This window comes from Neoarius graeffei, chromosome 10 (genome assembly GCF_027579695.1).
Source record: "Neoarius graeffei isolate fNeoGra1 chromosome 10, fNeoGra1.pri, whole genome shotgun sequence".
Lineage (NCBI taxonomy): Eukaryota > Metazoa > Chordata > Actinopteri > Siluriformes > Ariidae > Neoarius > Neoarius graeffei.
In genome coordinates, this window is record NC_083578.1 from 61,064,672 (window position 1) to 61,194,046 (window position 129,375).

The window sequence follows — 129,375 nt, forward strand, 5'->3', positions numbered from 1 at the left end:
TGGCAATGGACCAGGTAAGAGTCTTTTACTTTTAAAAAAATAACAAATTTGTTCAATGTACTACCCATAAAATATTTGTCAAATAGCAGTGATGCTACATAAAGGCTCAAAAATAGACAGCTCCCTCTGGAGGTTTGATTATATATTTACTGAGGATACTCATGCAAACCCACAGGTGCATATCTTCTTTGAGAATGTGAGCTGATTATCACAGTTTCATATAAGTGTGAATGTGTCTTTTTCCTTCAGCAATCAAGACCTACTATGGCAATGCAGGGGGTGCTATGTGTCATTTCCCTTTCTGGTTTGAGGGGAAGTCGTATTCCACTTGCACCAGTGATGGTCGTGAAGATGGCCTGCCATGGTGTGCCACGACTGCTGACTTTGACAAAGATAGGAAATATGGTTTCTGCCCTAGTGAGCGTAAGTTCTCCATCATCTATAGTAAGATCTGACCAGCATTTCAGTGTATGTGAGATGAAAAAGTAACTGAGCTTTTCTCTCTTTCTCCACAGTTCTGTTCACATATGATGGAAATAGTGATGGTGCAGCTTGTGTCTTTCCATTTGTGTTTGAGGGGGAAACATACACCAGTTGTACTACTGAAGGACGTAGTGATGGGTATCGCTGGTGTGCTACGACATCCAACTTTGACCAGGACAAAAAATATGGGTTCTGTCCTAACCGAGGTGAGAGCCTTCAATGCACCATTTCACTTTATCATATCAGAGAACTTAATTATTATGTGTTAGCATTTTTAAAGCCGGGCATTAGGTCAAACTTACTCAAAGGAAGTGCTACAACATACTGTTGATGTTCTTTAACAAATGAAATGTATGTGTATACATTTTGGCCAACAGATACTGCTGTAATCGGTGGAAACTCTGAGGGAGAGCCATGCCAGTTTCCTTTCAGCTTCCAGGGGAAAACCTATACTTCCTGCACAAGTGAAGGCCGCAGTGATGGAAAACTATGGTGTGCCACAACCAGCAACTATGACAAGGACAATAAATGGGGATTTTGCACAGATAAGGGTAATTATTTAGCCTTTAAAATTTGTATCAGTGTAGCTAATAATACATTTCTTACTCACTGCAGCTAAGACATATGCAGAAATCTAGGACTGTTATGAACCTATACCTCTGCTTCTCACAGGATACAGTCTGTTCTTGGTAGCAGCCCATGAATTTGGACATGCTCTTGGTCTGGACCATTCCAACATTCAGGATGCTCTGATGTACCCCATGTACAAATATATAGCGGACTTCTCTCTGCATCAGGATGACATTGAGGGCATCCAGTATCTCTATGGTACGCAAATGTACATGAATATTAGATATTCACCCATTTTTATAACCCTGACCTCACAAAAATGTATGCTAGCTACAACTATTATGATAAAAAAAATTATGGTACGGTACCTAATAATATATTCACATATTTTATCTTATTCAGGACCCAAAAGAGGCACAGACCCTACTCCACCCAAGCCATCAACCACTACATCTTCCCCAGTTTCTACTCCCAAACCCACTAAAAAAACACCAAAGACTACTCCATCCACAACTTCCACCACAACTCCATCTGTGTATACACCTGTGGAACCTTCAGTCGATCCTTGCACGATGGACAAGTTTGACGCAATCACAGAGATCCAGGGAGAGCTTTATTTCTTCAAAGATGGGTAAGAACAAGCCACCTGCATACAAGCAACAGTACAACCAAGACCATATATACACCCAGGTTTCATAAAGTGACATTTTATGATCAAATATTCCAGTTGGGAGTGCTTGAGGAATGGAGTAGGTGCAGCTTCATGTATTAAAATACTTATGAGTATAGATCATAATTAAGATCTGTGGTAGCCCTGAAAGTTTAGTCTTACAGTATATAATTAATTGGCAATCTCTCAGGAAATTAAAGTAAGTAATCTTTCATTCCTGTTAGTTACTACTGGAAGTCTTCAAATCGTGATAACGGGAAACGCAAAGGCCCTTTCGTGATCTCTGAGAGATGGTCTACCCTGCCAGCTAAACTTGACACTGCTTTTGAGGACCGTCTTACTAATAAGATATACTTCTTTTCAGGTAAGAAAGAACCAGGTAGCTTGTTATAATCAATCATTTCTTATGTAGGTTGATTTATATATATATATATATATATATATATATATATATATATATATATATATATAAGTCTTGGGCACATTTAAAGAAATGCTGTAGACCAAAAATAGTGAAATGAAATGTTACAACATTAAAAAAAAAACTATAAACAGCAGTAAGCCATAATAAATTAACAAAGTCAGTATTTGGTGTGAGACGACCCTTTGCTTTAAAAAATCATAGTCTTGGGTACAATTAGAGCAGTTTTATAAGGAAATGAGCTGTAGGTTTTACTGAGCATCTTGCAGAACCAGCCACAATTCTTCTGGACACTTTCCCTGTCACATCTGCTTCTTAATTTTGCAGCAAAATCCAGAAGCCTTTATTATGTTTTCTTTTTTAATCTGAAAAGTGGTCTCTGATAAATGAAAATTTATATATATATATATATATATATATATATATATATATATATATATATATATATATAATTTTTTTCCCCCTCCAGACACCAAGTTCTGGGTGTTCACTGGACAGGACGTACTGGGACCACGCAGAATTGAGAAACTTGGCTTGCCTACCAGCTTGAAGAAGGTTGAAGGAACATTGCAGAGGGGAAAAGGCAAGGTGCTGCTTTTTAGTGGGGGGAATTACTGGAGGTAATTATAAGTCTATCTACAACTTTCTGATGCCCTCGCTTCAAGAAACACACACGCTAACATTTTATATAAAATATAAGAGAGTAAACTAATTTCCAGTGCTTTTTGCCTTTGGTCATTCTCTTAGGCTGGATCTGAAGACTCAGCAGATAGATAAAGGATACCCTCGTCGCACTGACCTAACCTTCGGTGGGGTCCCAGTGAATGCTCACGATGTGTTCCTCTATAAGAGTAAGTCGCTTTTCTTGGCAATCAAATATTCAGTATCCAGTTGGAATGAATGAATGAAAGAAGTTTTTCAACATCATACTCAGAGGTCATGAATTAAACAAAATACCCCTATTTATTTATTTCATTTCAGGAAACTATTACTTCTGTCAAGATATCTACTACTGGAGAATGACTAGGAGGCAACAGGTTGATAAAGTTGGATATGTTTATGAACTCCTGAATTGCCCAAACTTTTGAATCTGATTTCATCAGACTGAAGTATTATAATGAAAGCACATCTAACTGAAATGCAAATCTCAGATGTGTTTTCAGAAAGACAATATTAATAGACAAATATTTTTAGGAGTTATATTAATAAATCTTTGCCTGCCGCAAATGATAAATTCAGTGAACTATATATTGGTTAAATATTGTTAAATTATGTTAAAATATATTTTATTTCCTCTATCTTCTTTGTATTAAAGCCTACATTTGCACAAGTAAATGTTTTTTAACAACTGTGATTTATTTATTTTTAAAAAATTATTTTGTCATATGAATAATGAAATAAAATGTATTTTAAGCATCTAGATATTATTTTCTCTTACCTTTATCATGAATGGTATTGTGATCACAGATGTCAGCAAGAATTTGCACTTAAATTTCCTTTTTTTTTTTTGCATTTTCCCAGCTAACTTGGAATTTTCTGTATTTTAAATGTCAAATACTGTAATAAAACGTTAAAAAAAAGGGAGTGGCATGGTGGTGCAGTGGTTAGGACTGTTGCCTCACAGAAAGAAGGTTCTAGTTTTGAACCTTGCGGCTGACTGGGATCCTTTGGTGTGAAGTGCCTGGATGGGTCCCCTCTGGGTGCTCCCACAGTCCAAAGACATGTGGATTACGTCAACTGGCTACTCTAAATTGCCCATAGGAGCAAATGTCAGCATTTCTGTGTTAGCCCTGTGATTGATTGGTGACTTGCCCATGGTGTACCCTGCCTCTCACCTCAACTCAGCAGCTCACCCATGACCAGCAATGGGTCATTTTATATACAACCCCAATTCCAAAAAAGTTGGGACAAAGTACAAATTGTAAATAAAAATGGAATGCAATGATGTGGAAGTTTCAAAAGTCCATATTTTATTCAGAATAGAACACAGATGACATGTCAAATGTTTAAACTGAGAAAATGTATCATTTAAAGAGAAAAATTAGGTGATTTTAAATTTCATGACAACAACACATCTCAAAAAAGTTGGGACAAGGCTATGTTTACCACTGTGAGACATCCCCTTTTCTCTTTACAACAGTCTGTAAACGTCTGGGGACTGAGGAGACAAGTTGCTCAAGTTTAGGGATAGGAATGTTAACCCATTCTTGTCTAATGTAGGATTCTAGTTGCTCAACTGTCTTAGGTCTTTTTTTGTCATATCTTCCGTTTTATGATGCGCCAAATTTTTTCTATGGGTGAAAGATCTGGACTGCAGGCTGGCCAGTTCAGTACCCGGACCCTTCTTCTACGCAGCCATGATGCTGTAATTGATGTAGTATGTGGTTTGGCATTGTCATGTTGGAAAATGCAAGGTCTTCCCTGAAAGAGACGTCGTCTGGATGGGAGCATATTTTGCTCTAGAACCTGGATATACCTTTCAGCATTGATGGTGTCTTTCCAGATGTGTAAGCTGCCCATGCCACATGCACTAATGCAACCCCATACCATCAGAGATGCAGGCTTCTGAACTGAGCGCTAATAACAACTTGGGTCATCCTTCTCCTCTTTAGTCCGAATGACATGGCGTCCCTGATTTCCATAAAGAACTTTAAATTTTGATTCGTCTGACCACAGAACCATTTTCCACTTTGCCACAGTCCATTTTAAATGAGCCTTGGCCCAGAGAAGACGTCTGCGCTTCTGGATCATGTTTAGATACGGCTTCTTCTTTGAACTATAGAGTTTTAGCTGGCAACGGCAGATGGCACGGTGAATTGTGTTCACAGATAATGTTCTCTGGAAATATTCCTGAGCCCATTTTGTGATTTCCAATACAGAAGTATGCCTGTAGAGATCTTGCAGTCACGTGACCGGAAAGTACACAACCCCCATCTTGTCGGTCAAAAACACCGCTGAATACTGCTGCACTCGTGTACAGAATGGATCAATTTCAACCGACGGACTACACGGCTCATTTTTCTAATGAACAGATAACTAGATATATGTCTAAAATAAACGAGCTACAGATTTGTGACCCTTATGGCTTTCCGGACAGAGTTTTCACGACCGGATTTTGAACTGCCAGCGGAATACCCGGACGTGTAGAATTACCTCATTAACTTTCCCTCGCTGTTCAGTGGTGAAGCACTGCGTGCTTATAAATCTCTGGACAGTTATCTCTACAGAAATTCAGGATTTGTCAGCGACTCAGATGTGGGATCTTGTAAACAAGAAAATAACTATCCTCATTGGATGGGTAAGTCACTTAATTATTGAGTATAGCACTGACCAGCCGATTATAGAATAGAATAAGGTAATTCCAAATCGTCCGTGTTGTTTACATGGGTCTGGCGTTGGAGAGGTAAAGGCTTGGCAGTGGAGATTTGAGTGGCTGTTTTCTGAGCTTAGTCAACAGGCCGGCTCTGCCTGTAGCCTCGCTTCTGCTCCCGGCGCCGCCTCCTTCGCTTTGCTTCCGATAACAATCCACGGAGACCCCGCTGGTCTCGCCCGGAATGTTATTATTATTTTTTTTTCTCGTGCGGAATGTTGTGCATGCGATGGAAATCGCTACAAACCGTCATTTTCTGCTGGAAACCAATGTCCAGTAAGTCCATACGGTTGTAGTGGATATTGAAGTCCGGTACAGACGAACAACACGCAAAAATACACACAAAAAACATAAAAACCGTGCACAGGTAGGGAGAGCTTGTAGCCGCAGCCATTGTAGTAGAATTGTATATAGTAGGGTTTTCCAGAAGAAAAAGTAGAAGTAGAACCAGAAGTAGAAGGCGGAATATGGCGTTTGACCGACACGATGGCGTCTGTCACAATCTGGATCGGCTGTGACGTCACATGCAAGATCTCTGTATGTGATGCAGTGCCGTCTAAGGGCCCGAAGATCACGGTGTAGGTATATTTAGTCCGTCTCTTTAAGAAACTACATTTCCCATCAGCCAACTTCCGCATTGACCTATGTCAGGTGTGGGCGGGATCGCCAACGTCACATCCTCCATGAAGGCATAAACCACCCGGAAGCTCCTAGCTCGCTCTCTTTCTCGTCCGGATTCCAAGCCATCTGGACGCACAAAGAGATACCCTCCACCAGAAAACCAGATAAGACGTCTTTTCTTTTCTTTCTTGCAAGATCCACCATTCAGTGCGATTTCTTTGTTTACCACTGGCCACAGTAAAAATCCAGAATAGTGCGATTTTAAACTCAGCTCGAGTTACAACCGGTTTATTCATTATCAGTACATACGACTGCAGCTCAAAGCAGTTATTTTAAAGTTAAGAAGCGACTGAATCCTTTTTAACTCAAAAGGTGCGCACATTGTTTGATCAGAGACTTTCTTTTCATCACGAGCGACCATGTGTCAGACCAAGAAGTTCTCTGCGACTCACGTGCTCCACAACGGCGAAACTCCAAAAGTCGTGGAACATCTCTTCATAATCTTGCTAGAGGCAAGATACTGAGTAAGACTTGGCATTTGGGCAAAACCTAGTCTTAGGAATTAGCTTTTATTGAAATAGTGTGAATTTTAAACTCAGGAACGTTTATTTGTTATGCTATAGACACGCAGCGTGTTGAATTGTTGATTGTTCTGTTTTGCTGTAATCTCTCAATTGTTTAATAGATAGGCTGTGCATGCTTCTTTATCCCTTACTAATATTTTGATTTCATTATTACACGTATCTTGATCGCATTAAGATTTCAGTGGATTCAGTATTGTTATAAGCTAGTGAAATTAGCCTATGGCTAATTTTTTTTGTCCCATTAGCCTCCAGGGCTAAGGGTATTGTCTCAAGGGAACACGTGGCACTCCTCCCCCCACACTCACATACACACACACCTTTTGTTTTAACTCCACGAGGTAGGGTCCTTGGGCCTTAGCTAGCCACATGGCTAATTCCTTTGTCTCATTAGCAAGCTAGGCTAACCTTTGCTTAAGCCACAAGGCCTACACCACGTGGACACACACACACAAACATACCTAGCTAGCATCCCACGCTAGCCTTCTGCTCAGGCCATAGGGCCTTTCACACACACACAAGCACACATTAGTAACACGTGGTCAACTCCCCCACGTGGCCACCACTCACAACCATACCTTAGCTAGCTTTCCTTTGTCTTAGCTTAGCTACACAAGGCCTCACACCTTAGTTAGCAACAGAGCTAATCCTTTGTTCTACTTGGATAACATTCCTTTGTCTTAGCTAGCAACCAAGCTAGGCCTCCACCACGTACGTACACACACACACCATATCATATTTGTATATAATGATTCCAACTGTTATTATCCATTTTTATCTTTGTTATAATAAATTCCATTATTATTGAAACTGTGTGTATTTATTTGTTGTGCTTAATATACTCGAAGTCACACAATCTCCCAAAGAATTCAGAAAGGTGCATATAAGTTATGTAATACGGTAAGTGATCATAATAATTTGGAATATACCATAATTTAGCTGTTTGGTAATGTATTATTAAGCACCAAAATTAATGGTATTAATTAATGGTATTAATTAATGAGACTGATTAATGAGACTGATCCAATGAGACTGATTCCATGAGTGATTTAATGATAATGTGAGACTGATTCAATTTAATTATTAACCTTCAGATTTAATGAGATTGATCACTTAATAATTACCAAATGCACCTACAACGGGCACCCAGTATGGTTTTCCGGCCTTGACCCTTATGCACAGAGATTCTTCCAGATTCTCTGAATCTTTTGATGATATTATGCACTGTAGATGATATGTTCAAACTCTTTGCAATTTTACACTGTCAAACTCCTTTCTGATATTGCTCCACTATTTGTCGGCGCAGAATTAGGGGGATTGGTGATCCTCTTTCCATCTTTATTTCTGAGAGCCGCTGCCACTCCAAGATGCTCTTTTTATACCCTGTCATGTTAATGACCTACTGCCAATTGACCTAATGAGTTGCATTTTGGTCCTCCAGCTGTTCCTTTTTTGTACCTTTAACTTTTCCAGCCTCTTATTGCCCCGTTCCAACTTTTTTGAGATGTGTTGCTGTCATGAAATTTCAAATGAGCCAATATTTGGCATGAAATTTCAAAATGTCTCACTTTCGACATTTGATATGTTGTCTATGTTCTATTTTGAATACAATATCAGTTTTTGAGATTTGTAAATTATTGCATTCCGTTTTTATTTACAATTTGTACTTTGTCCCAACTTTTTTGGAATCGGGATTGTAACAGTATATAAAATGAAAGAATGAATGTTTAAAAATCTACACATCTATACCACATTCCATATAAAACAAGTGTTGCCAGGCAAAACAAACCTCGCCCAGTAGCACTTACGATGAATATGAAGGAAAATATTGCGAAAAAAATAGGTACCCTATGGGTACATGTGGCTACTGCTTATAAATAAAATTGTTTTCTGATACCATGTCCATACAGTAAATATAGCATAAATATATTTATTCTATGAGGCAGTAGCCACAAAAATGAAGCGTAATCCAAAAATGAACAATTTAAAAATCACAGAAGTAAAATATACCAAGTGTCTGTCTCATCTCATCTCATTATCTGTAGCCGCTTTATCCTGTTCTACAGGGTCGCAGGCAAGCTGGAGCCTGTCCTAGCTGACTACGGGCGAAAGGCGGGGTACACACTGGACAAGTCACCAGGTCATCACAGGGCTGACACATAGACACAGACAACCATTCACACTCACACCTACGGTCAATTTAGGTGGGGTTTACATTAGACCGTATCAGCGGATCATCAGATTAACGTTTTTAAAACGATTAACATGCACACAGCAACACCAATACACGATTCGCCTGCACACAGCAATGCCAATACACGGATACGCTCGGCTCCGCAGGCATCCTGCGCTCCAAATCACTACGCCCTGAACAGCGAGAGCCCTCTGGAGGGTGCGCACTCCGGCCCTGCGCAGCTCACAGAGCGCGCGAGTGAAGTGCACGAGCAGTAATTCGGGACTGAGCCGCTGTGTGTGTGCTCTCAGTGCATATCGGGTATGCGCGTCACTTACCACTTGCAAGTGGAAGGATGGCAAGCCTGAAGACAATCATAACTACACAATGGGCAGTATTTGCATCAGTATTTGCAGTATTTTCATACTTTTATACTCTTTAATGAAAGGTGATACAAGGCGGAAGTCCGCGCCGTTTTTCAGCAGTCGCGTCACATGACCAACGCCAGCGAATCAGGAAGGTGGATGTCACAGTGACGTTGTCCAATGACGACGCCAGCTAGAGCTCAGCACAGCGTATCCGCGTATTCTCAATGTTTACACAGCACCGGACCAGACACGATCTGGATTGAATACGTGGACCCTGGCGGATTCCCATTTCCCGGCGTTTTAATGTAAATGGGCAGTGCATCCGCGAAGAAAACGAGACAGATACGGTCTAATGTAAACTTGGCCTTAGAGTCACCAGTTAACCTAACCTGCATGTTTTTGTACTGTAGGGGAAACTGGAGCACCCGGAGGAAACCCACGCGGACACGGGGAGAACATGCAAACTCCTCACAGAAAGGCCCTCGCCGGCCATGGGGCTTGAACCCAGACCTTCTTGCTGTGAGGCGACAGCGCTAACCACTACACCACCATGCCGCCCCCCAAGTGTCTGTACTTTATATTATTCTACTCTTACCTCGTACAATTTTCGAAACTGAAACCTCTGAACCAAGGCTGACATACACACACTGTTGCCATGACCCAAACTCTTATTTCCCGGAAATGGCCTGGCACTAGAGCTCAGTGAAATGCACTTTCCCTCTGCTATAAGCATAAACATGTCTGAAAGCGATTTTTTTAGTCTAGTCCATTTATTTTGAATGGTGAACCAAATTGTATACACTCACCAGCCATTTTAATTGGAACATGTGTATGCGCAGTGCGCGACTGTTACACTCTTACATTCTTCCAGCACGATGACATAGTGGCTAGCACCTCTATATGAGGCAGCAGTCACAACAAAAACAATTTTGACCTTTTTGGTGACCTTGACCGGATGACCCTCAAAATGTTGCAGGTTCTATTTGAGATCAATGCCCATCTATCCTGAAAGTTTAATGAAGATTGGTCCAGTTGTTTTCCCATAATATTGTTAACAAAGAAACCCTACTGAAAACAATACCTCGCCCCCGGTGGACTCTGTCCTGGGCGAGGTAATTACAGTAAGAAAATCTGGATAAATGAGCAAGTCTAGGATTGTTTTTCTTTTCATTCTTTACCAAAGTTCCCAGTTTTCCTAGAGACCTACATTTGACTGTTACATTCTTACTTTTTGATGCTATCAGCTACAGTACTCAGAACGTACTCCATGTTGAACCTCGGAGCAGATGAACAACAGCAGCAGGCAGGGGCGCCACTAGAAATTTTGGGCCCCATGAAAGATTAGAATTTTGGGCCCCCCAACTTTGCCCACCCTCGTCACAATTGCACTATTGTCATTATTTGACTTTTGATAGCCCATGGACCTTGAGTTTGTGACTTTGTTATTACATTTTATGTATTAACCTACCAGGGACTAGATGAAAACTGGTCAGTGACTAATTCTGGTGCATGAAACGGAGATCGGCGCCACCCCCGAGGCGCCGATGCGCCACTTGGCGGGGAAAAAGGGAAGGACGGACAATCACAAATGAAAATTCAAGATTTTGCCACATGCCTTCTTGTGCTAGGACAATTGGTAGTGAAATGTGTGATGTGACTGTTAATAAATCATAGAAAAAGTTTTCTACCCAGCATCAAAATACCTATGGCAATCCCATGGCTTGTTATGTGTTAGGTAGAAAGCTGTGTGTACTGTTCTGCAAAAAGGGAATATGTTCAAAGCAAAGTGTGTCTAGACAGAAATTTGAGCATAAGCAGAGTTAGACTATTGGTCGCCTGCCCCTCCATGGACCAGGAGTGTGTCTGTTATTAGCAACACTTTAATCTAGCAAACTGTATATGGCGCTCGCTCATTAAAAACTTCAATCCTAAAGCATTTATGGGTTGTATTGCTGCTTACCTCCTTCTCCAAAGGGGGGTTCAGTGGTTTGGTAGGGCGGAGGTCCCCCTGAGGCTGAATCTGTGCATATTTAGGGCACCCCATTAGTTATGAAACTGGTTATTAGCACTAGTTATTAGCACCAGCATAACGTAATATTTCATCTTGTTTATCACACAAGTCAGTTCAGTTATTAAAATGGAAAAAATGTCACTGTACAAACTGTAAAAGTGTTCTCTTGATAGGCTAATCCAACCACGTTCATACTGTTCATTTACCATTCGCTAATATTTTGAACACACGTGAGCGATAGCTACCTTTCTTTGGGAAAAACTGAGTGACCAGTTGCCTGCCTCTCCGGTCCCTCTCAGCTTTCAGCTGCCTTTCTGTACGTTTTTGACAGCCACTCTTCATATTTAGCGATCATAGACTGTACGCACTCCACTGCTGGCTGGCTGGCTGCTGCACCGCGACACAGCAGCAAGTAGCGTTGCACTGATCAGCACACAGATTTAACGCATCGTGCTTCTACCAGAACTGGACCGTACCATTTCGCAAAAGGGGGAGGGTTAAATGACAATATATTGAAGAACTCAAGAAATAGACAACCTTGTTCAATTAGCTCATTTTACCAGATGGAACATTGCATTGTTGTTATTTCAAAAGTCTTATTAAAATAATTAAAAGCATATTATCAGCCCCTTAAAGGGCCCCATGGCAGTGCTGGGCCCCTAGAATTGTTCTAACCTTTCCCCCCCTGGCGGCGCCCATGGCAGCAGGTTCCATACCTGTCAGCCAAGAGCAAGAATCTGAAGGAACATTGTACACAGGCTGACCAAAACTGGACCACTGAAGATCCCCCCCGATGTGATCTCCTGACCTGTATATTCATGATTTGTTTTGTAATCCAATTGTGTTGCTGCCATATGATCGCCTGATTGGATAATCATAAGAATGAGCAAGTATACAGGTGTTCCTAGATACCTACATTGTCTGCTGAATGTATATTCTGATCACATGCTGATTTCAGTGGATATGGACTTCATTCAACAAATGATATTACTTATTAATTCTCCTAACTGAGGAGTAATTTAGAATTTGAAATGTAAACAAATATGATATTTTCTATCACAATGATCCTCAAAGTGGGATCTATGAAGAGTAGCCAGAGGGTCTCTGATTTTTAATGTCTTTACAACAGTGGAAACCCACCTGTTGAAAATGCCCTAACAAAAGTGATGCGTATGTTTCTTTAAGACCTACAATGTTCAGTATTGCTTTATGTGATTGGTTTGATGTGTGTTCTGTTGACCAATCAGAGATCAGTATCCTAGAAGGAAGCAGAAGGAGAAGTGGAAGTGGAAGCAGAAGCAGGGAGGGAAGATATAATTGAGCACTGCACAGTACACGGTCACAAAATTTGGAAACCACCAACAGAAAACAACTCTGGGACTCCACTGGCACTATGAGAGAGATGAGCCAGGATACAGATATCACTCAGTTCCAGCCACTAGACCTACTCTGCGTCACATATACAGAGTACTGGCAAAGCAGTATGACCCTCTTGGCTTTATCACACCTTTCACAAATACAGCTAAGATAATCATGAGACGCTTGTGGGATAAATGTAGAGAGTGGGATGGTCCTCATCTTCCAGAAGAAATCCTGCAGGCTTGGTGTAAATGGGAAATGAAATTGGAATATCTTTCCCAGATAACACTCCCATGTTGCTATGTCACCTCAGAGATGGACAGATCAGACAACAGTCAGGAAGTTAATGTTTTTTGCGATGCATCTGAACATGCTTATGGTGCAGTTGCATATATTCGCACAGAGTGAACACAGGGATGTGGAGACAGCCTTTCTTATGGCAAGGTCACAAGGGCTCCCAAGCGCCAACAATCTATCCCCTGACTTAAGTTATGTGCTGCCCTATCTGGAGCTCAGCTGGCAAAATGTCTGATGACAGAGCTGGCTATCAAGATTCAATGAGTTGTACTGTGGAGTGACTCAACAACTGTACTGAAATGGATCCAGTCAGACTCATGTAGATTCAAAGTTTTTGTTGGAACATGAATTGCTGAAATTCAGGACTTAACCAGCTCCATGGCATGATGCTATGTGGATTCAGGAAATAATCCAGCTGATGATATAACTCATGGCAAGTCACTCCAGTCCTTAGCCAGTGACAGCAGATGGAGACAAGGACCATCTTTCCTCTCTCTAACATTAGAGAACTGACCCATTCTTCCTCAGCTGACACATAATGAGGATGAGTTCAAAGGAATAAGTGTAATGACAGTACAGATTGTCAATTCTGTACCTAAAGCAGAAGAGGTGCTTTCCTATCAACAGCTGATTGAAGATATTGCAGCCTCTGTGCAGGGGACGACTGCCTCCTCCTCCTCCACCCTCTCAGCTGAGCAGTACAAAGCTGTGGAGCTCTTGGTCCTACAGCAAACCCAGAAAGACTGTTTGTTTCCCTGATGACCTTCACCTTCTCCAGTCTGGCAAACCTGTGCTATCCTCAAGCAGACTTGTACTGTATGATGCAAACATGAATGTTATCAGAGCTGGTGGGTGCCTATGTCATAGTGAGTATTTGGACTTACAGGAGAAGCACCCTATGCTTCTCCTGTAAACATGTGTTAGATGGGAAACATCCTGTTATGAAACTGATCATCAATTAATTTGATGACAAACTGAAACATCCTGGAGAAGAAAGTGTGTTTACTGAGCTCTGCAGACACTACTGGATAATCAGAGGAAGAGAAGCAGTGAAACGCATACAAAGAGAATGTCCAGACTGTCGGAGGTGGCGGGGGAAACCTGTTCCTCCACAGATGACAGATCTCCCACCTGCTATATTCAAACCCCCCTTCTTTTCTTGTGGAGTAGACTGTTTTGGTCCCTTCATGATTAAAATTGGAAGAAGACAGGAAAAGAGATGGGGAGTCTTACAACCAGGGCAGTTCACATTGACATCCTCACTAACATGAACACTGATTCTTTCTTGATGGCACTCAGACATTTTGTGCCAAGAAGAGGAAAGCCATCAGAGTTGCTTTTCTGACTATGGGATGAATTTCAAAGGAGGGGAATGTGAACTATGCGAAGCTTTCAAAGACATGTGCCCTACCCTGCAAGAGCAGCTGGCTAAGCAACAAATAAAGTTCAGCTTCATCCCCCCTGGTGCACCACATTTTGGAGGAGTTTGGGAAAGGGAGATACGAGCTGTTAAGGCAGCACTCAGAGTCTCCATTGGAGCACAGATCACCACAGAAGATGTCTTGGTGACTGTACTGATCAAAATAGAAGGGATACTAAACTCTAAGCCACTAGGCTACGTGTCATCAGATGTGGCGGACTTAGACCCAATAGATAGATATTGCATTATTGTCATTGCACATTACTATACAACGAAACACTGTTTGAGGGCTCAGATCACATCAGCATATCAATAAATAAAAATTATTTATATATATAACACTTTTTAAAAAGCAGCATAATGGCATATAAGCAGCAGTATAAATTGCAGTATGTAATTATTCAACGTAGCCAAACACAGTAAGGTGCAGAGTGTGAGTCCAAGTCCAGATCAGGCCTCCAGCAGAGCTTTTACAGCCCTGGGGAAGAAGCTATTCTGGTGTCTTGCTGTTTGTGACTTTATGACCCTAAGCCTGCCAGAGGGAAGGGTGTCAAAAAGACATTGTCCGGGGTAAGTGCAGTCAGTCCTAATCTTTGTGGCTCTGTTTCTCAGCCTGGCAGAGTAGATCTGTTCCAGGGATTGGAGAGGGGTACCAATGATTTTAGATGCAGTCCTAATGACCCCAAATCGCTTCATAATGGGGAGGCCAGATGCAGCCCTACCACAGGTAATTTACCCTGAGTCTGATCTGCTAACCCGACAACACTGGAAACACAGCCAGGTGCTTGCAGAACAGTTTTGGCAACACTTTGTGAAAGACTACTTGCTCAGCTTACAGTCACGTCAGAAATGGCAAGTAAAGACTGAGCACTTGCAGCCGGGGTCAGCAGTTATGATACTGGACAAACAACTACCAAGAGTCTTTTGGTCAGTGGGTAAGGTTGTTCGCCTCATTCCTGGATCAGATGGAACTGTATGCACTGCCAAGATCCAGATTAAGGACAAAATATATGTCAGGCCAGTAATTGAGCACTGCACACATTCACAAAATTTGGAAACCACCAACAGAAGAAGGTTCAGAACTGGTCAGAAGCTGACTTCAGAAGAACGACCCAGTATTATTGGATTTGTCAAGATGAAAACAAATAACCCCACTCCATGAATGACAAAAGGAGATTAAAGGTTGCAAACAAACTTCTACTGTCTCCTTTATCCTTGACTGGATGCCTGTGGTGGCTGTAATTCTGCATTAATGAACTTCACAAGTTCAAACTTTTGGAATATCGTCATCAAAGTTATAATATTATCGAGTTCCTGTAGATATTATAGCTAATTTAACTGGCTCTTGGAATTAAATGCTCAAGTAACTCAAGTTGGCCTATCCTCTCAGAATTAAAGGTACCAAACTGTACTTTTACTTGTCTCTTGGGTGGTGCCCTCAGGGGTACCTCTTTAGTACCTTTAATACATGTATGTATATTAATAGCATTAAAGCTCCATGGCTCTAGAAATAATTATTACTGTACACATTTAAATAAATCTTTACTGGGGGTTCTTGGTTTACAGTGGTTTAGCCCCCAGTGTATTGGCACCATCTTTAGATGTTTTACATTGGGGGCTAAACCACCAGATACCTAGCCCCATCATTGAACTGAACTAATTTTGTCTTCTAAGACACCAATAATTTATCAGTTTTTAGAGTTAAGGATCAGAAATTACATAGCCATAGCTTGATTGGTAGCCATTTTGTTGTGACCACTAACATTCTTCAAGTGGTTTAACCCAATCATTGAATTGAACTAAGCTTGACTGTAATTGTACCTTCTAAGACACCAATAACAGTCATTTGGGAGCCATTAGAATTAAGTATCACAAAAAAATAATATAAACATTGACTGGCGGCCATGTTGCCTTGACTGTGAACATCTGACCATAGTTGTGAAAAACCTGCTGGAAACATCAGTAACTTTATGTATTTATTATTATTATTATTTTTTTTAAGCAATGCAAACAAAGTTTTGGAAAAACTTGCTAGAAACAAAAGCAACTTTTTAAGCAATGCAAACTAAATCAGTTAACCAGCACAATAGAATGACGATCGTATCTTTAAAACACCCTTTAAAACTGCTTTGTTGAGCGAGCATATATAGAAACATGCAAACCCTTGATTTGATTCAGCGAGCGAGTCAGAGTTTCTTCAACTACATAAATCAAATGAAAAATCCAGTCAAAAAGTTCAAACTTTCATTTAAAACAAAAGCTCTGTTCTCTTTAAATCTGGAAAGATCAATCATAGATACACGTTTGATTAACTTTACTCACATTTTACATAAGTCAAATGAAAAATCCAGTCAAAAACTTCAAGTTCAAAACTTTCCTTAAAAAAAAGCTATGTTGTCTTTAAACCTAGAATGATTAATTACAGACACACTTTTGATCAATTTTATTAACATTTAAACATGGGACTAAACCACATGAAGATGAGGCTAAAACACTTAGGGTTAAAACACCGGATAACGGAATTATTTATCGTTAGGGTACCCTTACAAAAGGATTGAGGCCCCATGTACTATCAGAATATGCTGGTAATAACATGAAATTAGCAACCATTTTGAAATCTTACATTAAGCTACTTCTCACATTAATCTACCAAAAAATTGACCGAACAGAAAAATATACACCAAATAAGCTACTATACATGTTTATGCAAAACTAAGCTATTATACTATATATGTTTATGCAAACAAAGTCTAAGTTTTATATATATATATATATATATATATATATATATATATATATATATATATATTTGCCATAAAAAGTTTAATTTTTAAATACATAGACAGCGCAAGGAGCTGCGCTCTCTCAGATAAACAGGATCCGGTCAGCTGGAACAGGAAGCGAGGAAATACTGATGGCGCCCGACTAGAAAGCAGTAGCGAGGATAGCTTACAAACGCCTGTTTATTTCAGAGCATCAAGGACTAGGAATACAGACCAGAAGCGCATTCGTGGTAAGAAAAATGTCGAGTCTAGAGTCTGTCACCATGTTTATGCTTCATTTTTTTATTCAGGGGGAAATTTCGGACGGTCTGTGTCGTATGTAGGCCCTCGAGGTCCCTGAGCAGTTTCTCACATTGCCTGAGTGGAAAATAACGAGGCTCTAAAATGGCGTCGTGCTGCAGGCAGGACGGAGGGCAGCTTTTCCTATTTAAATCACTACGGTTTATAGAGTGGTCATGGTTTGGCATGAGTTCTACGTGCATGTAGTTGGAATAAAGCATTTTTCACAACTCATACTGCGAATTCCTTTTTTTTTTTTTTGCCCTCTGCGTTTAGGAGTGTCAAACACAAATATGGCCTTCTTGCTGTCCTTGAGTATTAAGTCGAGTTGGCTAACCAAAAGCTCTCTCTCTTGTTTCTGTCTCTAACGCGAAGTTTGAGCAGAAAATCATGTGACGCTAATTAATTTATATGGAATTAAGCTAACACAAGCTAAATAGCTCATTTTAGTCGCTGTGGCGGCTAATGGCAGCCTTGCAGTTAGCACTACATTTGGTCACAGTATTTCATAACAACATATCACTATGTGACAGAGTTAGCGTTGTGTTCATCATGAGTCACTGATATGGTCCGCTTGACTCCATTAAACCATTCAATGCAGGTTTATTTCGAAGATGTCCATAAACTGATCTACTAGTTGTTTGCTAGGTGCTTTAACTTTTTTGTTTGCGGCTGTGCGGAAGGAAAGTGGGAGTGTGTGTCCCTCACATGTCCTCACCAGCAGATTTTAGCTCCAGAGCAACCTGGGCTCGATGCTGTTTTAAAGTGTAATACGCCTTGTTATAAGCAAATAAATAGCTAACCAACCGACCTTTAAGTAAAAACGTAAACTTAGAATGTATAATCTTGTCACCTTAAATTATGTTAGAACGCAATATTCCATTGTTAGTTAACTAATTTGTTTGTTTTCTGTGTAGAAACATTGTAGTAACGTTCCCCCCATCTTCTTCCTGTGTCATTGTGGGATTCTTCTGAGTCCCCCAAGGGGGGGAACAGTAGGTGGATTGGTGCTTCAAAATTGTTCCTACGTGTGCCCATTGATTAACTGGTGTCTCAATCCAGGGGGTACTGCTTCCTTGTGCCCAATGTTCCTTAAGTAGTCTTAGAAGCTGCCATGATCCTGAATGGATAAAGCAATTACTGAAGCTGAATGGACATCCATCCTTGCATCCATTTTCTATATTGCCTATCCATCAGGGTCATAGGTGAGCTGGGGCCAGTCCCCGCTGACTTCAGGCGAGAGGCAGGGTACACCCTGGACAGTTCGCCATCACAGGACTAATGTAGAGATGAAAGATAGAACTTGACGCCAATGGCGTCGACTCCGCCTGGTAGACTACACGCCTTATTAAGCTGTGATTTGGGGATGGACATTTGACCTCACAGTAATCGTGACCTGGTGAAATTACGTGTATCAGCCTTGGAGATATTGTGTTCACAAGGTTTTCGGACAGACATTTGACCTCACAGTGACCTTGACCTTAGACCTTTTGATCTCAAAATCTAATCAGTTTGTCTTTGTCCCAAAATGCACAAATGGTGAAAGTTTGGTGAAATTCCTTTCATTTGCCTTGGAGATATTGTGTTCACAATGCTTTCGGACAGATATTTGACCTCACAGTGACCTTGACCTTAGACCTTTTAACCTCAAAATCTAATCAGTTTATCTTTGTCCCCAAATGCACAAATGGTGAAAGTTTGGTGAAATTCCTTTCATTAGCCTTTGAGATATCGTGTTCACAAGGTTTTGGGACGCACGCACGGACGGGCGGACAGACGGACAACCCAAAAACGTAATGCAGGGGTGATAGCGTTCCGGCGCCGCGCCGGATTTCCGGCGTACCGTGGCTGGGGAAAAAAAAAAAATCTAGTTCGCCCATTGTCCTGTGTCATTCTGAGATGCGCAGATAGACAGTAAAGGGAATTCCGAATTCCCTTTACTGTCTATCTGCGCATCTCAGAATGACACAGGACAATGGGCGAACTAGATTTTTTTTTTTTTTTCCCCAGCCACGGTACGCCGGAAATCCGGCGCGGCGCCGGAACGCTATCACCCCTGCGTAACGCCTCCTGCACCTTATGATGGCGGAGGCATAAAAACCATTCACATCTGTGGGCAATTTAGTGTAGCCAGTTGATCTAATCTGCATGTCTTTGGACTGCGGGAGGAAACTGGAACACCCAGAGGAAACCCATGCAGACAAGGGGAGAACAGTGCTAACCGCTGTGCCAACTGATGAATAAATGAACAAATGATTTTCTTTGTTCTTCTAAAAAGGTATATGTGTGTGTGTGTGTGTGTGTGTGTGTGTGTGTGTGTGTGTGTGTTATCCCCCTAGGTCTTTTAAATTTAGCTACAGGTCACCAGCCCATCTATCATTTAAACCCACAAGCGACCCTGAATTCATTTTCAACTTTTCACCCTGTGGATAACACACAGCAGGGCTCAGATCCTTCATATTTTCAAGTGTTTCAGGCAGTATGTAGTTATATAATTCAAGCATTGCATACAAATACTGGGTATAACCATAAATATGAAGGTGCTTAACTGCACTTTTCATGTATGTAGTCTATTTTGGCTAAAAGCTGATTGTCAGACACCATTCAACTATGTCCGTTTACTCCTCCAGAGCGGAGATGGATTCAGAGGATATGGAGGTGGAGAGCAGCAGCGATGTGGGACATTCAGGGATGGAGGAGCCATCCGAGAGCGGCATGGCAATGGAGTCATCAGAAGCCATGTCTGCAGACAGCAGTGACACGGCCACACTGCCAACCCTTGCGCCTGAGTCTGACTGCCATGTTGGTCAGAGCTCTGAGGGTCTTTTGGTAGGAAATATTGTCAGTTTAATAGAAAATATATTGTTGGTAAGGTCTTTTGGTAACTTACATGAAGGCTTCCTTTGTTCTAAGCATGTATTTCTCATGCTCACTGACCTGTTGTTGTCATAGGTCTTTATTCCAGAGACAAGCTCCAGTACAGATGTGCGTGGTGTCCATCTCCCAGACTCCTCCTCTGTTGCACAGTCGACCAGTGTCTCCAGTGTGTCCACGGTCACCCAGTCAGTTCTGGTGTCTGAGTCACCGCAGGTCCTCGTGCACTCCAGTGCTGTATCTGAAGGAGGGATGATGGTGTCTGACTCAACAGCCTCCACCTCTTCAGACCTGGGCTCTGCCATTGACAAAATAATTGAGTCCACCATTGGGCCTGATATAATGAATGGTTATGTTAACTCTAAACTAGATAAGATCATTACACTTTTCTGTGCAATAAAATCAAAGGTTGTTTGGCAACTATGTCCTCCAAGATTACAATATTATTCAATGTTTTAATATTTTATTTTTCTACAGGATGTATTGCGGTAACAAGTGCAGAAGATGACAATGCAGAGACCACTCAGTATCTGATCCTGCAAGGACCTGATGATGGTGAGCATTTAAAAATTCTTATGATAATAAGAATGTGTTTGGCATTATCTATCTTTTTGTTGCTGCCTTAACCTTTGAGGTGTGAACACCTCAGTCTTCCCTGAAAATATATATATACCTCTCTAAAAATGTTGCGCCATTGTATGCAGTTTCCTAACTGTAAGGCAAGTGATTAAGAGAGTGCAGTGCTTCTATTTAACCCTCATATTATGAGACTGGTTACATACTACTTTTGCTAACTATTTGATTATTACATAGTTTTTTGCCCAAGGCATTTCTTGCTTTTATAGCAATACATTTTGAAAATAGGCTTTAAAATCTTTTTCGGTCTGTAGGAGCTCCCATGGTGGCGCAGATGTCTTCTTCGGCCTTATGCAGCCGCCTCACTATTGATGCCTTATCTGATGGGCCAACCTCTACCTGCTTGGATCAGGCTGATCTATCAGAAAGCCTGCAGCCCGACCAGCCAGGCCATTCAGACTACAGTGAGCATGAGGATGGCAGCAGCAGTAGCAGCAGCATTAGTCGGCCTGATCCAGATCAGACAGGTGATCCGGGTCAGTCTCAGTTTGAAGACTATGGTGTGGATGAATCAGAGGAACCGCTGAGAGGCTATGTGGCTGAGTGCAGCGGCGCAGTTGAATGTAGCGACAGTAGCAGTGTGGATGATGGCACCGTGCGGCACTCGTTGGCTGACACAGCAGGTTCAAGTCTCCAAGATCAGATGGAATGCAGCGAAAGCCAAGCTGGACCATACATCAGCAGCACTGGTACTTACTCCACCCTTCCAGAGCCTGAGGCAGTGCCCAGGGAGGATGATGGTGCTGTGGTGGAGTCTGGAGTGGCAGCAGGGCCAGGGGACAGGGCTCCCAACCTGGCTGAGCTTGAAGAAATGATGGAGGTGGTCATTGTGCAACAGTTCAAGTGCAAGATGTGTCCATATAAAAGTGTTTATAAAGACACCCTCATCAATCACATGAGAGACAGGCACTTCAAACCTGCAGGTGAGGAGAACTGAAATTTCTTGCTGCCTTTTTATGTTCTCTTAAGTTTTTTGGGAAAACTGGAGGTTCCTTAAAAGAAAATCAGTGTTTAAAAAAATCTCTGGGGAAAGGGGAGTATTTGGCCCCACTCCATTGAAAATGCATGGAATTTATCAGCAGCATGTCAGACATTATTACAGATTACTCAGGAGCCAATCGGAATGCAGGATAACTGTATCCAGTAAAATGAAATAGAAATTGAAAGTTGGACTCTTCTGGTGGGGCTTATTGCCCCACAGTGTGGAGAATAGGCTCTACTGTAAAAAAGTTGACTTGTTGGCAAACTGTTGCAATTTTAACATTGGCGTTGATGCCAGTTAATTTCTATTTATATATTTGTTTGTTCTGTTACCCTGTTAAAGTTACATTCTTTATTACCATATAACTTTTTTTAAAAAACAAAAAAGTGTGCAACCCAATGCCCTCCTTTCCCCTATCTGCTACCTCCGTAATGCATGACACAAATTTCTACGTTTCCATGTTTTGAGACAATAACATACTTTTTACATAATTACAAATGGAATGTAAAGAAAACGTAACAGAATTTTGAGATGGACACATGCACGTCTCTACCAGGGCTTGTGTCTGGGATAAAAACCGTTGACAAGAACAGGCCAGTGAGCATGAGAAATGCATGCTTAGAATGAATAAAGTCTTTATGTTAGTTGAAAGTACTCTTGGTTGGAGTACTATTTTAAGAGTTCAGAATGTCTTTTATAATCATCTGTAATGTTTGTCACCAAGGTGATCCTCCTAAAAAGCGAGGACGTGGAAGACCAAGAAAATCTGAGACACTGGCACAACTAGGGGCAAAAATGAAGAAAAAGCTAAAAGAAGATGAAGATGATGACATCATAGATGCCGGTGCCATTGATGATCCTGAAGGTGTTGTTTTTTTTAATCCCCTGCTGGCCGAAAGGCCTGAATGGAGATTGTCGTGGCGATTTCCGTCCGTCCTTCCCGGGAAGGGTGCTCACCTTCTGAAATCAACTCCTCTCACAATTTTTGGAGGAATTTCACGAAACTTGGCAGGATTCTTTGTTATATGTCGGTAATACGCATATTGTAACTTTTTTTAAATTGGGTCACATTTTACCAGAGTTACAGCCCTTGAATGACGAAATAATGATTTGAAAATTTCATGAGGGTGCGCTTAACTTCTGAAATCAACTCTGACAATTTGTGGAGGAATTTCACCAAACTTGATAAAAGGCTTTGTTATATGTCAGTACTACGCGTTATTTTGTTCAATTCAGTTGCATTTTACCAGAGTTTCGGCCCTTGATCAACAACCTTGTACTTTCACAATTTTATGAAGGTGTGCTGGCCGAAAGGCCCGAAGGGGGATTATGTCATAGCGATGTTCGTCCGTCCGTCCGTCCATCCATCCATCCATCCATCCCGGGAAGGGTGCTCACCTTCTGAAATCATCTCCTCTCACAATGTTTGGAGGAATTTAACAAAACTTGGCAGGATTCTTTGGTATATGTCGGTAATATGCATATTGTAATTTCGTTAAATTCAGTCGCATTTTACCAGAGTTATGGCATAGTTGCCAGCGGGGGATATTGTGCTTTCAGAATACTCTTGTTTTTATGGAGTTTTGTATGTGTACAAAGCATTATATTTGGGTGATTTATCCTTACTAATGTATTTCTTTAATTTTTCAGAGGACAGTGACTATAATCCAGCGGATGAACAGCTGAGAACCAGACCACCTACACATCGACCAGCTCCTGCCTCTTGCTCTTCATCTTTGTCCTCTAACTCACTGAAGCGACCTCGCAGGATGGTGGGCCCACCCCGTAAATTTTTTTTCCCTCAAAGTTACACAGGTCAGTGATGAACAAAATGGAGATTTTGTGCTCCTCAATATCGCATTTATTATTTACAAGAAACAATACCTTGCAAATGCTGTTTATGTTGGTTGTCCATTGTATGATAACAACAAGAAGAACCATGTACATGTAAATTAATTATGTCTTGCATATTCCACACCATGGCCATGCAGCACCATAGAAAGAGTTAATAACCTAATTAATTAACTCAAGTTACAAAACGGTGCAGAGGATGGAGAACCTTGACTCAAATTTAATTAGTACTCTTTGCTAACACATCATTTGTGTCTTTACTTTACAGCAACAGTAGTGTCAGTGCCTCAGACAAACACTGCAGTGGACTCCCAGGTTCCTGAAGAGGCCAGTTCTTCTGGGTTGGAGAATGGAACTGCCTCAATATCTAATGGCTGTGCTGTGGAGCAAGGTGTCAGCCAATCAGATTCAGAGAACAAAGATCCCTCTTCAAATAATGGCCCTGATGATGATGAGTTTTTCCCACGGAAGCGCGGAAGACCATCAAGGCGTTTTCTCCGCAAAAAGTATAAAAAATATATTAACAGAAAGTAAGTTCCCTCTTATGTACTTTTCATTTATTATGAACTAGGTGTGACCAGTGCGTATACATTTCATTTATCAGCAAGATCATGGACATGTACCATCAAAAGCGACAGACTTTTATTTATATGTGCTCATCAATTTTTTTTTTTGTATGTGAAGCAAGTACTACAAGTCCCTCAAGCCTCTGTTGAGACCTCATAACTGCTGGATCTGTGGGTCACGTTTTCTGTCGCAAGAGGACCTCCGATTTCATGTGGATTCTCATGAGGGCAACGATCCAGAACGCTTCAAGTGTCAGCAGTGCAGTTACCGCTGTAAACGTTGGTCTTCACTTAAGGTAAGTTGGTTAAAACATTTGTTCTATCACAGAGAGATCTGTTCCTCTGCTTAGCACTGGAAAAAGTAACTCTCAGCTGACTTTCATGTTTTCAAACAAGGTTTACTGTGATGGTGTTTCAACAAATGTATGTATTTTAGCTTTTCCTAAAGGCAAAATTGCATGTGGTCATCTGACCAAGACGTCTGAAGAAATATTTCTATTCTTTTGTGTAAAGTTTGTTTGAAATTTAACCAAAATAGCAAGCTATAGCTTAGTTATTTCATACTTGGTTTGCTTCAGGAATGTTCATGGTTCCATTCTTGAGTGCAGTGCAAATAAAGCCATCCTTCTATGTTTTGTAGGAGCATATGTTCAACCACCAAGGTACCAAACCATTTAAGTGTGATGTCTGTGACTATTCAAGTGTTTACAAGAAGGACGTTATCCGACATTCTGCAGTTCACAACAAAGAGAAGTAAGGATTCCAATGGTACAACACTGAAAGATTGTATACAGAAATTTTAAAATGCAGGCTTGAAACACTATGCAGATGTGGTTTCAGTATTTATTATTATTATTATTATTATGCAAACAATATTCTTCTTTATAACATGTCTTTGTTTCTCACCTCAGGCGTAAGAAGACAGGCCTGGTAAGATTGACTTTTTTCTGGGTAGATATTTAAAGTATAGTGTCAGATTTTGAACTTAAAATTCTGTTTTTACTTTAGTTCAAAGTGTGATGTCATCTCAGGTTACATACAGCTGAAGTCACAATCAGCTTTTAATATGATGGCAGTCTTTTGATGGTTCTCCCCAGATTCCAAAGGTGTCTGAGTTCCCGTGTCCAATCTGCCATCGTGTTTACCCCATGCAGAAACGCCTTACACAGCACATGAAGACACACAGCTCAGAGAAACCACACATGTGTGATAAGGTACGAACATAAGTAAAATGTATGGAATTTAAGAGAGCAAAAGAACAGGTGACTTGGGTATACATAATAGTATGTGTGAACATGCAGAGAAGCTTCCATCTGTGAGATCGGTTTAGTTTGGAGAACACTAAAGGCCAATTTATGCTGACAACGCAGTCCTCGCAGATGGCGTCGCAGATGGCGTCTGCGTAGCCCCCCCACCTTCGCAGACGCTCTGCACGCACCTCCCAAAAATTGTGACCACCACAGAAGCCTCGCAGACAGTGTCGCAGACAAGAGGGCTCTGATTGGTCCACTCTACATCCGCTGTACACACACTTCCGCTTCCCTACTTTCCCGTTTTGTTTTGTTTTCACGACCGCCATTTTTAAAAACACGAGCGAAGATGGAGCAGCATGAAGAGCAGTTGATCGAGGAAGTGAGGAAGTACGTACATCTATACGACTCCAGTTCTAGTCATTATAAGTAACCGGAGGATAAACACTCCACTAACCACACCCACCAACTACTCCTAGCGACTTCGCGCACGCCTATTACTCCCCGCTCAACGATAAATTACAACTGTCTGCTAAAAGCTATCTGCGAAAGCCTTGTCGCAAGAGCATGCAGAGGCCCTAAGGCATCCATACTTAATTTCCCTTTGTTTACCAGAGTATACACTTTGTTAACAGGAATGGTTTGGGAATAAATCTCCTATGAGTATTATAATACCACTCCTATGATTGGTGACCTTGTTAGTGATCACAAATTCACTAATGAACTTTAGCCTGTTGTTGCATGCTCATATCAGCCACTCTCTCACACTCTGCTAAACATGCTAGGTATTTTAATGGCATACAAATATTTGTGACTCATTCAAAGAAAAGATGAGAACCTTGCATGGGTATGTACAGTGCCTTCTGAAAATATTGGAACAGCAAGGCTAATTCTTTTTTGTTATACACTGAAAACATTTGGGTTTGAGATCAAAATATGAATATGAGAAGACCGCTCATAATTTTAGCTTTCATTTCTTGATATTTACATCTAGATATGTTAAATAACTTAGAACGTGACACCTTTGGTGGAAGACCATCCAATTTGTAGATTAGTAGAGCAGATAAGCAGATGAATCATGCACATGATGATAAAAGCATGAAACTTTCAGGGTTTGTTCTTGAGGGCATAACAATTAATTTAAGATCTGGAGGCGCTCTCAGTTTGACCTTGGAGGTCAATTAGAGGTCATTGAGGTCATCAATAGGACATTTCTATGCATGAGAGCTGAAATGGGTGTGTTTTTGGGAGCAATTTTGCTAAAAATGTACAGTAAGTATAAATATGCATGTATTAAGGCATAATCAAGTAAATAAACATAAATAGATATACACCCATAGAGGTAAATGAATGAAATAAACAAAAAAACGTAATGATAATAATGTAAAATTGGGAAATGGCAGATGAACTGTAACTGATAGATACCCAGGTAAACTACATAAATTTAATCATTAAACTGGAAGGATTTCTTATCTGTTAGTGAAAACAAAACAGAATTGTTCCACTTTCTTTCTGTTCAAATTGCTGCCATGGCATTAGCTCCTGGCAAAGAAGTATATGCCACAAACGAAAAAAATGTCCTCAGCTCTCCTGTTGACTGTGATGTAAGTAATTTGGTTCCATGCACTCAAGAGGAGGCAGACACAAGGCTATTCCTTCATGTGGCAGATGCTGCTAAAAAGGGACTTAAGAATGTGTTAGTTAGAACAGTGGATTCAGATGTGGTCGTCTTGGCAGTAGCTGTATTTCAGAAAGTTGACCTTGAAGAAATGTGGATAGCCTTTGGAACTGGTAGCACTTTCTGCTATATTGGCATCCACAAGGTGGTTGCTGTTCTTGGTCCTTCCACTAGTGATGCTTTGCTCGCATTTCATTCTTTCACTGGCTGTGATACAACATCAGCATTCTGTGGCCGTGGTAAAAAGACTGCTTGGGACACGTGGCTTGTGTACCCAGAAGTCACGGAGGCTTTTCACGAAATGTTGCAAATGCCACAAAAACTGAGTGACCTGTCTTTGTCACAGCTGGAACGCTTTGTTGTTCTCATTTATGACAGAACAAGTGCATGTGTAGGTGTCAATGAGGCATGGAAACATCTTTTCACACGAAAGTCAAGATCGTTGGGAAACATCCCCCCTACACAAGCTGCTTTGAGACAACACATCAAACGAGCCATGTATCAGGCTCATGTATGGAACCTTGCCTTGGTTATTAGGCCCCAGTTGCCAAGTCCTTCAGACTAGGGATGGGTTAACAGTGACGATGGATGGCAGCCACTTTGGATAACGCTACCTGAGGCCTCACAGTCGTGCTATGAGCTTTTGCATTGTGGTTGCAAAAAGGGCTGTTGTGGTCACTGCAAATGCAAAAAGGCAGAATTGAAGTGTACTGCCCTTTGTGCATGTTCTGGAGACTGCAATGATTAGAATACTCACATTAGGCCTGTATCACTTGTATCACTCATTTGGAAGTCATTTTACAATTACAAAGTATATACTGCTTGGCAATATGCTACAAAATCATAAAAGCTGTTGAAATTGACATAACACATCATATATTTTAGAGTGACCTTCATCTTAACCTTGACTTCGAAGTGTAATATCACTATAAATGGACCCTCATGACCTAGAAAAATGGAAATCCACATGTAATTACAATTTTTGTCACACTTGTATAATAAAATGCCCCAATTTTTAATCCTGTCCATTGAAATTGCACATAAATGACCTCCAAGGTCAAACTAAGAGCGCCTCCAGATCTTAAATTAATTGTTATGCCCTGGAGAACAAACCCTGAAAGTTTCATGCTTTTATCATGTTGTGCACAATTCTTATGTTTATAGGGCCTTAACAGCTCTACTAGATTAACAAAATTATAGATAGTATTAAAGTAAGTATCACTTAAGATTTGGTTACACACCCCTTGTTTGCAGTAACTGCATCAAGCCAGCAACACACTGACATCACCAAACTCTTGCATTCTTCTTTTTCCAGGCTTGTAGTGCACCTTCTTCCAGGTGTTTGTTTGCTTTTCAGGGTTTCTCCCTTCATTCTCCTCTTCCGTAGGTGAACTCCATGCTCAACTGGGTTAAGGACTGATAATTGACTTGGCCAGTATAAAACCTTCCACTTTTTTTCCCCCTGATAAAGTTCTTTGTTGTGTTGGCAGTGCATTTGGGGTCATTGTTTTGTTGCATAATGAAGTTCCTCCCAATTAGATTGGATGCATTTCTCTGTAAATTAGCTTTGTGTAGACTTCTAAATTCATTCTGCTGCTACCATCATGAGTTAAAATATCAATAAAGATTAGTGAGCCCATTCCAGAAGTAGTCATGCAAGCCCAAGCCATGGCACTACTTCCAGCATGCTTGACTGATGAGCTTTTATGTTTTGGATCATGAGCAGATTCTTTCTTTCTTCACACTTTGGACTTTGTCAGTTTGGTAAAGGTTAATCTTGGTTTCAGAACTCCTCTCAGAATTTCTTTGCAAATCCTAATATGTTCTTCTGACTGCTGATGAGTGGTTTGCATCTTGTGGTATGGCTTCTATATTTATACGCTTGAAGTCCTCTTCAAATGATTGATTGTGATATCTTCACCCCTGTCCTATGGAGGATGTTGGTGATGGTTTAAATTGTTTAACACATCTGCAAGTAGATGTAAATATCAGGAAATGGAAGCTGAAATTCTGATCTATCATCTCTTGTTCATCTTTTAATCTCAAACCCAAATGTCTGCAGTGTATCGTAAAAGCAAAAGAAATGGTCTTGCCGTTCCGGTACTTTCGGAGTGGACTGTATGTTAAAGACAGTGGGGAGAAAGGAGGAAAAAGAAGTATGTAATTTTAGTGTAAATGGAAATGGGTGACAGATTAAAGGAAAACAACTTTGAAAGGGTCACTGCAAATTAATACAAGTTATTCTGATTGATCACCTTCATGCTGTGATGAAAGGGGTCTCTCCCAAATCCACAGAGCACGACAGTTCAGAGAATGGTTTGATGAGTATGAAAATTACAGGGAGTGCAGAATTATTAGGCAAGTTGTATTTTTGAGGATTAGTTTTATTATTGAAAAACAACTATGTTCTTGATGAACCCAAAAGACTCATAAATATCAAAGCTGAGTATTTTTGGAAGTTGGAGTAGGGCTTTCTTAGTTTTAGCTATCTTAGGAGGATATCTGTGTGTGCAGGTGACTATAACTGTGCATAATTATTAGGCAACTTAACAAAAAACAAACATATACCCATTTCACTCATTTATTTTCACCAGGGAAACCAATATAACAACTCAACATTCACTAATATACATTGCTGGCATTCAAAAACAAACAAAAAAACAAATCAGTGACTAATATAGCCGCCTTTCTTTACAAGGACACTCAAAAGCCTGCCATCCATGGATTCGGTCAGTGTTTTGATCTGTTTGCGATCAACATTGCGTGCAGCAGCAACCACAGCCTCCCAGACACTGTTCAGAGATGTGTACTGTTTCCCCTTCTTGTAGATCTCACATTTGATGAGGGACCACAGGTTTTCTATGGGGTTCAGATCAGGTGAACAAGGAGGCCACGTCATTAATCTTTCTTCCTTTAGACCCTTTCTGGCCAGCCATGCTGTGGAGTACTTGGATGCGTGTGATGGAGCATTGTCCTGCATGAAAATCATGATTTTCTTGAAGGATGCTGACTTCTTCCTGTACCACTGCTTGAAGAAGGTGTCTTCCAAAAACTGACAATAGGACTGGGAGTTGAGCTTGACGCCATCCTCAACCCAAAAAGGTCCCACAAGCTCATCTTTGATGATACCAGCCCATACCAGTACCCCACCTCCACCTTGCTGGCGTCTGAGTCGGACTGGAGCTCTCTGCCCTTTGCTGATCCAGCCACAAGCCCATCCATCTGGCCCATCAAGACTCACTCTCATTTCATCTGTCCATAAGACCTTAGAAAAATCAGTCTTGTGATACTTCTTGGCCCAGTCTTGACGTTTCATCTTGTGTGTCTTGTTCAGTGGTGGTCGTTTTTCAGCCTTTGTTACCTTGGCCGTGTCCCTGAGTATTGCACACCTTGTGCTTTTTGACACTCCAGTGATGTTGCAGCTCTGAAATATGGCAAAACTGGTGGCGAGTGGCATCTTGGCAGCTTCACGCTTGACTTTCCTCAGTTCACGGGCAGTTAGTTTGCGCCTTTTTTTTTTCAACGCGCTTCTTGCGACCCTGTTGACTATTTTGAATGAAGCGCTTGATTGTTCGATGGTCACGCTTCAAAAGCTGGGCAATTTTAAGAGTGCTCCATCCCTTTGCAATATATGTCACTATTTTTGACTTTTCTGAGTCCGTCAAATCCCTCTTCTGACCCATTTTGCCAAAGGAAAGGAAGTTGCCTAATAATTTTGAACACCTGATATAGGGTGTTGATGTCATTAGACCACACCCCTTTTCATTACAGAGGTGCACATCACCTAGTATGCTTAATTGGTAGGAGGCTTTCAAGCCTATGCAGCTTGGAGTAGGCCAACATGCATAGAGAGGGTAATGTGGTCAACATACTCATTTGCCTAATAATTCTGCACTCCCTGTATATAATGCATATGTTATGCCCTTCAGTCACCAGATCTCAACAAACTTGAATAGCTATGGGAAATTTTGAAGCAACATGGTAGACAGCTCTCTCTACCACAATCGGCAAAACATCTAGTACACAGACTTACTAACACACTTTTTTTCTGTTAAATTGTCATGCAGCATGATAGGGTTGTTGTTGGTTTTTTTTGTTTGCTTGTTTCATACATGTCAACCTTTGGTCAATCAAACCTGTATAACCAACCTCCAAAATCCGTATTTCCCTTATAAAATCCGTATAAGATGCAAATTAAAATAATTTACCTAAAATTTGAATGATAATTAATAATGATATATCCAAGTTACTTTTTATTCAATATTAATAACAATAAACCTTCAGAATGAATACAAAGCTCTAATGTTCGACAAAAACACAAAGTGTCACTCTAATGTTCTGAATTGTACTCCATGACAGCTTTTTTTAGCAGTCTGCCCCAATACTCACTAGGCTGCATGTCACAGCAAGTGTCTGTGTTGATCTTGCCGGAGTGCCCATTCAGAATCTTTTCAGTCGCTATTGAAAGTCGCTCAGGTGGAAATACGCATTTCAGACAAAATGTTACTTCCCGGTTGGCGGGATTCTCGCAATGCGGTGTGCACATGATCAAAAGTGGAACGAAGTCTCGCTACCACAAGATAACGCACAATTTCATAAGACTCTTTACTGGCTGTTTGTGCTTTCTGTGGTGTACAGTACGTTTGTAAATGAATGTTATGCGCTCTTTTATCATCGTGGGAATTGATTATAGCTCAAAATAAATATTGAAGTTTTTTAAAGAATCCATATAACTTTATTTGTATGCCCGTATACTACCTTTATTGAATCAAATCCGTATAAAATACGGACATTCCGTATAGGTTGACATGTATGTTGTTTGTTTTTAAACAAGTCACCATGATAATGGGTCAGATTTTCACTTGTAGAACCTATGACATGTTTTTCATGTGTTTTGAAATTGCCAGTTTCTGACAGAAATTATTTTTATTCTGTGCACTTTGCAGTGTGGAAAGTCTTTCAAGAAACGATATACTTTCAAAATGCATCTGCTCACACATATTCAAAACTGTGGAAACAGCTTGTAAGTTGCCATACATGTGTTTATCCCCACTTCTTATTTTTCATACATTCTAGTTCAGTTTAAAATGAAGCCTATTCACAATCTAAACTATCATTTATTTCAATCAGATTTAAATGTGAGTTCTGTGAGGTCACTTGTAATGATAAGAAGCAACTTCTAAACCACCAACTGTCTCACACCAATGATAAGCCTTTCAAATGCGACTACTGCAAGTACTCCACAAGCAAAGAGGACTTCCTGGTGTCGCACATTGCTATCAAACACACTGGTGAGTGAGGCTGTACACTGACTAAAGTATCACATAGATGGTGATTGAGGCTACATCCACACGACAACGGCAACGAGATGTTATTTAAAAATATATCGCGTCCAAATGGGCAACGATCAGTAAAATATCAGGTCCATATGGCAACGCAACGCTTGCTGAAAATGATGCAATACACATGCCACACCTCTAGGGGCGCTGTAAGATGGTCCCTTCGGAGACACCAGAACAATAGAAGTAAGGACGCATGCGCATAAACTATTATGCGCGAGACTTCATATTAGCCACAAAGTCAGGAAAATCTGTTCGTAAAATTACATTATAATGACCAAATACAATGAAAAGTATTTTTCCAGTCTCACCTGTGAAAGGTAATCCCATGTGATCTCGTTTGGACGGCAAACCGGTTGGTACAGTTAAACGCAGCTAATCTTTATTCTCCGCTTTGACCTATCCAATATGGCGGTGAGGATGACGTATGATTCTACGCGGAAGGCGGCGTCTTTAATGGTCCGGAATAAATTGAATGCTACACGTTGATGGATTAATTTGTTGTTTCTCACCTGTGAAAGGTAATCCCATGTGATCTCGTTTGGACGGTAAACCTGTTGGTACAGTTAAACGCAGCACATGAATCTTTATTCTCCGCTTTGACCTATCCAATATGGCGGCGAGGATGACATATGATTCTACGCGGAAGGCGGTGTCTTTAATGGTCCGGAATAAATTGAATGCTACACGTTGATGGATTAATTTGCTCTTCTACGCCCTTTTTGAGGAATGTATTGTAGGACTTAAACCAACATCTGAAGAGGTGAGATCACTCCTTTTTTTTCCCTATTTTTGCTGGCGGGATTGACTCTGCCCTAAGGGCAGAGTCTCTCTCTCTCTCTCTCTCTCTCTCTCTCTCTCTCTCTCACTTTGCACCATTACACAATAAATATTCACAGTGAAAATATTTTGTAAGCGCGTTTCATGAACCAAGTTATAGGATTTGTTGACAACTCGCATCGAGTTCGTTACACTTCTACCCGGCGTGAAGCACTCAGTCATGTGGTTGTGACGTCATCGTAAACAAATCCGTTCTACTCATCCAGACGACTTCACAACGGCAACGTTGCCAGATCTTTCCACTCTGGAACCCGTTCTCAAAAAGATTGCATTTTGGGCACCCAAAACGCCGGTGCCATGTGGACGCCAGGCCTAAACGATAAGCAATTGTATCGGAGTCACCTGAATCCGTTGCCGTGTGGACAGGGCCTTAGTTTATATAGCTCTGCACTTAATACTCAAATTAATTTTGTACTCTTACAAGATTGAAACTTCATATTGTTTAAAATTCTTTTTTTCAGGATTCATCCATTTGCACTGCATTCAAAATATATGCCATATCTGAATGTAATTTAGTCTCTCTTAAATCAATTTATTGCCAGTTATTGCTGGGGGGGAAACTGTCCTGAAACTGAGGCGTATTCCACTTAATATACAACTATTTGCCAAGAAAAAATTAAGTTGACACAAAATATTGATTTGAATTAATTTTATAAACGGGTACCATGAACAGATTAGCATGGCCATGGGCCCCTACCTATACACGCAAATAGTACACAATCACTGCCTGTGCCCTCTCCAAGCACACAGAGTTTGCTCGCGCAGTAGCATAGGGTAACCCAAAACCACACAGCATGTTTTTACTTTTGAAATTATGTTCCTTAGTTTGACATTGAATGAATGAAATTACTGCCATTTTAAGTCTGTTTTGTTCTTTATATACAATGTACTGGACAGTATATACATCTTTAGGAGTCAAATACAAAAATACTTTACATGTTAAAAAATGATGATAAATATTATGTCCAATGGGCCCAAATTGGCTCCAGGACCTGGGGCACATGCACACTTTGCCTATGAGATAATCCGTCTATGCTGAGTACAAGCTTCTGCTTATAAAAATCCATCATAATTCATAGCAAATAAGAGAGATGCATACCAACATTCAGACAAGAATTCTGTGGTAATTTATTGGTATACGGTTTATTTCTACATTTGTTTTGTGGTAGTAGTTATTGCTGCATTCTGAAATGGAGAACACTGGACTCAATTTTTTATCTTGACAAACGTGAGCTACAAGGTTGGAAAAAACATGGACGCTGTCATGAAAGTGTGTGTTTTGTTCACAACAAGCTAGCATGAGATCATATGTTTATGATGGATTTCCATCCATCCATTTTGGCATATCACTACAGTGACGTAGCTGCTCTGATGGCTTCAGCCATCAGAGTCTTTAGGGGACATTACAGTAGTGGTTTCCCGTTGCCTTCTACTGGATTATTATAGACGTTTTCTCCTGTGAACCATTCACACTCACATTCATACCTATGGTCAATTTAGAGCCACCAATTAGCCTAACCTGTATATCTTTGGACTATGGGGGAAACCGGAGCACCCAGAGGAAACCCACACAGACACGGGGAGAACATGCAAACTCCACACCGAAAGGCCCTCGTCAACCGCTGGGCTCAAACCCAGAACCTTCTTGCTGAGAGGCGACAGTGCTAACCACTACACCACCATGCCACCTTTTATGATTATTCTTTTAAGTTCGTTTCTTAAGACACGTATTTTTAAGTATGTTACCTCGCTTGTTGACAGTTTCGGCGAACACTTCCGCCTTCTTCAAAACAGTCACCAGATGTCGAGTGGTGACGTGCCTTATCAGCTGATGTTACTCTATGGAGGCGTGAACGTCCCGCCCAATTTGACAGGTAGTCCACGCCTCCTGCTGTCAGGTCGCTAGCCCAGGACGGCGCTCCAGGTGTGTGACAGCGCATACGCTCCCTCATCCCGGTTCATCGTCCTCTGCGGCCGCTTACGTATCTCCACTGCCTCCAAAATCCAACACTGGTATCTATTCTCTTCAGCGCGAATGACTCTGGCCTCTTCCCAATTCATAATATGATTTTGTCGTTTGCAGTGGTCTGAAATGGCTGATTTTAAGTTTTCTTGGTTTGCTTTTTCTTTTTCGGATCTTGTGAGTCTTTTTGTTGTTTCTTTTTCACATTCTAATTGGTGTTCTTTCCTGCGAGTGTGGAAGCATCTGCCCGTTTCACCAATATAGACTTTATTGCATGAACGGCAAGGGATTTCATATATGACATTGCATTTATTGTCCAGTTGTATTTTATCTTTGGGGTGAACTAGCAGCTGTCGGAGGTTCTTATATGGCTTGACCGGGGTGTTGATGTGGTATTTCCTCATGGATCGTTGGATGCGTTCTGTAACTCCTTTTATGTATGGTAATGTGACAAAGCCCCGGTTTGTTTTTTCTGTGTTTTTTTCTTGTTTGTTTCTTTCCTTTTTTTGTGTCTGTGATTTTCCTGTCATTTACAGCACAGGACATAACAAAACTATTACATTTCATTTGCATTCGTCCGGTGCTGTTTCTATGGCTCGGGTTTCCAGATCCTCCATAAAAAAGTTGCATAGAGTGGCAGATAGCGGGTCCCCCATTGCAAATCCATCTTTTTGTCTGTAGATTGTACCTCTGTATTGGAAATATGTGGACGTGGAAATGAAATGTAATAGTTTTGTTATGTCCTGTGCTGTAAATGACAGGAAAATCACAGACACAAAAAAAGGAAAGAAACAAACAAACAAGAAAAAACACAGAAAAAACAAACCGGGGCTTTGTCACATTACCATACATAAAAGGAGTTACAGAACGCATCCAACGATCCATGAGGAAATACCACATCAACACCCCGGTCAAGCCATATAAGAACCTCCGACAGCTGCTAGTTCACCCCAAAGATAAAATACAACTGGACAATAAATGCAATGTCATATATGAAATCCCTTGCCGTTCATGCAATAAAGTCTATATTGGTGAAACGGGCAGATGCTTCCACACTCGCAGGAAAGAACACCAATTAGAATGTGAAAAAGAAACAACAAAAAGACTTACAAGATCCGAAAAAGAAAAAGCAAGCCAAGAAAACTTAAAATCAGCCATTTCAGACCACTGCAAACGACAAAATCATATTATGAATTGGGAAGAGGCCAGAGTCATTCGCGCTGAAGAGAACAGATACCAGCGTTGGATTTTGGAGGCAGTGGAGATACGTAAGCGGCCGCAGAGGACGATGAACCGGGATGAGGGAGCGTACGCGCTGTCACACACCTGGAGCGCCGTCCTGGGCTAGCGACCTGACAGCAGGAGGCGTGGACTACCTGTCAAATTGGGCGGGACGTTCACGCCTCCATAGAGTAACATCAGCTGATAAGGCACGTCACCACTCGACATCTGGTGACTGTTTTGAAGAAGGCGGAAGTGTTCGTCGAAACTGTCAACAAGCGAGGTAACATACTTAAAAATACGTGTCTTAAGAAACGAACTTAAAAGAATAGTTATAATTATCAGACATAATGAATTTTCACTACACACCTTTTATGATGTATTTACAGTCTCAAAATAACAAACTGCATGGTTACAGTTATAGATTTAACCAACCACCTAATGTGTCCATGTTGGTTGATCTAAAGTAAATGCTTTTATAAATTCATGTATAGAGAAATTTTTTTTCCCCTCCGTGCTCTCACGGAAGGCGGTCACATTCCTCTGCTCTGCTCTCCTCTCCCTTTTTTCCCTGCTTGTGCTTCTTTGTCTCGTCTTGTCTGTCTATAATTGAGAGACTATCTCTGCACTGCTCTCTAAACTAAAAAATCATGGAATTGATAAACTGGTCTCCTAACGAAATTGACACAGTTTCTTGACTAGAAGCCTGGGTTCGGGGGAACCCGCCTGTCCTGCCGGAACGTTTTTCTGTGGAGGACATTGAAGACATCTACCTATTCGGAACCATGATTACAGGACTTTTGCTGATTGGATTAGGCATTGCCCTGGTTTATCGAGGAAATCAGACAACGGTGACAGCTGTTCAAAGCCCCATAAAGCTGCCCGACATGATTGAAGCGGTGGGCAGAGCTGTCAGCACTCAGAACTTGAACCGCAACATGGATGACATCATGGAGAAGCTTTCGGCTTTGCAAAGGAAATGGATTGATTCGGAGACCAGAATAGACAGAGTGGTCGTGCAAAAGAATGCGTCTGCTCGCCCCAAGACCAAACAATCCCAATCTTATCTGCTTTTGGCTCCCTCAGACAGCACTGGCCTCGGCCAAGGCTGTTGCTGGGACAACATCTCCCCCTGAAGGTCACTGCTGTGAGACTCTCTCGTATTCCTTCCCCCACTTCCCGTAGTCGCCGCTTTTACCCCCAGTGTGACAAGCGGGTGCGTGACTAGTGCCATCATGGCTGCAGGAGCGGACGGCTGCTTGCTTGCGCTGGGTTACCGCTACCTCCCCCCTCCCCCCCTTTACCCCCCACCCCTGGACGCCCCCCCTCTCCCCCTCAAGTCCTGAGTTTTCATGTTGTAAAGGGTACTTGTGTTATTTTGTGCTTATGTGCTGAGGTGGTTTTTTTTTTTTTTTATGTTCCCATACTGTACTCCTCATCGGAGCATAGTGTGGGGGTTGCTTTTTTTTCTCCTCCCCTCTCCTCATGTTACTCTGTATTTTTCTTTTCATCCCTGTCTTCCTGTCTTGTCTGCTCCCCCTCTGTCAATCGTGTGTGTGTGTGTGTGTGTGTGTGTGTGTAAGGACAGATTGATGGTCAGTTTCGCTGGTACCTGTGACTAGTGATAATAAAGGTTTCATTCATTCATTCAAGTGATATTTCACTTCATGAGCAGACATGATGATTTGACGTCATGTGCTGAACTCAGGATCGAGGAGAAGTTCTAGACTTTTTAAACAGGAATTTTAAGTTGAGAGGCCATTTTCTTTGTTGTGGTGTGTGTGTGTGTGTGTTTTTTTTTGTTGTTGTTGTTTTTTATTATTTTTTAAATAGTCTGAGGTCAGAAATTCTGAGTTACAAGTTTTAGTCGAATGCAGCATACGGTATCTTACAAGATGCCACCACTGTGGTAGCAAGCTAATGTCACCGCCAATAGTCTGCAGCCACCATAATGCATATACAGTAGTTCAAAGAAAAATTAGATTCACACAATTGTCTGCTTATCCTAAACGTAGTTGATGAATCAAGACATGAGTCACCAATGTTCACTCATTTAGTTTGGCATTATTGCTGCAAAGGTAACATGGCTAGCAAGTAATGGAAGTGATTTCTGTAACAATCTAATGACACAGCTGTTGGTTTCTGGGTGATCCTCAGGAGAGAAGCCATTCTGCTGTGACATGTGCCACTTCATGACCAAGCACAAGAAGAACCTGCGGCTGCACATGCAGTGCCGTCACCCTGAAGCCTTTGAAAAGTGGTGTGAATCAAACCCTGAGGAACCAGTGAGAAGGCGCAGGAAGCCCTTCTTCACCCTTCAGCAGATAGAGGCACTCAAACAACAGCACGAGAACCAGACACTAGGGAACACCATCGTGAGTCCTCAAATAAACTCTGAGTAACGCTTACTGGTCACATTTTAAACTATTTTTATGTCGCCAATTTTGTATTATTAAAAAAAAATCAAGGCAGGGTAGTGTGTTGTGTTATCACACTGTAGTTGATTTATTTTCCAATAAGAACTATTTTAATAAAGAATTCCTTTTATACCACAGCAATTTGCCAACACTAACAATTTTTAAATTTATTTTAAGCAACACTTTTTTCTGTATCCATTTATAGTTCTATTAATATTGGGGCACATCTGTGAAACAAATTTGTTCCTGTTATCACTTTTTTTTTATAGCAACATACAATCTTTTTTTCTTTTGACGGTAATAATACAAAAATGCAGCTTGTCATATTACCAAGAAACTGCAAAGCTGTTCATCCTGAATAATTTCCCATGTTGAAAAATGACCTCAAGGAGGCTGTAGTTCATACCGGCCAAGACGCCCATAAAATTGTAAATATGATAGTTGGCGCCACCATCTTGACAACTTTTATGCACACCTACCTGGGGAACATTGTGTTTGAGTTTGATCAAAATCCGATCAGTCCTGTAGGAGGAGTAGCGATTTTTGTAAATTGTGGATGGACAATGACTACGGACAATGCGTGATTGGATAAGCTCATCTGGCCTGACCTGTGGCCAGATGAGCTAAAAACTGAATGGGTTAACCCTTTCAGGCACAAATCAACGTGGGTATAACCTGGGTTGGCCACTCGGTATGAAATGGGTGTGAGTGTTACAAAGTACTGGAGAGACACAGGCTATTCTTTCTAAAAATTGTTAACAGTAAAACTCCTAATGATGTGATTTATTAATTGATTAATAATAAACATCTCAGAAAATTTGACCATATCAGTTACACATTTCTAAAATCTGTTTGTGAGTGTCTGCCATACAAGTACCTATGTATGTTGTTTCTATAAAAAAATAGTACTTGAATGACCATTTGTACGAGTGCATTAATATAAAGTTGTGATTTGCCTTGCAGCTGACTACTGTTAGAGCTACTTTTATAGAAACTTAATCAACACAATATATTAATGGAGTGAATAAAATATGATAGATTTTGGTACTTAGTTTTTGAAATTGCATGTTAAAGATTTAGACGTATTCATCACACATCCTGATCATTCTTTCTCAGGTGACCATGGATCCTTTAACCCTTCAAACCATGGAGCCAATTGGGAATGCATCTGTGTCCCAAGATGCACTGGGAAACACCACCATCATCTACGAGCAAGGTCTGGATAGCATCTGATACTACACAAACTACATCTGAATTCTGAAAACATACCATATGTGTTTTGATAAGGAATTTTCGTTTTATATTAATCATTGTAGGCCAGTCATCAGATCTGTCTGCCCAGAACGCACTGGACCTGCTCCTGAACATGAGCAATGCACGAGAGTTAGTTGGAAAATCGCTCCAGGTAGTGTGGTCTGAAGGTTGCCTAATTATTTAAAATATGTAATGAGTAATTACACATTCAGAATCCTGGATAGAGCCAAATAGGCTCTTGCACAATCTGTTCAGGTAACTCTGTGTCTCATGTTTAACAATGCTCTTTTCAGGTAGCTGTGCTGAAATCGGATGGCAAGACACTGGAAGCGGGTTCTTGGATTGCAGCAGAGTCAGCAGGTCAAGACTCATCCCTGCAGCCACAGAACATAGTGACTTATGTGTCAGAGAATGGGGAAACCCTCGTGCAAGAGGCGCTGACTCAGGAAGAGGCAGCAGAAGGCGAACAGGAATTTGCACAGATTGCCATCAGCGCTTATGAGACCGCTCGAGAGTTTAGTGTGGTGGAACAGGCTGCTGATGAGATTCACAGCACTGCCACAGCTTATAGGTATTAACAATTGGCACCATCAGCATCACCAGCACTGTTAGATGTATGTGGAAGTAATAGTATGGAATATTTTCACATACTTTGAAAATGCACCTGTATACACTACTTTTTATATGTGGCCGCAGTGTGGAGGAGAGCTCAGCTGATAATCAGACTGTGGAGGTAAGCAGTGAGCCAATGTCTCTCCCTACACCACTGAAAGAACAGAAAGACAAGTTCTACTTGAGCTCAAGTTTGACTGATGGCGTGCTTCAGCAAGTAGAGGTCAGCATTACAACTCGGGTGTTTTTAAATAACCTTAAATAAAGATAATTCTGTAGGTCTTAGTTGAGAAGCAAATGCATGCAGTATAGCCATATATCGATAGTGTGTTTTATCATATACAGTGTTTTATTAAGTTGTTGAGATGTTGTCAAGGTGTACCTTGACATAGAGTTGTTATTATCATACCAGATGTTATTAAAAGACCTTATAATACCCATGGTATCTTTGAAAAGTGTATTGACGTTTTTTTGTTTTTTTTTAAAGCATGACACTAGAATGAGAATATTTAGTGTGAAGTTTGTGTTCTAGATTTAACTGCATAATTCTCATCTGTAGCTGAGTAGTGAAGCCCCAGGCTCTCCATCTCAGAGCTCAACTTCCCAGCCTCAGCAGCTCAACCCCAAACGCTTCTGTTGTCGGGTCTGCATGGAGACTTTTCACGGACGCTCCGACATGGAGAACCACAAGAGGGCACACCTGGACCCCAACACATTCAAATGTCCTGATTGTGAATTCACTGCTACATCATGGCCAGAGGTTAAGGTAGACAATGCTCTTAAAATATGAGTAATTTTTCAGGTTAAGTTTAGAGGTGGAGAAACTGACTTGATCCTTTTTTACAACAAACATGATGTACTGATTATTCTCTGTAGACTCATATGGCTATGCATGCCTACCTGCGGCCTCACAAATGCCCAAACTGCAGCTTTGCCTCCAAAAACAAGAAGGACCTGCGGCGCCACATGATGACACACACCAATGAGAAGCCTTTCTCATGTGAAGTTTGTGGACAGAGGTGAGAAACAGGACTTTACAATGATAGATATTTTTTGATTTAAGTAGATTTTCACTGGGTTCTCTGATTTCTTCCCACCTCCCAAACCATGTGAGTAGGTGGATTAGTTACTTTAAATTGCCCCTAGATGTGTGTGTGTGTGTGTGTGTGTGTGTGTGTGTGTGTGTGTGTGTGTGTGTGTGTATGGTGGCCTGTGATGGACAGGTGTCCCATCTGGAGTGTATTCCTGTCTCATGCCCAGTGTTCCTGGAATAGGCTCCAGAGCCACCGTGACAAGATAAAGTAATTACTGAAGATGAATGAAAGAATAAATAAATAATGACCAAGGCTTCATCCTGTACAGTTTTCCTCTATGCACTAAGAGCAAGACTGACACAGAGACTGGTTTATTAAGCATTTGTTGTGTTCCAAACTCCACCATGATGATGGATAAGTTCTGTACCAGGACTTGAAGGCTAGGCAGTTTGTCTGCTCAAGACCCCTAGCTGTACCTTATATCACTGTATAAGCAGCTGCAAATACTGAAAATTCACAAACTCAGCATATTTTTCAACCCCCACAAATGTGTGTGTGTGTATCGCTCAGGTTTAACCGGAATGGCCATCTGAAGTTCCACATGGAGAGGCTGCACACGCAGGACACTCCGCCTCGCAAGCCCAGATCCAGCAGCTCCCAACAGACCATAATAGTGAACAGTGATGAGGAGGCATTGGCTACACTGCAGAGTAAGTAAACCCAACACATCTAATGAGTCTGATTTCATTTTTTTTGTCTTAGATTTTTGTTTAAACTTGTCTGTCCACTCATTTTGTATGTTTGTGTGTGACAGCATTGCAGGCAGGTCAGACTGTGATTAGTCCTGAGCAGCTGCAGCAGGCTTTAGGACAGGAGCACATAATAGTGGCCCAGGAACAACCTCTCTCTGACCAGGTACAGCCCTACTTACAGTGTCTTGCAAAAGTATTAATCCCCCTTGGTGTTTGTCCTGTTTTGTTGCATTACAAGCTGGAATTAAAATGGATTTTTGGAGGGTTAGTACCATTTTGATTTACACAACATGCTTACCTCTTTAAAGGTGAAAGTGGTTGTTTTATTGTGACACAAACAACAATAATTAAGATGGGAGGGGGACAGAAATCTGGTGTGTGCATAGGTATTCACCCCTTTCGTATGAAACCCCTAAATAAGAGCTGGTTCAACCAGTTCACTTCATAAGTCACATAATTAGTTGATTAAGCTCCACCTGTGTGCAATCAAAGTGTCACATGATCTGTCACATGATGTCTGTATAAATCAATCTGTTCTGGAAGGACCCTGACTCTGCAACACTACTAAGCAAGCAACATACGAACCAAGGAGCACTCAAAACCGGTCAGAGACAAAGTTGTGAAGAAGTATAGATCAGAGTTGGGTTAAAAAAATACCCCAAACCTTGAATATCCCATGGAGCACCATTAAATCCATTATAGGAAAATGGAAAGGATATGGCACCACTACAAACCTGACAAGATAAGCCACCCACCAAAACTCACAGACTGGGCAAGGAGGGCATTAATCAGAGATGCAACAAAGACACCAAAGATAACACTGAAAGAGCTGCAAAGATCCACAGCGGAGGATGGGAGTATCTGTCCATCGGACCACTTTAAGCCGTACACTCCACAGAGTGGGGCTTTATGGAAGAGTGGCCAGAAAAAAGCCATTGCTTAAGAAAACATGTTTGGCGCTTACCCAACAGCATGTGGCAGACTCCCCAAACACATGAAAGAATAAAATTGAACTTTTTGGCCATCATGGGAAATGCCATGTGTGGTGCAAACCCAACACCCTGAGAACACCATTCCTACAGTGAAGCATGGTGGTGGCAGCATCATGCTGTGCGGATATTTTTCATCTGCAGGGACAGGAAAGCTGGTCAGGACTGAAGGAAAGATGGATGGCACTAAATACAGGGCAATTCTGCAGGAAAACCTATTTGAGTCAGCCAGAGGTTTGAGACTAGGACGAAAGTTCACGTTCCAACAGGACAATGACCCTAAACACATTGCAAAAGCTACACTAGAGTTGTTTAAAGGGAAACATTTAAATGTCTTGGAATGGCCTAATCAAAGACCCCAATCCAATTGAGAATCTGTGGCATAACAAAGATTGCTGTACACCAACGCAACCCATCTAACTTGAAGGAGTTGGAGCAGTTTTGCCTTGAGAAATGGGCAAAAATCCCAGTGGCAAGATGTGCTAAGCTAATAGAGACATACCCCAAGAGACTTGCAGCTGTAATTGCAGCAAAAGGTGGCACTACAGAGTATTAACCTGGGGGGAGGTTTAGGTTCATTTAGGGGTTTCATACGAAAGGGGGTAAATACCTATGCACAGTGAAGATTTCTGTTTTTTCATCTTAATTATTGTTTGTGTCACAATAAAACAACAATTTTCAACTTTAAAGCTGTAGGCATTTTGTATAAATCAAATGGTGCTAACCGTCCAGAAATCTATTTTAATTCCAGCTTGTAATGCAACAAAACAGGACAAACACCAAGGGGGATGAATACTTTTGCAAGACACTGTATAGTACTGTTACAGTGATAGTGCTCATTTATAGAAAAAGGCCATTATTCCTAATTATTTATTATTATTAATAAATTAATTTCTTGTCAGGAGGATGCTGCATATATTCAGCAGATAACTACAGTAGATGGCCAGACAGTGCAACACTTAATGACGGCGGATAATCAGGTGACAGAGGTGAATGTTCTCTTATCATTTTGATGCTGTATATTTAAAAGAATATGGTAATGCCTCAACCTGATTTTTATGGCTTTTGCGACCGTACGTATGAACTATGTACGTGTACCACTGCAGGAAACCCGACCGTAAGTGCAAGGCAACATGAAATTTGTGTCTTTATTTACATAAAATAGGTAGGTTTTTATCCAGTGCTTATTTTTAATTTGCTTTTTTAAAAATGTGGAATTATTTGTTAACACTGTAGCAGCCCGGCGGCACGGTGGTGTAGTGGTTAGCACTGTCGCCTCACAGCAAGAAGGTCCTGGGTTCGAGCCCCGGGGCTGGCGAGGGCCTTTCTGTGTGGAGTTTGCATGTTCTCCCCGTGTCCGCGTGGGTTTCCTCCGGGTGCTCCGGTTTCCCCCACAGTCCAAAGACATGCAGGTTAGGTTAACTGGTGACTCTAAATTGACCGTAGGTGTGAATGTGAGTGTGAATGGTTGTCTGTGTCTATGTGTCAGCCCTGTGATGACCTGGCGACTTGTCCAGGGTGTACCCCGCCTTTCGCCTGTAGTCAGCTGGGATAGGCTCCAGCTTGCCTGCGACCCTGTAGAAGGATAAAGCGGCTAGAGATAATGAGATGAGATGAGACTGTAGCAGCCCTTGGCATTAAGAACAACAACAGAGAGTCTCTGATGGGTGTATGTGGGTTTTATTCCTCTTGAACGAGTATAGCATCAAACATCGAGCACCGTGGAAACTAAGGAAAACAAAGCAAAAATAATTAACATACTAACCCCATTTCCAAAAAAGTTGGGATATTGTCAAAAAAGCAATAAAAATAAAAATCTGTCTTGTCTCGTCTTCATCCGCTTATCTGCGACCAGGTCGCAGAGGCAGCAGTCTGAACATGGAAGCCCAAACTTCCCTTTCCCTGGACACCTCGGCCAGCTCCTCGGGAAGAACACCGAGGCGTTCCCAGGCCAGCCAAGAGACATAGTCCCTCCAGTGTGTCCTGGGTCTTCCCCGGGGCCTCCTCCCAGGGGGACATGCCTGGAACACCTCCCCAGGGAGGCGTCCAGGAGGCATCCGAAAGAGATGCCCAAGCCACCTCAGCTGATTCCTCTCAATGTGGAGGAGCAGCGGCTCTACTCCGAGCTCCTTCTGAGTGACTGTGCTTCTCACCCTATCTCTAAGGTAGCGCCCAGCCACCCTGCGAAGGAAACTCATTTCGGCCGCTTGTATCCGCGATCTTGTTCTTTCGGTCATTACCCAAAGCTCATGACCATAGGTGAGAGTTGGAACGTAGATCGACCGGTAAATCGAGAGCTTCACCTTTTGGCTCAGCTTCTTCTTCACCACGATGGACCGGTAAAGTGACCACATCACTGTGGAGGCAGCACCGATCCGCCTGGTGATTTCACGCTCTATCCTTCCCTCACTCGTGAACAAGATCCCGAGATACTTAAACTCCTCCACTTGAGGCAGGACTTCTCCACCAACCTGGAGAGGGCAAGCCACCCTTTTCCGGTCGAGAACCATGGCCTCGGACTTGGAGGTGCTGATTCTCATCCCAGCTGCTTCACACTCGACTGCAAACCGCCCCAGTGCATGCTGAAGGTCCTGGTTTGAAGAAGCCAACAGGACAACATCATCTGCAAAAAGCAGAGATGAAATCCTATGGTTCCCAAACATGATTCCTTCCGACCCCTGGCTGCACCTAGAAATTCTGTCCATAAAAATTATGAACAGAACTGGTGACAAAGGGCAGCCCTACCGGAGTCCAACATGCACTGGGAACAGGTCTGACTTACTGCTGTCAATGCAAACCAGACTCCTGCTCTGTTCGTACAGGGACCGGACAGGCCTTAGCAAAGAGCCCCGAACCCCATACTCCCGAAGCACCCCCCACAGAATACCATGAGGGACACAGTCGAATGCCTTCTCAAGGTCCACAAAGCACATGTGGACTGGTTGGGCAAACTCCTATGAACCCTCGAGCACCCTATGAAGGGTATAGAGCTGGTCAAGTGTTCCACGACCAAGACAAAAACCGCATTGTTCCTCCTGGATCCGAGGTTCGACTATTGGCCGAATTCTCCTCTCCAGTACCCTGGAGTAAACCTTCCTGGGGAGGCTGAGAAGTGTGATTTTCCCTATAATTGGAGCACACTCTCCGGTCCCCTTTCTTAAAAAGAGGGACCACCACCTCGGTCTGCCACTCCAGAGGCACTGTCCCCGACCGCCACGCGATGTTGCAGAGGTGTGTCAGCCAAGACAGCCCCACAACATCCAGAGACTTGAGATACTCAGGGCGGATCTCATCCACCCCTGGTGCCTTGCCACCGAGGAGCTTTGCAGACCACCTCAGTGACTTCAGCTTGGGTAATGGATGAGTCCACCTCTGAGTCATCAGCCTCTGCTTCCTCAATGGAAGACGTGACTGTGGGATTGAGGAGATCCTCGAAGTATTCCTTCCACCGCCCAACAATGTCCCCAGTCGAGGTCAACAGCTCCCCACCCACACAGTAAACAGTGTTGGCAGAGTACTGCTTCCCCCTCCTAAGGTGCTGGACGGTTTGCCAGAATTTCTTCGAGGCTGACTGTGATTTTGTTAATTCATATTACCCTTTATTTAACTGACAAAAATCAAGCGTAGCGTAGTTCTGGCAAGCCACGAAGTCAAACTCGGCCCTCAGTCTCATCTACATCAACTGACTACAGCTGATCTCAAGCCAGCCCACATCAGCTGTCAGTTCAGCTGATTCCCTTCTATGCATTCTGTTGGCAAATATCTCATAGAGCACCTTATTTAAGCTGCTTTAACCTGCCTACCTTTTGCTAATCAGCGGTTTGCTGATGCATGGCCAAAAGAAATGTCATCCTCGTCAGCTGACACTTCTTCCACTGCTCTAAAGCCTCGGTCACAACCGGCCGTACGTGCTCCTACGGCCGGTCTACGTGCAAAAAACGCAAGAAACGCACGGAGGGCGCGCGTGAAACGCATGGAGGGCGTGCATGTGACTTGCTGATTTTCGAGCCGTAGACTGGCCGCAGACCGGCCACAGAGGTTCTTTGTCATGTCAAACAAACTCTACGGGCGCTTACGTTTTTTTCAGGTTGCAAGACAAACTTATGGCCAATGTGCATCTTTCTCCACGAACAAAAAAAAACGCAGCGATTTGGGAAACGCCAAAAATCGCACGGCCAAAAAATCATACGTCCGGTTGTGACCTAGGCTTAATGGAATCTACCCAATCGTGAAGCTTGTCTTTTGTGGGGTAAACCCTGGTCAAGAAGCAAATCCTATTTTTCTGACATTAATTGTTGAATGATTTTAATTGTTAAATAATTAAATCATGAGCAAAGGCGCTCCTCAGTTCCGTTATTTATAGATTCCTGACACGCCTCACATGGTCCTCTGCGTTGGACAGTTTCATTGTTTTGAATAGCCTATATTCCAGGCTTAGACAACTATGGCCAATTCTTGTCCCACTTTGAATTTCAGAATTTTGCCAATTGTGCCTGGAGGCAGTGCCATCTTGCTTGCCTAGTTCATTCAAACTGCGGTAGATTAGACAATGTTATTGCGTTGCTGCTCAGGCTCTCTGTATAAATTTACTAGCTATATTATCCCAATAGCAATCTGTGAAGCTTCAACTCACCTTCCTGTATTTCATCTTGATTTAACTTGCTTCCTACTTAGTAGTTCAGTGAGCTCCTCCTGCTGGCTCTTCCAGGAAAGCATGGAAGGCCAGGGAGACCTGCCTGCCGTGGTGGTTTGGGGGGTTTTGCTGTGGCTCTCCCTGCTTTAGCCTTTTTCCATGTAGGCACATAGTAGGGCAGGAAGATGTGAGCTCCCTGCCCCAAGGCTTTCCACATATGCACGTGGAAAGGCAGGGAGGTCCCAGAACAGAGCCACCTGCCAAATACAATTTGTTGCAAAAGTATTGCAATGTAAATAATGTTCCTTGACGAAAGTGGTTCTGATAGAAGTACAAAGAAAATACTTTTTCAGTAGTTTTACTCACCAACTTGATTTGTATTTTGTAAATATAAATTAAGTTATAATTTAATGCATTACATTACAGGCATTTAGCAGACGCTCTTATCCAGAGCGACATACAACATACCCAGACGTACAACATACTGCAGCCTGGGGAGCAGTTGGGGGATAGGTGCCTTGCTCAAGGGCACTTCAGCCATTCCTACTGGTCCAGGGAATCGAATCAGTGACCTTTAGGTCCCAAAGCTGCTTTTCTAACCATAAGGCCATGGCTTCCCCATAGCCTAATGGTTAGGGAAGTAGCTTTGGGACTTAAAGGTCACCAGTTTGATTCCCTGGACCAGCAGGGACAGCTGAAGTGCCGTAATGCCTGCAACACGCTTTAAAAAAAAAAAAAGTTGGCACAGAGGGGAAAATTAAGACTGAAAAATTTATAGGAGATTCAAGTAGCACCATTTTGGAAGATTCCACAAAAAGCAGGTTGTGAACGCTTCCCTGATGTGGGTGGAGTACAGAAGTACGGCAGGCAGTTGCTAGTGCTCAAACACATGCTTATTGGTTGCTTTTCAGCACAGAAATGGGCACTCTAATGCCGCTTTTCCACTACAAACGCGGCTGAGTCGGGCTGAGCCGTGCCGTGCTGAGTCGGGCTGAGTGGGGCTGTTGGAGTTGCATTTCGACTACAACCGCGCTGAACCGTGCTGGCTGGAAGTGGGTGGACACATTGGGTGGAGTTAGCGAAAGTGGGTGGACGTCAGGTGATGTCGTTAAGCAGCGCAAACAGTGACATCAGTGAGCTTTTAAGTGGTAGTCTCACAACCCGAATAGTAAACAATAAACATGGAGGACGTGGAGTCGTTAGTGTTGCTGGTCTTGGTGCTGTGGCTTGTTGTCACCGACAACGCGGACAGATACTGGCAAGAGCGTATAGATGAGGCGAGGCGCATAAGGCTTCAGAAATTCTCGTAATTCGTAATTCTTCTCCTTCCGGGTTTGCGGTGTTTACAGATCCCAGCGCGCTCGCGGGGCGTGTGTGGGCATGTGAGGACACTCCTCCTCACCAATCAGTGCACAGGGGAGTGTCTGCTCACGCCCCCAGCCTCACTCGGCACGGCTTGGCTCGCTTCAGCCCCACTCCAAAACGGTGCGAGTTTTAGGGGCTAAGCAGGGCTGAAACGAGCTGAGTCGTGCTGGTTTTTGGTAGTCGAAACGCGAGCCGTATCGGGCTGAAGTGAGCTGAAGCGAGCTGAAGTGAGCTGAAAAAGGGTAGTGGAAAAGGGCCATAAGACACAGACACACACCCAGTCATCCAGCCACCACTCCTCTGCTCTCCTACTCCTTTTATACTCCCTAATCACTGCAAGAGACAAACCACACACACACACACACACACACACACACACACGTTAATTGATGACAGGTGTAGCGATTTGGCCATTCACCTTCTCTGACTCCATCCTCCATTCACAAGCTGACGCTCAGCCACGCCCCCGCTGCCACATACCCCCGGGAGCTGTCCGGCATGTAGCAGACTCCCCCCCCCCCCCCCCCCCCCCCCCCCCCCCCCGAATAGGACAGGAAGTCCACCACCACCATCTGCTCCCCCAGCCTGTGGACCACCTTGAATTTGAACAGCTGGAGGGCGAGATATCAATGGGTGATCCATGCATTGGCATCCTTCATGTGGTGGAGCCACTGGAGGGGCTCATGGGCTGAACAGAGGGTGAAAAGGCATCCCAGCAGGTAGTACGAAGGGTGAGGACCGCCCACTTGATAGCCAGGCACTCCTTCTCGATCATGCTGTATTTACTTTCACGCATCGACAGCTTGCAGCTAACGTACAGCACAGGTTGTTTCTTACCCTCCACCTTCTGGGATAGAACGGCCCTCAGCCCCCTGTCCGATGCATCTGTCTTGTAAAATAAAGGGGAGAGAGAAGTCAGGGGAGTGTAAAAGTGGCCCTCCACACAGTGCAGCTTTTACCTTAGAGAAAGCCTGTTGGTATTGCGCCGTCTACTGGACTGAATCTGGTGCTCCCTTTTTTAGTGAGATCAGTCAGTGGGCTGGTGACGTCTGAATAATTAGGTATGAACCTACAATAGTAGCCAGCCAGCCCCAGGAATTGTCTCACCCCCTTTTTGGTCTTGGGCCTTGGGCAGGCCACAATCGCTGCAGTCTTGTTAATTTGGGGACGCACCTGCCCATGACCCAAGCGGAAACCCAGTTACCGTACTTCCACCCACCCAATTGCACACTTTTTCGGGTTAGCTGTGAGACCCGCGCACCTCAGCAACTTTAGGATGGCCCTAAGGTGTTCTAGGTGCTGTGGTCATCGTTGCTATAGATAATGATGTCATCAAGGTACACGGCCCGCATAGGTGGCACGTGAGGGAGGAGAATCCTGTTCATGAGCCGCTGGAACGTTGCGGGAGCCCCAAATAACCCAAAAGGAAGCATGACGAATTGGTGTAACCCAAACGGTGTGGAAAAGGCCATTTTCTCTTGGGATAGAGGAGTCAAGGGGATCTGCCAAATATCCCTTCGTTAGATCCAGTGTCGAGTAAAAATGAGCAGCGCCTAATCGATCGAGCAACTCATCAATGTGAGGCATTGGGTATGCATTGAATTTAGACACCGCATTGACCCTTCTATAGTCCACACAGAACCAAACCAGCCCATCGGTCTTGGGAACCAGGACCACCGGGCTGCTCCAGTCACTGTGGGACTCCTCGATTAGGCCCATTTCAAGCATGACTTTGAGTTCATCCCAGACCACCTTTTTTTTGTGTGTGTGTGTGTGTGTATGTATTTGGGCAAGCAGTAAGGGTGGCTCCGCACCCCTGCACACCCCCCCCGGGGGGCGTCTCAATGTGGTGTTCTATGAGGTGGGTGCGGCCGGGCAGGGGTGAGAATACGTCAGAAAATTCCCTCTGCAACTGGGCCACCTCCGTGAATTGGGCCGGTGAGAGGTGGTCTCCACAAGGGAGTGGAGTGGCTGGAGATGTTTTTTTTTTTTTTTTGTACCTCCGCCTCCAGTTCCACCTTCTCTGGGACTACCGACACCAATGCCACGGGGACCACCTCATTCCAACGTTTTAACAAATTGAGGTGGTAAATTTGCAATGCCCCACCCCTGTCCATTTGCCTCAACTCACCTCATAGTCGATGTCCCCGACTCGCCATGTAACCTCAAAGGGCCCTTGCCACTTGGCGATTAATTTTGGAGCTAGATGTGGGCAATAGAATGGGCACTTTGTCTCCCAGTGTGAACTCTCTAAGGCGCGTGCCCCTGTCATACAGTCGGACTTGACATTCTTGTGCCTGCCGCAAATTCTCCTGGGTTAAGTGAGTGAGTGTGTGGAGTTTTGCACGCAGCTCGAGAATGTATTGAATTTCGTTCTTGCTAGGCGAATGTCCCTCTTCTCAATTTTCACATAGCATTTCCAAAATGCCGTGCGGTTTACCCCATGTAATAACTCGAATGGTGAAAAACCTCTGGAGGCCCGCGGGACCTCTCGAACTGCAAATAACAGGGGCTCAAGCCATTTATCCCAATTACACACATCCTCACTTAGGAATTGCTGAATTAAGTTTTTGAGTGTTTGATTAAACCATTCCACTAAGCCATCCATTTGTGGGTGATAGACACTGGTGCGGATAGGCTGAATTCCCAATAACCCATACAGTTTATGCGGTGTGCGTGATATAAATGTAATGCCTTGGTCTGTCAGGATTTCTTTCGGAATCCCAACCCGGGAGATAATACGGAAGAGCACTTCCACAATACTGCGTGCTGAGATATTGCAGAGAGGCACCACTTCCGGATATCGCATTGCATAGTCCACCAGAACTAAAATAAAGCGATATCCCCGCGTTGACCAATCTAATGGCCCGACGAGATCCATCCCAATTCTTTCAAAAGGGGTATCGATTAGAGGGAGAGGGTGCAAAGATGCTTTTGGAATGGCTGCGGGATTTACTAATTGGTATTCACGGCACGCCGCACACCACCAATGGACATCCCTGCAAATCCCTGGCCAATACAGCCAGGCCATTATTCGGGCTAGTGTTTTATCCTGCTCTAAATGTCCGGCCATGGGATTAAAGTGAGCTGCATGGAATATGAGTTCCCTATGGCTCTTTGGGATTAATAACTGAGTTATTTGTTCACCAGTTTGAGTGTCCTGCGTCACTCAGTATAACCTATCCTTAATAATGGCGAAATAAGGGAAGGCCGGTGTCATGCTCGACTGGAGAATTTGACCATCGATTCCTCTCCCTTGGTCAAATGCATACCGCAGAGTCTTGTCTTGCGACTGCTCTAACAGGAAATCCTCAAGGGAATCCCCAAGAGAGGGTGGAGGGGCGGGCTGCTCCTCACTCTGCTTATCGTCCTGACATGGTACTGACAGACGGCTCTGTGACCACTTCCCCAGCCAATGCCAGACCGGGATCTTCCTGAGACGCATTATTGCAGGACCCACTTCTTACTATGTGTTCCATTAATTCTTTAAACCCTGGCCAATCAGTCCCCAAAATCAGCAAGTGGGTGAGACAAGGATTAACCGCTGCCTTTACTCTATGCTTTTCTCCCCGAAATAGAATGTGGATGGACACTAAAGGGTAGTTGTGAACATCCCCATGATCCCCATGCACACACAATACCTTCACCACTTTTGCTGTCCCCAATGCCTCACCTTGCACCAGGCTTTGGTGGATTGAGGTCTGGTTACAGCCAGAATCCACCAAGGCCTGATACGCATCTCCTTGTACACTTACCGGTATACGATATGCCCCGGTCCGATCAAAGGTGGTTTCTGGCATGTCAGGGACCCAGCCCACTGTTCCCACCTCCATCGCGGAGCACTGACTTTGGAGATGTCCCGGCTCCCCGCAGCGCCAGCACACTGGCCCAGGCTCTCTCTCTGCACTGGTGTTATGGACGTCACTCACCTGGGGGGGGAGAAGACACAGGCACGGAAGGGGGAAACGGGAGGACACCATGGATGCATTGGGCCGGCCTCCGCGATGGGGGAACAGAGCGAGGACGGGAAGCAGAGGAAGAGAGAGAGGAAAGAGGAGAACAGGAAGTATGTCTTCCTGCCATTGGAACCGCCATCATGTGGTCCTCTGCCAGCTCAATGGCTTGTTCCAGCGATGCCGGGTGATGACACTGGACCCACTCCACTATTCCTTCCAGAAGTCACACGATGAACTGCTCCAGTGTCACCAGGTCAATAATTCCCTCGGCGTCGCGGTTGTCCGCCCTTAGCCACCGCCGGCAGGTGTCCCAGAGTTGTTGGCCAAACTCCTCCAACCTCAGCACGTGGAAGTGCTGATGCTGTTCTTCTGGGGAGCAGCCGACTCGCTAGAGAATGGCTTGCTTTAAGTTGGCGTATATGAGCCTGCTGTCAGTGGGGAGCTGCAGCACGGTGAGCTGTGCCTCATCGTTCAGCAGGGGAAGTAGGCACGCTGTGCGCTGCATGCCTGGCCACCCCCACACTTCGTCTGCTTGCTCGAAGAGCGCGAGGAAGGCTTCCGCATCATCATGCGGACCCATCTTCGTTAGGGTGAGGTGGGGAGGGTCCGCTGCAGTGGCAGTTGAGGACCCCGCCAACGCAAGCAGGTGTTGGAATGCCTGGCGGTCTTCTTGCTGGGCCAGCATCAAGGCCTTGAAGCTTTGTTCCTGCTCCTTTCGGAGGGCAATCAGCGCTTGATGTTGGTTCTGCTGGGCTGTGGCAAGGGCATGAACGAGGTCCTTGAATGGCAAGGACTCTGTGGATGGGCTCCCTTCTGCAATCCCGGGTTTCAGCATCACTGTAAAAGCTTCCCTGACGTGGGTGGAGTACAAAAGTACAGCAGGCGGTTGCTAGTGCTCAAACACATGGTTGCTTTTCAGCACAGAAATGGGCACTCTAAGACACGAACACACACAAACCCAGTCGTGTTCTGGTCCCGACCTCCACTCCTCTGCTCTCCTACTCCGTTTATACTCCATCACTGCAAGAGACACACACACACACATTAATTGATGACAGGTGTAGTGACTATTCCACTCACCTTCCCTGACTCCACCCTCCATTCACAAACCGACGCTCAGCCATGCCCCCACTGCCATACAGGTTAATTGGTATCATGATTGGGTATAAAAGGAGCATGCACCAAAGCCTCAGTCTTTGCAAGCAAGGATGGGTTGTGGCTCACCCCTTTGTGCAAAAATTCATGAGACAATTGTTAGTCAATTCAAAAAGAAAACTTCTCAATGCAAGATTACAGAGAATTTAGGTCTTTCAAAATCTACAGAACATAATATTGTGAAAAGATTCAGGGAATTTGGAGACGTCTTGGTGTGTAAAGGGCAAGGTCTGAAACCACTGTTGAATGTGTGTGACCTTAAAGCCCTCAGGTGGCACTGCCTGAGAAACCATCATGCTAATGTGACAAATATAGCTACATGGGCTTGAGAGTACTTGGGAAAACTGTTGTCACTTAACACAGTCCGTCACTACATTACATTACAGGCATTTAGCATATGTTCTTATCCAGAGCGATGTACAACAGGACCCTGATACACCCCACCCAGGGAGTAATTGAGGGTTAGGTGTCTTGCTCAAGGGTACTTCATCCAATCCTACTGGTCCAGGGAATCGAACTGGCAACTTTTTGGTCTTAAAGTTACTTCTTTAACCTCTAGGCCATGGCTTCCTCTAGAAGCCAGCTACATTCAAAAATGCAACCTGAAACTGTATTACGCAAGGAGGAAGCCATTCATCAATTCTATGCAGAAATGCTGCAGATTTCTCTGGGCCCAAATTCATCTCAGATGGACTGAAAAACAGTGGGAAAGTGTGGTGTGGTCAGAGGAGTCCACATTTCCGCTTGTTTTCGAGCAAAATGGACATTGAGTTCACAGTGTTAAACGTGAACACAACCATCCAGTTTATTATCAGAGAAAGGTGCAAAAGCCAGCATCTGTGATGGTATGGGGATGCATTAATGACCACGACATGGGTGAGTGGCATATGTGTGTGAAGGTACCATTGATATATTGGAATTTTAGAGAGACATATTCATCAAGGCAATGTCTCTTCACAGGAAGTCCATGCTTATTTCAACAGGACAATGCCAGGCTTCATTCTGCGTGTGCTACAACAGTGTGACTTCATAAACAGAGTGTGTGTGCTTGACTGGCCTGCTGTCAGTCCAGATCTGTCTCCTACTGAGAATGTATGGTGCATTATGAAGAGGAGAATCAGACAACAGCAACCACAGACTGTTGAGCAGCCAAAGTCTTGTATCAAACAAGAACAGCCAAAAATTCCAATTTCAAAACTGCAACAATTAGCATCCTCAGTTCCTATATGATTAAAAAGTGATAGTTAAGGAAAGGTGACGTAAACCAATGGTAATAATGCCTCTGTCCCAACTTTTTTGAGTGTGTTCTAGGCATCAGTTTCTAACTTCATTTTTATTAACAAAATACAAATCATAGATTTTTGTTTTTATTGCATTTGGGAAAATATAACTTCTCTGGGAGTGGCTTAGTAACACTGTTGTAAACAAATACAAAATTTTGCAGAGTAATGTTCACAGACTGGTTTGAACGTTACACACCTTGCTTCTCTCAACCAAGGGTGTAAACCTCTGCAGGTTAGCCAAACGTGCACCATTAACCCCTGCGCTTAAAGTCTCATGCTAAACCACAATTCAAACAATGCACCGAACACGAAAAAAATGCACAATAAAGAACGCACACAAACTTTACATTGTACATGAATGATATATCAGGATAATGGAGAGCAATGCTTTATAACCTACCCTGCTAAACCTCTGACTGAAGCACATGGTAAATATAAACACAGCAGCAAGCGTCTGTAACATAACAAATACAGCTTCCTGGGCTGACAACTCCTTCCAGAACATGAATAATGAGTGATGGCTCTGGCTGCCACTTACAAACACATTTTACACTCATTGGGAGCTCTGCTGTTAGGCAGTGTCTATATATCATAAAGTTGTTGTGTGTGTGTGTGTGTGTGTGTGTGTGTATATATATAAGTAGTCTATGATGTCTCCTGTACCTTGGTGATGGTTAACAGAACCCATAAGAAAGAACAGACAAAATTATTGTAGCAGGTCTTTTGTACACTAATAAAAAAAGGAAGTAAGACAAATGAAAAAGCTGTTTCTTTGCTCTAAAATGTTGGCTGAGAGAGAAGAATGACATTTTTACTACAGAGGTAATATACTATTATACCTAAGTCACCATGGATCACTGATTTTTATCATAGGACTCTGAGAAGTTATTAAAGAAAGTATAACTTGAAAACAGAGGGATAAATGGACAGTACTTCAACAACATAGACTCTTTGTCCTATATTTCATTCCTATTCAGTTTTGCATTATTTAAAAGTGAATTTAACATGAAATAAAACTTTCAAGAAATTCACAATTGAAAGACAAACTGCCAGTGTTGAATGTTAGATACAAGAGAATGGGAGAACAAGAGAACATCTTGATTAAATTGACTAAAATAATCTTTTAACAGATGGCCTCATCAGTGAGCAAAAATGCTTATCTATCTATCTATCTATCTATCTATCTATCTATCTATCTATCTATCTATCTATCTATCTATCTATCTATCTATCTATCTATCTATCTATCTATCTATCTATCTATCTATCTATCTATCTATCTATCGATTGAAGCCTGACTTGATTTGTTTATTATTTAATTATCCAATATGATGCATTAAGGTTAAAAAAAAACCACCAACAGAGTTTAACTGCTGCTTCTACCTACTGGTTTATTTGCAAAAATATATCTTGGATTTCCTCATCTTTTGCTTTTTCACATCCACCAAAGAACGCATATCTCTTTGTCTTCAAACTAATAAGTTAGATCATGTCAGTGATCTCGGTCTCTCTGTTCTGATCACCTACCAGCAGATATTTCATTATTTCTCTGTTACTTTTCCAGACATTACTCATAGTTTTCTTTAATCAGATAATGAAATCTGTGTTAGTCCTATCACTAACCACTTGGCCACTATAACTATTTTCATATAAGTATTGGGTTTTTTTGTTGCTTTTTTTGTTTTGTTTTGTTTTGTTTTCCCCGGCAATAGATTTCCTAGTGTGTGGGTGATGCACATTGCTTTAAATCATCTGATTCCAGGATTATTTTTAAAAAGAGGAAACTGTTGTTATTGGTTTGGTCATGACGAAAAAGGAGAAAAGTTCTCAACTGACTGCAAACTCTCATTAAAAAAAAAAAAGAATTTAGAAATCTTAGTATTGAGTTGATATGACTAAAATGTTTTTTCTTTCAAGAAATGGAGTACTTCAACGTTTATTGCACTTATTCTTTCTATTATTTATTATTTTCTCCATCATGTGCTTCAATGGCTGATTTATGTGAGTAATGATAGTCCCTTCTTTCTGTCCTTCAGGTCCAATACATCATCTCGCAGGACAGTGTTCAGCACTTGATCCCACAGGAATATGTAGTTGTATCCAATGGCAACCACATTCAGGTCAGCATGCATTTTAATTTAAGTCTTGATTCTACCATTCCTTCGGGTGTGTTCCTGAATATGAAAGGCCATTTATGTCAATATTAAATATAAAAATAAACACACAAATAAATATGCCTCTGAATTATAGTTCAGTAAATAAATGCGTTTATTTCAAAATGACATTTTTCAAAGGACTACTTTTATTTCCTAATGCCACCTGTATTTCTCAGTTCTGTTTATTTCCATATGTTATGTTCAAATAAGTGGGGCATGGTTATCCCATAGATTTAGACCAAAGCAACAGCATCAGAACAGCCCTGGAATAAATTATTGTGGAATTATAAAATAAAAGTCCCCTGAAATAAATATTATTATTGAAAAATTCATTTTGAAATATTTTTAATTCAATTGATAATTTAAAATAATAAATATAACATTTATTGATTTAACTATATTGTCATTTATTATATTTATATTTATTTACATATTGATTGACTCATTCATTTGTTTCAGGATTTATTTTATGTATGTGTTTGTGTTTATTTAACATTGAATTAAATGGCATTGTATACCTGAAACAGCAAAGTTTAAATACTGTAGTGACAATCAATGAAATGTAAAAATAATTGTTATAAATGCAAGTTATCAAATTTACTTGGCAAAAAAGGTAAAGGTTATTTTTAAGGAAAATACTACCTGTTTCACAAATGTCTCATTTTGTTCCACAGATGGAGGATGGCCAGATTGCTCATATCCAGTATGAGCATGACGGGACACTCCTACAGGAACAGCAGGTGTGGAACAGAAATAACAGTGGCACAATTTTTGTTACTGAATTGATGAGAAGTTTAAATTTGTGATAAGTTTCCCGTTAGTGCATGTTTGCCTCACGTGCTGTCCTGTAAATATGTGTGTGAGTGCAGATTGCTGTGACTCACAATGGACAAATCCAGTACTTCCCTATCAGCACTGAGCAACAAATAGTGAGGGCTGAGGATCTGGAAGCTGCTGCACACTCTGCTGTCACCGGTATGAACTTTTCCACCTGATTTCTTTGTTTAAGTAAAATCATCACAAAGCATTGGGGTAAATCCTTATGGCAGACAATTTTCACTTTAGTAACAAGCCAAATGGGTAAATCATCTGAATTTTATTTGGGCCAAACCATAATGCTTTACCAATGGGGTAAAAATACTAATGAAGAATTTTGAGAATCAGGGGTCGTCAAACTTTTTGTACCCATGTACCACCTATAACTGTAAAATACAGTTGCGTCGATAAGTATGTGGACAGTGACAATTTGTCATTTTGCCTCTGTATCCTACCACAGTGGATTTAGAATTAAGCAATCAAGATATACAGTGGTACTTGGAAGTTTGTGAACCCTTTAGAATTTTCTATATTTCTGCATAAATATGACATAAAACATCAGATTTTCACACAGGTCCTAGAAGTAGATAAAGAGAACCCAGTTAAACAAATGAGACAAAAATATTATACTTGGTCATTTATTTATTGAGGAAAATGATCCAATATTACATATCTGTGAGTGGCAAAAGTATGTGAACCTTTGCTTTCAGTATCTGCTGTGACCCCCTTGTGCAGCAATAACGGCAACTAAACGTTTCTGGTAACTGTTGATCAGTCCTGCACACTGGCTTGGAGGAATTTTAGCCCATTCCTCCATACAGAACAGCTTCAACTCTGGGATGTTGGTGGGTTTCCTCACATGAACTGCTCGCTTCAGGTCCTTCCACAACATTTCGATTGGATTAAGGTCAGGACTTTGACTTGGCCATTCCAAAACATTAACTTTATTCTTCTTTAACCGTTCTTTGGTAGAGCGGTTTGTGTGCTTAGGGTTGTTGTCTTGCTGCATGACCCACCTTCTCTTGAGATTCAGTTCATGGACAGATGTCCTGACATTTTCCTTTAGAATTTGCTGGTATAATTCAGAATTCATTGTTCCATCAATGATGGCAAGCTGTCCTGGCCCAAATGCAGCAAAACAGGCCTAAACCATGGTACTACCCACCACCATCTTTCACAGATGGGATAAGGTTCTTATGCTGGAATGGAGTGTTTTTTCCTTTCTCCAAACATAATGCTTCTCATTTAAACCAAAAAGTTCCATTTTGGTCTTATCTGTCCACAAAACATTTTTCCAATAGCCTTCTGGCTTGTCCACGTGATCTTTAGCAAACTGCAGATGAGCAGCCATGTTCTTCTTGAAGAGCAATGGCTTTCTCGTTGCAATCCTGCCATGCACACCATTGTTGTCCAGTGTTTTCCTGATGATGGCCTCATGAACATTAACCAATGTGAGAGAGGCCTTCAGTTGCTTAGAAGTTACCCTGGGGTCCTTTGTGACATCACCGACTGTTACACGCCTTGATCTTGGAGTGATCTTTGCTGGTCAGCCACTCCTGGGGAGGGTAACAATGGTCTTGAATTTCCTCCATTTGTACACAGTGTGTCTGACTGTGGATTGGTGGAGTCCAAACTCCTTTAGAGATGGTTTTTGTAACCTTTTCCAGCCTGATGAGCATCAACAACACTTTTTCTGAGGTCCTCAGAAATCTCCTTTGTTCGTGCCATGATACACTTCCACAAATGTGTTGTGAAGATCAGACTTTGATAGATCTCTGTTCTTTAAATAAAACAGGGTGCCCACTCACACCTGATTGTCATCCCATTGATTGAAAACACCTGACTCTAATTTCACCTTCAAATTAACTGCTAATCCTAGAGGTTCACATACTTTTGCCACTCACAGATCTGTAATATTGTATCATTTTCCTCAATAAATGAATGACCAAGTATAATATTTTTGTCTCATTTGTTTAACTGGGTTCTCTTTATCTACTTCTAGGACTTGTCTGAAAATCTGATGATATTTTAGGTCATATTTATGCAGAAATATAGAAAATTCTAAAGAGTTCACAAAATTTCAAGCACCACTGTAGTTCAAATGTAGACTTTCAGCTTTAATTCAAGGGCTTTATTTCAATTAAACAAAAATTAACCATTTATATTTACGAATTACAGTCATTTTTGCAAAGTTCCTCCATTTTTTCAGGCTCAAAAGTAAATTGGACAATTGACTGCTAAACAGTTTCCTGCCCAGGTGTGGCCCTTTCCTTGTTATTTCATTAAGGAGATAAAAGGTCCGCAGTTGACTCCAAATGTTGAAATTGCATTTGATAGCTCTTCATGAGAACTCTCAATATACAATCAAGAGAGGTCTTGATGCAAGTGAAGATAATCATTATGCTGGGGGGGGGGGGGACATAACGATCAGAGAGATAACAGAACATTAGGAGAGGCCAAATCAACAATTTGGCACATTCTTAAAAAGAAGGAATGTACTGGCAAGCTGAGAAACAATAAAAGGCCCAAAAGACCATGGAAGATAACTAAAGTGGATGATCACAGAATTCTTTCCTTGCTGAAGAAAAACTCCTTATATTTATAATTGTTAGTTTGTGGAATTGCATCGAAGTAGTTTCCTGAAACAGATTTGTATGAAAGTGGCTTTCTGTTTCTAGCTGTAGCTGATGCAGCCATGGCCCAAGCTCAAACAGTCTACACTACAGAGGCCACACCTGAACAGCTGGAGCAGATGCAGCAGCAAGGCATCCAATATGATGTTATCACATTTGCAGAGGAATAAAGTCACTCACAGGTTGCATAGCCTGTTGTTGCCATGGAGCTTGAAGGTCAGGAGGCCATAGTAACAACTCACTGTTACTATCCATAATGGAAAAGCAACATGCAAATGTTTTTTTTTTTTGTACGTTTTGTTTTTGTATATTATGTAAAGTACAATTATAGAAAGGTTGGGGAAGTACAACAGAATATAAAAGCAAATCATGACAAGTAATTATTTAAAATGATTTATCTTGCTGTGCCTCCACTATTCTGCTTTGTAAAAAAAATATATATATATATATGAAATTCTGTATGTAATTAAATTGAAATGATTTCTTGGTTTGCTGTAGGAGAGCATAATGACTACTGGTGGTACTATGTATGTACTTGGAAGTCTGGTCTAGTTCTATGGTCTTTATTTTGTCATGTTTCCCTTAAACAGTGTTCTGAAGTAGTAGTGTTCATTTCCTTTTTCATCCATGTTGTTGTTTTTTTCCCTATGTATATGATTTCCATGAGGTTTTTGCTTTGTCATTAATAAAGCTAATACCCCATAAACCACAGCTACTTTTACCTACATGCTGTACTCGAGTTGAGGGGGGATGCCATCCCCCCTGGAATAAAAAATGGTCAAAATCATCCCTCCTCCCTTCCCTTGAGCAATTTTATCAATAAATGTGGACATTACTTCTATTTAACATTGGAATTAGAAATGCCATTCCACGTCGCTTTGCTGAAACTGAGCTACAATAAGCTGCCGCGAGAGAGGGCACGCACAAGCGAAGCGTTTGAGGAGGTGACATTCAGTTGGGGTTCCGTTATTTTTGATTTCATTCTGCGTCAGTGACAGCAGCGGATTGCAGCATCATGGCAAAGCGGAGTGGACAGCAAGACCTAAGCAAGTTCGGATTTAAGATCGCAAGAAAAAACATTTCAGGAGGTAAGTCAAGAGTTACGAATATCAGTCACACTTTCTGTGAGCCCACTATCATGCTGTAAAGTTCCCGATATGTAGCTTAATTTGTGGGCGGCGGATAACAACACAGCTATCATAATGAATGTTAGTTTGGAGTCTAGCCAGCTATCGATAGCTTACTCAGGTTCATGTTAGCTTTGATTTCTTGTATAAGGCCATTAATTTAATCAGCCTGGACGTTCGTTTGTTATTCTTCAGGCAACAAAAAGTGTTATTCAAGACAGGAAGGCTAAAATCAACGTAGCAGTTTTGAAGGCTTTATTGCCTCATTAGAGAGCCGGTCACAACATGTAAGGCTGATTTACAATTTACTGTTGCTTGTTTTAGCTTATTGGTTACCTACCTACGAGTACCTCTGTATTTAACTCAATGTTTCCAATGTTCAGCTTTGAATAAAAATTCTATTCACTTGATATGAAAAGATTCAGTTCATTTACATTGCCTGCTGAGGTTTTAATAAATTGTTTACCAAACGATTTAAAAGGAGCCTACCATGACTATGAAGTTACACTTCAAATTTGTCATCTGCATTTCACCCTAATATGGAGAATGTGGTCGGTATGTCAGCCAGGAGACTGACTAAATATGACACATGACATCCACACTGTGCATGTTTTACAGTAAAATACCAGTGTGTTATGGTTTTTTTTACAACAATAAAAAGGGTACACAGTGTGTACTACACACTTTATCAGCACAAAATACTGTATGTCTGGTAAATGAACAAGGTCCACAGACCTACGTTGTGTGCAAACCCTCCTAAAAGCAAACCAGTTTCCCACCGACGGCCTGACCGATGGGTCGACACACGACTAAAAATTTCACCATCCCCCCTGGTTTGATTTTACAACTCGACCACTGCCTACATGAATAACTGAAATTGTTGCTATTCATATTTTTCTGACTTTTAATGTACTGTTAAATTCTCATTAGTATGTTAGTTATGTACTTGATTAGTTTTTATTTGGATTTATGATGATTACATTATACTACAGTATATCCCAAATTTCTGATATGTTGTGTTACAACGAATGCACTCTGAAAAAGGGGGAATAACTACACAAGATTGGAGATAGTTCTGTAAGGATATATCAGGTCCTCAGGACAAAGGGCTGCTGAGGACGTGCCAGTGGTTGACACTATTTTCATATTTAAAGTGAATTTTCAGCCCTGCCACTCAACACCATAAGTCTAGTTCCTCATTTCAATCACCGAGCAGAATCATCCTGGCTGTGTGAGGAAGCCTGTGAGAATCAGGAGCCGAAATGAAGCTTTTCTACTTTTTCATTTTCTGTTTCACAAATGGTGAGGTTGTGTCTGCTTGTGTTTATTTAAAATAAATAATGTTTTTTTTTTATAAAATCTTATTGTTGTCTACATTGTCTGCATCATCAGGTATAAATTCAACAAAAGGACAACTACATCTGGAGTTTTCTGGAGAAATGCTTCTAAGATTTGTCTTTCATCCAAACTACAATTACTATATGAAGTCCTGTTGCAAGTTTACTAGCTATGGGTGCATAATTTTTGTGACTAGCAATGGATATGTGCATTATGCTTACGAAGGAAGAATAGAAACCTATAAATACTCTGGAACATTTGATGTACGAATCTGGAACGTGCATGCAAAGGATACTGGGACATACAGATGTGAAATCCATGGGACACAAAAACACATCTACCAGGATTTTCAAGTTGTTATCACTGGTAAGGCCTTAATTAATTAACTTGGCTCAGATTATCTGTGACAACCTGTTGTGTATTTACATATAATGTCTATTTCTGTACTCTGAGGAACTCGTTACATCTACAACAGGATGTTTACAATCAAAATGCCACAATATATTTTAAAGATTGTTTGTCATAGAAATGTTGTTTATTTCTTCAATGAGCTTGCTTTCTTTTGATTCAGACAGCGAGACTGACCTGAACCCAATACTAGCCTTTCCAAAATCCACCATCTCACCAGTCAGCTCAGTGCACCATCTCTTAGAGAAACACCAGGAGAAATCTAGGTATGCTCAAACACTAAATAATCTACCCATCACTAACACTTATTCATAGCATATGACACCTGATGTGTTAATGTTACACTTTTCAAACTGTTCACACTGGTCTTGACCACAGTAATTTGAACCATTGCAAACTGGTGTCATTTAAGTCTAGTTTTACTTCTCCACTCTTGTTTGCTGATCAGTGATAAATGGAGCTTGAAATTCACACTGGGAACCAGTTTTGGTGTCGTGGTAATCATCATCATTATATCGATCACACTGACTGTGGTCTACTACAAAAAGAAGTTAAGAGGTAGGGATGAGTTTCAGTCATTGGTAATATCACAGGCTATTTATGTCATGAACAAGACCTTACGTATAGATCTCATTAATTTATATTACTTAAAGTGTATTCTATGATTTCAGATAAAAGTGGTAGAAGCTTCCCTAGTGCACCCAGTGTTACACATGTAAGACTTACTCATCTAATTGGCTCATCCTCACATGCCTAGAACAAATGCAGCCTATTTTAACACAAGGATATATCTTTAACTTGACAAATTTTGACACATCTTATTGGGTTACTTGTAATATTTCTGACTTCACTGTCTGTATTCTGCAACAGCTACCTCAAGAGCTCATCTACACCACAGTGGATTTCAAGCTTCATCAAAAAACTTCCAGCATGTATGCCAACCTGGACATCTATAACTTGCGACCTGATTCAAGCAATGCACGGGAAATGCAGGACAGAGTAGAGTATGCTACAATAGCAGGGGTTTTATGATCTATGAAAAAAATCACGATATGTGACTTATTACAGTGACAGCCTACAACACAAAGTCAGATCTAAAAGTCTGAGAACACAAGTGAAAATTCTTCTATTTTGCATTCGTTTCCAATTTAATACAACAGTTTTCATTACAATTTATATTATTGACAAGTTGAGTGAAAAGTAGAGTCTTTTGAAATATGAATTTCAGAGTTTCTTAAAATTTGGTGCATCACCTTTTTGCTTTAATGACCGTGTGCACTCAAGCTGGCATGGACTTCACAAGTTTGTACAAAAGCTTTGAACCATTTTAGACCAAATTAAATCGGCGTGCCATCTGAACACATGCCTCAATAGAAGAGATTAGGCATGAGGAAAATGTGACTTTTTTTTTTTTTTAAATATACAAAGCAGTTAACATGATCAATCTCTCAAATTTACTTACATTTAAACAAGGACCTAGAAATAGTCTTCAATATTAAATATTCAAGCTATTGAATATGTACTTTGATTTATATATTTCAAAAATCTAAAACCTTCTGTTTATTTCCAATTTTAAATGAAAAATAAAATATCCCAAATTTTCACAGTATATGAACAACAAAGATAATATTGGTATGACCAAGAACTTTGACTTTTTTCTTAATAGCAAAGTATAAGACACATGATACTGTGTCATGCTGACATTTCCATTTGTTCATTTGATTGAATTAATGGAAATGTTAAAGAAGACCCTGTCATTATTCCCAACATTGGGGCACTTAAACTTAGTGCTTGCAATTCATGTAGCTAATTACAATAATAGAAAATCCAGTAGTAGCTCTGAGTACATACGGTGTCAGCTCATCAAAAACAAAACCACATGCAATAAACACTAAGTTAACAAAGCCTGAGATTACTGCGTGGTAGATTACATACGTGACTATGAGTCTACAGTTAAGTGGACAACTGCCATGGCATTTTGTTTGTTTGGCAGTTTCCTGCAAATTCCTAATATGATATCCATACAGCTTGACCTCAAAATGGTCTAATGGTTAGAGAAGCATCTTTGGGACCTAAAGGTCACTGGTTTGACTCCCTGGGCCAGCAGGAATGGCTGAAGGGCCCTTGAGCAAGGCACTTAACCCCCAACAGTTCCCCAGGCTGCTCTGGGTATGTTTTACGTCATTCTGGATAAGCGCGTCTGCTAAATGCCTGATATAAGTCTTATGTGCAGATGGATCCAGTATCATCAATGTACCTTTAATGTCTTTAAAGTAATAAAGCAATAACACAAACAGGTTGATTTGAAATGCTGATTTTTATTTTATTGATTGTCAGTTTAGTTGTCTCTTACATGTTTTCACATATAACTTGGAAAAGACAAACAAAGGTTTAATATTTCATTCACATTGCCATTAGTTCTTAAGCCACGGGAGCCAGACCCACACTGCTGTTCTCCCTGTTAAAAATAGTGTACCAATTCCTGATGAAAACATCACCCAAGATCCAGGAGAAACTGCTTCCGAAGTTGCCACCTGAGAAACCTGTTTGGCAGCCACTGTAGCCCTAGAAGCAGAATAATGTGATTGAATTACTCATCTATGTACAGTACCAGTCAAAAGTTTGGACACACCTTTCAATTCAATGGTTTGTCTTTATTTTTAATATAGATATTTAGGCAGTGCCTAAAAGCAGAGCTCCTGACAAGTATATGAGCATAATATTTGCAAGGGTACAAAATCAACCTGAATAGAATAATATTCTAGCATATGAACCATTGAATTGTGTAGTGCATTTCGTGTCAAGAAATTGCTGCATTGTCTTGTGACAGAAATACCAATAATGAGTTACAAATGCATATTTATTCCTTTCACTGATACCACATGCCATGCACCAGAAACAAGACCATAACATTTATTATGGTGTGACTCTGCTGGGTGCCTGGTGGACAGCAGTGAACCAGCGCTTTCAATTGATATCATTACTGTATAGTTACGATCAAATATCAAACTTGATATGTCAAAAAGTTGTCTGGTTACATCTTTCACATCCATGTGCGTTGGCGCTCGGAGTGCATGCATGCCATTAGGACTAATTACCATGCACCTGTTCCTGATTACAGTTCAATGACAGTGCATACATATAAGGACCCTCAGTAACACAGAGACTTTGCGAAAGCCTCGTATTTTGTATGACTTTTCTGGTTTTGACTGTGTTGGTGGACTTTGAGTATTGCTTTAATTTCTGATATCCTGTCTGTGCCTAGCTTGACGACTGCCTGTGTTTTGACTCTGCCTTTGTCTCTATTTTGGATCTGTTTGCTAACGTGCTTTCAATAAAGCTTTTCCTGCACTTACATCTGTCTATCGCCCTTACGTGAGAGAAAATGTCAACTGTCCAAGTTAGTGGACCAATAAAACTGTTTTAAATGAAACCATCATGAATAGTTTACATAAAATATGATAGTAAATAATCCCACATTATTTAAAAAAAAGCAAATTAAAAATAACTGCTTAATAAAAGCCCATCTACCTTATATAAATACAGATACAAATGTCGTTGTCTGGCGGCCAAGTGTTTGAGATATGTTGCCTTGCACTCACAGTCAGGTTCCCTGTAGTGGTACATGTTTGTCGTTTGTATGCATGTACGTCGTATGGTTAAACCCATCAAAAATCAGATTGATGCATTACAATATTCTCTTAAGTATGGGGCTCTGCGCCACACGCACTTTGAGCTCCGCTATTAATTACAAGTCATTTCATGTCTTAAAGTAATGATGGAATGTTGTTTCTCTTTAATTAGTTGAGCAGTTCTTAACATATGTATAACTATAGTTGTGGAATAGAGCTATTTACTATATGTTTATTATTTACTATTTGATCTCAAACACATTAAGAAGGCAACAAATTCCGCTAAATAACTTTTGACGAGGCACACCTGTTAATTGAAAAGCATTCCAGGTGACTACCTCATGAAGCTGGTTAAGATAATGCTAATAATGTGCAAAGCATCATCAAGGTAAATGCTGGCTACTTTGAAGAATCTAAAATATGAAACATATTTTGTTTAACACTTGTTTACCATGTAAATCCATATATGTTCCATATGTTATTTCATAGATTTGATGCCTTCAGTATTGTTGTACGAGTACAATGCAGAAAATAGTCAAAATACAGAAAAACCTATGAATGAGTAGGTGTATCCAAACATTTGACTGATTAAACACCACACAGTTTCTCACACAATTTGATCATTTAGGTCACAAACAGTGGTATACAGACCTGAGTGACAAAAGATGAGGGAGGGATGGTGAAAGCATAGCCATTAATGTTGAAGGTAACTGATGGCATGCTCTGGATACTGCTGCAGCTCACAATTGACTGCAGTACAAACATTTTTGGTATTGTCAGTGAAGCCAATTTTCAACCTAGTTAAAGGTAATTAAATTGAAGAGTAAAAAGTCTGCGTTATACATCTACTCACATCTCCATATTGGTCAGTCTGGGCACCAAGATAGGAATTCAGGTTACTGATGTCACTGGTTGGTCCAACAATAAGGGAAGTCCCAGTATCAACAATAGCTTGACAACCACCATTACAACCAACAACCTGTCCATTGATGGTAACACTGCAAAAGACCAGATAAAGCTTACTTATGGTTCATTTTATTGTGGTGAAATGAAAATGAAGATAATAATAATAATAATAATAATAATAATAATAAGCCAACAAAAGTGCAACAAGGAATACTGCAACTACAGTGTAGAGTTATAAGTTAAGAGAAGGTGAAACTGACAGAAGTGAGAGGAATTGCTAAAGTATCGAACTGTAGCTTAAGAGACTACTGTAAATATTACTGTTGTTGACTCCAGGATTCTCTATACAGTTGATTATAGCATGTTGTTACCTGTCCATGGTAATCTGGTAGTAACTCTCAGAGGAAAGAGGGATCCAGTTGATGCTGCCAGTGTAGTAGGAGCTGTCAATCTCTCCCAGGAACAACATGCTGCCCTCTTGCTCACTAAAAGATTTGAATAGACTCATTAACTTTCTTAAAAACAAACCTCACTGAGCATTTTGACATTACAGTTTTATATAAATTTGGCTGTAGAAGTTTCAAAGCATTCAGAGCATAAGAATTTAAAACTGAAGTGGTAAGCAGTTTGAAATTACAGATCTTGCTGTGATTTTATTTATATTTTGTATAAATATAGATAATTAATGATAAACTAGAAAAAGAGCTGTTTTAGGGATCACCATACTTGCTGCTCAAGTAGACTGAGAAGAGGTCCTGGGAAACCAAACCCTGACTCATCATGTTGTCAAAGACAGGAGTGGCATCATCAGAGGAAATGGATTGGTAGGCTAGACCCAGGATGCCATCTGGTGTCATGCTGGCCATGAAGGGCGCCTCAGTCTCACTCAGTCCGAAGATCTGATTTTGCACTGAGATTCCACCAACCTACAGCAGAAACGCTTAGGAGTCATTCACCAGTAACATACCATTCTGTTATTTAGGTTTGACTTTAAGTAATTAATAAATCTTACAATTTAATTGAATTTAATGTTCAGAAAGGGTTGAAGAGTAGGTAAAGTACAACAAATATATTTTTACATCAAAGCACATTCTTTAATAGTCATCTTAAAAGATAAAGATTTTCAGATTTAAAAAAAAAAACATCTTTAATAGTCATCTTAAAAGATAAAGATTTTCAGATTAAAAAAAAACAAAACAAACAAAAAAACAACACACTGTACCTCAAAAACAGTCCTGTATTTTTTTTAAGTGTTGTAATACAAGACATTTTTTGGTCTTGTAATTTTAAAGGACATTTTATTGTTTAATGCTGTTATCTGTATATTTGTTGAGGTTATGAAGCATGTCAGCCAGAATTTCAGAAAATCAAGAGCTCACTGCATGAACATGAGAAACTCAGACAACAATGCTGTGCCACCCACAAGACAAACATGAATTTGTAAATTGTACTAGATGAGACAGTTATATGGTGATGACTATTATTTATTTCCAACGTCAAATGAGAAAAAGTTGGGATGCTATGGAAAATGCAAACAAAAAAGAAAGCAGTGATTTGTAAATTTACTTTGAATTCTGTTCCACTGCAGACAGTATGAACCCAAGATATTTCATGTTTTGTCTGGTCAACTTGATTTGTTAAAATACATCCATTCCTGGGCGGCACGGTGGTGTAGTGGTTAGCACTGTCGCCTCACAGCAAGAAGGTCCGGGTTCAAGCCCCGTGGTTGGTGAGGGCCTTTCTGTGCGGAGTTTGCATGTTCTCCCCGTATCCGTGTGGGTTTCCTCCGGGTGCTCCGGTTTCCCCCACAGTCCAAAGACATGCAGGTTAGGTTAACTGGTGACTCTAAATTGACCGTAGGTGTGAATGTGGGTGTGAATGGTCGTCTGTGTCTATGTGTCAGCCCTGTGATGACCTGGTGACTTGTCCAGGGTGTACCCTGCCTTTCGCCCGTAGTCAGCTGGGATAGGCTCCAGCTTGCCTGTGACCCTGTAGAACAGGATAAAGCGGCTAGAGATAATGAAATGAGATGAGACATCCATTCCTACATTTCAGGCCTGCAAAACATTCCAAAAAAAGTTGGAACAGGGGCAATTTAGGGCTAGTAATGAGGTAAAACAACTAACTAATGATGTGATTTGAAACAGGTGATGTCAACAGGTGATTGTAATCATGATTTGGTACAAAATCAGTATCCTGGAAAGGCCTAGTCTTTGAGGAGCAAAGATGGCCCAAGGATCTCCAGTTTGTCAAGAAATACGTGAGAAAATTATTGAAATGTTTAAAAACAATGTTCCTCCAAGAAAGTTATGAAGGGATTTGAATATTTCACCCTTTATGGTGCATGATATCATTAAATGATTCAAGAAATCTGGAGGAATTTCAGTGAGTAAAAGGACAAGGATGCAAGCCTAAGATGAACAACTGTGATCTCCAATCCCTCAGATGGAACTGAATCAGGAACCATCATTCATCTATGGCTGATATAACCACATGAGCTTAGGATTGCATTGGCAAACCTTTGTCAAGCACTACAATATGGAATTACATCCACAAATGCCAGTTAAAACATTACTGTGCAAAAAGGAAGCCTCATTTTAACTGTGTCCAGAAGTGCAGTTGACATCTCTGGGCTTGGAAGCATTTGGGATGGACCATCACACAGAGAAAACATGCACTGTGGTCAGAGAAATCAGTATTCCAGGTCTTTTTTGGAAGAAATGGATACCGTGTACTCCACACCAAAGACAAAAAGGACCATCCAGACTGTTATAACAAATCCAAAAGCCAGGGTCTGTCATGGTATGGGGTTGTGTCAGTGCCCTTGGAAAAGGTAACTTACACTTCTGTGATGGCAGCATTAATACATAAAAGTACGTTGAGATTTTGGAGTGGCATACGCTGACTTAAAGACGACATCTTTTCCAGGGACACTCATGCATTGTTCAAGAAGACAATGCAAAACCACATTCTACACACATTACAAAGACATGGCTGTGGAAGAAGAGGGGCCTGTCACCTCTGTCCCCAGTAGAAAATGTATTGCAAATTTTGAAACAAAAATATGAGAACGATGACCCCTAGCCTTGTGATGACCTGGCGACTTGTCCAGGGTGTACCCCACCTTTCGCCCATAGTCAGCTGGGATAGGCTCCAGCTTGCCTGCGACCCTGTAGTACAGGATAAAGCGGCTAGAGATAATGAGACGAGATGATGACCCCATAATGCTGCACCCTTTTATTTGCAGGAAGAATGCAAGAAAATAACACCTGAAATGTCTCATCACTTGGTGTCTTCAGTCCCTAAACATCATCTAAATGTCGCAAAAAGGAATGGCAACGTTTTAAAGTGGCAAATGCTTTACCATCCCAACTTTTTTGTGAAATGTGTTGTAAGAATCAAAATTGAAATGTGTTTATTTTAAATTCATGAGGTTAAACATCAAATAATGTGCTGTTGTATTGTTTTGAGTGCAGTACAGGTCAAAGATTATTTACAAAGCATTGTTTTCAGTTTTAATTTCAATTTCCACATAGTGTCCCAACTTTTTTCTGATTTGAGGTTGTAAAAAAATTCTAAATAGGTCAATAATTAAGAAATGCTACTGAACCAAAAATGAAACTTATGTTGCAATTTTTAGTGATCTTAAGTCGCAAGTTAAGGACCACAAGTCTAAGACATTGAGTTCTAATATGATTTTTAAATTATTTAAAAATGGAAATATGTATTTCCTTTGTTTGCCTGTAAAGAGATTCAATGATGTAGATATGTCAAAGAAAACATAACTACCGTCACAGTGTCATATCCTGTGAAACCGGTCATGCTGCCTGTGCCATACGCAATAGAGATAGACTCGTTGTTGGTCTGGAATGTGCTGGATTGCTGTGGATTGAACTGATCATGGTTCTCTAAAAAAAAAAAAAAACACACAATCTAGTCCCACTTTACATGCCATGGATGTAAATTTCATCTGATCCCATGGAAACAGGTTTCTTTCTATATTCAGTAGCTTCAAGACTTGTAATACTCACGGCAGGCTTGGCTTGAACAGTACACAGATGGCACCCACAGATTAGATGAGCCTGTGTCCATGAGCACCGTGAAGGACTGAGGAGGAGTTCCGATGGTAATTGCACCATAGTAGGAAAGCTAAAAAGGACAAGAATATATGCCAGAACATCAGTTTTTATAATGTACATTGCATTAACTTCCACTTGATGAATAGATTGAATATTTATGGGTAAAAGAAAAACAAAATACAAAAATTAAACAAGAATCCTAATTTAAAAAATGGGTTCTGGTTAACATACATCAGCATCATTGGTCATGGACTCTTGTCCAGTCTGATCAAACTTGACCCAGGGGGCATAAGGATATTTCTTTCTGTATTCCTCCCATAGACCTTGCTCCTGCAGCCTCTGCCGTGCAGTTTTGCCCTTGATCAACGGTATCCTGTACCATAAATTATGATATTAATGTCATTTATATAGCTTTCTTAGAAAATTATACAAACCAGAACCCAGCATAGATTTACAAACGGAAAGCAGAGTGTGCATAAAAATAGTTTAAAAAAAAAAAAAAAAAAACTCAATACAAAATAAATGTTGTTTCCTTACATCAGTGCACAGGCAGAATGTCCTATCCTCAGTACATTTAAGTGTCCAGGCATTTTCAAAAAATAAACATGAAATTCTGTCCTTACCCTAACATATAATACTTCTGAAAATACTTCGTCTTACCTGATGCACTGTGAGAGTGCCACCAAAACACACAGGATCAGAATCTGTTTCATTTTCTTCACAGAGGCTCTCCTGTATTCAATAACATACAGAGAGACCCGATGCTTTATATACCGTTAGACTACAGTCTCCTTACTTTACTTTTCCATTTCAGAATGATAAAGCAATGATTAGGTGAGGAATATCTTGTTCTAGAACACTGGGATTGTTTACATATAGTTTTTTCAGAATTCTTTTGAAGCTTTAATCTTTGAACAATTTTTTTTTTTTGTCAAGGTTACTGGTTCCCCTTTTCATGATAATACATTTGATAAAAGTAATTAGTTATATCAAATGTCAATAATAACCTGATATTTTGCTTACAAGTATATTTTGAGTACATTTAAGATTATAGGTATATTTTATAGATATATTTAGAAGCTGTGTATGAGTATATTTGGAGTATACAGTGGTGCTTGAAAGTTTGTGAACCCTTTAGAATTTTCTATATTTCTGCATAAATATGACCTCAAACATCATCAGATTTTCACATAAGTCCTAAAAGTAGATAAAGAGAACCCAGTTAAACAAACGAGACAAAAATATTATACTTGGTCATTTATTTATTGAGGAAAATGATCCAATATTACACATCTGTGAGTAACAAAAGTATGTGAACCTCTAGGATTAGCAGTTAATTTGAAGGTGAAATTAGAATCCGGTGTTTACAAATCAATGGGATGACAGTCAGGTGTGAGTGGGCACCCTGTTTTATTTAAAGAACAGAGATCTATCAAAGTCTGATCTTCACAATGCATTTGTGGAAGTGTGTTATGGCACGAACAAAAGAGGATTTCTGAGGACCTCAGAAAAAGCGTTGTTGATGCTCATCAGGCTGGAAAAGATTACAAAACCCTCTCTAAAAAGAGTTTGGACTCCACCAATCCACAGTCAGACAGATTGTGTACAAATGAAGGAAATTCAAGACCATTGTTACCCTCCCCAGGAGTGGTCGACCAACAAAGATCACTCCAAGAGCAAGGCGTGTAATAGTTGGCAAGGTCACAAAGGACCCCAGGGTAACTTCTAAGCAACTGAAGTCCTCTCACGGGCTTCCGCTTCCTGCCATGACACGGATAGCAGCATAAAGAAGTTGCTCCCGAGTAAGTTATAATTTTAGCCCTAAATCATCACATATCAAACACCAAAGTAGGAAAAATCTATGAGGGGGCAACGATGGCAGCTAAGGTTAAAAAAAGACGGCAAAGAACTTAAAGCACAAAAGCAAACAGGGACTCGAAATGACGATGCTAATCCTGTCAGGGAATCTACGGCTAATTTGGATCTGATACTACGAGAATTAAGAGAATTTCGACAGGACAATAAATCACAAATGGAAGAAATCAAAGGGGAAATAAAAACTAACACCAAATTGGAAGAGGCTGAGGGCCGAATCGAAAAGGCAGAAGAAAGAATACAAAATGTCGAGGACATTGTGTCTGAAATGCTAAAACTTCATGCTCAGATGGAGGCAAGGCTAACCGAGCAGGAGAGTCGCTCACAACGCGAAAACATTCGCTTATATGGGATTCCGGAGGGGGCTGAAAGGGACAGTCTGTCAGTGATTGTGTTCATGGAGCAGCTGATAAGGGATAATCTTGACGTTGCTGATATGGCCCTGAACATTGGAGAGAGCCCATCGCTCACTAGGAGTTCGGCCCCCACCAAATGCACAACCAAGATCAATTGTTGTCAAATTCGCTAGCTTCCGAACCAAAGAGATGGTGCTCAGGAAAGCGTGGCAAAAGAAGGGTTTGATGTTGGGCACAACCCGAATTAACGTAGACAATGATTACCCACCACGTATTCTACAACAACGAAAAGAATATGCAGAGGTTCGGAAGGTTCTCAGTGATCGAAACATCAAGTTTCAAACATTGTTCCCCGCCCGGCTTAAAGTGCAATACCAGGAAGGAGAAAAGATTTACAACACGGTTGAAGAGGCAACGGGAGATTTGGCTGAGAGAGGTTTCGACATCACCGCGGTCAATCAACCTGAGACAATGATGGATCAACCTGAGACAATGATGGAGTGCCTTCGGAAATTAAGCTGGCAGAGAAGCGGACGAGCCCGACGACGAGTGGAAAGCACCGGTTCTGGAACCCCAAACTATAAAGAGCGACTGCAGGGCTTCCGAAGAGATGTATGCCAAACTTAACAGAATGGGCATTAAATATGTATTTGCATCATCTGATAGATCTGGGCATAAAAGAGGAGTAGCTATTCTGATAGCAAGAGGTGTGAATTATGAGCACATATCAGAACTCACTGATACGGAAGGCTGCTATGTGATGATTACAGGCAAAATAGAAGGGACTATGGTAACTTTACTTAATGTTTATGCACCTCCAGGCAGTGGATGGATGTTTTATAGGAAAATGTTTGACTTGATGACAACAAAAGCACAAGGGGTTGTCATTTGTGGGGGCGACTTTAACATATACCTACAACCCAACACTAGATGTTTCAAATGGTAAGTCTGAGACAAAACCTATAAGTAGAAGAGTGATTGACTTGATGAAAGAATTAGGTATTGTAGATATATGGAGAGAATTGCATCCTACCACCCGAGACTATACTTATTTTTCTGCACCACATACAGTATACACCAGGATAGATCACTTTTTTTATTTTCAGTAGAGATCTACACAAAATTGAGAGGTGTGACATAGGCCCAATTACTCTCTCAGATCATAGCCCCATATTTATTTGTGTGTCATTGAACAGGGAACAAAGATCTACATTATGGAGACTAAATTCAAATATATTGGCCAATCCAGATACTAAGAAGTGTTTACTAGCAGAAATTGACACATTCATGGATATAAATGATAATGGGGAAGCGACACCTGGTATCCTCTGGGATTCACTTAAAGCTGTTATGAGGGGGAAAATCATTGCTACTACCTCTTTCGTACAAAAAAATAAGACGACAAAAACTGCAAGACCTGGAGACTAAATTAAAACATTTACAAAGGGCTCACAGTACCACCGTAGATGAAGGGAATAAACAAAAAATGAAAGAGATAAAGATGGAGATAGAGGAAATGAGTACACAGGAAATACAAAAGAAGTTTCTATTTTTAAAACAACGTTATTATGAGGTTGGAGGGAAGGCAATGAAACTCTTGGCATACAAATTGAAAAAACAGCAAGCGGATAATACCATTTCTAAGATTCAAAATCCAGAATCTGGGGAAATTGAACACAGATTGGAAAAAATCCAGCAGAGTTTTGAAAAGTTCTACAAAACACTTTATTCCCAGCAACATATTGACAATACTTCTCATATTGATACATTCTTGGCCTCGCTTGATCTACCCTCTATCTCTGCAGAACAAAATGAACAATTAGCAGCAGCAATCACAACTGATGAAACAAATGCAGCCATCTCTAGGTTAAAGACAAACAAGTCACCAGGTCCAGATAGCTTTACGGGGGAATGGTATAAAGCTTTGAAAGAGAAATTAGTTCCTATATTACTGGATACCTTCAACTGGGTCTTAAAAGAAAACAAAATTCCACCCTCTTGGAAAGAGGCAACAATTTCATTGATCCCCAAGGAAGGGAAAGATACGTTGGAGTGTGGTAATTTTCGCCCTATTAGCGTATTAAACGTAGATTACAAACTATTTACATCCATACTGGCACATAGAATAGATAAGATTTTACCTTCCCTAATTCATACGGACCAGACTGGCTTCATAAGGCAAAGGCAAACTCAGGACAACTTGAGAAGAAAACTTCACATTATTAATCACATCATACAAAAAGACACAGAGGCAATGCTGGTAAGTCTGGACGCGGAGAAGGCGTTTGACTCTGTTAGGTGGTCCTTCCTGTACAAAGTTTTAACAAAATTTGGCTTCCATAAATCAATTATTGATACATTCCAAGCCCTATATGACAGCCCTATTGCTAGGATTAAGGTCAATGGTGCTCTTTCAAAGGCATTCACCCTGGAACGAGGAACAAGACAGGGCTGTCCAGCCTCCCCCCTGCTTTTTGCATTATTTATCGAACCCTTGAGTCAGTGGATTCGACAGAATAGTGACATTAAAGGGATAACTATACACAACGAGGAACATAAACTAGCGCTTTTTGCCGATGATGTCTTAGTCTACTTAACAGAGCCTACTCTAACATTTCCTAAACTAATGACTGAATTAGAAAAATATGGCACTCTGTCTGGATACAAAGTAAATGTTCAGAAGACGCAAGTGCTGACTTAATTTTGATCCACCCAGATCCTTGATAGGGCAGTACCAACTAAGACGGGAGGCAGATCATATAAGATACCTTGGTGTTAATCTCCCAAAAGATATTACAAAACTATCCACTTTGAATTATGGGCCACTAAACAACAACATTAAATCTGACATGCAGAGATGGAGCGTTATTCCCTTCCTTGGTCTCTACTCAAGGGTGGAGTGTATAAGAATGAATGTACTACCAAGATTATTATACCTCTTTCAGTGTCTCCCAGTGGACATACCCATAAAACAGTTCATGGAATGGGACAAAATATCAAGATTTCTGTGGCAAGGTAAAAAACCTTGGATTAGGTATAAAACTCTTCAATTGCTCAAAGACTATGGTGGTCTAGGCCTTCCCTGCTTGCGGGAATATTATTTTGCAGCCCAATTAAGACCTTTAGTGTGCTGGAGCAACCCATCATATTCAGCAAGATGGAAAGATATAGAGAGCAATATGACTCCTCAGATCCCCTTAGCAGCTATAATGGCAGATAATAAATTGATGAATAACATGGTAGAAAAAAACAACCCTTGGATTAACACTACATTGAAAATATGGCAGAAGATAATAAAACTTTGTGAATTGGAACATACTCTAAAAATATTACGATGGTGCGCTTATGACACGGATTTCTCCCCTAACATTTTGGACTCCAGATTCAAGACTTGGATTAAAGGGGGGCTTACTACTTACCACACATTTGTAAATAAAGGCACACTTAAGAGCTTTGAGTTGTTGCAGCAAGAGAATGGATTACAACCCCAAGAATTTATAGATACATTCAGTTTAGGCGATACTTTCAGGAACATATAGCTAGAGCAATAGAGGGGCAAAAGACAGGTATTTTAGAAGTGTTCCAGGGAGCTAATAATTCAATAACTTGCAAGAAGGTTGTATCTAGATTGTACCAGGCATTATGTCAAGCTAGTCCAGACAACACTCTATATATTAAGGATAAATGGGAAAAGGAAGGTAATCTTACAATATCTGAAGAAGAATGGGGAAATCTGTGGAAACTACAATGGGGAACAACATGCTCAAACACATGGCGTGAATATAACTGGAAAAACTTAGAGATTTTTTATAACACCATTACAGCAGCACACACAAATATCTAGCACTGCCTGCTGGAGGGCCTGTGGGGCAAATGAGGCCGATCACTTTCATGTTTTCTGGGATTGCCCAATAATAACACCATACTGGCGAGACATCCACTTTCACCTGAACAAGATTTTTGAGGTAGACATTCCTTGTAGATTTGACATTTTATACTTAGGAAATATTTCATTTGATTGTTGGGACTACTGGGATAAAAAGCTGTTACTTATACTACTGGTGGCGAGTAAAAAAACAATATCAAGAAGATGGTTAAAGTCAGACCCTCCTACAATAGGAGAATGGCTAGATGTAATTCATGATATATACACAATGGAAAAGTTGACCTACTCCCTCAAAATAAAGACTGATGACTTTTCTAGAATCTGGCTTAGATGGCCTGGGTATGTTGAACAAGTGGGTTTAAGATCAGATTTTGCTTGAGGCATCTTCCTGTAATGTATGTATGCATGTCACTTTTCTTTTTCTTTAATTCTTTTCTAAGGAAAACAGTGAAACTTACCCCTATGTTCTAATTGTTTTTATTGTATATAAAAATGTTCAAAAATGGTCCAGGCACACAATGTTGTGACGATTATGGATGGATATTTTTTGGGTTTTCTCTGCTAGAAATGGTTTTATTTGGGTTTGAATTGTTTACCTATTTTAGTTTTTGCAAAGGAAACTACTGTGTAAAGAAAGAAAGAAATGAGAAATGGAAGGATAATATCCTGTATTGTATGTTACCTGATGGCTAAATAAAGAGAAAATTACAAAAAAAAAGTCCTCTCTCACATTAGCTAATGTTAATTTTCATGAGTCCACCATCAGGAGAACACTGAACAATAGTGTGCATTGCATAGTGTGCAAGGAGAAAGCCGCTGTTCTCCAAAAAGAGCATTGCTGCTCATCTGCAGTTTGCTAAAGATCATGTGGACAAGCCAGAAGGCTACTGAAAAAAATGTTTTGTGGACGGATGAGACCAAAATAGAACTTTTTGATTTAAATGAGAAGTGTTATGTTTGGAGAAAGAAAAACACTGCATTACAGCATAAGAACCTTATCCCATCTGTGAAACATGGTGGTGGTAGTATCATGGTTTGGGCCTGTTTTGCTGCAGCTGGGCCAGGACAGCTTGCTATCATTGATGGAACAATGAATTCTGAATTATACTAGGGAATTCTAAAGGAAAATGTCAGGACATCTGTCCATGAACTGAATCTCAAGAGAAGGTGGGTCATGCAGCAAGACAACAACCCTAAGCACACAAGTCGTTCTACCAAAGAATGGTTAAAGAAGAATAAAGTTAATATTTTGGAATGGCCAAGTCAAAGTCCCGACCTTAATCCAATCGAAATGTTGTGGAAGGACCTGAAGCGAGCAGTTCATGTGAGGAAACCCACCAACATCCCAGAGTTGAAGCTGTTCTGTACGGAGGAATGGGCTAAAATTCCTCCAAGCCAGTATGCAGGACTGATCAACAGTCACCAGAAACATTATTCCTGCACAAAAAGTTATTCCTGCACAATGGGTTCACACCAAATACTGAAAGCAAAAGTTCACATACTTTTGCCACTCACAGATATGTAATATTGGATCATTTCCTCAATAAATAAATGACCAAGTATAACATTTTTGTCTCATTTGTTTAACTGGCTTCTCTTTATATACTTTTAGGACTTGTGTGAAAATTTGTTTTAGGTCATATTTATGCAGAAATATAGCCAATTCTAAAGGGTTCACAAACTTTCAAGCACCACTGTATTTAGAAGTTGTAGAAAAAAAAATCATTGCTACTGTAACAAGACATACATAATCATAAGTTTCTATATAAAATGAATAATTTATGTATTTCATAAATTATTTTTCATTTGTCAAATATTGGGGCTTCATCTCACTGTCTCAGTGTATTTGTTGATTGAAACCTATTCTGATGGTTTCCTAGAAAGGCATTGTTATTTTTTTAAATAAATTTAATTTAAGAAATTAACAATGATTAACACTAAAGAGTATATGACAAATTAAACTGGTTAAAAGAAGTATGTTTATGTGTGCAGAAATTGAGATATGAGATTCAAAATGCAATCTGTTTTAAACAATGATAAATTGTGATATGACATATGTTTTGTGTTATCAGTAGTTTCCATGTAAACATAGTGCCATGTTTGGATACCTGTGACTTTATTTTCCACATACAGTGAATTATTTATAATCATTCTGATAAGGATGAATATTATTCCACTGAGCTTTAAGTTTTAAGCCTGTAATAGTACAATATCCATTATATTTATATTTTAATATATTTTTATTGAAGGATTTAAACAATACAGGTAATATCAGAAAATATTTTTCCTCCAGGTTTTTCTTTTAAATCAACAGACAAAACAAGAACACAACCCTCACCCACCCTCCCCATTCACCTTTTGCAGCAAATATAGTAATAGAAGCAAAAATAAATACAACATATATACAAATACAAAAAAAAAAACCATTAAGTAAAAAAGTAAAACAATGTACAGTATACATTACTGTGTACAGTTCCATCTCCCAAATGTAGATGCATGTTTTCACAGTCATGTGTCAATATTCATTTTAAGCATGGGTCCATACATGTCCATAACCAACTAGGTGGTATAATGACAGTCCTTGCCATCCCATGAGGCATTCAAAGATATATACATAGTATATCTACACATACATACATATGTACTGAGGAATTAGAAAACCAGATGAGAATAAACGTTAAAGAGGAGAGTAAAGAAAAGATAAACAGGTATGATGGATGCTCAGTCCATGGGCAATTCTTTCAGATTGTCAAAATATGACAAAAATGGTTCCCATTTGGAATAGAACTTTTCCATAGACCCTCTCAATGTAAATTTAATCTTTTCCAGCTTTAAGAAATACATTACATCTTCTAGCCAAGCAGAAGCTGACGGGGGGAAGGGGGATTTCCAACCTAACAAAATTCTCCTACGGGCCAGAAGGGATGTGAAAGCTATGATGTCAGACTGGTTTGTATTTAAACTCAAAGCCTTATCTGCCTCACCAAATATTGCTACAAGGGCAGAGGGTTCCAACCTCAGTCCAAGCACCTCGCTAAGTGTTTTGAAAACGATTACCCAGTAGTGCGAAAGTTGCAGACAGGACCAGTAAGAATGTGTTAAGTTGGATGGAGAGAAAGAGCACTTATTACAGCTATCGTCTGTCCCAGGGTATATGTTTGCAAGTCTCGCCTTGCTTAAGTGAACTCTATGTAGAACTTTGAATTGTACAAGTCCCAATCTAGCACATGAAGATGAGAAATTGACTCTCATCAGCACCTTTTCCCAATATTCCTCAGGTAGGTCTATACCCAGTTCCTCCTCCCACCTGCTTTTAGATTTGTTTGGACTTTGATTTTGAAGAGACATCAGTTGGGAATAACAATGAGATGAGTCCTTTATTCACAAAGTTTTGCATGAGTTTCTCCCCAATACTGTGTCAGCTGGGAGGTCAGGGAAAGGAAATTTACTCTTAAAGTGGCGAATCTGTAGGTATTCAAAAAAAACAACGGCAGGGGAGGTCATGTCAGCCACACAGATTATCAAAACTATCAAATATGTCATCTGTATATAAATCCTTTATGTATATGAGACCCTTCAAAGTCCATTGTCTAAATGCTGAGTTGACTATGGAGGGAGGGAAAAGGTGGTTCTTATAAATAGGACCATTAACTGATGCTGATGTCAGCTTATAGTGACGCCGAAATTGATTGAAAATTTGGAGAGTGGATAGTACTACTGGATTAGATATATATCTAGAGAGCTGTACTGGTAAGGAGGAATATACTAAGGCTCAAAACGATGTGGAACGGCAGAACTGTGCTTCAAATAGACACCAGCTTATATCTGGGTGATGGAGCCAGAATAATATCTTTTGAATGTTAGAAGCCCAGTAGTAGTGGATAAAGCTTGGAAGACCCAATCCGCCATCCTTGTGATGTTTTTGGAGAGTGGTCTTATTAACCCTCGGGACCCTATTTCCCCAGATGAATGAAGTTATAGATTGATCTATTGTCTTAAAGAAAGACTTGGGTATAAAAACTGGTAGACACTGAAATAAGTAGAGAAATCTGGGAAGTATTGTCATCTTCACTGAACATACTTTCCCCATCATAGTAAGTGGTAAACTGCGCCATCTTTCAAAGTCAGCCTTCATTTGTTTGACCTGAGGGCCATAATTAGCTTGAAACAAAGAGGAGAAGGAACGAGTAATATGTATACCTAGATACGTGAAGCCATCTGGAGATACAGGAAAGGGAAATGATCCAGATTGAATGTGTAGAGCTAGATTATTGATGGGAAAGCATGAACTTTTTTGAAAATTTAATTTATACCCAGAGAAAGTCCCAAACCTTTTTTTTTTTTTTTAAAGATATTTTTTGGGCTTTTTGCACCTTTATTGGATAGGACAGTGTAGAGACAGGAAATGAGCGGGAGAGAGAGAGACGGGGAGGGATCGGGAAATGACCCCAGGCCGGAATCGAACCTGGGTCGCCCGGATTTATGGTATGGCGCCTTATCCACCTGAGCCACGACGCCCCCGTCCCAAACCTTTTTAAAAGTGACAATTCTGGGAACACTACTCATAGGATCATTGATATAGAGCAGAAGGTCATCTGCATATAAAGACACTCAATGCTCCATGCCCCCCCTTTCAACACCCTGAAATACAGGCAATGATTTAAGTGCAACAGAAAGTGGCTCAATTGCAATGGCGAAAAGGAGGGGAGACAGAGGGCAACCCTGATGGGTGCCACGTTTTAATGGAAAGTAATCAGACCTAGAGTAGTTTGTTTGTATGCATGCTACAGGTGAATTATATAAGAGCTGTACCCATTTCACAAATGTACTCCCAAATCCAAATCTCCTCAAAACTTCAAATAGGTAAGGCCATTCCACACGATCAAACGCCTTCTCCACGTCCAGGGATACAACCACCTCAGGAGACGGAGAGGCACTAGGTGAATAAACTATAGCTGTCAGCCGTCGAATATTAGAGAAAGAATGGCGATTTTTAATAAAACCTGTTTGGTCGTCTGATATTATTTGAGGAAGGAGATTCTCCAGCCGACGAGCTAATATTTTAGCCAGAATTTTGGCATCTACATTCAAAAGTGAAACAGGGCGGTAAGAACCACGCTGAGTAGGATCTTTGTCTTTTTTAAGAAGAGATATGGAAACCTGTGAGAGGGTGGGAGGTAGACAGCCACATTCCAAGGATTCCGGAAACATTTTCATGAGAACTGGAGTGAGCTCTTTCTTAAATTTCTTATAGAATTCTACTGGGTAACCGTCCGGGCCTGGGGATTTATTACTCTGCATTGTGATGGTGGCATTTGTTAACTCCTCTGTTGTGAAATTTTGGTCTAATTTTTTTGATTCCTCAGAACTAAGACTTGGTATTTCTAAACTATCCAAAAAGTATTCCATATCTGTGGTATCAGAGGGGAATTCAGGAGGTATAAAGAGAGGAGTAAAACTCTTTAAAAATACTATTAATTTCTCTTGGCTTATTTGTGGAGCTTTGATTAGTATCCTTTATCAGGGGAATATGCCTGGATGCAGCTTGACGCCTCAATTGGTGGGCCATCAAGCGACTTGATTTGTCACCGTATTCATAGTAGAGACCACATGTCTTAAGAATGAGTTGTTCTGATTGTTTGGTAGTGAGATACTTAAATTTTGCTTGTAAATTAACCCGTTCCTTATATAGTTCAGCGGAAGGCTTCTCTGAGTATTTTTTACCTAGTACTGAAATAGACTGTATTAGAGCTTGTGTTTCTTTCTTGCATTCCTTACGAACAAATGAACTATATGATATCATGCCTCTCAAGTATGCTTTTAAGGTCTCCCACAGCACAGAATATGACACAGACTCAGTTTCATTCATCGCCAAAAATAAGTCTATATTAGATCTAATAAACCTACAGAATTCCTCACTTGAGAGTAGAAGTGGGTCAAGCCTCCATGGGGGTCGTTCTCTAATGTTTAGAGGGAAGCCCAGGTCTAATATTACTGGTGAGTGATCGATTATAATGATAGCAGCATATTCAATCCGTCTAATCATAGGAATAAAAGAACTATCAATAAAGAAATAGTCTATTCTAGAAAAGGAACAATGGACATGGGAAAATAAAGAAAATTGTTTACTGTGTGGGTTCACAACCCTCCAGGGATCCACAAAACCATTTTGCTGCATGAAAAATGAAAAGGATTTGGCCATACCCGAGGGTAGTTGTTTGGGATTGGACCTGTCTAATAATGGGTCAATAACACAATTCAAGTCTCCTGAAAAAATTAGTTGGCGAGTATTTAAATTGGGTATTAAAGACAATACCTTGTTTGCAAAGTTGACATCGTCCCAATTGGGGGCGTATACATTTACCAATATAACAGGTTTCTGATAGAGAGAACCACAAACTATGAGAAAACGGCCATTGGGGTCACTGTTTACACTAGAGGAAGTGAACTGAGTGCTTTTTGCAACTAATATAGCCACACCTCTGGACTTATTTGTGAATGTAGAGTGAAAGATCTGGCTAATCCAATTCCTACAGAGTCTGTTATGGTCCCCCATTCTGAGATGCGTTTCTTGTAAAAATATGTCAGGTTTGAATTGCTTTAAATGAGAAAAAACTTTGGTCCTTTTAACAGGACCATTAAGCCCCTTAACATTCCAAGATATGAACCTCACAGGATGGTAGTCATCATCAGTCATTGATGTTTACAAATTTAGAAGACACACAGGACCTGGAACTTAGCAATGTACGCACAGACTGTTTTAGGAACATAATGGGTTAAAAAAAAATAAAAATGAGCTGCCTAGGTGATTTCCCTGAACATCCCTTAAGAACATACCCCCCAAACCTAGATCTCCTTCCCTAACTGAAGATGATCGCAGGCATCACACAATTACAAACTTCCAAAGTCAATCCTTAACCAACAAAAACATTCTGATTGAGAGTGGCTCTCCATTAAGGAATGTGTGCTATGTTTTACCACCTTCAAAGTGAGGTCCTAGCTTAAGAAAACATCATTTAAATATAAGAAATATTCGCTGTTTGACAGACATAATTATTATTATAACCCACAAATTGTCAAAAAGTAAAGTTAACTAGATTGTAGGAAACCGATGAGAAAGAAAAAAACTCTATGGTCATATTAAAACAGTGGGTTATCACTAGAAAAGAAGATTAACTTAGCCATGCAGGCCCGTAGCCAGCATTGTGGAGGGGGGGTATTTTTTTTCCCCAAAAGTGGACTTCATCTGGCCCCCTACTCCCGTACCCCCCAAATACACGAGCACACTTCAAATCTTCTAATTTAGACATTTTTTATTCGTTATAAAGGCCTCTGCATGCTCTTGCGACAAGGCTTTCGCAGATAGCTTTTCGCAGACAGTTGTAATTTATTGTTGAGCGGGGAGTAAAGGCGTGCGCGATGTTATTCACCGGCACAACGCAAGGGGGCACGAAGTCGCTAGGAGTAGTTGGTGGGTGTGGTTAGTGGAGTGTTTATCCTCCAGTTACTTATAATGACGAACTTTTTTTTTATAATGACTAGAACTGGAGTCGTATAGATGTACGTACTTCCTCAATCAACCGCTCTTCATGCTGCTCCATCTTCGCTCGTGTTTTTAAAAATGCCGGTCGTGAAAACAAAAACCGGGAAAGTAGGGAAGTGGAAGTGCGTGTACAGCGGATGTAGAGTGGACCAATCAGAGCCCTCTTGTCTGCGGCGCTGTCTGCGAGGCTTCTGCGGTGGTCACAATTTTTGGGAGGTGCGCGCAGAGCGTCTGCGAAGGTGGGGGGGCTACGCAGACACTGTCTGCGACGCTATCTGCGAGGACTGGGTTGTCAGCATAAATTGGCCTTTAGTTCTCTGTTGTCTAACTTATTATTGTTATCTTCCTACAACTGTGCTGTGACTTCATTGTCTGTCTCTGTTGCTCACCTCAGTTGTCTGTTGTTGCTCTCCTTCATTGCCTCTGTCTGTTGTCGCTCTCCTTCATTGTCTGTCTGTTGTTGTCGCTCTCCTTCATTGTCTGTCTGTTGTTGTCGCTCTCCATTGTCTGTCTGTTGTTGTCTGTCTCTGTTGCTCACTTCAGTTGTTGTTTATGGCATCAGAACACTCCGGATCTGCCCATGCTTTAGCATAAAAAACAATTTCTAATTGAGATAAATGTTTCAAGTAATCCTGAGATTGAAATAATATCGCACAGCCCTATAAGGACAATTGATTTAAAAATGCCCAAATGCAGCAACAGTGGGTGTTTTCACACACACTGGTCTGAACATTTTCATTTTTCAGCTAGTGCGCACGTTTCTTTTCACTCTGATCCAAATGCCAAACCACTGACAGGGCGTCATGTTACCATGACAGGGCGTCATGTTACCATGATGCCATGTTACCATGACGACTGAAAAACACGTGCTCTTAAAGTCTCGCATTTTACTGTCTTCACACCACACCACAGCTCCGATTTCCCAAGCTGAAAAAAAAAATAAAAGCAGCCCCAGGTCCGACGCTACTAGTACCTAGCCATCGAGCCACCTAACTCATCTCTGTGTGTGCGTGTCACTGACACACACAGACTGACGGACGGGCTGACGCTACCCCCCACCCCCACTGATCACTCTGACAGATCGATCTACCACTACTGTTGTAAACAAAAGAAAAACAAAGTCCTGCACTCAGCACCTTACCCATTTTGGCCCTTTTTTGGAACATGGCGCCAATATTTTGGGACAAAGTAGCAGCAGATTTCTTGCGTTTTCTGTCTTTATCTTCTTTTATAGAGGGCTACTGCGTGACGTCACCGTACCGCGAGATTGTGCTAGGGCGCCATATTGGAAGACCAAGTACATGCATACATACTCACAATCAGAGGCGTAGCACCAAATTTGGGGCCCCAGGAACCACCAGTTCCGTGGACCCCCCCCTCCCTCCCCCGCTGCAATTGCATTGATTCCTCAGAAAATATTGCACATGCAGTTTTTTGTTTCATTTTCTTTATTCATAATATATAAAATTAACAACACCAGAGGCAGTACAACATTTTGAACTGGCCCTCTACAACCATGAAATATATACAGATATAAGCATGCAGTCTATTTGATATGACAGAACGATTCGCGATTGGAAGTTGTTTTTTTTTCCCTCCTTGCGCTGCCCATTCGCACCGCCGCCTTGACATGGCAGCTGATGGACGTCGATTCACATTCATAAGGTAACGAGGACAGACTCTACAAATTTGATGTGGACAAGAAGACAATCTCTTGACCTCATTAATGGGTGTTGTGGTATTGTTGTTAAGGATGTTGTGGCCGAATCATTTAGATTACATTTCATTTTATATCCTAGTGTCAGCCACGTTTCTATGGCACCCCTGAGGAGGGCGCGCGGCATCGCACACCGGTGGAGAAGGTTTATAGTGTGCTTTTCCTTACATCTAGGCTAAGATAGGCTCACCTTCTCTCAAGTTGTTGACACCTGTTGCGGCTGGAGCATCATAACGTTCTGTGACATTTTCTGAAACTGAGTGGGATTCATTTTATAAATTAGCTTTCCTAATATTTGGACAACATTTTGAACCAACATCGACCCTATGTTAGGCTTTTGGGACACACACTGTATCTATAATAGTAATTATGAAAATAAATTTAAGACAAGAATAGGGCTTCTATCACAATTATGTGGTAGCCTACAAAATGACAGATTATTTCATTTCGAATTATTTGATTTAGGCTACTATCACGGTGGTATGCAACTGAATGGGATAACCAGTTAGCTGCTGTTAATTTACACATTTGGGCTCACCTTTCTTGGGAAAGAAATCAGTAAGCAGTTGCTTTCCTTCATCTTGTTTCCTCTGCCTTTCTTTTCTGAAAGCCTGATTTCTTCTTTGACGACATGATCCTTGTTGGCTAAGAACTGTCTGCTGCGTTTCATGCCGAAGCATGAAAAAATCCGTTGCGCATACAATCAAAAGTCCGCGAGAGGGTGGACTAAACCAATGTGCATTAATAATGGGGGTGTCTGATAGAGGTACTATTTGCAGGCTGGGACATACATTTCAACCGATGTATTCCCAGAGAACATTGAATTTGCATGAAATACCAACATGTATTGACATTATTGAGAAAAAAAAAAACGAAAGGGGAAAAAATAGACTCCTTTTGGGGACCTCCCAGCCAGGGGCCCTCCCTGTAGTCAGGACCCTGTGAATTAGTCCTACTTTACCCCCCTCTACGACGCCCCTGCTCACAATATAAAACAAAGTACGAGCGAGAGTAAAGTGACACGATGGCTGATAATTCTGGTTATGTGAGTACATTACCAGCTGCAGAAAGGGCACGGTATGTGGAGAAACTGGCTGTGATTGATGGGTTTGACCCATATGATAAGACTCGGGGCAAGGGAGAGTGGATTTTTTTATTTCATAATTTATTTTTAGTTTACTACTTATCGGTTTATTTATATATATTTGAATTATTTGGACATGGGGGAAAAACTATATTTAAAATCCAAAGAGGGATGGAGGGAGGAAAATTAAAACAAAAGAAAGAAATGAAATATAGAGTATATAAAATTAAGGATGTTTTTATTCAGTAAACATTTAAAAAAAAGGTTCTACAACACTCCAGCCTAGTGACTTACCAGTAACAAAATAGACTTGAAGTATTCAGATCCGCCATGCATAAAGCAGCTAAATCCTCTCTCTGGCTACGTTCACACTGCAGGCTGAAGTGACTCAAATCCGATCTTTTCGCCCATATGTGACCTGTATCCGATCTTTTATTGACAATATGAACGACACAGATCCGATTTTTTCAAATCCGACCCAGGCCGTTTGGATATGTGGTGCTAATTCCGATTCCTATCCGCTCTTTTCATATGCGACTTCAGTCTGAACCGCCAGGTCGCATTCATCCGACTTACACGTCATCAACAAGCCACAAACGTCACTATTCTGCGCTGAAGTAGGCGGCGGGTCTCTCAAAAAAGTTACAACAACATGGCGCATAATCACGGGCGCAGATAGAGGGTGGGACGAGTCATATTTAAATTCACCTCGTTCGGTCCCCCCTACTTATAGGGAGGAAAAAACGTTTATGCTGTCTTTCTTTGCTTAAGGCAAACCTCACGGAAAAATCAAAAGACTAATTACCATTCGGTTTATTGAGGTGCACGGCAGTGTATACATATAGTTGCAACAACTCACATAAAACAAAACAAAGACTGATATTCGGTTGGTTGAGCTGCGCAGACTGCACAGGTTGCGAGCTCGAGCTTGGTTGCTATGGTTACTAACAACAAGTTTGACAGGCATGTTGGGGTTGGTTTGCTGGCAGCTTTGTCCCCCCCCCCCCAGTTTTTTGTCCCCCCCCCAGTTCAAAAAAACGTATCTGCGCCCCTGCGCATGACATCAATGCGAGGGACGCTTCGGGCTGTGAAGGTTCTGAATCTTCTCAATGGAAGGACGCAGAGGTTAGGGAGCTGATTTCCATTTGGGGGGATGCAGCTATTCAAGCTAGATTGGATGAGTCATACCGCAACCGGGCGGTTTTACTTCCGTAAACACTGGCCATGCTCACTGCGTGTGACGTCGTCGTATCCTGCAGTGCGCATGCGGAACACTTTTAGGTCGCTTTTCGTTCATACTGAGGATCACATACAAGTCGCATATATTTGTTAATGTGAACGACCTCACAAAAAAAATCGGATTTCACAAAAAAATCGGAATTGAGCATTAAGCCTTGCAGTGTGAACGTAGCGTCTGTCTCCTGGCAGAAAGCTCCTTGGTTTGCTTGTGTCTCAATCACAGCTGGTATTCTGTAGAAAGACTTCTTTTCACCTTTCCCATCAGCTTTGTTAGAACCCTAACACAGCACAAAAAAGTTTACCATTGTAGGTTTTTGATGAACCAAGTGCCTCGTGGGTTCACATACCGCGCGCTGCCGTTATTTCCCCCTAATCACGAGTTTGTTGGTCTTCCAATATGGCGCAGGGTTTGTTTACTTCCGGTTTCGGGTGACGTCAGTGAAAGGGGTCTAATGGGGGCATTACCGCCACCCACTGGATTGGGGTGTAAAGCAGTCTGAACAAAACGTGTAAACATAAACATAGGAGAAATGAACCCGTTTTTCTAACTCGTCCTCACTTAGTCTACTTTTCTTTTTTGATTAGTCTGGATTTGATATTGTAAATTTACATGTGAATCAATGTATATTCATCGGACATGAACAAATGAATAAATCTTGAGTCATCTTGAGGGGCGTGTGTGTCCGGGGGGCGGTGTCGCGGGGGGGGAAATCGAATGAACCCTCCGATCCCCCCTGGCTACGGGCCAGCCATGGCAGTGGATTTTGCAGTCAGTCATCATGTCCCCAGTTCAAGTCATAAAACTTTTGAGCTGCCTCTGGCGTATCAAACAGGTGTTTTCTACCTTCATGCATGACCTGGAGCTGGGCTGGATATCTCATCTCATTATCTCTAGCCGCTTTATCCTTCTACAGGGTCGCAGGCAAGTTGGAGCCTATCCCAGCTGACTACGGGCGAAAGGCGGGGTACACCCTGGACAAGTCGCCAGGTCATCACAGGGCTGACACATAGACACAGACAACCATTCACACTCACATTCACACCTACGGTCAATTTAGAGTCACCAGTTAACCTAACCTGCATGTCTTTGGACTGTGGGGGAAACCGGAGCACCCGGAGGAAACCCACGCGGACACGGGGAGAACATGCAAACTCCACACAGAAAGGCCCTCGCCGGCCCCGGGGCTTGAACCCAGGACCTTCTTGCTGTGAGGCGACAGCGCTAACCACTACACCACCGTGCCGCCCTGGGCTGGATATAGTAAAGCAAACTTGATCCTTTTCTGGTAGAGCAAAGACTTCACATCCTTGAACGCTGCTTGCTTTCTCCCCACCTCGACACTGTAGTCGTTGTGGAAAAACACTTGGTGACCACGGAAGACTAGCTCCTGCCTCAGCATACTAACGCTATGCTTGTCATGGTAGTAGTGAAAGCGGACCAAGAATACCCTTGGTCTTGCCGGCTGACCGTCAGCTGGTTTAGCTCCCACTCGGTGTGCCCTGTCGAGCAGCAGAGGTCTCGAAAAGAACTCGGCCCCCAGCACCTCCAGAAAAAAATCAGTCATGAATTTAACAGGGTCCGAACCTTCCAGTTTTTCAGGGATGCCGACCACTCTCAGGTTGGATCTCTGCGACCCTCCAGGTCATCTAGTTTCTTTTTCAGCCACGCATTCTCGTCTTGTAAAACAGTGATGGCAGTCTTTGCACTCACGAGACGATCGCTGTATTCACTCAGGTGATCCTCAACTCCACGAATGCGCTCCTTGTGTGATTCGTAGTACATCTTTACTTGTTCCAACGTAGCATTTACTGGAGTCAACGCGGCTTCGAGTTCACTTTTAAGAGCAGACTGTACTGTTTTTGTCATGTCGTTCATGAGGATCGATCGAAGTTTCCCCAGATCGTCCGGTAATGCATCAGGGGAGGCAGCCACCATGTTTACCGTTTTGGTTAAGACTTCATCTTTTCCACCAGTTTTCGATTTCTGAGTTTAGTTGTCATTTTGGTAGCGCTAAACAGCGTTGCACTAAGCACATTAGCAGAGTCAAAACGAAATGTGTGTAGTATGAAGGTAGATCTAATTTTAAAACAATAAAAGGAGAGCCACTCTCAGACACCTCCTCTCACTCCATGGCCCAACCGGAAGTCCACAATATCCATAACATGTAATTAGTATATAATGTAACACTTCTTCCTGAACCATGTAATGAATAAAATGGACACATACATTTTATTTAAATAAATGTAATAATAATAATAATAATAATAATAATAACAAGAAGCACCTTCATGTCCCTTGGAGTCTATACAAGTCTCTGTGTCTTTAGTAGAAGGCCAAACACCTTTCTTTCAAAATACAGTTAGGTCCATATATATTTGGACACTGACACATTGTTTTTTTACCTGTTTACTGAAACATATTCAAGTTATAGTTTTATAATGGACATGGACATAAAGTCCAGACTTTCAGCTTTCATTTGAGGGTATCCACATTAAAATTGGATGAAGGGTTTAGGAGTTTCAGCTCCTTAACATGTGCCACCCTGTTTTTAAAGGGACCAAAAGTAATTGGACAATTGACTCAAAGGCTATTTCATGGACAGGTGTGGGCAATTCCTTCGTTATGTCATTCTCAATTAAGCAGATAAAAGGCCTGGAGTTGATTTGAGGTGTGGTGCTTGCATTTGGAAGATTTTGCTGTGAAGAAAACATGCAGTCAAAAGAGCTCTCCATGCAGGTGAAACAAGCCATCCTTAAGCTGCAAAAACAGGGAAAAAAATCCAAGAAATTGCTACAATATTAGGAGTGGCAAAATCTACAGTTTGGTACATCCTGAGAAAGAAAGCAAGCACTGGTGAACTCATCAATGCAAAAAGACCTGGACACTCACAGAATAATTTCCATGGTGAAGAGAAACCCCTTCACAACAGCCAACCAAGTGAACGACACTCTCCAGGAGGTAGCCGTATCAATATCCAAATCTACCATAAAGAGAAGACTGCATGAAAGTAAATACAGAGGGTTCAATGCATGGTGCAAGCCACTCATAAGCCTCAAGAATAAAAAGGCTAGATTGGACTTTGCTAAAAGACATCTAAAAAAGCCAGCACAGTTCTGGAAGAACATTCTTTGGACAGATGAAACCAAGATCAACCTCTACCAGAATGATGGAAAGAAAAAAGTATGGTGAAGGCGTGGTACAGCTCATTATCCAAAGCATACCACATCATCTGTAAAACACGGCAGAGGCAGTGTGATGGCTTGGGCATGCATGGCTGCTAGTGGCACTGGGTCACTAGTGTTTATTGATGTGACACAGGACAGAAGCAGCCGGATGAATTCTGAGGTATTCAGAGACATACTGTGCGCTCAAATCCAGCCAAATGCAGCCAAACTGATTGGTCGGCGTTTCATAATACAGATGGACAATGACCCAAAACACAAAGCCAAAGCAACCCAGGAGTTTATTAAAGCAAAGAAGTGGAATATTCTTGAATGGCCAAGTCAGTCACCTGATCTCAACCCAATTGAGCATGCATTTCACTTGTTAAAGACTAAACTTCAGACAGAAAGGCCCACAAACAAACAGCAACTGAAAACCGCTGCAGTAAAGGCCTGGCAGAGCATTAAAAAGGAGGAAACACAGCGTCTGGTGACGTCCATGAGTTCAAGACTTCAGGCAGTCATTGCCAACAAAGGGTTTTCAACCAAGTATTAGAAATGAACATTTTATTTACAATTATTTAATTTGTCCAATTACTTTTGAGCCCCTGAAATGAAGGGATTGTGTTTAAAAAATGCTTTAGTTCCTCACATTTTTATGCAATCATTTTGTTCAACCCACTGAATTAAAGCTGAAAGTCTGAACTTCAACTGCATCTGAATTGTTTTGTTCAAAATTCATTGTGGTAATGTACAGAACCAAAATTAGAAAAATATTGCCTCTGTCCAAATATTTATGGACCTAACTGTATAATCACGGAGATGTTGTTTTAATGATGATGGTGGTGAACATGTTGGTCCAAAATTTCCCATAGGTCTTCATTTGGGTTAATTGAGATAATTTTTACACTCGTAATACCATTCAGTGAGCTCTCATGCCCTGGGGATGGAAGGATTATCTTCATGGAAGAGACCACTCCCTTCAGGTTAAAATAGTTTTATCATAGGATAAAGATCACTCAGAAAAAACAAACAAAAACCCTTGTGTTAATTTGCAGTGACCTTTCCCTCCAAGGGAAAAAGGGGACCTAAACGATGCCAGTAAAATGCCTCCACAGCATAACAGTGTACACCACACATGTATTTGCCCAACTGTCAAGAATATGGTAAAAGAAGAATTGCCTGACCATATGATGATTTTTCCCCCTCCATATCCCTGTAGACCTACATTTTTCCCCACTGAACTTACATTTTCTATTTCTCTTCATGATGAGAGTTTTATGTATTACAGCCTGTTATCACGTGTTGAGAGAAAACAGGACCCAAAAGCAAGACTCAAGACTGGTAGTTCAGCAGGTAGGGTTGATGCATTAAACAAAAGCAAGCAGAAGATCAGGGGTTTTCCAGGGGATCTGAGCAGATAGGCTGAGCAGGCAAACTGGGGTGACTGGTACACAGGTAACAGGAAGGCAGTGGAGCTGAAGCAGTCAAATAGCAGTTAGTCAAAACATACAAGAGACAACTTCACTGTTACAGGAGGCCTTCATGCAGTACACTGAATGATCTGGCAAGACTGGATTGCAGAGCCAGGGTATAAATACTGCTGGACCTTGATTGCTGGATGGATTGCAGGTGTGCAGACAGATTGGCTGAAGCAACACACACAAGAAAGGGAAGGGGAAACAGCTGAGACAAGGAATGAGGAGGCAAAACTAGACTATGACAGTACCTCCCCCTCAATGTGGGGCCTCCAGGCGACCCTGCCATACCGACACACATCCAGGAGCCACCAGACAGAGTATACCAGAGTATCATCAATGACCTGGGTGGGTGGAGGGGGTTCAGAAGGAGGGCACAGAGGACTGGAAAACACTGGTTTTAACTGAGACATACAAAATGTTGGGTGAATTCTCATAAGTCCTGGGTAACTTAAGTCTGACAGTAGATGGATTTATGATGCATTCAATGACAATTGGGTCAAGGAAACGAAAGAGCTTTCTGGATTCAGTTCTCAGTGGTATATTCTTTGAAGAACGTCAAGCCTTCTGACCTGGTTTATATGCTGGAGCTGAGGTCCTGTGACAGTTGAAGTGTTTATTTTGTTCAGAGGTGTGCAGCAGGGTGGCACAAGTCTCTCTTCAAAGCTTATGGCAGCAGCAGAGGTGCCCTTGAACTGATGGTACTGCAAGATCACTCTCCTGGAAGGGAAACAGAGGTGGAAGAGAACCCATAGATGCTTCAAATAGGGACAAACCTGTGGCGACACTGGTCAGGGAATTATGGATGTTTTCAATCCAAGTGAGTTCCAGGAGGAGGGGTTGATTGCAGTGACACAGCACAGAGCTGACTCCAGAGCCTGGTTTGCCCCTTCTGTCTGGCCATTGGTCTGGGGATGGAAACCAGAGGTGAGATTCCGAGGCACCAAGAGCTTGACAGGATTCCTTCCAAATCTGTGATATGAAATGAGAACCCCAGTCTGAGGCTGTGTCCAGTGGAATGCCATGGAAACAGAAGGCCTACTGTTTCACAGGCTGTAGGGAGTTTGGGGATAGCCACAAAGTGAACTGCCTTAGAAAAACGGTCAACTATAGTGAGAATAACTGTATTATATTGTGAGGGTGGTAAACTGGGGGGGGGGGGGGGGGAGACAAAATCAAGAGTGACATGTGACCAGGGGTGACTGGGAACAGGGAGAGGGCACAGCAGTCCAGCTGGCAAGAGATGAGAAGACTTTCCTCGAGCACAGATAGTGCAGGCAGAAATATAGGCACAGGTGCCTGTCTCCATGGTAGGCCACCAAAAATGCTGCTTAAGGAGAGTCAGGGTGTGGTTCATCCTGAGATGGCAGGTGAAATGAGAAGTATGCACCCATTTGAGGACCTGGGAATGAACAGAGTTTGAGACAAACAAGCAGTTAGGTGGACCATTACCTGGGTCTGGTTGCATCTGCTGTGCCTCTCTTACCAAGAACTCGATCGCCCAGGAGACTGCCACCACAACACAGGCTGAAGGGAGGATAGGATCTGGACAGGAGAGGGTCTCAGTGACATGTTGGCAGGAAAATGCATCATGTTTCACATTTCTGGAACCAAGTCTGTAGGGGAGAGTAAAATGACCAAAAACAATGCCCAACAGGAATTTTGCATTTTGCTGTCTGGATGTATGGCAGGTTTTTGTGGTCAGTCCATACCATGTTCTGCCCTCTCTAGGCAGTGTCACCATTCTTCTAAAGCCAACTTAACAGCTAGCAGCTCCTTGTTGCCTACATCATAATTATGTTCAGCTGGAAAGAGATGTTAGAAAAAGAAGGGACAGGGATGGAGTTTTTGATCATGAACAGAGCATTGGGAGAGGACTACCCCTACTCTGGTGTCAGAGGCATTAACTTCAACAAGGAACTGGTGTGATGGATTGGACCAGGATGGGAACAGAAGCTCTTGAACTTGGAAAAGGCATCTTCATCCTCAGGAGTCCAAGACAAATGAGTGGAAGAGGAAGAGAGTTTGGGGAGCAGAGCTGCTACCTGACTGTAATCCCAAATGAACTGGTGGTAGAAGTTTGCAAACCCCCAAAATCGCTGAAGCTGCTTTCGGGTGGAAGGTCTGGGCCACTGCCACTGCTCAGATCTTTTCTCGTTCAGCCTTCACCTGCCTGCCTGCTCTCAATAATGTAGCCCAGGAAACTCACAGAAATGACATGGAATTCACATTTCTCAGTTTTCATGAAAAGTTTATTTTCCAGCAGCCTCTGGAGAGCCTGGCAGACATGAGAGACATGATCAGACATATTCTGAGAGAAGATCAGAATATCAAAGTATGCAAACACAAAGCAGTTCAAGAAATCTCAGTACATCATTGACTAGCAATTGGAAGACTGCAGGATCATTGGTTACCCCAAAAGGCATTACCAGATACTTGAAGTGTCCAAGGGGTGTGTTGAATGCAGTCTTCCATTCATCTCCCACTCTATTCCAAATGAGGTGGTAAGTGTTCCCGAGGTCCAGCTTAGAAAAGCACTGTGGCACCTTGAAGGGGCTCAAAAGCAAAAGTGATTAAAGGCAAAGGGTGTTTGTTCCTCACAGTGATGTTATTTAGCCCATGGTAAGCAATACAAGGGCACAATGTGTAATCTTTATTGGAAACAAAGAAGCAGCTAGCACCAACAGGAGAGGAAGGTGGTCTTATTATCTGATGGTGCCTTCATAGCAATCTCAGGAGATTTTAACCATGTAATCCTGACAACAACCCTGCCCACTTTCAAACAGTTTGTGAAATACAAGACCAGAGAAAACAACACTGGACCTGCTGTATGTTAAAGAAGCATACAGCTCTGAAGCTCTCCCTTCCCTGGGCAGATCAGACCTGGTCTCTCTCAAGCCCCTTTATATACACCTGCAGTCTAAAAGGCAACCAGTGATCACTAGAACCTGTTTGGATATGGTCACAGGAAGCAGAGGTGACTCTACAAGGCTGTTTTGAGGCAACCAACTGGGATGTTTTCTGTAATGCACATGGGAAGGATGGATGGACTTACAGACTGCATAACAGACTTAATTTTTATTCAGACAATATTATCCCCGCCAAGATGGTACGCTGTTTCCCCAATTATAAACCCTGGGTGATTAAGGACATTAAGGCATCACTGAACAGGAAGAAGGCTGCATTCAGGAGTAGAGACAGAGGAGATGAAGGTGCAGATTGAACTCAGGGAAAAGACTGCAGAGGGCATGGAGTGTTACAGAAAGAAGCTGGAGAGCAAACACCATCAAAACATGAAGGAGGTGTGGAATGGTATGAGAACCATCACTGGTCATTGAAGGAAGACTGACCACAAGATGGAAGGAGACCTGCATCAGGCCAATGAATTAAACCTGTTCTTTAACAGGTTTGATAATGTGGCTTCTGCCCACCCAGCTCTTCCTGTGACTCACCCCCTCGGTCATCTTCACCTCAAACATTTCTGCCTAACCCCCACTCCCACCTCCTAACATTTCTCACCTAAGACCCCCTTACCACCATTTACCCCAACACACACCCCCATGACCTCCCAGCACCCCCACTTTACCACCCCTTTTCAACAACTCTCCTGGCTACTGACCATCCACCTCAGCCCTCCTTCACCCCTCCATCAGGACTCCAGAACAGCTCTCCAAATCAACATCACAGCAGAAGAGGTGAGAAGGCAGTCGAGTGATCTCTACTCAGGCAAGGCTGCAGACCCTGACAGCCTCAGCCCCAGAGTGCTGAGAGGACATGCTACTTGGCTGTGTGGGGTTTTTCAGCACAGTCAACCTGAGCAGGATGATTGTCCTGGCCCTGTGGAAAATCATCATACCTTGTTCCTGTGCCCCAGAAGAAACATCCAAGCACAAACAATGACTCCAGACTGGTGGCTCTGACTTCACATGTCATGAAGTCACTGGAAAGGATGGTGCTTGATGAACCTCCATTCATTATTAGAACCATCACTGGACCCAATGCAGTTTGCCTATGAGCCCCATATTGGAGTGGAAGACACCATCTTTCTGCTGCACAGGCCTTATGCTCATCTTGAAGTGACCAGCAGCATTGTGAGACTCGTGTTTTTTTTTTTACACTTTTCCAGTGCTTTTAACACAAAAAAACCCTGCCCTGCTTAGTGATGAGCTACTGAAGATGCAGGTGGATGCTCCTCTAGTAGCCTGGATCACCAACTACCTTACAGGAAGGCCACAGTATGTGAGGCTGGAAAAACAACATGTCGGACATTATAGCGAACAGTATGGGGTACCTCAGGGGACAGTCCCGTCTCCCTTCCTGTTCACATTTTATACTTCTGACTTCAGATACTGCTCACAGTCCTGCCACCTGCAGAAGTTTTTGGACAACTCTGATATTGCGTGCTGCATCAGCAGGGGATAGGAGGCTGAGTACAGGAGTGTGGTGGACAGGTTTGTGGAGTGGTGCAAACTAAACCACTTGCAACTCAATGTTGCAAAGACTAAAGGAGTTGGTGGTGGACTTTAGAAAGCAAAAGACCAGTCTGAGCCCAGTCACCATTGAGGGAACAGAGGTGGACAGTGTGGAGGAATACAGGTACCTGGGCATCCATATAGACAGTAAACTGGACCAAAAAAACCCCACAGATGCCCTATACAAGAAAGGTCAGAGCTGCCCGTTTTTCCTCAGGAGACTCAGGCCTTTTAATGTCTGCAGAACCATGCTGCAGATATTTTATCACACTGTGGTGGCCAGCATCATTTTCTATGCTGTGCTGGGACAGCAGGATGAAGGCAGCTGATGCCATCAGACTCAACAAGCTCATCAGGAAAGCTGGGTCTATCCTGGGAGTGGAACTGGAGTTATTGTTGAAGGTGTCAGAGAGGAGGATGCTGAAGAAACTTCATTATGATGGACAATCCCTCCCACTCACTGCATGACACAATGGCATCACATCAAAGCACCTTCAGCGGGAGACTGAGGCTACCATGGAGCAACATAGAATGCCGCAGGAGGTCTTTCCTACTAGTGGCCATTTTGACGGAGTAGCCAGTTATAAGTTGCAGCGCGCGCACACAGCTGAAGTGAACCTATTTTCATTCTCACAATAATCGTTCATCCCGTTTCAATTGCACTGGGGGTACGCACTTACCTTTCTAAATAACCACTTTACTGGTCATAAAATCATCTTTGGGTTTTACTCACCACTTCGCTCTGTAATTCAACTGCTGTCTGTACTGCATTTATTTAAACAGAGTAAACATCGTCATGCTTAAAAAGCCTCATTGGCAAAGCGCTTGTGGGTGATGTCAGTATAATTTTGTAGGTTTTTTAATTTTTGTTGATTTCTTACTGGCTTTATTGGTCAGAGTGATATTGGGACCTGAATTATGTTTTTTTCATAATTTATTAGAATTAGGCATGCCTGGATTAAATTATGGATTATGCTGGTTTTCGTGGGTATAGAAGGAGCCTGGGGCCTATAAAAGTGAGGCTACCTCCAAGTTAGAAAGTAGTTGCTGGAGTTACATAGGAGGTAACATCTCTGGAGAGACTTTACCAGTAAATAAAGTACTGTGTATAAGTAGGTTTTTTTCCCCTTCTCTTCTCCCCCACCCCCCTTTGATGGACTTTTGCATTTTTCTTGTATATTTATAAGTATTTTTCACTTCTCTTGTTGCACTTGGGAAATGAGCACAATAAACACCACCAAAACTGGAATTACAACTACACCATTGTTTTTTGGAAAGGAGAAATTGAACTTCACAACAGCCATCAAACTTGTATAACTCCTCCCCCTTCTGCAGGATGGACAGCTGATCAAAACAATACCAATTTCATGTGCAATATTGTTTTTCCCAACAAATTGTGCAATATTTAGTTTCACCATCAAGTTAGTCCCTTACATAACTTACTTTATTTCTATTGCTAGAATGCTAACTATCTGTTTTGGCAGTCTCCCCCAAGCTTAATTTTGTAGTTTAGCCCCTTATATAACTTACAGTATGTGTTATTTTATTGTTCCATCAGGTACTGGGTTTTTAGGCATTTATTTCTTGTACAGATTTATTTGACATACAGTTTATTTTTCAGCTTGCATTCTTGTATTTTAACATGCTGTACTGTTAAGTAATTTCTGGCACAAGAATTTCCTTCAGGAGTAATAAAGTTCTCTCTTATACTTGCAACCAAAGAGTCATTTATATACACTTCTCTGTAGCCCCTCTCTCTGAATGGGAGAGATTGCAAAGATGACTAGACAGGAGTGGGGAACCAGATAGTAGATCTAGGTCACAATCATAAGGGCAGTGTGGAGGCAAAGACTGAACTAGATCTTTTCTGAAAACTTCACTCAGATCATGATACTCAACTGGAATGGAAGACAACTCTCAGGGCTCAGATGTCTGTGGAGGGACAGTGACCTCTACTGGAGGCAGAGCAGTTCAGAGGCAAGAAGAGTGGCAGAAAGAACAGCAGCTGATAATTTTACCAGCAGATCAATGTGAGGCTTGTGTTGTTTCAACCAGGAATGGCCCAGAACCAAAGGAGCTTTCAAAATGAGAGGATCTTAAGCTTAATAATTGCTCTATGATTGCCAGACAGGACCAGAGTTACAGGAACAGTACAGTGAGTGATTCAAGCCAGAAATTTTCTATTTTAAGCATTGGCAATATGTAGAGACTTGAGCTTTTCAAGGGGAAATACCAGATTGGAGGGCCAACTCTTCATTCAAAAAAAAGAAAAAGTTACCTTCAACACCAGAGTCAAAGCAAGGAGAGGCACAGAAAACTGCTGGGGACACAGGGTAGCTTGAATTTGTGTCTTTGAAGAATCTGGGGCAAAGGGAACCATTTGGCTCACCAGTACTGGTGATCCCCATCTTTCTGGTTGGGCTGGACAGGCAGCTAGGAAGTGACCAAGCCTCCCACAGTAAATGCATTCACCTGCTCTAAATCTGTGGAGACACTTGGCAGAAGATAGATTTGCCCAATTCAACTGGGTGGGCTCCTTTTCTGAAGTAGTGGGAGGTGAAGAGACTTTGGTCTCAAGGCTTGAGTGAACTCCAGTTCTCACAAGGAAGGGCACAGGATGGGATGCAAGTGGTGTTGGAAACCAACCAGCCTTCTCCCTACACCATTCACATACCCAATTATCTAATCTGATGGTGAGGGAGACAAGAGAGTCAAAGTTAAATGGACTCATCACAAGCCAGTTCATCTTTTAATTTCTCACAAAGTCCATTCCAAAACACCCCCTATAAGGCTAGGTCATTCCACCCAGCATCAGCTACCAGCATCCTAAACGCTGGTGAATGATCAGCCACACTTGTTCCCTGGAAGAGATTTGACAGACATTTTGAGGCATCTCCACAATGGTCAGGATGAGCAAACACCTTAAGCTTAGCAACAAACTCTTCTAGTGAAAGAGTGGCAACAGGCTGATTAGCATTTATAGCTTCTGCCCAAGCCAAAGCCCTTCCCCACAATAATTTCACAATATAACATACCTTGGATGGGTCAGGAGGGCAAGTCAATGGGCACTGGATAAACACCAGTGAGCATTGGAGGAGGAAGCCACTGCATTTATCCAAGTCTCTGTCAAAGGGTTCTGGCCTGGAATATAGGATTCAATGGGTGAGAGAGATGCTGGAGGCAGAGGTGTAAGAGCAAGCTGACTGGGCTGAGCTGCAAGAGTGAGTTGAGTAATTAGCAGAGTAGGTTGATTGAGTTATTTGATTTACCATTGCCTGATGGCTCTTTGTAAGGGTCTAAATGAGCTGTTCATGTTGCCCAAATAAATAGTCATCCTTGACTAGAAACTGCCTTTAGAATGATGGCTGGTTCTGGGTCTGAATCTGCTGGGTCCGTGGTAGCCAGATCATTCTATTAGGGGTCTAGAAAAAAAAACAGGACCCAAAAGTGAGACTCAAGACTGGTAGTTCAGCAGATAGGGTTGATGTATTAAACAAAGGCAAGCAGAAGATCAGGGGTTTTCCAGGGGATCTGAGCAGATAGGCTGAGCAGGCAAGCTAGGGTGACTGGTAGACAGGTAACATGAAGGCAGTGGATCTGAAGCATAGGAGGTTCACAGTTAGTCAAAACATACCAGATACAACTTCACTAGTTACAGGCAGTCTTCACACAGTACCAAACTAGTAGACTGAACAATCTGGTAAAGACTGGATTGCACAGCCGGGGTAGAAATACTGCTGGAGCTTGATTGGTGGATGGATTGCAGGTGTGCAGACAGTTTGGCAGCAGGAGTTGATTGACTAAAGCAGGAGAGCCACACCCAGACACACACACGCACGCACACAAAATGAGAAACAAAGGAGAGGGGAAACAGCTGAGACACAAGGAATGAGGAGGAGGCAAAACTGGACTATGACACCTGTATTATAAACTACTATCTCTCTATAGTAGTTGTGAATAAACTATTCTTGCTGCCAGCTCTCAGTCACCTGAAGTACAGTCATGTAGACCTTTTCGTCTTTCCATTTTAACCCAGGTTACTCAGACCTTCTGAGCATTTTTATACATGCCAATTTTATGATTCAGTTCCCCTGGCTGGAAGCATCTGAACATTTTGTTTTTCCACTCATTTATTTATCATTTTTACCTCTGAGTAAATCTATAGAGAAAACTGTGTTGTCTAAATTTGACAGTTAAAGCACATTGTTACAAACTGCAAGCCTACTGTAGTAAAAAGAACAAATCCATCCAAACAAGGTGTAATTTTGAATAATAAAATACACAAAGGCAGTGCATTTACTTACTTACTTGCTTACTTAGGGTGGCTTCATCGTCCGAGATGCTATGGTACACCACCACACGTGTCTGTCTAGCATCAGGCTCTCTATCTCAGCAACACCATCAAGTTTGGCGTTCCTGTAAAGCATGTCAAGGACTGTAAGGTGGGGATGTCTGCGTTCTCACTCTCCATGCTTCGGGTCCCAGAACAGTAGCTTGTGTGCCAGTAGGTCATCATGTTGTCTTATGTGGCCTGCAAGCTTCATCCTCCTCTGTTGGATTTTGGTGGTAGCTCTGTGTGGCAGTGGGGGCATGGTCAAGCACCGGTCTGTGACAGGAGGGCGGAGTCAGGGAAGGTAAGTGGCAGAATCACTACACCTGATGTCAATTAACCTGTGTTTGTGTGTCTTCCCAGTGACCGCACCCTATATAAAGAGAGAGAGAGCAGAGGAAGGAGCTCTCTCCTGAACCAGCCAATTTGTGTGTTCTGTGTGACTGGGAGTATATTTGTCTCTGAAAAGAACAAATAAATTGAATTATGGAACTATATTCTGGCCTGCCGTCTTTCTGTTCTCCTCCCCCTCCTATGAACTGCCACAGTGGTGCCGAAACCCGGGATGGAGCACAGGAAAAGAACAGCCCCATCGAGTCCTCCCCCTTTGCAGACCTGGTCCACGCCCTTGCCATGGCCCAGCAGAGCCAGCACCAGGTGCTAATCACCCTCCGGAAGGAGCAAGAGCGCTGGTTCGAGGCCCTGGTGCTGGCGCAGCAGGAAGATCATCAGGCATTCCGGCACCTCCTCGCGTTGGCGGGGTCCACCAGTGCTCCCACCGCGGGCCCGTCCCCCCTCACCCTAACCAAGATGGGCCCGCAGGACGACCCCGAGGCATTCATCACGCTCTTTGAGCAAGTCATGGAGACCTCGGGGTGGCCGATGGAGCAGCGCGTGGTGCACCTTCTCCCCCTGCTAACGGGAGAGGCACAGCTGGCCGCGCTACAGCTCCCCTCCGACCGCCGGCTGGCCTACGCGGACCTTCGCTGGGCAGACCTTCACCGGGCCGTCCTCCAGCGGGTGGGGCGCACCCCCGAACAACAGCAACAGTGCTTCCGCGCTCTGCGGCTGGAGGGAGTTGGCCGGCCATTCGCGTTTGGCCAGCAGCTCCGGGACGCCTGCTGGTGGTGGTTGAGGGCCAACAACCGCGATGCCGAGGGAATCCTCGATCAGGTGGTGCTGGAGCAGTTCATCGGCCGCCTGCCAGAGGGAACCACGGAGTGGGTCCAGTGCCACCACCCCGCATCGCTGGATCAGGCCATCGAGTTGGCAGAGGACCATTTGGCAGCTGTTCCGATGGCAGGACAGCGGACATCCTCTTCTCTCCTCTCCTCTCTCTCTCTCTCCTTCTCTCCTCCTGTGTCTCGTCCTCGCCCCGTTCCCCCACCGCGGAGGCGGGGGCCGGCCCCACCCCAGCCGGCCCATCGCACCCGCGGTGTCCTCCCGTTTTTCCCTTCTGTGTCTGTCTTTCCCCCCTTCAGGTGAGTAAGCCCCAGGGTGCCGGTGCAGAGAGGAAGCCCGGGCTGGTTTGCTGGCGCTGCGGGGAGCCGGGCCACCTCCAACAGCAGTGTTCAGCAATGGAAGTGGGCATGGTGGTTCGGATCCCCGACGCACCAGGAGCTGCCCTCGATCGGGCCGGAGCGTATCGCATACCGGTGAGTATCCAAGGGGATACATATCAGGCATTGGTGGATTCTGGTTGTAATCAGACCTCAATTCACCAAAGCCTGGTGCAAGACGAGGCATTGGGGGGAGCACAGAGGGTGAAGGTGTTGTGTGTGCACGGGGATGTTCACAGCTACCCGTTGGTGTCGGTCACATTTTGTTCCGAGGGGAAAAATTTCTAGTAAAGGCGGCAGTTAATCCTCGCCTCACCCACTCGATAATTTTGGGGTGATTGGCTGGGATTCGGGGAGTTGATGAGTCATCTAGTGAAAAGTGGGTCCTGCCATAGTTCAGCAGGGGGAGGTCCCGGTGTCGCTTTGGCGGGAGCAGCTGTTGCAGAGCCGTCTACGTCATCTCCGCGTCAGAGTGAGGAGCCACCGGCTCCTCCTCCCTCTCTTGGGGAATCCCTTGTGGATTTCCCGTTAGAGCAGTCACGAGACGAGACTCTGCAGCATGCATTTGACCAAGTGAGAGTAATCGATCAAACGCTCCCGCCGAACGCCACCCCATCCTTCCCCTATTTTTCTATTATGAAAGATTATACCGAGTGACGCAGGACACTCAGACGAAAGAGCAAATCACACAGCACTTGATTCCAGGCGGCTCACTTTAATCCCATGGCTGGACACTTAGGGCAGGATAAGACATTAGCCCGAATAATGGCCTGATTCTATTGGCCAGGGATTCGCTGCGATGTCCATAGGTGGTGTACGACATGCCGCGAATGCCAGTTAGTAAATCCAGCGGCCATTCCAAAAGCACCTTTGCGCCCCCTACCATTAATTGAGACCTCCTTCGAAAGAATTGGGATGGATCTCGTCAGGCCATTAGATCGGTCAACACGAGGGTACCGCTTTATATTAGTTCTGGTGGACTATGCAACGTGATACCCGGAAGCGGTGCCTCTTCGCAATATCTCAGCATGCAGTATTGCGGAGGCACTCTTCCGCGCCATCTCCTGAGTTGGAATCCCGAAAGAGATTCTGACTGACCAAGGCACCTCGTTTATGTCACGAACACTGAGTGAACTGTATGGGCTATTAGGTATTAAGCTGATCCGCACCAGCGTGTATCACCCACAAACGGACGGTTTAGTTGAACGGTTCAATCGCACCCTCAAGAATATAATTAAAAAATTCGTAAGTGAGGACGCACGTAACTGGGATAAATGGCTCGAACCCTTGTTATTGGCAGTGCGAGAGGTCCCCCAAGCCTCCACGGGGTTCTCCCTGTTTGAATTGTTATACGGGTGTGTGGCAGCGGGGGCGTGGTCAAGCGCCGGTCTGTGACAGGAGGGCGGAGTCAGGGAAGGTAAGTGGCAGAATCACGTCACCTGAGAGCAATTAACCTGTTTGTGTGTCTTCCCAGTGACTGCGCCCTATATCAGGAGGGAGAGCGAGAGCAGAGGGGCGCAACCCTGAACCAGACGCCAGTTGTGTGTGTGTCTGTGTAAGAAGTATTGCTAGACTGAAAAGTGTGGCAATAAAGCCAGTTGATAAAACCTGATCTCTGTCCTGCCGTCCTCTGTGCTCCACCCACACGTAGGGTCGTTACAGTGGTGCCGAAACCCGGGACAGTGGAGCACCAAACCCGCAGCCCCATGGAATCCTCCCCGTTCGCCGATCTGATCCACGCCCTCGCCACGGCTCAGCAAAGCCAGCACCAGGCACTCGTCACGCTCCGAAAGGAGCAGGAGCAGCGCTTCAAAGCCCTGGTGCTGGCCCAGCAGGAAGATCGCGAGGCGTTCCGGCATCTCCTCGCGTCGGCGGGGTCCACCAGCGCTCCGGCCGCGGGCCCGTCTCCCCTCATTGTCACCAAGATGGGCCCGCAGGACGACCCCGAGGCTTTCATCACGTTGTTTGAACAGGTCGCCGAAGCCTCGGGGTGGCCGATGGAGCAGCGCGCGGCGCGCCTCCTCCCCCTGCTCACGGGAGAGGCACAGCTGGCCGCGCTACAGCTCCCCGCCGACCGCCGGCTGGCCTACGCGGACCTTCGCCGGGCCGTCCTCCAGCGCGTGGGGCGCACACCGGAGCAACAGCGCCAGCGCTTCCGCGCGCTGCGACTGGAGGAAGTCGGCCGGCCGTTCGCGTTCGGCCAGCAGCTCCGGGACGCCTGCTGGCGGTGGCTGAGGGCCAACGATCGCGACGCCGAGGGAATCGTCGACCAGGTGGTACTGGAACAGTTCATCGCCCGCTTACCAGCCGGAACCGCGGAGTGGGTCCAGTGCCACCGCCCGGCGTCGCTGGATCAGGCAGTCGAGCTGGCGGAGGATCATCTGGCGGCTGTCCCGGCGGCAGGACAGCAGATGGCATCTTCTCTTCTCTCCTCTTCTCTCTCTCACTCTCCCCCTCCTCCTGTGTCCTGTCCTCGCCCCATTCCCCCTCCGCGGAGGCGGGGGCCGGCACCCCCCCAGCCGGCCCGCCGCACCCGCGGTGCCCTCCCGTTTCTCCCTTCTGTGTCTGTCTCTCCCCCACCTCAGGTGAGTGAGCCCCAGATCACCGGTGCAGAGGGAAAGCCCGGGCCGGTTTGCTGGCGCTGCGGGGAGCCGGGCCACCTTCAACAGCAGTGCACGGCAACGGAAGTGGGCGCGGTGGTTCGGATCCCCGACGCGCCAGAGGCTGCCCTCGATCGGGCCGGAGCGTATCGCATACCGGTGAGTATCCAAGGGGCTACATATCAGGCGTTGGTGGATTCTGGTTGTAATCAGACCTCAATTCGCCAAAGCCTGGTTCAAAACGAGGCATTGGGGGGAGCACAAGGGGTGAAGGTGTTATGTGTGCACGGGGATGTTCACAGCTACCCTTTGGTGTCGGTCCACATTATTTTCAGAGGGGAAAAATTCATAGTAAAGGCGGCGGTTAATCCTCGCCTTACCCACTCTCTAATTTTGGGGACTGATTGGCCGGGATTTCGGGGTTTAATGACACGCCTAGTCGAGAGTGGGTCCTGCCATTTGACAGGGGGAGGTCCCGGTGTCGCTTTGGCGGGAGCAGCTGTCACAGAGCCGTCTACGTCATCTCCGCGTCAGAGTGAGGAGCCGCCGGCTCCTCCTCTCTCTCTTGGGGAATCCCTCGCGGATTTCCCATTAGAGCAGTCGCGAGACGAGACTCTGCGGCATGCGTTTGACCAAGTGAGAGTAATCGATGGTCAAACGCTCCCGCCGAACGCCACCCCGTCCTTCCCCTACTTCGCGATTATGAAGGATAGATTATACCGAGTGACGCAGGACACTCAAACTAAAGAGCGAGTCACGCAGCTTTTAATTCCGAAGAGCCGCCGGGAATTGGTATTCCAGGCGGCTCACTTTAATCCCATGGCCGGACACTTGGGGCAGGATAAAACACTAGCCCGAATAATGGCCCGTTTCTATTGGCCGGGGATTCGCGGCGATGTCCGTAGGTGGTGTACGGCATGCCGCGAATGCCAGTTAGTAAACCCAGCGGCCATTCCAAAAGCGCCTTTGCGCCCTCTACCGTTAATCGAGACCCCGTTCGAGAGAATTGGGATGGATCTCGTCGGGCCATTAGATCGGTCAGCACGAGGGTACCGCTTTATATTAGTTCTGGTGGACTATGCAACGCGATACCCGGAAGCAGTGCCTCTGCGCAATATCTCAGCACGCAGTATTGCCGAGGCACTCTTCCGCGTCATCTCCCGAGTTGGAATCCCGAAAGAGATTCTGACTGATCAAGGCACTACGTTTATGTCACGAACACTGCGCGAACTGTATGGGTTATTGGGGATTAAGCCGATCCGCACCAGCGTGTATCACCCACAAACGGACGGTTTAGTGGAACGATTCAACCGCACCCTCAAAAATATTATTAAAAAATTCGTAAGTGAGGACGGACGTAACTGGGATAAGTGGCTCGAACCCTTGCTGTTCTCAGTGCGAGAGGTCCCCCAAGCCTCCACGGGGTTCTCCCCGTTTGAATTATTATATGGGCGTAAGCCGCGCGGCATCCTGGACGTGCTGCGGGAAAATTGGGAGGAGGGACCTTCACAAAGTAAGAACGAAATTCAGTACGTTATGGACCTGCGCGCAAAACTCCACACACTCACGCACCTAACTCAGGAGAATTTGCGGCAGGCCCAGGAACGGCAAGCCCGCCTGTACAACAAGGGTACGCGCCTTAGAGAGTTCACTCCGGGAGATAAGGTACTCGTACTGTTGCCCACGTCGAGCTCCAAATTGATCGCCAAGTGGCAAGGACCCTTTGAGGTCACACGGCGAGTCGGGGACGTCGACTATGAGGTGAGGCGAACGGACAGGGGTGGGGCGCTACAGATTTACCACCTCAACCTGCTTAAACTCTGGAACGAGGAGGTCCCCGTGGCGTTGGTGTCGGTAGTTCCAGAGAAGGCGGAGCTGGGGCCGGAGGTTCAAAAAGGGACATTGGCATCGCGTACCTCTCCGGTCCCCTGTGGAGACCACCTCTCCCCGACCCAACTCACGGAGGTCGCCCAGTTGCAGACCGAGTTTTCGGATGTGTTCTCGCCCCTGCCCGGTCGCACTAACCTCATAGAGCACCACATAGAGACGCCCCCGGGGGTGGTAGTGCGTAGCCGCCCTTACAGGCTACCCGAACACAAAAAAAAGGTGGTTCGGGAAGAACTTCAGACCATGCTCGAAATGGGCATCGTCGAGGAGTCCTACAGTGACTGGAGCAGCCCGGTGGTCTTGGTACCCAAGGCTGACGGGTCGGTCCGGTTCTGTGTGGACTATAGGAAAGTCAACGCGGTGTCTAAATTCGACGCGTACCCAATGCCTCGTATTGATGAGTTGCTCGATCGACTCGGCACTGCTCGCTTTTATTCGACACTGGATTTGACGAAGGGATATTGGCAGATCCCCTTGACTCCACTATCCCGAGAAAAAACGGCCTTTTCCACACCGTTTGGTTTACACCAATTCGTCACCCTTCCGTTTGGGCTGTTTGGGGCGCCCGCGACGTTTCAGCGGCTGATGGACAGAGTCCTCCGCCCTCACGCCACGTATGCAGCAGCATATTTAGATGACATAATCATCTATAGTAATGACTGGCAGCGGCACCTCGAACATCTGAGGGCTGTCCTTAGGTCACTGAGGCGAGCGGGGCTCACAGCCAACCCAAAGAAGTGTGCGATTGGGCGGGTGGAAGTACGGTATCTGGGCTTCCACTTGGGCAACGGGCAGGTGCGTCCCCAAATTAATAAGACGGCAGCAATTGCGGCCTGCCCGAGGCCCAAGACCAAAAAGGGGGTGAGACAGTTCCTGGGGCTGGCTGGCTATTATCGCAGGTTTATACCTAATTATTCGGACGTCACCAGCCCGCTGACTGATCTCACTAAAAAGGGGGCACCAGATCCGGTCCAGTGGACGGAGCAGTGCCAGCGGGCTTTCTCAGAGGTAAAGGCTGCACTGTGTGGGGGGCCACTTCTACACTCCCCTGACTTTTCTCTCCCTTTTATGTTGCAGACCGATGCGTCGGACAGAGGGCTGGGGGCGGTTTTGTCCCAGGAGGTGGAGGGGGAGGACCGCCCTGTCCTGTATATCCGCAGGAAGCTGTCGGTGCGTGAGGGGCGCTACAGCACCATAGAGAAAGAGTGTCTGGCCATCAAGTGGGCGGTTCTCGCCCTCCGGTACTACCTGCTGGGGCGCCCTTTCACCCTCTGTTCGGACCACGCGCCCCTCCAGTGGCTCCACCGCATGAAGGATGCCAACGCGCGGATCACCCGTTGGTATCTGGCGCTCCAACCCTTTAATTTCAAGGTGGTCCACAGGCCGGGGGCGCAGATGGTCGTGGCGGACTTCCTCTCCCGTCAAGGGGGGGGGGGAGTCGGCTGCAGGCCGGACGGCCGCCCGGCCTGAGTCGGGCGGTGGGGGTATGTGGCAGCGGGGGCGTGGTCAAGCGCCGGTCTGTGACAGGAGGGCGGAGTCAGGGAAGGTAAGTGGCAGAATCACGTCACCTGAGAGCAATTAACCTGTTTGTGTGTCTTCCCAGTGACTGCGCCCTATATCAGGAGGGAGAGCGAGAGCAGAGGGGCGCAACCCTGAACCAGACGCCAGTTGTGTGTGTGTCTGTGTAAGAAGTATTGCTAGACTGAAAAGTGTGGCAATAAAGCCAGTTGATAAAACCTGATCTCTGTCCTGCCGTCCTCTGTGCTCCACCCACACGTAGGGTCGTTACAGGGTGTAAGCCGCACAGCATTTTAGATGTGCTGCAAGAAAATTGGGAGGAGGGACCTTCACCAAGTAAAAATGAAATTCAATACGTTATTGACCTGTGCGCAAAACTCCACACACTCTCACACCTAACCCAGGAGAATTTGCGGCAGGCCCAAGAACGGCAAACCCGCCTGTACGACAGGGGTACGTGCCTTAGGGAGTTCACACCGGGAGATAGAGTACTCATACTGTTGCCCACATCGAGCTCCAAATTGATCGCCAAGTGGCAAGGACCCTTTGAGGTCACACAGCAAGTCGGGGACGTCGACTATGAGGTGAGGCGGACGGACAGGGGTGGGGTGCTACAGATTTACCACCTCAATCTACTCAAACTCTGGAACGAGGAGGTCCCCATAGCATTGGTGTCGGTGGTTCCAGAGAAGGCGGAGCTGGGGCCGGAGGTTCAAAAGGGCGCATAGGCATCGCATACCTCTCCGGTCCCCTGTGGAGACCACCTCTCCCCGACCTAACTCGCGGAGGTCGCCTAGTTGCAGACCGAGGTTTCAGACGTGTTCTCGCCCCTGCCCGGCCGCATTGACCTCATAGAGCACCACATTGAGATGCCCCCGGGGGTGGTAGTGCATAGCCGTCCTTACAGGCTACCCGAACACAAGAAAAAAAGTGGTTCGGGAAGAACTCGAGGCCATGCTCGAGATGGGCATCGTCGAGGAGTCCCACAGTGACTGGAGCAGTCCAGTGGTCTTGGTTCCCAAGGCCGACGGGTTGGTCCAGTTCTGTGTGGACTACAGAAAAGTCAACGCGGTGTCTAAATTCGACGCGTACCCAATGCCTCGTATTGATGAGTTGCTTGATCGGCTAGGCACGACTCGCTTTTACTCGACGCTGGATTTGACAAAGGGTTATTGGCAGATCCCCTTGACTCCATTATCCCGAGAAAAAACGGCCCTTTCCACACCGTTCAGCTTACACCAGTTTGTCACACTCCCTTTTGGGCTGTTTGGGGTGGCCACTACTTTTCAGCGGCTGATGGACAGGGTCCTCCGCCCCCACGCCACCTATGCGGCCGCATACCTAGACGATATCATTATTTATAATAATGACTGGCAGCGGCACTTACAACACCTGAGGGCCGTCCTTAAGTCGCTGAGGCAAGCGGGTCTCACAGCCAACCGAAAGAAGTGTGCGATTGGGCGGGTGGAAGTACGGTATCTGGGCTTCCACTTGGGCAACGAGTAGGTGCGTCCCCAAATTAACAAGACAGCAGCAATTGCAGCTTGCCCGAGGCCCAAGACCAAAAAGGGGGTGAGACAGTTCCTGGGGCTGGCTGGCTACTATCGTAGGTTTATACCTAATTATTCGGACGTCACCAGCCCGCTGACTGATCTCACTAAAAAGGGGGCACCAGATCCAGTCCAGTGGACGGAGCAATGCCAGTGGGCTTTCTTGGAAGTAAAGGCTGCACTGTGTGGGGGGCCACTATTACACTCCCCTGACTTTTCTCTCCCTTTTATGTTACAGACGAATGCGTCGGACAGAGGGCTGGGGGCCGTGTTGTCCCAGGAGGTGGAGGGGGAGGATCATCCCGTGCTGTACATCAGCAGAAAGCTGTCGGTACGCGAGGGGTGCTACAGCACGATAGAAAAGGAGTGCCTCGCGATCAAGTGGGCGGTCCTCGCCCTCCGCTACTACCTGCTGGGATGCCCTTTCACCCTCTGTTCAGACCACGCACCCCTCCAGTGGCTCCACCGCATGAAGGATGCCAACGCGCGGCTCACCCGTTGGTATCTGGCACTCCAACCCTTTAATTTCAAGGTGATCCACAGGCCGGGGGCACAGATGGTTGTGGCGGACTTTCTCTCCTGTCAAGGGGGGGGGGGGGGGGAGTCGGCTGCAGGCTGGATTGCTGCCCGGCCTGAGTCGGGCGGTGGGGGTATGTGGCAGTGGGGGTGTGGTCAAGCGCCGGTCTGTGACAGGAGGGTGGAGTCAGGGAAGGTAAGTGACAGAATCACTACACCTGATGTCAATTAACCTGAGTTTGTGTGTCTTCCCAGTGACCGCGCCCTATATAAAAAGAGAGAGAGCAGAGGAAGGAGCTCTCTCCTGAACCAGCCAACTTGTGTGTTCTGTGTGACTGGGAGTATATTTGTTTCTGAAAAGTTTTCTTTCTGTGCTCCTCCCCCTCCTATGAACTGCCACACTCTGGCTAGGTTTCCATAGACTAATTTGTTGTTGATCTTGTCAAACCAGCTGATCTTGAGCACCATTTGTAGTATACCAGAGCACGCACACATACCCGGAACAGTGGGCAGCTATACTACAGCACCTGGGAAGCAGTTGGGGGTTAGGTGCCTTTATCAATGACACCATTTGTAGCATACCAGAGCGCGCACACATACCCGGAACAGTGGGCAGCTATACCCATGTTAACCTAGTCTTTGAACCGTGTGGGAAACTGGAGCACCCGGAGGAAACCCACACAGACATGGGGAGAACATGCAAACTCCACACAGAAAGGCCGCTGAGCCCACATGTTTCAAGACCACCACCACAGTGCCCCTCCCAAAGAAAAACAATATAGCATGCCTGAATGACTATCGCCCAATTGCACTCACTTCAGTTGTAATGAAGTGTTTTGAGAGGATAGTCATGTCACACATCAAAAAGGACATCCCAGACACAATAGACCCCTTTCAATTTGCATATCGTCAGAACCGTTCAACTGACGATGCCGTCAATGCAGCCATCCACACAGCCCTGTCACACCTGGAACACAAGGACACCCATGTTCGAATGCTGTTTGTGGACTACAGTTCAGCCTTCAACACTGTCATCCCCAGCAGACTGACTGAGAAGCTCTCCACCCTTGGACTGACATCCTCCCTCTGCTGCTGGGTCCTGGACTTTCTCACAAACAGACCCCAGGCTGTCAGAGTCGGTACCAGAACATCCAGCACCAAGATAGTGAGCACAGGGACCCCCCAAGGCTGTGTGCTCAGTCCACTCCTGTACACCCTCTTCACCTATGACTGCACCCCCTCCCAGAGTAACACTTCCATCATCAAGTTTGCTGACGACACCACTGTCATTGGGCTGATCACCGGCAGAGATGAGAGAGCCTACAGGGAGGAGGTGGCTCGGCTGGTCTCCTGGTGCTGGGAAAATAATCTCTCCTTGAATGCTGAGAAGACCAAGGAGATGATTATTGACCCGAGGAAGAGGAGGAGAGACCAGCACGCCTCACTGCACATCGACGGGACACAGGTGGAGAGGGTGAAAACATTTAAATTCCTCGGAACTCACATCAGTGAGGATCTCACCTGGACACACAACACACAGCAGACCATCAAGAAGGCTCAACAGAGACTCTTCTTCCTGAGGAAGCTGAGGAAATTTGGACTGTCCATCAAACTCCTCAGCAACTTCTACAGGTGCACAGTGGAGAGTGTCCTGACAAATTCCATCACTGTGTGGTGCGGGAACTGCACAACTCAGGACAGAAAGGCTCTCCAGCGTGTCATTAAAATGGCACAGTTCATCTGTGGAGCTGTCCTCCCCCCACTACAGGACATTTACAACACCCGGGTCACAAAAAGGGCACAGAGCATCATCAGGGACCAAACACACCCACAACAGATTATTCACACTCCTACCATCTGGCAGACGCTACAGGAGTGTGAAAGCAAGGACTACTAGACTGACAAACAGTTTTTACCCCCAGGCCATCAGGCTTTTGAACCATGGATTATAATCACCATCTACCTCTATATTTCCATCAGGCTTTTGAACCACGGGTTATAATCACCATCTACCTCTATTTTGCAATTTTGCACAAGACACTGCACATCATATTTACCTCCATGTTTGCAATTGTTTTAATTGTTTATTTTCGTTTATTTTCATTCTACTTTTATATTTTGCATTGAATATGCACTTTATGTTTTATATTTCATATTTTATATATATATTTCTTTTTATATTAGTAAGCATAGTTTTGGTCGGGTAGTTGCAAAATAAGAATTTCATTACCCAATAATAAACCGCTGTGTCTGTTATTGTGTATATCAATCAACCTTTATTTGTCCCCCAGTGGGGCAATTCGTTTCACAACAGTGGGGAGCACCAAACATACTATAAAAACACAAAAGACACATAACAAATAAATACATAAATACATAAATAGGCCATATCAAGAATAATGAAAGAGAGCTATCTGTTCCTCTTAGAATTAAGAAGAGAAATGGCAGCAGGAACAAAGGAGTGTTTAAATCTGTTTGTTTAGACCAAGGGAAATCTAAGTAATGTACCAGATGGTAGAAATTGAAACTGTTCATGTAGAGGGTGTGAGTAGTCAGACAAGATAGCATTTGCTTTCCTAAGAAGCTGTTTGTTGTAAAGATCTTGTAAGGTTTCTTGTGCAGACCCAATTACTTTACTACTAATACTGACAACCTTATTCAATAGGCTTCTCTCTTTCACCTTCAAGGATTGGAACCAGCAAATAAAAGAAAACGTAATCACAGACTCTATAAAAGAACAATAAAACATACTCAACAGTGCAGGATCCACTAGAAATTTAGCTAATTTTCTAAGACAATACAGATGCTGTTGACTCTTCTTATAGATTAAGTCAGTATTATTCTGAAAAGTCAGCTTATTATCAAGACACATGCCTAAGTATTTATAAGATTCAACAAGACCAACTTCCTGACCTTCTATCACTATAGCATCTGGAGTGGGCTGCACACGCCTAAAATCTATACACATATCCTTTGTCTTTAGAACATTCAAAACTAAAAATGAATCCTTACACCAGTTTAGAAAATAATCAACCACAGGACCATGCAAGGATTCAGTACTATTTAACAGGCTAACTATGACTGTGTCGTCTGCAAACTTCAATATATGACGATTTTCGAAGTTACTACGACAATCATTTGTGTATAATATATATAACAAAGGAGAAAGAACACACCCTTGGGGTGATCCCGTAGATGTTACAGATATTTCAGACAATTTACCATTCACTCTGACTCTTTGAGTTCTACATGTTAGAAAATCCAAGATCCAACCCACAATACTGCCTTGTAGACCAAAGTTATTCATCAATCGCTGTATCAATAAATGAGGCTGAATAGTGTTGAAGGCAGATGAAAAATCAACAAACAACAATCTAACATGGTTGTTAGGAGTCTCAAGGTGTCTATAGATATAATTCAACAGAGTTATGGTGGCGTCCTCTACCCCCCTCTTGGTCCTATATGCAAACTGCAGTGGATCAAGAAGGTGTTCTGTACGTTTCAACAATTCAGCTTTAATCAATTTTTCAAATGACTTCATAACTAATGAAGTCAATGCTATGGGCCTAAAATCATTTAGACATTTGGGATGTTTGGATTTAGCAGCTGGAACTAATTGTGGACATTTTCCACACATCAGGCACCTTCTGTTGAGACAGAGATAAATTAAAAATATAATAAAAAATGGGGCCTAACTGTGCAGCACAACTAGACAATAATTGACTGCTAATATTATCTGGGCCGGGACTTGTTCTCCTTTTGCAATATTTAAAGGTGTTAACAACAGACTGAACATCAAAGAAAAAAGGGGTGTGTATAGAATATTGTATTCTATCTCTTAACTCCAATATATCATTCCTAAAATCATGTACATCAAATCTAGAATAAAATTTGTTTAACTCTTCTGCCAGAACAGTATCAGAGGTGAACCTATCTAATGAGATACTTTTCTTGGCATTATCATTTAGGCCAACCATAGTCCTAATACAGTCCCATGCTGAACCCATATTGTTATTGCTAAACTTATTTTCTAGTTTTCGCTTATAGGATAATTTAGCTTTCCTTATTTCCCGTTTGATTTCCCTTTGAACAGACACAAGCTCCATAGAATTACCCTGTTTAAAAGCCTGCTTCTTTTTGTTTATCAGAACTTTAAGATGACTATTTACCCAGGGTTTACTATTTGAGTATGATTTAACAGTCTTTACAGGAATAATAATATCCTCGCAATAAGTTAACCATGAACCGACTACATCAGTGAGTTCGTTGATGTCGGAAGAGGATTCAATGAACTCCTCCCAGACTGTGCTATCTAGACAGCTCTGGGAGTCAACGTGGCCTCTTCCGACCACACTTTGATGTTTCTGGTTGTCACCTTGCCCCTCTGCAAACATGTCTTATATGATGGCACCAGATACACACAGTTGTGGTCCGCTAAACCAAGGGGGGGTAATGAAATTGATTTATATGCGTTTTTAATGGAACCATAACACTTATCCAAAATCTTGTCCTTTCTAGTGGGGCAAGAAACATACTGATAAAAATTCCTTAAGGATTTGTCCAATAAGCAATGATTAAAATCTCCGAGCACAAAGTTCGGGCCATCAGGAGATATTGATTGCAAATTATGCACGCACTGTGAGATGAGCTCTAAGGCATTTTTTTCGTTAGCCTTTGGGTGAACATAGGCGACCATAACAAAGATCTGAGGGAATTCTCGAGGCAGTATATGACAAATAAACATCTTGAATCTTGAATCGCTGGGCTCTAACCCAAAACCTTCTTGCTGTGAGGCGTAGTGCTAACCACTACACCACTGTGCGGCCCACTGTTTGTATAACAGTGGTCAATGCACTTACCAAGTGCTTTAAGTAGGGTCCATGTTTCCGACCCATACAGGAGAATGGATTCTACTGTGGCCTGGAAAAGTCTGATCTTTAGCTTTCTTCTCATTGGTAACTTCCATATCTTTTTCATCTGATGGCACACCTGCCAACCTTTGGCTTTCCAGACTTCAAAGTCATGTTCAGAATTGTTAATCCAGGATCGAAGGTAAACAAAGTCCTGTAGGGCAATTCCATGTAAATGTCAACCTCACCATGCAAAAATAAAGCAACATGTAATACATCAAAACCACTCCCAGAGATCTCACCTAAGCCTGTATTTTACAGATGTGAATAAGTTGAACCAATTTGTCACAAGAATTGTTCCCTTCGCCTTAATATGTCAGTCTTTCTTTCTTATAATGTAAACCCCAAGCTAAAATCAACTTTGATCATGTACAATTCTATATTATTGCCACAAGCCACAGAAATGTATGCTAAAATCCACAAAACAGCAAAACAATAGCCATCCTAAATATTATTTAAGAACTTTGATAGTTTTAGCTGATATTTAGAGAGTTTTTCAAAGGGTTATGGTGGTTAAATTGCTGATTTTCTAAACATATGCCATGTCTATTTCAGACACGTCACATCCATAACGGAATTTCGTCACATCCATAACGCTGACTTTTCCTTCCGAAACTCTGCATGAAATACAAAATATTTTAAACAAAGATTTTTTTAATATTCACCTTGGACCCCTCTATCAAATGGATATCTCCATTTCGACATTAGGTTTACAATTTCACAGAGTTTGATAAAAATGTACAGTCACCCAAGAAAAGTGATACTTTTTCTGTCACATCCATAACGCATCTTTTATTGGCATTTTCTGGCATGCCCTAGATGTACTATGGGAATTGTTCTTGCTCTATCACTTCTCCAGTATGGTACAGCCTTAAAATATGCAACACCTGTTTAAATACTGGGAGACAATAAAACATGCACTGGGTCATTTGTTGCCATTTTGAGTTCAAGTGTCACGTCCATAACGCTGGAATTGCTCTGTACTCTCGCCAGCTCTTGACCATGCCATGCTCTTAGAGTTTGTACTTCATTTAGGTGGGTGTTGACTCCCATGTACTTGGTTTTTGACTCACTGAGGTGCAGATCAATGGAGTTTGCTGCCTCTTCTAGACTAAACAGAGTTTCTTCCTCCTGCACTGTGGCCGTCAATAGAGCCAGATCATCAGCGAAGTCGGCATCTGTGACCTTTTCAGCAGGGTACTGGGAACTGCATCGAAGTTGAAAGGTGTAGCCACTGTCCTTTCCATCCACCACATGTATCATAATGTAATCTATGGCTATTATGAACAAGTAGGGAGAAAGGGTGTCTCCTTGCATCACCCTGGCAAGAATGGATAATGCTTCTGTCAATCCATCATCAGTTTTGCAATTGTGTTCTTATACATTCCTTCAAATCAAGCCCACTATTTTCTCTGGAATCCCATATACCAAGAGAATCTCCATCAGAAGACCCTGGTGCACACTGTCAAAGGCTTTCTTGAAATCAATAAAGAGCATCACTGAACTCAAGTTCTTAGCCCTTGCTCCTTCAAGGATCCCGCAACCCTGCCATGCACACCATTGTTGTTCAGTGTTCTCCTGATGGTGGACTCATGAACATTAACATTAGCCAATGTGAGAGAGGCCTTCGGTTGCTTAGAAGTTACCCTGGGGTCCTTTGTGACCTCGCCGAGTATTACATGCCTTGCTCTTGGAGTGATCTTTGTTGGTTGACCACTCCTGGGGAGGGTCAAGTCAAGTTTATTTGTATAGCGCTTTTAACAATAAACATTGTCGCAAAGCAGCTTTACAGAATTTGAACAACTTAAAACATGAGCTAATTTTATCCCTAATCTATCCCCAATGAGCAAGCCCGTGGCGACGGTGGCAAGGAAAAACTCCCTCAGATGACATGAGGAAGAAACCTCGAGAGGAACCAGACTCAAAAGGGAACCCATCCTCATTTGGGCAACAACAGACAGCCTGACTATAATATTAACATTTTTAACATGAGAACAGTTTCGTTGACGTTATAACTCTTCATTGATGGAAACTTGAGTGCAAAACTGATTCATGATAACTGCAGTCCTAAAGTTAGCAAGACAACTGTAGTCCTCAGCCATAAAAGCATTACTGTAAGAGTCAAGAGCATTCTCCAGGTATAACCCTCAACTATCCTCATGGGGCCGTCCTTGAGGGTAACAATGGTCTTGAATTTCCTACATTTGTACAGTCTGTGACTGTGAATTGGTGGAGTCCAAACTCTTTAGAGATGGCTTTGTAACCTTTTCCAGCCTGATGAGCATCAACAATGCTTTTTCTGAGGTCCTCAGAAATCTCCTGTTTGTGCTATGATACACTTCCACAAACACATGTTGTAAAGATCAGATTTTGATAGATCCCTGTTCTTTAAATAAAACAGGGTGCCCACTCACACTAGAGGTCTGCGCGGGACAGAATTTTCAGTCCCGCTCCCGCCCGCATTGTGCAGTCCCGCTCCCGCCCGATCCTGCAAAGAATTATGATTTTCAGTCCCGCTCCTGCCCGCGCCTGCCATATTTTGTCCCGCTCCTGCCCGCAAATCCTGCATGATGCAAACGTTCGCGTTATTTCTCACGAAAGTTCTTGTCATTGGCTTGGGGAATTAAACATGCTGAGCTTAGATGAGCTCTCCACTGACCGATCCTTCACCTAGCGCACGTAGCGAGGGTGTGCATTGCCAGGCGGCATGTGCAGCTGAGGCTTTACAGAGATACCCAACACACCTACCAAAATCTACAGTGGATATTAAGAATATTGTACATTGCACATAGCTTATATGTCACTCCTCACATTTACATTCTAGGAAATACAAGTAGGCCTATAAGAAATTAATATAATTTAAAGACACAGCATGATGGTGCCCCGCCCCCTACTTTGAGTGGATTTGAGCATAAATATCTACAGCTCACGTTCAGGGGTGCGTCTGATTTCAGGACTCTTGACTTTTTAACAGTAAATGTACCTCTTTTTAAAGCAGCACTTACTTCTGAAGCACTGTGAGCTTCACTAGAGGAGCTCTGCTCTTCTGCCATGATCGGAGATCTCAAACACGGAACTGCAGAAAGGAATCGGAAACATACGCGAGATTAGACCACATCCGCAAATTTAGGCATCTTAAAATGTTTTTATTAATGCCAAATAAAATATCCAGCACAAATTATATATGATAGACATAAATTAATAATTTATAAATTTTATTTTGAACACGTTTGTAGTTAGCAGGACTGCAGCTTATCACCTCTCCCGCCCGCTCCCGCATTGTGCACTCCCCCTCCCGCCCGCACCCGCAATGAGCTTTCAAAATTTGTCCCGCGCCGCATTGCTTTGCGTCGGGTCCTGCGGGAGTGCAGGGCTCTAACTCACACCTACAGGTAATTGTCATCCCATTGATTGAAAACACCTGACTAATTTCACCTTCAAATTAACTGCTAATCCTAGAGGTTCACATACTTTTGCCACTCACAGATATGTAATATTGGATCATTTTCCTCAATAAATAAATGACCAAGTATAATATTTTTGTCTCATTTGTTTAACTGGGTTCTCTTTATTTACTTTTAGGACTTGTGTGAAAATCTGATGATGATTTAAGTCATATTTATGCAGGAATATAAAAAATTCTAAAGGGTTCACAAACTTTCAAGCACCACTGTATCTCCATGTCATCATTAGGCACTTGAGGTGGTTGACCAAGTAGCTTGCGAAAGTGATTCTCCCACACCTTAAAGGAGATACACAGAGCCTTTATTTTTAAATAAATTTCTGAGTGGATAGTATCTCCATCCTTGACTCTTGTACTGGTATGCTGCATAAATTGGAATAAAAAATATATTTTTGAGAGTTAAAATTGGCCGCAAAGTTGGCATTCGAGCTGCCCCACTGAGCCAGCCAGCAGGAACCGATTTTAAGGCCAAGGCCTTTTACAGCTATAGACCAAAGTCATATAAATAAAAATTTATGGTGAAAGTAAGAAATACCATTACTGACTTCCTCAACTAAGACTGATTTGACTTCATTGATTGTGGGTTGACTCTCATTAAAACAGGATAGGTGTTATAACTTATGCAACGTACATGTACCTGCATGCATTTTCACTGATAAAACGTAAAAGGCTAATTAAATAATCAGATTAACTGAGAATCACATTCTGAAGCAAATTAAATAATCTTATACCGGTAACTTAAAAACACAATACAAGTTACATGTATTAATCTAAATGCAGGTAAACAACTTTTTTTTTTTAAATCTATCCAAATGAGAGTCTGAGCTTACCCGTCTGTGTACTCATTTCTTGAAGGCTGATTGTTTTTGAACAATCTGACTTTCGGTTGTTTGTTCAGTTCTCCGTTCATTCACTTCTTCCATGTAAGGGCGAGATGGCAGCAATATCCAGTTTAGAAATAAGATAGCTGCTCCACTCATTCACTTTTCTTCATACTGTGTATTCTGCCATTACTGCTGGGCTCAGGCAATTACTAAACCCGGGAAGGAACCGGATGTCACCGGTTTTAGCAACAACTGCAGGGAGGTCACTGCCCGAGCGATATGTCCCATCCTGTTCCGTCCCGGGTTTTAGCAACAACCCTCGGCTCACTCTGGGAGGATTGGTGCAACTAAACTCACTTTCCTTTAAAAAATAAATAAATACTTTCCTTTTCTTGTAGTTTTCTTTTTCTTTAATTGTTGGTACTGCACCCTCTTTCAGTATGGGCTTATAGCCAACGCTCCTCAACAGATCAGAGGTCTCGTATGAGTCTTCAGTAAAATGTGCAGAGCAGAGGAGAGACCACTTTGTAGGCACCCAATGTGCCCGTGAACTTCTCGCAAAACGCGTCCAAATCTTTGCAGTTTGAACATTCTTGGGCCATGAATGCAACCTAAATCCAGCAACACATCTACATGGCATGGCGATAAATTAGCTCAAAATGGAGGCTCGGAGTTGCAGTCAGCTCTGTGTTTTAGTATAGCGGAAATGGCAATGAGACCGATAGCCTTCCCGCTGTGACATCACAGATGTCAAGGTCATTCACTCAGACCGCTACCTATATGAATCACTTTAATTGTAAACATGACTATATTAGATTTATTGTTAATGCTTAAAACTATTCCTGTGCCATTCTTGAGGTCTCAAGGCATTTATAAACGAAAGTGAGGCCATGGCTCTGCATATATGCTTTAAGATGACCCTCAGCACTACCCCCCTTGATTAACCCACAGTTTTTCTTCCTATGACCAGTACTGTTGTTGATGAGGTTCCAGCTTTCCTTGTTTTTGTATCTGTCTGCTGTTCTTTCCGCAGACTCAGTCTTTCTTTTGGCTGTTCTTCCTCAACTGTCTTATAGCAAGTTGCCAAGATGCCCTTCTTTTCAGCTACAGCAGATCATGTTGCTTTACTGGGGATTAGGTGGTAGCTCTCCTTGGCTCTATTGAGTTTGGTTCTTGCTGCTACCACTCTTGGGTCCCCTGCGGGATCATCTCTTTTTGTTTTCTTACCATGGGTGGCAGTAGGGATTTGTTAGCACAGTTTACTTGAAACTGTGCATTTCCAGAATGAAAATAATTGTCACAGCCTGGTTTCATGCTGGTAGCCAAATATATCTCATCTCATCTCATTATCTCTAGCCACTTTATCCTATTCTACAGGGTCACAGGCAAGCTGAAGCCTATCCCAGCTGACTATGGGCGAAAGGTGGGGTACACCCTGGAAAAGTCACCAGGTCATCACAGGGCTGACACATAGACACAGACAACCATTCACACTCACATTCACACCTACGGTCAATTTAGAGTCACCAGTTAACCTAACCTGCATGTCTTTGGACTGTGGGGGAAACCGGAGCACCTGGAGGAAACCCACGCGGACACGGGGAGAACATGCAAACTCCGCACAGAAAGGCCCTCACCGGCCATGGGGTTCGAACCCGGACCTTCTTGCTGTGAGGTGACAGCGCTAACCACTACACTACCTGTAAGAATATAATCCTGAATACTCCTAAACCTACTCTTGTAAATGCGCGGCCCAAGGGTGACTGTCGTTTAGTGTAGCAGTTTAGGGTTTACTTTAGGCCAGCTACAATACAGTACGTGCTGCTCTGTACATTTTGCATTTCCACATGTTCTGTTCCCGTTTCATATCCTGATTTTGTCTATGTTTTTGTGTGAAACATCCTGTTGAACTGTGCATAACTCTTGTGTGACCTTGATACTGAGTGTGCAAAGCACATTCCGTAACTTTCCACTACTGATACTCCCTACGAAGAGTGTATATAAAGCCCCGACGCAGCTGCGCGTTGGGGCACGACTGAGAATAAACCAGATTGATTTAAGTCATGTGGTTTGCTCTCTTTTTGTCCTCGGAGTACTCCTGGTAACGCATCTGAACAGCACGCAGCGCAATCCTAACAATTTGGTGACCCCGACGTGATACTCTCAATCAGGTAAGACATGTTTGATTGACTACCTGGTTGGAAGTAGCTCCGTAGTGCCCTAAGGAGGGCTTTGTTTTCCCTGGTTCGAGTCCAGGAAGAGCGCGCTATAGAAATTTGTGTAGCGCCCTAAGGAGGGCTTGGTTTTCCCTGGTTCGAGTCCAGGAAGAGTGCGCTATAGAAATTTAGATAAATATCTGCTGTTTGTTTCTGTTCAGATCCGTTTGCTTTACTGTACGATGGGGGGCTCGTATCCTAAACCTGAGGTCACAGACACCCCGGCGGAATGGATGAATAAGTGCGGTTTAGGCTATTACGTTACGCCGTGGCTGGACAATTTGGCTGGGTGGACGGAGGCAAATCCTCAGATTCCATCGTATCCCCGTGATGGGACGTTTAATCCAGGCTTCCTTGCTTCAGCGCACCGTATGATTTACGAAAGCAATGGTTTGACATGAAGAAGGTATGGGATAAATCAAAGGGTGTTTACACCCCGAGACCTGTTTTAAAGGCTATTCCAAAACCAAAACTTTCTCAGTCAACCTCCCATGTAAAAGCGAGGGAGGAATAGTTACGTCCCACTCATTCCTCATCTCATATACATGTCCAGTAAATTTGTTAGCACATGATTTAATGTGCAAATTAGAAGTAAATCTCACATCCACTCCAGATGGACTAACTATTGAAGTAAGTGAAATGTGCGGTGTGCAGTATGGGTTTGGAAGCCCTTTGTATGTGTATGTCTGGCAGCTCTGTTCAGATCAGCTCACACAAACTCCAAAACACCTTGTACAGCTCGCACATTTGAACACCTCATCAGTTGACACAGATTATATGATGAGGAGCGTTTGCTCGAAATAGTCGATGTGTTGCAATCTAGAAATGACGTCGCTGTGAATATAAAGGAAGAAATAGCTCCGGCTCAGGAAGGTGGCCGTCCGCGTCAACGCACCGTGTCGACATTTTTTTTGGAGGGACACACCGAATGCTTTGCAGCTCCTGCGTGAGCAGTTAACTAGGTATTTCTCCGCCTGATGTTTTTGCCCTATCCAGTTCTGTGCTGCCACATAACATTCTGAACGCTGCTTGTACGTCCCAAGCTCCTTCCCCTGTTCTCTCTGCTCTTCCTAACACCCTGTGGGCGGATCATAAGGACGATGTGGGCTCTGTGAGCTGCTCTCCGTATGAAGCTGTTATTAAACACTCTACACCTGTTTATGTTAAACAATACCCTCTGTCTCCTAGTAAGCTCGATGGTATTGACAATATTCTACAATCTCTTTTGCAGCAAGGTGTCGTGGTTCCTTGTGTCAGCCCGTATAACACCCCAGTGAACCCGGTCCCAAAACTGGATGGCACATGGCGCCTCACTCAAGACCTACGTAAAATAAATGAACTCATCGTTCCCGTGGCTCCAGTGGTCCCTGACGTTCCTTCTCTTATGTCTTCTATTCCGTGTGACCATGCTTATTTCTCTGTGATTGATTTGTGCTCTGCCTTTTACAGTGTTCCTGTGGGCCATGAGACTCAGCCCCTGTTTGCTTTCACACACAGGGGAAGACAATACACGTGGACGCGGTTGCCACAGGGTTTCATTGACTCACCGGCGGTCTTCACTGCCGTATTGCGGGACGCGCTGGCTGATCTCTGTCTTCCCCGGGGCTCCAGTACGCGGATGATCTCCTGGTAACGGCGGAGGATCAAGACGCTTGTGCTGCCGCCACATTGTCTCTCCTCACACTCCTGGCGCAGAAGGGTTTCAAGGTCTCCCGCACGAAGTTGCAGTTTTGCCTCACAACTGTTCGCTACTTGGGACATGACCTCTCCCAGGGTTCCAGGAGGCTTAGCCCGGAACGCGTTCAAGTCATTATGGACACTCAGGTACCTGCAACCAAGCACGCTCTCATGGCATTTCTGGGCCTCATCAATTACTGTCGTCAATGGATCCCTGACTGTTCAATCTATGACAAGTGTTTGCGTTCAGCTATAAGTCACTCAGATCCTTTGACTCAGCCCCTGGTCTGGACTGAGGACATGCTAACGGCCTTCAAGGCTCTGAAGCAAGCTTTGTGCTCCGCCCCTGCTCTCGGGCTACCGAACTATCGTTTGCCGTTTCACCTGTATGTGTGCAATCAGAAGGGGACCGCCTCTGGGGTGCTGGCTCAGGAGCACGGGGGGGGGGCATGCGACCTTGCGCGTTTCTGTCTAAAACTCTTGACGCTGTGGCACAAGGGCTTCCTGGCTGTCTTAGGGCTGTTGCTGCGTGTGCTCTCATGGTCACGGACGCTGAAAAACTTGTTTTGTCGCACCCGCTCATTTTACACACTTCACATGACGTCATGTACATTCTGCGGAATCTTAGCACTCAGCATTTGTCTGCTCAGCGTCGCTCTGGCTATGAGTTTATTCTTTTGGCCACAGAGCATCTCACTGTTAAGCCCTCCTCGTCGTTTGATTCTGTCGCCCACGCTCTTCAGCGTCTTCTTAACTCACAGGATGACGATGTTGCGTTTGACTCACATGACTGTCTTTCTAATATCGTTTTTGAGACTAGCATCCGCCCAGACTTACACTCCACCCCTCTTTACACAGGCGATTCTCTTTTTGTAGATGGTTCCTGTTCCCGCCCTGCGGATGGTGTGTTCCTGTGTGGTTACTCTGTTTGTCGCCTCCCTGATGAAATTGTTGAAGCTCATTCTTTGCCTTTTTCTTCTGCTCAGGCTGCGGAGCTCTATGCTTTGACTCGCGCGTGTATTTTGGCTCAAGACACAGACGTTACTATTTACACCGACTCACGCTACGCTTTCGGCGTGGCGCATGACTTCGGCCGCATTTGGGCGTCTCGGGGGTTTACGACAGCCGACGGTAAGCCCATTTCTCATTCTTCACTTGTTACTGATTTAATCACCGCCTGTCTCCTTCCGTGCACGTTGGCCATTGTTAAGACACGCGCGCACACAAGAGGGGACTCATTTGAAGTAAAGGGCAATTCATTCGCTGATCGAGTCGCTAAAGCTGCAGCCGCATCCGGTGTCCTGCCTCCAGGCTTTAATTGCGCTTTAGTTTCTACTGATCGCATGGTTAGCGCTGTCTTACCTGACATAGATCTCATTTCTATCCAGGCCTTGGCCTCTGTGGCAGATACGCAGTTCTGGGACGCCCAGGGCGCGACAGAGAAGAGTGGCGTTTTGCTTGACGCACAGGGCCGTCTTTGTTTACCTCGTCACTGTAATCCCTTTCTCGTCTGCGAGTTCCATGGTCCCACTCATCGCGGCCGAAGAGGGGTAGTGGAGGATATGAACAGAACATTCTGCATCAATAATTTGCACACAGACGCACACAACATTCTGGACAAGTGTTTAACGTGCGCCCAGAATAATCTATCTAAACCAGGCGCGGTACATCAGCACCTTCCCATACCCGACACGCCTTTCCAAGAATGGCAGATCGACTTCACTCACATGCCAAAGCAGGGCCCGTTCAAATACCTTTTGGTCATGGTTGACAAATTTTCACGGTGGATTGAGGCTTTCCCGTGTAGCAAAGAGAACGCCCGAACAGCAGTGAACAAACTTACACAGGAAATTATCCCACGTTACGGTCTTCCGGTAGGAATTGACTCTGATAAGGGAACGCCGTTCACCTCTAAGGTAACGCAGGAGCTATGTAAAGACCTCAAGATCAATTGGCGTTTTCATATCCCATACCATCCACAGTCCTCTGGCATTGTGGAGCGCGCGAATAGAACAATTAAGGGTAAGTTGCGTAAGGCTATGCAAGACGCAGGCACGAAAAATTGGGTCCAAGTTTTACCGTTGGTCCTCGCTGATATGCGCATGACTGCTCAGGTCGCTCTCGACAATTTATCTCCGTACGAGCTCGTCATGGGACGCCCCTTTCCTGTCCCTTGGCGTAGAGGCATGCAGGTTATAGGAACGGGTGATCTTGAAGTACATCTCAGCGAGTACGCGGTGGGTCTCATGCGGGTGCTGGATGAGTATTGGGCGAGAGTAAATTCCAAAAAGCCTCCCATTCCAGAGGCACACACTCACCCCTTTGAGGTAGGGGACAGAGTTTTAGTAAAGAGATTCGCTAA

At 43.1% G+C, this 129,375-nt stretch overlaps 4 protein-coding genes across 7 annotated transcripts in view; 3 read left to right on the forward strand and 1 right to left on the reverse strand.

The window, feature by feature from the left end:
* LOC132893161 (matrix metalloproteinase-9-like) overlaps positions 1 to 4,089 on the forward strand; it is a 5,589-nt gene extending 1,500 nt beyond the window's left edge. Inside the window, exons 4-13 of the mRNA XM_060932010.1 lie at positions 1 to 14; positions 250 to 423; positions 516 to 689; positions 861 to 1,034; positions 1,156 to 1,311; positions 1,456 to 1,684; positions 1,948 to 2,087; positions 2,614 to 2,764; positions 2,892 to 2,995; positions 3,126 to 4,089. The exon at positions 1 to 14 is cut by the window's left edge and continues 115 nt beyond it. Coding sequence (XP_060787993.1) covers positions 1 to 14; positions 250 to 423; positions 516 to 689; positions 861 to 1,034; positions 1,156 to 1,311; positions 1,456 to 1,684; positions 1,948 to 2,087; positions 2,614 to 2,764; positions 2,892 to 2,995; positions 3,126 to 3,232 — 1,423 coding nt within the window. The 3' untranslated portion in view covers positions 3,233 to 4,089. The remainder of the gene's footprint in view (positions 15 to 249; positions 424 to 515; positions 690 to 860; positions 1,035 to 1,155; positions 1,312 to 1,455; positions 1,685 to 1,947; positions 2,088 to 2,613; positions 2,765 to 2,891; positions 2,996 to 3,125) is intronic.
* A 13,147-nt stretch (positions 4,090 to 17,236) lies between these two features.
* znf335 (zinc finger protein 335) lies at positions 17,237 to 62,448 on the forward strand. Of its 3 annotated transcripts, XM_060932008.1 has the most exons (29): positions 17,237 to 17,357; positions 19,746 to 19,885; positions 20,037 to 20,235; positions 20,359 to 20,629; positions 20,758 to 20,835; positions 21,171 to 21,839; positions 22,623 to 22,763; positions 23,549 to 23,713; positions 24,018 to 24,279; positions 24,434 to 24,611; positions 24,956 to 25,068; positions 25,227 to 25,245; positions 25,392 to 25,529; positions 32,190 to 32,266; positions 32,374 to 32,534; positions 38,764 to 38,981; positions 40,140 to 40,239; positions 40,340 to 40,428; positions 40,571 to 40,848; positions 40,974 to 41,112; positions 41,449 to 41,655; positions 41,766 to 41,908; positions 42,494 to 42,633; positions 42,738 to 42,838; positions 44,567 to 44,653; positions 58,093 to 58,176; positions 58,887 to 58,952; positions 59,082 to 59,187; positions 61,707 to 62,448. In XM_060932008.1, exons 3-29 carry the CDS (start codon positions 20,044 to 20,046, stop codon positions 61,829 to 61,831), a joined length of 4,347 nt encoding a protein of 1,448 aa, XP_060787991.1. In that variant the 5' UTR covers positions 17,237 to 17,357; positions 19,746 to 19,885; positions 20,037 to 20,043; the 3' UTR covers positions 61,832 to 62,448. The 3 variants fall into 3 exon arrangements, with proteins under 3 accessions (XP_060787991.1, XP_060787990.1, XP_060787992.1); XM_060932007.1 differs by lacking the exon at positions 19,746 to 19,885; XM_060932009.1 differs by lacking the exon at positions 19,746 to 19,885 and having other exon boundaries at positions 25,413 to 25,529.
* A 1,821-nt stretch (positions 62,449 to 64,269) lies between these two features.
* On the forward strand, positions 64,270 to 65,594 carry LOC132893535 (uncharacterized). Its single transcript, XM_060932728.1, has 5 exons — positions 64,270 to 64,492; positions 64,698 to 64,800; positions 64,983 to 65,092; positions 65,206 to 65,249; positions 65,405 to 65,594. Exons 1-5 carry the CDS (start codon positions 64,270 to 64,272, stop codon positions 65,564 to 65,566), a joined length of 642 nt encoding a protein of 213 aa, XP_060788711.1. The 3' UTR covers positions 65,567 to 65,594.
* A 1,238-nt stretch (positions 65,595 to 66,832) lies between these two features.
* On the reverse strand, positions 66,833 to 89,188 carry LOC132892548 (pepsin A-like). Of its 2 annotated transcripts, XM_060930831.1 has the most exons (11): positions 89,067 to 89,188; positions 87,201 to 87,394; positions 73,812 to 73,883; positions 73,383 to 73,524; positions 73,104 to 73,221; positions 72,862 to 72,980; positions 69,799 to 69,998; positions 69,444 to 69,557; positions 69,020 to 69,164; positions 68,818 to 68,916; positions 66,833 to 67,099 (listed from the first exon to the last, which is right to left on the reverse strand). In XM_060930831.1, exons 2-11 carry the CDS (start codon positions 87,227 to 87,229, stop codon positions 66,956 to 66,958), a joined length of 1,182 nt encoding a protein of 393 aa, XP_060786814.1. In that variant the 5' UTR covers positions 87,230 to 87,394; positions 89,067 to 89,188; the 3' UTR covers positions 66,833 to 66,955. The 2 variants fall into 2 exon arrangements, with proteins under 2 accessions (XP_060786814.1, XP_060786815.1); XM_060930832.1 differs by lacking the exons at positions 73,383 to 73,524; positions 89,067 to 89,188 and having other exon boundaries at positions 87,201 to 87,219.
* Positions 89,189 to 129,375: the final 40,187 nt, after the last annotated feature.

Excerpts from the sequence above, each read along its gene's own strand:
- znf335 (XM_060932008.1), top strand. The coding sequence starts at position 20,044 with ATGGATTCAGAGGATATGGAGGTGGAGAGCAGCAGCGATGTGGGACAT. Across the intron at positions 20,630-20,757 it reads TGGGCCTGATATAATGAATG|GATGTATTGCGGTAACAAGT; the intron begins GTTATGTTAACT and ends ATTTTTCTACAG. Across the intron at positions 58,177-58,886 it reads CCAATGGCAACCACATTCAG|ATGGAGGATGGCCAGATTGC; the intron begins GTCAGCATGCAT and ends TTTGTTCCACAG.
- LOC132893535 (XM_060932728.1), top strand. The coding sequence starts at position 64,270 with ATGAAGTCCTGTTGCAAGTTTACTAGCTATGGGTGCATAATTTTTGTG. Across the intron at positions 64,493-64,697 it reads TTTTCAAGTTGTTATCACTG|ACAGCGAGACTGACCTGAAC; the intron begins GTAAGGCCTTAA and ends CTTTTGATTCAG. Across the intron at positions 64,801-64,982 it reads AAACACCAGGAGAAATCTAG|TGATAAATGGAGCTTGAAAT; the intron begins GTATGCTCAAAC and ends TTTGCTGATCAG.
- LOC132892548 (XM_060930831.1), bottom strand. The coding sequence starts at position 87,229 with ATGAAGGAGAGCAACAACAGACAACTGAG. Across the intron at positions 73,525-73,811 it reads GCACTCTCACAGTGCATCAG|GATACCGTTGATCAAGGGCA; the intron begins GTAAGACGAAGT and ends TTTATGGTACAG. Across the intron at positions 69,165-69,443 it reads TACCAGATTACCATGGACAG|TGTTACCATCAATGGACAGG; the intron begins GTAACAACATGC and ends GGTCTTTTGCAG.